Here is a 144,179-nt window from a genome sequence, read left to right as displayed (position 1 = left end):
TCTCTCCTCTCTCTCCTCTCCCCTCTCCTCCTATCATCATCTTAGTCATATCTCTCTCTCTCTTCTCTTTTCCCTCCCTCCCTTCCACTCTATCTAAAAATCAATGGAGAGGATGTCCTCGGGTGAGGCTTAACAAAATAAAATATGCCCAGCTGGTGTGGCTAACTGGTTGAGTGTCAACCTATGAACCAGGAGGTCACGGTTTGATTCCCAGTCAGGGCACTTGCCCAGGTTGCAGGCTCAATCCCAGTAGGGAGTGTGCAGGAGGAAACCGATCAATGATTCTCTCTCATCATTGATGTTTCTCTCTCTCTCTCTCTCTCTCTCTCTCTCTCTCTCTCTCTCTCTCTCTCTCTCTTTCTCTCTGAAACCAATAAAAATACATTTTAAAATAATTATAAAAATAAAGAGTGAAGGCTTTCCCTGTTGATTCCTTCTTCCTCCCCCTTTTATCTTCCACAGGCATGACCCCCAATAGATCAATTACATCCCTAACTCAGCCCCAGCATCTGGTCCTGGAGAACCCAACTAACACCTGCCTTTTTATAACACTCCCCCAAGGGATTCTACTGGGCCCTGTCATGACTCCTTGATGTAACTGAGGGGCTTTGGGTTCACACACTGACTTGGGAACAGAACCCTGAGCCTGGCTGCCTTGCCCATGACTGTGGACAAAGAGAAGCCAAACCCCGAGACCCCAATTCCTGTCCTCCCAGCCTCCCCACCAGGGTTTCTTCACCATCCACATCCGCACTCCCATCCTGGCTCATCCAGGCTTGTGCAGGGGGTCCTGGGATGCCAGGGAAAGCTGGGGAGACCGGGAGAACCTGCTGGGCTGTGGGCACCAGCAGTGACAGTAAGAAGGAACTCAGGTCTCTGGCTTTTCTCAATAGAATCTTTGAAAAATGCATTGAATCCTAATCAACTGGAAGAAAACGTACCAAGTCATTGAAGCAGTGAGGCAAAATAGCCTCAGAAAGGTCCAAAGTCTATTGGTTACCGCTGGAACCCAAACTTGTTACTAACTGGGAGCTGAGCTAGCTAGCCTTTCCAGGCCTGGTCTTCGTTGTAAAGAAGAGAAGATTTAAAAATAGGGTGGGTTTTTTGGGGGGGGAGGGGGTTGGTTGAAAAAGGTGAAGGTCTTAAGAAGTACAAGTTGGTAGTTACAAAATAGTCATGGAAATGTAAAGTGCAGCATAGGGAACATAGTCAGTAATGTTGTAATAACTACCTATGGCACCAGGTGGGTACTAGAAATATCGGCAGGACCACTTTGTAAAGTTTATGATTGTCTAACCATTATGCTGAAGTTAGGACAAAATAAGATTGAACATAAACTGTAATTGAAAAATTAAATTTTAAAAAAGAAAAAGTTAACAATAACAAAAGGAGGTGGGGTTCTCTGCAAGCAGGATGATTCCGAATCGCTTAGATTGGGCTGTGGGACGTCCAATGCGCTTTGGGGACACATCTAGTTAGTAAACCCTAGTCCTATTTTTGCAACACTCCACATATTTTTTTTTTAATTCTCTCAAGATGGGATGAGTGCCACTAAATCCTAAACAGAAATTAACTTAGTTATAAAAAGTGGGTATGTCAGAGAGAGAGAGTAAACATTCAGCCTACATTTTCTAGGGCAGTTCTAATTTCAAGGATTCTGTCTGGTTAAAAATACACTTATGATCAGACCATATATCTTCTTTGAGGTTCATAAAACTTGGTCCTATTGTTCACGCAGCATTTTTAGGAGAGGGCAAGAGATGGAGAAAGGGGAAGTATGAACTTCAAAAATGGTCCTAGCGTATCAATGACTGGTTCTTTCATGTAATAACAAAGCCCAATTATTCTCCCCTAGTGTTCCCCACTCCTAGATCTTTAGATGTGTGATTATTTCTTGATTTTCTTTCGGGGGGAGGGGGGGGTTTGAGGGCTAGGGAAATGCCACATGAGAGAGAAAAACTGCTAGTCCCCAGACGGCAGGGTGCAAACCCCAGTCTCAGGCAGCTTAGCGATGCGGAGGCCCTTTGCCTGGGAGCTTGCTTCCCCCCTAGATTAGGCTGCCACATGCACTGTACTGGGGCAGGAAAAACATTTGTGACCAGGAGTCATTCTTGCTTCCTTGCACAAATTTGCCCCTGAACAACAGCAAAAATTTAGGATCTTTTCAGGCTCCATGTGCAACCCAAATGGCCCTGCTGCCCTCCCATGGGTCCTGGGACCGACCCCACAGGAGACTCTCAGTGGTTGAAACACTGGTGCAAGCCATTCTCTCCAAGCTGTTCTCTGTAATCCTGGGACACCTCCCCAAGAGCAACCCTCCACCTTTCCCCTCATCCTTGCCCCTTCTCTCCCCTCAATATTCTTCTGTGATTTATTCCCTCAGACTCTTCCCCTCATTTGGTAGAGCTCCCCTGTGCATTTCAATTATTTTCCAAAACTCCCATTGGAAACAAACTCTCCCATTTCAGCCTTCTCGTGTACAAGCTGCTCCTCTCCATTACCAAACAGTCATTGGGGTCACCTCCTACTGATACTTCAAATCCGTCCCGTCTCCACTCTCATGCGAAAGCCTCTACTCTGACCCTCCTACGGCGACGTGCACACATTCACATAAGCACCACCTCCCTCTCTTTCATAGCCTCCAAGTTGTTCCCCCCTAAACATGAAGCACTTTGCCTTCTTGCTCATTGCGTACTTTCTACGCCAACTTCCGGAAGTTGTTATGTCTGTGTGAACAACTTAGATGAATTAGTTAGAATCAGTTTGGCTGTACATAAAATACCCAGATAAGTGGCTGAAACAATACTGTCCTCTCACACAAAACAAGTGTAGAAGCCATGCAAACCAGGGCAAGCATGGCGAGTCCCTGTTATTGGGGATGCGTTCTGTCTTTCTGTTCCACCTTCCTAACCTTGGTGTTCACCCTTAAAATGGCCTCATAGTCCCAACTGGCTGAAAGGCTGAAAGAAGAAGTGAAGAAAAGAAATGGCAAACGGTGCACCTCCCAGGTGATCACTCGGTTCAAAATTTCCCTTGATACTTCCACCCCACCCAGTGACTTCAACTTACACATATTCTTGGCCACCCCAACTGCAAAAAAAGCTGAGAATTGTGGTCTTTAAGCTGGTTCCATTGCTGTTCTGAGTAGACTCAAGGTTCTATTAGTATTGGACAGACAACTAACATTCTTGGCTTGTAGTTTCTGTCCAATATCATGACCCCTTCATTTCTACTCAACTTCACCGACCTATTCCTTTGGCCATTATCTGAACTTTGCTACCCCAACCCCTTCACTTCCTGATCTACTAAGTTCTAGCATCCTACTCTCTGACCCTCACGATCTACCTTGTCATTCCTGTGCTCTCACATCTGTTCTCCCACCACATGGGGATATCAAATCTAGTCCCTAGATCCTTCTTCTATTCCCCACACTTACAAAACGTTGCATCAGTTTAGGTCCTCAAAGAGCCCAACACCAAGATGGAATAATTATATGTACAAGAGGTTACAGAGGGAGATGCCTGTGAAGACAAGGGGGGCGGATCCGGAGTAATCAGGGAGAGCATGGGAAGCATGACGCAGGCCTGACACCGGTGAAAGGAGGGAGGGAAGAGGCTTGAGGAGGAAGAGCCTCTGACCGCAGCATCGTTCAGAGAGAATCTCGGCCAGGTCATCGGAAAGTCCCTGAGCCAAAATGGTCCCTTAGAGGACTCCAGTGTTTGGCAGGAACAGTCCAGATCCAGTGTTCCCTCTGGGCTCCACTTCCTGCCTCTTTGACCACCCACACATTTATCTTCACCCCTACAATTCCTACGCCTCTCCTAAAATTCCAGCAGGGGCTCTCTCCGCTTCCTCCCTGTGTCCTTCATTGCTTGCTTTCGATTTCCTCCAGGTCCTGGCCTCATTCATTAGTCCATGTTCTTCTGCTTCTTCAACCCTGCCAGCAAGAGGTAACAGCAGGATCGTAAAGCAGCACAGTGGGGGCCGGGTCAACACGGGAACGAAGGGAAAGCTTCATGGTGTAGGCATGCCAAATAGCTTGGCCCTTATCCTGTGACGGGGAGGTGTGGGCCACAAAAAGGAATTAACCAGGAAATGACAGACATTTGGGTCACACTGGGGGCAGCATGAGGAGAAAATGTCAGAGAGCGAAGACAGGAGCCAAGGTCTGGAGCAGGCCTGTTAACAGATCGTGGCAGTGGTCCTGGGAAAATGAGAAGAAAGACTGTAAAGAGTCCTGGAAACGCAAGTTAAAATGTGAAGTTGGCACCCAGCCGGTGTGGTTGAACTTCGACCTATGAGCCCGGAGGTCACGGTTCAATTCCTGGTCAGGCACATGCCCAGGTTGCAGGGATCCCCAGTAGGGGGCGTGCAGGAGGCAGCGGATCAATGATTCTCTCCCATCATTAATGTTTCTATCTCTCTCTCCCTCCCTCTTCCTCTCTGAGATATATATATATATACTAGAGGCCCGGTGCACAAAAATTTGTGCACTCGGGGGGGAAGGGGGTGTCCCTCAGCCTGGCCTGTGCCCTCTCACAGTCTGGGACCCCTCGGGAGATAACGACCTGCTGGCTTAGGCCTGCTCCTGGGTGGCAGAGGGCAGGCCTAATCCCTAGGTGCAGCCCCTGGTCGGGCTCAGAGCAGGGCCGATTGGGGAGTTGGGGTGCCGCCCCCTGTCATGCACAGAGCAGGGCGGATCAGGAGGTTGCGATGCCACCCTCAGTCACGCTCAGGGTAGGGCCAATTGGGGGGTTGGGGCACCGCCCCCTGTCACACTCAAGGCAGGATCGATGGGGAGGTTGTGGCACCACCCCCTGTCACGCACAGAGCAGGGCCGATCAGGGGGTTGGGGTGCCGCCACTCTCACACTCAGGGCAGGGCCGATGGGGGAGTTGGGGCACTGCCCCCTGTCACACACAGAGCAGGGCCGATCAGGGGGTTGGGGTGCCGCCACTCTCACACTCAGGGCAGGGCCAATGGGGAGGTTATGGCTCTACCCCGTCACACACAGAGCAGGGCCCATGGGATGGGGGGGTTGGGGCGCTGCACCCTGTCACACACAGAGCCGCAGGGCAATCAGGGGGTTGGGGAGCTCCCCCCTATCAGGCACAGAGCAGGGCCGATCAGGGGGTTGGGGCGCCTTCCCCTGTCAGAAACAGAGCAGGGCCGATAGGGAGGTTGTGGCCCCAACCCCTGTCACACACAGAGCTGCAGGGTGATCAGGGGGTTTGGGCGCTGCCCCCTGTCAAGCTGATCCCGGTGCCAGGAGGCCTCTCGGCTCCGCTGATCCCGGTGCTGGGAGCCATATTACCCTTTTACTGTATAGAATAGAGACCTGGTGCATGGGTGGGGGCTGGCTGGTTTGCCCTGAAGGGTGTCCTGGATCAGGGTGGGGGTCCCCATTGGGGTGCCTGGCCAGCCTGGATGAGGGGATGATGGCTGTTTGCAGCTGGTCACACACCCCTCAGCGTGGGGGTCCCCACTGGGGTGCCTGGCCAGTCTGGGTGAGGGGCTGAGGGCTGTTTTCAGGCTGGGACTGAAGCTCCCAACTGCTCCTTTTTTCTTTTTCTTTTTTCATTCTGGGCCAGCTTTAGCTCTGGCTCCAGCTCTGAGGCTTCAGCTGCTGAAAGCAGGTATCTGGTTTGTTTGGGTTCTATAATCGAAACAATATATAACTCCAGCTCTGAGATCCCGGCTGGCTGAAAGCTGGTTTCTGGGGTTTTATTTAGCTTCTATATTTGTTACAATGTTTCTTAAACTGCAGGCTCAGAGACCGGCAAGGCAGGCGGGGAACGTTGCAGTCCTCCATCAATGAAGCAAGCAAGCCTCATGTTCAGTTTAAGCTGCCTGGCTGCTGGCTGCCATCTTGGCTGGCAGTTAATTTGCATATCGCCCTGATTAGCCAATGGGAAGGGTAGCGGTCGTATGCTAATTACCATGTTTCTCTTTTATTAGATAGGATATTTGTGTGTGTGTGTGTGTGTGTGTGTGTGTGTGTGTGTGTGTAGTTGGCAATAGGATGTGTAATAAACATCCTGAACTCCAGGCTCAGCTTTTGCAGAGCTCTCCCTGCTTCCCCTACGCAGCTTACACCCATCTCCCAAATGGAGAGTTTTATCTCCCTTCTAATGTTCTCTGCTGCTTGGGCATCAAAGTCAACTGCACCCCGCCACATGCCTCTAGGATAATCCACTGGGGTCTACAGTTCTATCGGATGAGCATCTCGGCAGCGTGTTCCGCAGCCCCCACCCTGCAATGTCCTTACATCAGGCCTGCCTGGACCACTGCAGCCAACTGCCCACTGGTCTCCCTGCCTCCGCTCTTCCACCTCCAATTCACCCTCATGCTGCTGTTGGTGACTTACAGGCACACCTCAGATACTGTGGTTTGGGTTCTAGACCTCCACAATAAAGCGAATATCCCAGTAAAGCACATCACACCATTTTATTTTTTGGGGGGGTTTCCCAGTACATATAAAAGTTAGGTTTATGCAATACTGTAGTCTACTGAGGCTGCAATAGCATTATGTCAAAAAAAAGAACAATGTACATACCTTAATTAAAAAAATACTTTATTGCTAAAAAATGCTAACCGTCTTCTGAGCCTTCAGTGAGTCGTGTTGATGAAAATGCAGTATCTGCTTATACACTTGAAACCTATATAATTTTATTAGCCGAAGTCACCCTGCTAAATTCAATAAAATTTTTTGAATGCAGTATCTGTGAAGCAAAATAAAGTGAAGTGCAGTAAAACAAGGTGTGTTGTAGGTCTTTCCTCTGGTTACAACCTTCCAGGGGCTTTCATTTGCCACAAGAAAAACCTTCATGTGCCTTTTATTATTGCATATGAGACCTCCCACCATCTGGCTACAGCATACCTCTCCAGTTTCTGTCCCACCCCTCTTTGTCTGCAATGCTGTGCTCTAGTAATAGAAAACCGTGCAGTTTCTCCAACACACAGTGCCATTTCATACCTCCCTTCCCCTCATATACTCAGCTGTCCATCTCTAGCATCCCTAACTTCCTTGCAAACCTAGCACACTCTTATTTGTTCTGAAAAACCTGTCATTGTCAGATTCTCTCCAAAGTCTTTCTAGTACTTCTGCCTATTGTGCCTTGTATTTATAATTCTTCCCAACTGTGTGTATGCCATGAAGGCAGGGATCATGAATATTTTGTTTCGAACATGATACCACCAGGACTTAGCCTAATTCTTGGTACATAATAAATGCTCAATAAATATTCATTGAGAATAAATACTTCCTTTGTGGGCTTTTTGAGGGCAAGGACTGTATCATATTTATCTCTGTATTCACCCTAATAACTCTCAGGGAGGAGCACAAAGTTGCTGAGCTGGGAAACCTGATCTACTAATTTCTTCCTGTCTGGGAACGAATTATTTTTCCAAGTTCCTCATTTCTTTAATGCCTAACATAAAACCTGTCATACAGTACATGTTTGATAAATGTGTTTAATTAATTGGAAATGAACCTTTTGCTCTCTAGGGAACACATGTGTACTAAGGCACTGGACAAAGGGACATGGAAAGGAGGAAGTGATGATTCATCTGCCTAAACCACTTCTGTGCCTCTGATAGGTCCGCCTGTGCACACTCCGTGGGCTTAAACCGACGTTATCTGTCCTGTGAACTCATTGTGCTGCTCTCAGGGCTAATTGTAACCAACTGGACACCACTCAGGTGCATCTATCAGATCGTAGTGTCTCTTTCTTCAGTTGCTGATTTTCAGAGACAAGGGCTTTGGGTGCCAACGAAAAGAATCTCCAGGAATTGATACAGATCCAGGCGGACAAAGACTTAGATCTTTGCTGAAGAGAAAAACGCAACGCGTTGTCTAGAAAACAATCAAGACTTCAGTGGTGAACAGTAAACAGGGGCCACAGTCAGGTGTCCTCCCCCCTGAACTTAGAGATAAGGAACACTTTTAAGAAGAAAACTATAGAAATGCATCCTGTCAACTGGAACTGGAACTTTGTTAAAGTATCATGGTATCACCTCAGGTGAAATCAAACTGTATTTGTGTGTAAAGCTAGATTCCGTAAGGCATATAGTACGTGAAGACAGAAAAGGGGGCAAGTTCACCAGAGGGATGGGGGACAACATAAACCACAGGGTCTGCCATGGATCCTGTACTGTCTGCGGACACCATAATTAAACTGTGCAGTCCCAGGGGGCAGGACATCTTCATGACAGACAGGGGTGATCGGTCTGTCCGAGCCTGAGCCACGTGGCCTCTAGTTCCCCTTGCTCTGATTATGCTCAGCACATGCTCTTCCTACTATAATCGGATTTCTCCTATAGGATGAGAACCCACTGAGTGTTATAGTCCATGTGTCAATTGTCTTTCTCGTTGTAATGAATACCCTGGCCTTTTGATTTGCTCCTTAGTTTCTTATGAGTTAGGTTATAGTGAGTCTTTCATCAAGGATTACTGACAGTCATCTTTCTGAGTCTAAAGAGCTGAGGACAAGACCTCTGAATGATGATGTCAAAATACCAACAATCATGGCCTCTTAGTGGACAGGTGCTCAATCAGCCTTTCCTTGTGACACCCTGCTGACTTGATAAAGGTCTTTTCAAGCTGTCCCCACAACACTGTTTATGTGGATGGTTGAGTAAATATCTACTAGCAAAGGGGAGAAAATTGTGTGTGTGTGTGTGTGTGTGTGTGTGTGTGTGTGTGTGTGTGTGTACATGCGTGCATAGGTATCCAAAGAAATGTAACTTTGGGATGCTGGGTCATCAATCTGCTAAACCACACCGTCGTTCATTAAAGTTACACTTCTGTTACAGAGGCCTCCTCAAAGTCAATGTTGCCTGGATAGCACATGAATGAATGAACTAGTGAATGAATAAACAAACATTAGCTCTCTAATTTTGACTTGAAACTTAATAGCTCATAGGTATGAGTACACAGTTACTGAGGTAGTGCTATGATCTGAATATTTGTGTTCCCCACAAATACATATTTGAAATCCTGAGTCCTCCCCCAAAGATGATGGCTTTAGGAGGTGGACCTTTGGGAGATGCTTACATCAACAGGGTGGAGCCCTCATGAATGGGATCCCCCGCCCCTTCCACCAGGTTAGGTCACAGAGAGTTGGCACCCACTATGAACCAAGGAAGATGGCCCATCACCCACCATGCTGGTCCCCTGATCTTGAACTTCCAGCCTCCGGAACGGTGGGAAATAAATGTCTGTTGTTTATAAGCTTCCCAGTCTGTGGTGTTTTGTAATAACAGTCAGAATGGACTAAAACAGCTAGGAAATATGATCTGCTGATTTCTTACTGTATTGGAAACAAAATTATTTTCCTAAGTTCCTCCTTTCATTTAGAAGATGACTTTAGGGAATAGCTAAATTCAGAATAGAGCCAAATTATAGAGTATTATGGATTTTCCCTAAACAAAACAAAGAGAAATTATTTGTTTAAAAACCCTTATCTTAGAAGACAATGGCCTAAGCAAAGAAAAATCTAAAAGCTGTGCTAAAAGAAACATTTAATGATTCATACTAAGAAAGTGAGGATTCTCTTAATCCATGAGTCTTATGTTGATATCAATAGGGAAATAAAGACTATGAATAATATTTAGACCACAATTTTCATCTTTGCAGAATTGAAAATCTGGGTAGTTTTCATGACTCATAGTTTTATTCGGACTTCATTTTTAAATCGAAATATAAAAGTCTTTGAGAGTAGTGACTGGTACACAATATTAGTGAATTGTTAGGTGACAAATCAATTAAAATCCAGCTGGTGAACAAAATGACAGTATGATTTTTTCCATGCCTCATCACAAGATGTAAAAACATTTCCCTGAGTCACCAAGTGATCATTAATATTAATTGAGATAAAACTATAAGAAGCTGCAGACAAACGCTGCCACCACACTCCGTGCTCCCAAGTTGGGATGGTGGAATGAACTTGGAGCAGAGCCTGGCCGTCCAGGTTTCCTTGACAACCGCTCCCACAGATCCAGTGTTCAAAGATAGGCTCTAGCAAAGCACCGAGGAAGACTAATTGACGATCAGACTCCCCTATCTAAGACGGCACTGCGATTTGATGACATTGTGTGAACCATTTCCAAATTTAAATGGAAATGTGGGTGGGTGTGTGTTTTAAATCTCACTTATGTCCTTTCACCATTATTTTATCATGGAATTCCCCCTTCTTTCTCAGTTCCAAAATAAGGACAACAACCACAGTTAAATTACTACCTTGTGAAATCTAACCTAGAAAATAATTATTTCTCATTTAAAAACAACATCGCCCTCCCCCTCCCTCAAGGGGCAGCAGGAAGTCAGGCAAAAGTGAGTGGCAAGTCAAATGGGAGGTGGTGCTGAGGAATTTCACCACTACTCCCAACATCTCCGTGTGTGTGTGTGGTTGTGGTGGAAGCTTCAAAAATCCCGGGGTACCTCTAGACTCCAGGAAATTAGTTCATAACCCAAATTGTCACAAAAAGACAAGCATACTCTGAGCAAGGCAAGGCGACAGTTCTACTGTGTCAGCCTCTTTCTCATTTGCTTGCAGAGCAGACATCTCAGCAAGCTGTTCCAGGTGCAGAAAGCCCTGTGTGCAAACAGCAGAAACCTCGGAAAGGAATGGGACAGAGACTCAATGAATGACAATCAGGATAAACAACACAAAGAAACCCAATACGTTGGAACAAAAGAAACCTTTAAGGTGGTATAATGGCATTACTAAGCCAATTCTGATCATTCAAGTAAGAGGCCAGAAATGCAATTACTCCAACCTTGAGGAGGAAATACATAAAATAAGAAGCCAGAGGGAAAGCAAACCACAGTAAAGACTTACTAGTAAATTAACAGAAGTACCCTAAGAAATCGACTTTTTCTTCTCTTGCTTTCTTGGTGATATTTTAGATATCTTTCCCCAAGTGTGCAATTATCTCAGCAGAGTGAAGTAAGAAATGAAATTGCAGTGTACACACATTACAATGGATGAGGGCAGACACAGAAATTGAGGGTTGAAGGACAGTTGGTAGGTGCAGGCGTTGCCAGCCACCTGTGTTGCCTGTAGTGCAGAAAATCCAACAGGCCCTTCAAACACGGAGCCTAAAAAAAGCACTTGGAATTGTGTCATTTTAAGTAAAACAAATAACTTTTCTTCCTCAACAAGAAGTCACAGTCCTGTCTCGTGGGAAGGCCGAGTGGAAATGTCCTGGTGGTGAGCCACTTGAGTTGTGTGATTTGACCCTGTCACTTCTCCAAAGTGTTTTGAGAGGCCAGAGATGTGTCTGCAGGAAATGCCCAGGGTCAGCCTGGCTGTTTATCCATCATGTCATCACCATCTCAGCCAGAAGCTCTTACTCCTTCTGAATGTGAGGATGTGTCTAGTCACAGAGTCACGGCTCACAACCCTGGCCTTCCAAGAGAGGGAGTCTCAACTCTAAGGTATTTCTTGTAGTTTGGTCATTTCATGAAATGATCGAGTTCCAAAGAGAAATTATTTGAATTGACTTTTGCTTTAAAATTTTTAAGCAACACATTAATTCATTGTTTGCGAAGGTATGGAGAAATGCTCTGCCTGAGTTGTCAGTGGGAAGAGTTAATTAATACAAGCTTTCTGCAAGAAAATCTGGTTATTCAAAAGGAAGTAATCAGACAAAATGTATCTAGAATCTGACTATTTCTCATCACCCATGGCCACCTCCCTGGTCTAGGCCACCATCATCTCTGGTCTGCTTTTCTGCAGAAGCTTCCAGATGGACCACGTCTCCTGTCACACCCTCCAATGACTTCCCATCCCATCAGGAAAAAGCCTTACAACAGCCCCACATGGCCTGTCCTCCCATATCCTATCCCAAGTTCATCACACTTCACCTTTAGCTTCTCTCCTCTTTGCTGGTTCCATTCCAGCCAGATTCCCCCCAGGGCTGTTTCTGAACTTGCCAGGCATGCTTCTGCCTCTGGGCCTCTGTGCTTGCTGTTCCCTTATCCTGGAAAGCTTGTACCCTCTCTGTACTGCCTCCACTCTTCCTTCACCAAATTCAAGTTTTTCTCAAAAGCCACCTTCTCCGTGAGGCTTTCTTTGTCCCTCTATTTAACATTGCGATGTTCCATAGTTTCCCATTCCTCTTTGCAGTTGAACTTTTCTCCGTAGCATTTCTAGACCTTTCACTTTCTGATACCCTATATACTAGTTGTATAATGATATTTAAATTTATATCCTCATAAGTCTGGAATATCTGGGGAGTATGCAAGCAGCTGATCTCTGAGTTACATAAATGAATAAAATAATTCACAAATGTCATTAAAGTCAATGTTCTTTCTTTTAGTTTCCACTCCCCTCTATAAATAGCTATAGTTGATATTTACATATGTCATGACTAATATCTCCAGAAGGAAAAAAACAATTAGCCACTATGAAAGATAATCTTTTTTAAAAAAATACATTTTAAAAAATTAATTTCAGAGAGGGAAAGAGAGATAGAAACATCAATGATGAGAGAGAGAATCACTGATCAGCTGCTCCTGCATAACCCTTACTGGGGATCTTGCCCACAACCCAGGCATGTGCCCTAACTTAGAATTGAACTGTGACCTCCTGGTTCATAGGTCGACACTCAACCACTGAGCCACACTGGTTGGGCAAGATAGTCCTTTTTTATTTTTATTTTTTTAATTTTTTTTTAAAATATATTTTTATTGATTTTTTACAGAGAGGAAGGGAGAGAGATAGAGAGTTAGAAACATCGATCAGCTGCCTCCTGCACATCTCCTACTGGGGATGTGCCCGCAACCCAGGTACATACCCTTGACCGGAATCGAACCCGGGACCTTTCGGCCCACAGGCCGATGCTCTATCCACTGAGCCAAACCGGTTTCAGCAAGATAGTCCTTTTTTAGTTCAAGGTCTTCTTATGTCTTACTGATGGGGACCATATCTTAGTGTGAGACGGACACTGGATCTTTCTATACAACATGAGATATAAGAAATGTAATTCTTATGTGCAAATTAAAACATACTATAATTAATTAAGACAGGCAAGACATCTCCTCAAAATCCTGTTTAATAAATGTTACCATTGTCTTTCCTGGATAAGCAAATAAATGTTACCATTGTCTTTCCTGGATAAGCGTTAACCCCATTCTGCTCCTTTTGCAGCATTATGACTTACATATTCTTGTGTATCTCTTTCATTAATTGTAAACTTCTCAAGCCCAAAGGTTGTGTGCGTGTGTATGAAGGGGACTGAGTCTTCTATTTCCCTTGGTCTGTGTGGCGGTCAGGAATTCAGTCCACAATCACTTCCAGATGCCTCCCTGTGTGTTGATGCGGGAGCCACGCATTGGGCAAGCTGGATAAGGACCTCCAGCAGAAAGGAGAAGACAGATGTTGGACTGGAGCCATGCGAGTTTCGAAAGAGAGCAGAGAGAGTCTGTGGCGTGCGACTTAACCTTACAGACGGTCCCTGCGGTGGGGGCGGGGGTGGAGGGGCCAAGAAATAGTTTTGTGAGAAATGAGGCTTAACTCTGAATGCTCTTGGCAAAGGCCGTGGAGAAGGGAGGACGCTTCTTGCAGAGGGAACAGCGTCTGCAGCGAAAGCCCCCAAGTGTCAATAGGATGAATTATTCCAGAAACAGAAAGAAAACCCATAAGACTGGAAAGGTGGCCACGGTCTTGGAGTCCAGGTGAGGACAGTTAGACCTGACCCTAAGGGCAGAGGAAGGCAGGGGACGGTCTTAAGTCAGGGATCACTTTGATCTGTGCCCCGTAGTCAGTTGATCTCTGTAGCCTTTTGATTTTCGGACCATATCCTTGCCTAATTGTTGTGCTGTTCTGTAAGAGCCATGCCAGACTTGTTTTCCAGGACTGTAAGGAAACTCATTAAATTCATTTTACTCTCTATCATACTTATTTGTAGGATATAAAGTAGATGTTAAATAACACTTAACAATTCTAATCAGCAATTACTTAGGGTGAAAAAAGGTTATGTCACTTGCAGTATCTACACTCTTCCATATTCTCCTACCAGATTCAATGCCAGAAGAATTGTATAGGATGTAGAAGAGTATGATTCTGGAACTTGGACAGGTTATCTAATTTCTGTGCTCCTTGGTTTCCTCATTTGTAAATGGGGATAATAATAGAATCGCGTAGGCAGGGTAACCATCCAAACTGGATATTTTGGAAAGATGGGGTGCTAGTCAAAGTCAATGTATGTAAAGCACTTAGAATAGTGACTGGTACATAGTAAGGCTGGTTATTAACATGATTGAAGTGCTTTCATTTCTTCCTAAGACTAGAACCACCAACTGATTTTAAATGTCAACATGGTTAAAAGGGAGAATTGGAAAAATATTTAAAACCCCATGGTTCCTGTGTGGAAGACTTGAAAGTATTGTAACTTGAAGCAGATTATCTTTTGACAGAAAACTAAGCCAAGAAGTATTTTTTAAAAACTAAATAAAAGCAAACCATAGCTATGCTTAGAAAGACAAATATTTTTGGTGGGAAATATTGGTTAAATACAACGTTAAGTACTTCTTTAAATTTTTGTATTCTACATTCAGTAGTATTGTGTATTAGTTTGAGGTGTCAGCTTAGTAGTTAGCTAATCATATACTTTTCCAAAGTGTTCCCCCCAATATTTCCAGTACCCACTTGGCACCATGCATAGTTATTAGAATATTATTAGCTACATTTCCTATGCTGTGCTTTACATTCCCATGACTTCTCAATTCCTTCACCGTTTTCATCCAGTCCCTCAACTCCCTCTCTACCCACTCTGGCAACCATCAGTCTGTTCTGTGTATTGATGAAGATTCAATTTTGTTTGTTCTTTTAAACTGTTTTTTAGATTTCATATATAAATGAAATCATATGGTATTTGTCCTTCTCTGATGGATTTATTTCACTTAGCATAATACCCTCTAGGTCCATCCATGCTGTCGCAAATGATAGTATTTTACTCTTTTTTATGGCCAAACTAGAGGCCTAGTGCATGTATTCATGAAACTGGTGGGGTCCCTCAGCCTGGCCTGTGGGGATTGGGCCGAAACCAGCTCTCCAACATCCCCCGAGGGGTCCAGGATTGCGAGAGGGCAGTTCTTGGGTGATGCACCTAGAATTGGGCTCTCTCCTCTATGGTTCCAGGTGTATCACCTGAGAACCTCAGCTGCCAAGTCATCACAGCTCAGCAGCATCTTCGTTGAGTGTCTGCCCCCTGGTGGTCAGTGCACATCATAGCTACCAGTCAGACAGTCGGACGGTCAGACGGTTGCTTAGGCATATATATATAAAATATTCCATTGTATATATGAACCAGAGCTTTTTTTATCCACTCATCTATTGATGGGCATTGGTCTGCTTCCATAGGTTGGCTATCGTAAATAATGCTGCAGTGAACATAAGGGTGCATTATAAGTACTTTTTAAAATGAAATTTAAAACAATCTGATTTATAGATTTGTGTGTAAATCTCTCAAAAGCATCAATCAGATGAAAGCAATTTAGTTCTGATTATTAAAGTAATAGCTGCTGGTTATAGAAAATTGAAGATGATAAAGAAGGAAATTAAAGTCATTCCTATTCATGCCACTAAAAACAGCCACCACTATGATTCTGTTACATGCTGTTGTATGCAATATGCCACTTTGCTGTATGCTTTCTACTGTGGATACACATATATGTGTGTCTGTCTATCATCTTTTCAAAATTAACATTAGTGTATAAATGCATGTGTATTAATTTCCCATGGCTGCCATAGCAAAGTACCACTACTGGGTGTCCTAAAACAACAGAACTTTATTCTCTCACAGTTCTGGGCTTAGAAGCCTGAACTCGAGAGATTGGCAGGGCCATGCCCTCTCTGAAGATTCTTGAGGGGGAGCCTTCCCTCCTAGCTTCTGGGTGTTGTCAGCAGTCCTGGCATGCCTCGGCTTGTGGTAGCATCACTGTGATCTCTGCCTGTCTTTTTCACGTGGGCTCTTCCCGCGTGTGTGCGTCTCTGTATGGTCACATGCCTTCTTATTAGAACCAGCCACTGGATTTAGGACCCAACTTGGTCCAGTATGACATTATTTTAACAAATTACATCTGCAAATACTGTATTTCCAAATAAAGCCACATTCTGAGGCTCTAGGTGAACCTGAGTGATGGGGAGCACCATTTAGCCCAGTACAGCACGTAATGAAAATATCACTTACAGTGTAAGACACAATGTTATTTCTCTATCCCACGGCTATTCAAAGTGAAATATTTGGATTTCCTCTTACCGAAGACCACAGCAAGTCCAGTCTAGCTTTCACACACACACACACCAGGAATGTCTGCTTACTTACTGCCATGGGAGTGGGGTGTTTCTGACATCAACAAAGACACAGGGAAGAAAATCCAATCTCCCTAGGATCATGGGGATTATGGCGGGCTTTAGCCACTTCACAGTGTTAAGCCTGACCTGAGCGTTAGCCACCGGATGAGCTATTCTGTACGGTCAGTGTTTACACAGCCACCTCCCAGGGGACACGCCTGCCCCCTAACCCGCTGCCCTAGCATAGACACCTTTGCGTGTTCATGGGCTACCATCACTGACAGTTGTGGCCTTGGGATGCAGCAGACTCCCAGTTCTATCTCTTTCCACCCTCAAGTAATTTTATTCCAAAAGACCCTTTGCCTTATTCTGACCATCAGCCTTACTTAGGGCCCTCCAGATCCACCCCAAAAGAGTCGTCTAACTTTGCCTTTCAGGGATAAGTTAGTGGAGCCTTGGTCACTTTCCCCTGGGAAGGCCTCTGGGCTCCTCATGCAAACAGAGCACTTAGTCCCCAGCAGAGGCACACGGAGAAGCACTGGGAGAGCTGCCTTGGCTCGGCCACAGGAAATACACTGCCCTTCCCTCAGGCAGCAGGTGCCTGACTGCCATGTACATTTCAGAACAAGTTAACGACTGTTAGGTAATTCTTCCCACAAAACAGAAAGTGTGCGACAGGAGGCTGGTGGTCTCTCACAGACCTAGAGGTCTCTGGCATTCTTTGTTTGTTTGTATTCTCTGCACCATTTAAAAGCCCCCCCACCCCAGCCTGCGCTGCCTTCGAAACTTAGCATCATGTCAATACATGCATACTATCCCATCACAGGTCTACACTATAACTTATTTCATTGTTCCCGTATTTTGATACATTCAGGTGGTTTCCCATCATGAATTAACTGGGATAACAATCCTCATTCACTTAACAAATGTTTATTACGGATCTACCAGGTGCCAGTCAAGGTTTTAGGCCCAACGTGTCCAAAGTCTTGCCCTCTAAGAGCTTACATTTTGGTGACAGAGAAGGAGGACAGGAAACGCAAATGTAAAAGTGGATGCCTCATAACTACAAGGAAGAAAAGGAGAGCGGAGTGAAATGATAGAGTAACAGGGTTGCTATTGCGCGTGGATGAGTGGAGGGCGGGAAGGAAAGGCTGGGGTTTGATACAACCCGCCCAAGCTGGTAAACTGGAGAAGGTTGGTTACAAAGCACAGCAGCACTCACAGGAAGTGCCACCATCTTTCTTCTGGTTGGTTGTTTGCTAACTATATCGCATGCAAATACAAATAAAATGGAGATCGTGCCATGAAGTGAAATTACCACTTACATCAACATAAGTGCAATTTGCACAAGCAAATCAGGAATAAACTGGGTTGAAAAATGAATACCTGCTCAGAAAACACACAGTTAGTATTATACCAACTCCATGACATACGTGTGTTACCAAACTGAAAGGATGACTTTGAAAACTATAAAAAGTGGCCACCAAGTCACTTTCAGTTGAGATATGGCTGGACCCACTTGTAACACGTCCTTTTGTCTTTAGAGATTTGACAGTTTTTGCCCCTCAATAGTTTTGTCAACAATATTGGTACCAAATGAAGACTAGCTGAACTACTCAGGCTCTGAAAGTAAGTGTTTCACAGCCTATCATTACAATTTACTTACTAAAAGACCCAGCCTGCCTTTAAAATACTGTCCTGAATTTCAAATACTTAGATATTTTTGTCACACCAAGAACCAAGCTCTTGACTATTTTATACCTTAGTTTTATCATGCTACTACATTTTAGACAGCCAGATGTCCTGCACTTAACTTGTAAAGTGTGTGTGTGTGTGTGTGTGTGTGTGTGTGTGTGTGTGTGTTCTGGTTATCAGTCTAGTGCTATGTAACAAACAACCCCAAAACTTGGTGGCTTAAAACTGAAAGCATTTTACTATGCTTCCTCCCTGTGGGGCAGGAATTTGGACAAGTTTTCACTGGGCAATGCTTGTGGCCTAAGGCATAACAAACAATCAGTAAGTGATATCCAGCTGGTCACTGGACTGGGCTGGTGGGTCCAAGATGGCATTATTCACAAGCTTGGCTCCTTGGTGGGGATGACTGGAAAGCTGGACCCCTTCTTTCTCCATGTAGTTGCAAGGCCCCTCCTCGTAGTCTCTCCAGCAGCACAGCCAGACTTCCTACATGGCAGCTCAGGGCTCCAGGCACATGTCCCAGGAGACAGGGGCTAGAAACTGCAAATCTCATAAGGCCAAGGCTACCAAATAGCACAGGGTCACCTCCACTATTGATCGAAATAGTCACAGAGCTCACCAGATTAAGGGAAGGTGACATAGATTCCCACCTCTCAAATAGGAGAATTTGTAGCCATCTTTAATCTACTATAGTCCACACTAATAGAAGAGAAAGATTCAAATTGACTGTACCTTCATGACGCCCACCAGCCGATCAGGAGTGAGTATGCAAATTAACCCAACAAAGATGGCAGGTTAATTTGAATACACAGGCTCCAAGCGGCCGGGGGCGGGGCGGGACGCTTGCATCATCACCATGGCGATGACACAGGCATCCCGCACCACCCCAGCCACTCCCAGCCTCTGGGCAGCGTGGGAAGGCAGAAAGGCGGCTCTGGGCCAGAGCAAAGGCAGTGCTGGCAGCCAGGGGAGTCTTGCACGAATCTTCATGCATCAGGCCTCTAGTATATATATATTTTACTTTTATTATGGAAAATGTTAAACACATATAAAAATAGACAAAATACTATATAAACTTCCATGTACCCATCATCCAACTTCAACAGTTTTCCATTCATGGCCAATTTGTTTCATCTCTACTCCCCATCCACTTCCTCTAGCCCTATATTATGTTAAATCAAACCTCAGGCATCATATTAATTCATCCATTAATGCTAAGTTTTAAAGTGCTACGATGAACAGAGGACAGAACCACTTTTAGAGGGAAAATCTGTTCACCTTAGGGGCTTTTATTTACACCAAGCTGCTCCTTCCTCTTAGTGATGCCTTCTTTCCAAAAAATCTTTAAGCATTTGAAAAGCAGAACAATCACTTCCCTATACAGCTTCCAGGGAAATGCCAACTGGGCCAGAAGTCAGGAGACGGGTGCTAGTGCCCCAGCTCCTGACCAGCGACAGAATAAGAAGAATGGTAGTGGTTTTTACAGAGTCCTCACTTGCTGCTCCGCATTCATCATTTCAATCCTATTACTATTCCCGTTTTACAGGTGGAGTTAGAAAAGTTAAGCCACTTGCCCAGGACCAAAGAATGGCAGAGGTGGGATCCTACCCAAGTCACTTCGAGGCTCTGTTTCCGCCTCTGTCCCATGGAGTCCCTCGTCCCAGTTCAACCTCGCTCACTATGGAATAGTGAATTAAAGGCTCAACCAACCACTTTGGAGTTATTTCTAAAACTAGTCATAAAAGCTTTTAAATGGGTACTCCATTGTTATGCTTCGAAAAACCAAGCAATAGAAAGCGAAGAGCTGGCTCCCAATCCTGTTCCCGCTGATCTCACTCCCCTATCCACTTTCTCTGTGCAAGTAACCATCTCATTATAACTTATTTATGCAGATACAGTACATGTGAATAAGTGCATTTCTCTGTTCCCCCTTCTTACACAAAAAAGCACCTTTATATGTCCAATCACTATGGAAGGTATTCCCGTGCCCACGAGTAGGTAGCTTCCCAGGCCTTTTTGTTAGCTGCCTAGTACTTCACTGTAGAGACGCACCATCATTTATTTAGCAAGTTTCCTATTGATGGACATTCCATTTCCCCCAATCTTTAGCTATTACAGGCCGTCAAGCACAGATTTTTAGTTTTATACGTTATTATGAGAGGAATAGACAGCAGAAGGACCTCTTAAAGCCCTGTTTTGCTCAGCGCTGTCAATCCCTTACCCACTTTTGGTATCTGTTACAAGAAGAGATTCATCAGGCTTAATTTAACGAACCTATACCTTCTTTTGGACTCTTTTATTAGGGAAACCCCAGGGACCTGAAAATTAGAGCCCACGAATGAATGTATCAGTGCCACTTTTTACCAGTCTTGTCTGGGTTTGCCTATTTTAAAACTCTGCCTGTACAACTACCACCTCGAGAACAGATACATCTAAAGTCTGACCTCTTAGAAGTGCTTTTAGGAAAAGATACCCTGGGATATCTGTTTCCTTTATTACAGTTTGTAAAATTATAAATCCACACAGACTAGAGATATCCATGACCCCTGACTAAAAAGAGGAGGTAGGAGGCAAAATCCAAGGCAAAAAGGAAGGCACCTCATGACTTCAGATGAAAAATTCTCCTTGTTTTCTTCTCTATTTCTCTCCCAAATGAGGAAGTGATTCTAGAGCTGACCTTAAGGAGATTACGCTTGTTGTGGCCTAAGTGGGTAATTTATCAAAGGTGTCCCAGATTTCTGTATCTCTCTGCTCTTTGTCACTGCCTGCAAATCTTCAGTTTTACTTCTCTTAGTTGCTGCCTAAAATTCCATCAATTACTGATTCATTTGTGCTAGAAGTGTCTTACTTAAAAGTAAGTATCTTCAGTCATCATGCCTTAAAGTAAATTGATTTAGTCAATTACCTTATCCTAACACCCAGCATGGATCAGCCACGCTGAAATAGAATATGCTGTGGGTTGGGGGTGGGGAGGAGGGAATGCTCGTGCTAATTTTGGGACAGGGGCTGGGAAGAAAGGAGTGGGAAAGCTGCAGCCGGGGAGAGGACTCCGGATGCCACAAGTGGAGAACTGTCACCATCTCATCAATAGAAGAAAGGAAGCAGGGGATAGAGACATGCACAAGGGAACTGGGTGGGCGTCAAAGGGGACATGGTCCTCTTTGTAATTTTACCCAAGAGTAGCCTTGTTTATTTGTACGTGTTTGCCAAGAATGTATCAGTTGCTTAACTCTGGATCTCGCCTCTGTATTGTTTGTCCAGGTTTGCCATTCCCACTGTAAATTGGAATCCAGAGATGGCAGAACAAGGTATAATTAGAAAGTAAACACTGGTATGCCATGTGCTTGTATGGTTAGCAGTACCCCCCCTGACACTATCCTACTGGCACTGTGGTGTAACCACAGAATAGTTTGTTTCATGGTCTGGATTTCAGAATTCTCAAACATCATTACGCCCACACCAAGAACACGAAGAAACAACTTAGACTGGAGCAAAGATTTTTAAGAAAGGATGGAGTGGGGGGAAGACAAGCAAGACACACATTTTCAAAGAACTAAGTTAATCATTTCCAAAATGATTCAAGAGGAAGGAACCTCTGCTTCATGAGCATCTCACTTCCCCATCCTCTCCTCTGTGAAGACTCCCCAAGTTGTTGAAGTTTGTAACATAAGGTGCCAAGCTGCCCTGTAAATGGCAAAGCAGCCCAGTGCAACATCTAAGTTTTGACAGATCAGCTTCTAGGAATCAGGAAAAAAATCATCATGTGACACCATGCGCAATGAACGCTGTGTAAGCCTGACAGACATTAAGCAAGAGAGACCTGCTTCCCGAACTTGTCCTGCTCCTGCCAGGAGTTTCTTTGACATCAGCACGTGTTCTCTGGGTCTCCTTCTGGTTTTTACTTCATGCCATTGAAGTGTTTCTTCCCTCTCTGGTCATACTGAAAGCAGTCGGAGGCCGAAAACCAGGTGGCACAGGCTTTATTGGAGGAAAGACCTGCCGGGCTGTCTCACAAAGGGAGAGCAGCAGTCCGTGCAGCGGTTAGAACTCTTTTCATGGAGAATGAGGAAGGCACAGGGCTTGGGGCACTTGGCGAGAGCTGGTTGGTTAGTCGATGTATATATCCATACAAGGTGTTCCTTCTGGATTGGGGCCATATCACATTTACTGTAAGTCATCGCCATTCCGGGACGGGTGGGTTTAGTAATCACATTCCAGGGAAAGGTGAGTCTATCACATACCAGTACTTTCTCCCTTCCCTCCCTGCACATCATAAATAGTATTTCTCCAACAATATCCCACGCATTGTCCCTCTTTCTTATGCTCTTCTTCCCCCCGCCGCCCGAACTTTTGGCTGAGCTGTGGGTGGTAAGTGCTTGAAGAATATTTTAAGAGTGCTGATCGCCTGTGGAGAGCACAGGCCCACACTTCAGGCCACTCCTGGGGAGGATGTCCTTGGTAAACTTGGTACAGACACACCTTGCTTTATTATGCTTTGCGCTATTGCTCTTCACTGATGTTGTGTTGTTTGAAGTGACTGATGGATGGAGTTGGCTGGGGAGGGGAGGGGTTAGTGAAAGAATCACAGCACATGCAGACAGAGAGCCCTGAAACAGTGCACGTTGCATCATCTAGAAAAAGAGACAGGGCATACTCAGGCATATGTATAGTGGGGGAGGAGTACATGTAAATATTTTGGGGTTGCAGAGGAAGGCACAATCACTTCTGGCTGGGTTAGCAAAGACGCAGTGTAAGAAATGGAATCAGTTTAATCATTGGAGAAGAGGAAAGAAAAAGGGTACTTATTCCAGGGAGAAGGGAAAATATATACTGATTGAGAAGATCCACGTGTGCTTAGGAGTCTAGTGGTAAAGCAGTTCACAATAGCTAAAGTGTGGAGGAGGCGCGAAGGAGCTTGGGAGGCTGGTACTAGATTCTACTGGTGTTTCACGATAGGACATAGACTTTGGACTTTATTCGGTAGGTAATAGGGAAACAGGTTTGTGAGCAGGGAGTTTCATCATGCAAGTGATGCTCTAAGATACTGACGCTGGTGGCTGTGGACAGAATGGTCAGAGAAAAGACTGCTGCAATAATTCAGGATGAGTTGCTAATGTCCTAAATTACACTGATGCCAGAGGGAATGGAAAGGACCACTGTGCAAAACATAAATAAGGGTTTGTAAACTGACACAAGTCTGTTTAAAAAAATTTAAACACGCATATGCACACAATCACTGCGCTTATAAATGGGCTGTATTTACATATATACGGAGTATAACACATCACATATGCTGGCTGCAATGTTCTCCAACTAATACAGTGGTGAATTTATTACACACATTATGCAAAACAAATAATATAATACAGCCAGGCAAAAAGGCTCTGCCTCACTCCTTGAAAGCATGTGTGTGTGTGTGTGCGCGTGCACATATTCATGTGTGAACTGGGAATGCAGTGTGCAGCCAAAGCCTAGGCTGTCGGTGGACCTCTGAAATGGCACTCAGGAATCAGACTCTTTCCCTCAACTCTGCTCTTACTGCAGTGGGAATTGATGATGAATACAAGGGATTGTTGCTGAACAGGTGGGAGTTTACAGGGTGTGTCTATGGGAAAAAACCTCGATCGTTCCAAGGGCAGTGAAGTTTAAAATTTTCCTTAACAAATAGGATGAGCTAAGGCAATTATGTAATAGGTGGAGATTCTACTTCAACCCTCCTTTTATCATCCAATCGAGTCTATTAATTCAATCTCTTAATTATATTTGAAATCTGCACCCTATTTTAGTCTAATGCCTCAAGGTCACCCCAAAATTCAACTCAAAGCCACTTCCTGCCTGGCTGGTGTGGCTCAGTGGTTGTCAATCCATGCACCAAGAAGTCACCAGTTCAATTCCTGGCCAGGGCCCTTGCTCAGTTTTCAGGCTTGATTCTCAGTAGGGGGCATGCAGGTGGCAACCAATCAATGTTGATGTTTCTCTCTCACCGATGTTTCTCTCTCTCCCTTCCTCTCTCTAAAATAAATAAAAACATATTTTTTAAAAACCACCACTTCCTGACCATGGTATCCTTAGTCAGAGTTAGGTCTCTGGCTTTCCCACAAAGGGGATATGTCAGTCAATTTGTCTGTCTTTAAGATGCCCCTTACCAGCAAGTGTGTCCCCATGGCCCTGCCTGAGTAAATAGAGAGCAAACTTTGTGACCCTGCCCCCAACCACATTTGGATCTGACTCGGGACTCACCTATCATAATCTCCTTCTCAGGAATTTGGAATTGGGACCGTGACTCTAATTAGCTGTAAGTGTTGGATCTGAAGATTGTGTATACTCTTGGCACCGTTTGAGGGAAGCCACAGTGAACCATGAGAAACAGAGCAATGAACTTAGTCTGGAGAGAAAGAGGACTAGGTGTGCCAAGGGAAGAGGAAGACTGCAGACCCCATTACTCCAGGAGGGGGGGGGGGTAGAGGGAGAGAGAGAGAGAGAGAGAGAGAGAGAGAGAGAGAGAGAGAGAGAGAGAGAGAGAATAGATTACTAGCTACTCCGGTTTCTAATGTATTTCAGATCTAAGAACTAGGATTCCTGGATCTTGAGGGGCCAAGATGCACTTCCTCCTGGGGTTCCTCAACATTTCCCTACATCTTTACAATGAGCCCCCACTTAATTTCGGCCAGTTTGAAGCCATTCCCATTCTGTGCTGCAAGCATGCCTTAATTAACCATTCCACAGCACCTACTCTGTGCTCTGACTTAGCACTTACCATATTATACTGTAGCTGTTAGTTTGCTGTTTCCCTTCATTGTTGGGCTTTGAACTCCCTTGAGGACAAGAACTTTGTCCTGTTCCTCCTTTGTATTCTCAGCACTTGGGAGAGTGACTGGCATAAAGCAGATAGGCAGTAAATTTTTAGAAAGTACTTTACGAGTTAGGGGTCAACCCTTTCACAAATTGTATTGATTCTACCTTTATTGTAACTCAATTTTTCCACTAGGTTTTGACAGCATAGCTGTTCCACACAAGCAACTGCTTCTGGGCTGCGCGGGGAGTCTCAGGATGTGGACCAGGAGCTGGGAAATATTAGGCTCCTGGGCTGGAAGGAACCTTTAATAGAACACTGCTCTATGAAAACCTAGATAGTTCTGCAGTGAAAGATGGGCCGCTCTCTTTTATTTAAAAACATTATTTAACTTCACACACACACACACACACACACACACACATTGTGGCAATACTAATGAAAAGCTAAAAATTTTTAAAAATCATCTAGTATGTCGTTGTCACAATAAAATAACCTGTTTTCATATGTCCATCTCCACTGCTAGTCCCTGTTGGTATGCATTACATAACATTGTAGTCATCATTCAGATAAAATGTTTCTTTTTCACTTAATAATGCATCATAATTATTTTTCCAAGTTGCTACAGAGACTTTCTAAGCTTTAATGGTTCCATAGTATCTTAATTGATTAGATATGCATTAAAGTACTTTAATTCTGCTGCTGTGGACATTCACATTGTTTCTCTTTTCTTTCTTCCTTCCTTCCTTCCTTCCTTCCTTCCTTCCTTCCTTTTTGCTATTATAAGTATAGTTGCATTAGACATATTTATGTAAATTCTTTTCTTCTTTTAGTTTGACTCTTTTAGGATAATTCTGTCCAAAGCCCAGTTACTGGTATAAGGCTCTGCTTTTGTTCAATAGCAAACATTTACTGAGCATCTACTGCTTCAGCTGCTAAATGCTGGAAACACAATGATGACAATGATGTCCTGACCCTCAAAGAGTTCTCTTCCTGGTGATGGAGAGAGACATTAACAGAAACATCAGAATATTCCGCCTTAAAATGCTATCTATCTATCTATCTATCTATCTATCTATCTATCTATCTAAGGCTAATATACAAAGTGTCCCCTCGGGAGTTCCACTGGGAGACCAGGAGTTCGATCGCTTGCTATGATGTGTGCTAACCACCAGGGGGTGGCACAGAATGAACAAAGGCCTCGGCCAGCAGTCGGAAGGCCCTGATCAGTCCTGATTGCCTACCAGGCCTAGGGCCTCTGGTAACTTAAATAAGAACAAATTGCTGGGGAAGCCCAGACTGACTGTTTGGGGTGGGGGGAAGGTGCTTAACTTGCCATATTTCTTTCTAAACGTTGCATATGTTCCCTGCTCCCAGCAGAGCATGAGAATACCTTGAATCTTCTAGCACCAATGTCATTCCTAAAGACATATAGAAAAAGAAATTTGCAGCTCCCTTAATAATAACAATAATTTATTAAATTCTTATCATGTTCCAGTGCTAGGTATCTAATACAATACTTGGATCTAATATAATACCTTCAACAACCACATAATCATTATTATTGTTCCATTTTACAGAATAGGAAATCAAGGCGCAAAGATGTGAAGTGACTTGCCAGAGTCATACAGCTAGAAAGTCATGGAGCCAGACTATGAATTCACCCAGGTTAGATACGGAATCACACTCTCCTGTGGCTAACACAACACTGTGGCACTAAACGAAAATCTGCTTTTCTCCAGGGACGCGGCACCGTTGGGCTCTATTCCCTGTCACTGCAATGCCTGCTTTCCAGCAAGGAGCTTACTGGAAAGCCTTGTGTGGTTCTTGAAGCCTTGAGGACCTGGTTTTAAGTCTGTTCGAAGTATTCTCTTTCTTGTCTTCAACCCACACTATCAGGCCCACTTCCCAGCCCTCATTCGTTTATGGCTTAAAGGTGCTGGTTGAGCATATGCACATTCGGATAATCATTTGGAAGCCCATTCTGATGCAGGCTGCTATTAGAGTGCCTGTGCTGTGGCAGGGAAGAGCATGTTCTTTGGCTTCTTATTTTAAATCAATGTGATCTTCACGGAAGGTAACACTGCGCCTCCTTCTTTAACATTTCTATTTCCAGTCACTGCAGCCATTGCATACCTAAATATATGTCTATATCAACTTACCTACATACAAGTAAACGTTCTCATAAATGTCTCCCAGGTAAGGAATTATCAGAAACGAACTTGCATCTACATTGGAAAAAAGGTTGCCTTTGGTTGGGCTCCCAAGAAACAGCCCTAAAGACAGCAGTTCAAGAGCAAGTGTTAGAAAGCTGGGGAGGGAGTGAAGGAAGTGGGACAGGGAGTGGGAGGGACGCTGCTCAAGGGTGCATTTCAGGCGGAGTGTGTGCCTCGGCCTGTCCCCAGGGGAGCTCTAGGGTGTTAATTACTCCACAGTTTGTCTGGGTGAAAGCCGGGGAGTTGAACTTGGGTACCCCTGCGCAGTCAATCGCTGGCCTTGGGCCACTTGACTGGGATGTAAACGTGCACTTTGGGCTCTCCCGCCTTGGGCAAGGCAGACCCAGTAGCCCTGGGGAGTCCTCTGAAGAAGTCACAATTGTGAGATGCTGGAAGAAGTGGGGAATGGGCACACAGCACAAGTAAAAGGCATCCTGCTTAGAACGGTGTCTGCTCCAAAAGTCCTCCTGCCCAGGGGGTCAGAGCAGAGTCTCCGGAATCTGGCTTTGAGTCCGACTTCACTGTGCTACATATGTAGCCTGCCCTCACCAGCCTTGGTTTTCCTTCATTTTATAATGGGAACAATCTCTTCTGGGGAAGATGTAAAGATTTAAGATGTTTCATTTTAAGGGTTGTTTTGATGACTATAATAAGCAGGTGCTCAATAAATGGTAGCTATTGGTTCTAATTTGATGTAAAGATAATGTTTTAAATGTACTGAGCCCAGCTGTATCATATACATAGAAAGTCCTTTCTCATAGCACAAAATATGCATCAGTTATATAGAAAGACTAGAGGCCCAGTGCATGAAAATTCATGCACTGGAGGGGGGTGTCCCTCAGCCCGGCCTGCCGCCTCTCACAGTCCCGGAGCCATCAGGGGTGGGAGGCAACCCGGCGATCAGGGGACGGTGATGCCCCCATCACACCTCTGCTGCTGCCACTGCGAGCAGCACAAGCCTCGGCCAGTCCTGGTTACCTGAGCCTCGGGTGGCCCTGGGCAGCTGGGCAGCCACCATCCAAGGCTTGCCTGTACCTCAGGCATCACTTGGCAGCCACCATCCAAGGCTGGCCTATGCCTTGGGCCAGCCCTGAGCATCTGGGGGGCTGAGGGGACTGGGGTACTCTGAAGACAGGTGTGTGGCAAGTCCAGGCCCACCTGTTTGGCAACTGGGCGTCGCCATCTTGTGGCTGTGGGCACCACCATCTTTGAGAGTGTGGCAGTCAATTAGCATATTCCCTCCTTATTGGCTGTGGACGCTGTCATCTTTGAGGGCAGGGCAGTCAATTAGCATGTTCCTTCCTTATTGGCTGTGGGCACCACCATCTTTGCAACAGCGTGAGGGTCAATTAGCATATTCCCTCTATATTAGGTAGGACTAGAGGCCCAGTGCACAAAAATTTGTGCACTTGGCGGGGAGGAGGGGTCCCTCAGCCCTGCCTGTGCCCTCTCACAGTCTGGGACCCCTCAGGGGATGACCACCTGCTGGCTTAGGCCCGCTCCCCAGGGGATTTGGCCTAAATGGCAATCAGACATCCCTCTGGCAGCCCGGCAGCCCTTGGGGGATGTCCACTTGCCAGCGGAGAGCAGGCCTAAACTGCAGTCAGACATCCTTAGCACTGCTGAGGAGGCAGGAGAGGCTCCCACCACCACCGCTGTACTGGCAGCCATCAGCCTGGCTTGTGGCTGAGCAGAGCTCCTCCCATGTGAGAGCGCCCTGACCACCAGAGGGCAGCTGCTGCATTGAGCATCTGCTCCCTGGTGGTCAGTGTGTGTCATAGTGACCAGTCATTCCCAGTCCTTCTGCTGTTAGGGTCAGTTTGCATATTACCCTGTTACTATATAGGATAGAGGCCTGGTGCATGGGAGGGGGCTGGCTGGTTTGCCCTGAAGGGTGTCCCGGATCAGGGTGAGGGTCCCGCTTGGGTGCCTGGCCAGCCTGGATGAGGGGATGATGGCTGTTTGCAGCTGGTCACACCTCCTTCAGGGTGGGGGTCCCCACTGGGGTGCCTGGCCAGTCTGGGTGAGGGGCTGAGGGCCGTTTCCAGGCTGGCGGGTGACTGAAGCGCCCAACCTCTCCTTTTTTTCTTTTCTTTTTTTATTCTGGGATTTATTTACCTTTTATGGCTGTCACTGGAGATGAGAGCCAGTTTTAGCTCTGAGGCTCGGCTCCAGCTCTGAGACCTCAGCTGCTGAAAGCAGGGATCTGGGTTTGTTTAGGTTCTAAAATTGAAACATTGTTGCCATCACTGCCGCTCTAAGCTCTGAGGCCGAAGCTGGCTGAAAGCAGGTATCTGGAGCTTGTTTAGCTTCTATAATTGAAACACTGTTACAACTCCAGCTCTGAAGCCCGGCTGGTTGAAAGCAGGTTTCTGGGGTTTGTTTAGCTTCTATAATTGCAACATAGTTGCTTAGAGTGCAGCTCAGAGCTGGGCGGCGGCAGGCGGGGAACCTTGGCTTCCTCCATCACTGGAGCAAGCAAGCCTCCTGTTCGCTTCAGCTGCCTGGCTGCCGGCCGCTATCTTGGTTGGCAGTTAATTTGCATATCGCCCTGATTAGCCAATGGGAAGCGTGTCAGAAATGCGGTTAATTACCATGTTTGTCTATTATTAGATAGGATGATATATTTTCCTATCAATCACTTCACCTATGTAGACAACTCTTCCCTCAGAGAGCCATCAGTCTGGAAATCAGAAATAAGCTTTTAAGCAGAAAGCAGGAATAAATTTCTTGCTCACCAGTGCTTTTTATGTGTAACTTTTTGTAAGGAAAATCTTTAAACATATAAAGAAAGAGAAAAGAGAGCATAATGAACCCCTGGAGAATTTATACTAAAGCACCTTCAATTCTCCCAATTAGTAGAATTACCCACCTTACCAGACTGTTTAGATTTATAGAAGGTCGGAGTAGTCGTAAACCCTTTTAATTGAACGATGGAGAGTTTCAGCTGAAATAATTCAAATGCTGCCTTTATTTCTTAAGAAAGTGGTCTAGAATTTTAGATTTAGAAGGGAGCTTAAACGCTATTCACTTGGATGGAAGTAGGCAAAGGGGGATGAATGGGGACATCTGTAATAGTGTCAACAATAAAAATAAAGTTTTTAAAAAAGCTATTCATTTGAATCCTCTCATCTCATGGATGAGAAAAATCAATTCAGAGAAGTTTAAAAACTTACCAAAGGCACACAGCTGGTCAGGAGAACAGCTGAGAGCAGAATTGGGTCTCCTAATCTTTTTCTTTTTTACAGGATTATTTTAGGCTGATTATTATTTATTTTATTTTTTATTATTATTTTTAATCCTCACTGGAGGATATTTTTTTCCATTGCTTTTTAGAAAGGGGGGAAGGGAAGGGGAGAGAGAGAGAGAGAGAGAGAGAGAGAGAGAGAGAGAGAGAGAGAGAGAGAGAAACATCAATGTGAAAGAGACACATCGATTGGTTGCCTCCTGCACGCATGCCAATTGGGGCCAGCGATCAAACCTGCAACCCAGGTATGTGCCCTGGACTTGGAATTGAACCTGCGACCCTCTGGTGCATGGGTTGACAGTGTAACCACTGAGCAATGCTGGTCAGGACAGGGTCTCCTCGTCTCGCAGGCTCTTTCCACTATTGTTGGCTATCCTTTCCCCTTCATTTTGCTGTTACCCAAGTGTGGGGTCCATTTCCAGTTGAGTACCTATATGCCGTGAAAAGCAGTTAGGAATAGTTTCAGCTCTCCCCTAAACATAAAACCCTGTTATATGAAACAACAAACTATACAGACAAAAAAATTAGAATGGGGATTGACTGCAGATTGGCCCCAGGAATCTTTTTGAGGTGATGGGAGTGTTCTAAAATTAGGTTGTAGTGGTTGATTGCACAGCTCTATAAATTTACTAAAACTGTACGCTTAAATGGGTGAGTTTTGTGATGCCTGAATTAAATTATATCTCAATAAAATTGTTTTAAAAGATGATTGCATACAGATATTTAATTATCTCATAACAAGACATCTGAAGTTGGTGATACAAAATTTGCTCCAGCAGCTCCACAATATCATCAGACTCATGTTCTTACTGTGTTTTCAGTCTGTCATTCTGAGCACGGTGGCCTTCGGTCCTCGTGCTCATCTTCTCACGGTCCCAACATGGCTGTTGCAGCTCCAGGGTCAGGTCCACATACACAACAAGAAGGAAAATGGTGTCAGTGAGATCTTAGCTCCTGCCCGTCTCCCTTATAAAAGGAAGTCCACCTGCCGACTTTTTCTAGTCTCTCATTGGACAGAACCAGGTCACATGCCACCCCTATATGCAAAAAGGTGAGAATGTGAGCAAATAGCAAATGGGAGTGGATGGAGTTAGTGCTAGGGCTGGCTACATTGCTTTCCCGAAACAAAGTAAGATTCTATTGGCAAGACAAAGGGGAGGGGGCGCAGAGATGGATATTGACTAGGCAGCTAAAGGTGCCTCCCACACCAGGAAATTCAAAATGTACTAAATGTGTTATTATTTGCTCAGAGATTTTATAGCATAATGGTTAAGAGCACAGGCTGTGGGAAGAGAATGCTGGGATTCAACCCCAGCCCCAGCCAGCTCACCATGTAACCTTAAGGGAGTTAATTAACCACTCTATGCCTCTGTTTCCTTCACTGTAAACTGGGGATAGATAATAATAACACCTACTTCATAGAGTTAGGTGAGAACTAAATGTGTTAACACAAGTAAAGTGTTTAGATTGATGCCTGGCATATAGTAAGCACTGTCTGAGTGATGTTATGATGCATGGGTGTGATTACATGTAAATGTGTTATATTAGTACCTCCTTTATTCATTATCATTCTTTTAATCAATAAATATTTAATATGTACAAGGCAGTGGGCTGGACATTTGGATAAAACTATGAACAAGCTAGACTGCCTCCTGATCCTGCTGAGCTTGAATTCTGTTGGGAGAAAGCAACAATAAATAAGTCAACAGATATATAAACAAGATAATTACAGATCATAAGTACGGTGAAGGAAATGAACAGGGGGATGAGATAGAGAAAAAAAGCAGCAACTGTTTTAGAACAGGCAGGAAACAATTAAGCTGAGACTTGACCAATGAAACAGAGTAATCATGTGAGTAGCCAAGGAAAGAACTTTCCAAGGAGTAAGGACAGTTCATGCAAAAGCCCTGGGGGAAGAAAGACTTTGGCCTCTTCTAGACTGATGGGTGCAGAAGGCCAGGATTGCTGAGACAAGGTGAGCCGGGGTTGGGACCTGGGTGAGCCTGAGGTGGTGTCCAAACCCCAGGCCACAGAGCGGCTTGTAGGCAGTGGGGAGGTGATAGGGTTTTATTCTTAGTTTAACGAGAAGCCACTGAAGAAAGAAATGGTCTGTAAAGAGTATTTATTGTAACCACTCTGGCTGCCGTGTGGACTGAGGGAGACAGGAGTAGGTATAGGGAGACCAGTTGTAAATAATGATAGGTTGAATGACAGTAGTACAAGTGGAATGGAGAGGAGTCCAGGGAACGTGTGTGTGTTTGTGTGTGTGTGTGTGTGTGTGTGTGTGTGTGTGTGTGTGTGTGTGTGTTTAATAAGAACCATTCATCCCACCATGAGGCTCAGTGGGGGATTTCAAACTGCTCTGAGTCTTCTCACGTTGGTCAGGGGCACCAGTTGCCCTTTCATTCCACCATTACTCCTCAAAGTATCTGGAGGCCCACCTCGGTCCAGAGCTGTTGTCCACGTGAGGAGGTCATCTGAAAGGCAAGCATCACTGGCTGAAGGATGGACAGGCATGTGCCGATCACTGTCAGTGATGGACTTCAGGTACTGGGCACAGACTTGGAGGCCACCTGGTGTTGATGAGAAATGAGGCTTCCTCTGGAAGAAGCTTGACATTTCTCAGACTTAAAATCTTCTATCCTTGCCCTAACTGGTTTGGCTCGGTGGATAGAGCGTCGGTCTGCGGACTGAAAGTTCCCAGGTTCGATTCCGGTCAAGGGCATGTACCTTGGTTGCGGGCACATCCCCAGTAGGAGGTGTGTAGGAGGCAGCTGATCAATGTTTCTCTCTCATCAATGTTTCTAACTCTCTATCCCTCTCCCTTCCTCTCTGTAAAAAATCAATAAAATATATTTTTAAAAAATCTTCTATCCTCGTTGTCTTGCCCCTTCCTCCTCTTTTCCAGCCCCATAGTAGTGAGGGGAGACTTGCTCTATAAATATTCACCTGAATATCTCTGTTTTACAGGTAGACTTAATAACTGAGGATTGAAATCTTGGTGTTCTTTTTTTTGTTTCTGAAATGGGTGGCTCTTGTCTATCTGTCTAGTGCAGGGGTGGGCAAACTTTTTGACTCGAGGGCCACAATGGCTTCTTAAGCTGGACCGGAGGGCCGGAACAAAAGCATAGATGGAGTGTTTGTGTGAACTAATATAAATTCAAAGTAAACATCATTACATAAAAGGGTACGGTCTTTTTTTTTTTAGTTTTATTCATTTCAAACGGGCCGCATCCGGCCCGCGGGCCGTAGTTTGCCCACGGCTGGTCTAGGGTGATGACAAGAACTCAGGGGCAAATGAGAGAGAATTCCATAAGATGGGGGAGGTTACATTAATTCTTTCTAATATTAAACATATATATGTATATCTAATCTAATAAAAGAGAAACATGCAAATTGACCACACCTCTGCTACGCCCACCAGCCAATCAGAGTGATTATATGCAAATTAACCCAAACCAAGATGGCGGCCAGCAGCCACAGAGCTGGAGCAAGCAGGAGGCTTGGTTGCCCAGGCAATGGAGGAAGCCAAGCTTCCTGCCTGCCCTGGCTGGCTGTGGCCTCAGCTCAAGGCAACCAAGTTTCATTTATAGAAGATAAATAAACCCCAGATACTTGCTTCCAGCCAGCCTCTACTGGGAGCTTGGGTGGCTGGGGGCTGTGGCCAGCCTGCAAACAGCCATAAGCCACTCACCAGGCTGGCCACACCCTCATGGGGTGAGGGTCCCCACTGGGGGGCTTGACCAGCCTGCAAACAGCCATCAGCTCCTCACCCAGACTGGCCAGGTACCCCAGCAGGACCCCCCACCCTGAAGTGGGTGTGGCCAGCCTACAAACAGCCATCAGCCCCTCACCAAGACTGGCCAGGCACCCCAGTGGGGACCCCCACCCTGAAGGGGGTGTGGCCAGTCTGAAAACAGCCCTCAGTCCCTCACCCAGGCTGGCCAAGCACCCCAGTGGGACCCCCACCCTGATCCGGGACACCCTTCAGGGCAAACCAGCCGGCCCCCAACCATGCACCAGGCCTCTATCCTATATAATAAAAGGGTAATATGCAAATTTACCCTAACAGCAGAACCATTGGGAATGACCAGTCACTATGACACACAATGACCACCAGGGGGCAGAAGCTCAATGCAGGAGCTTTCCCCTGATGGTCAGTGCGCTCGCACAGGGGGAGTTCTGCTCAGCCACAAACCAGGCTGATGGCTGCCAGTACAGCGGTGGTGGTGGGAGCCTCTCCCGCCTCCTCAGCAGCGCTAAGGATGTTCGACTACAGCTTAGGCCTGCTACCTGCTGGCAAGTGGACATCCCCTGAGGGCTTCTGGGCTGGCAGAGGGATGTCTGACTGCCAGCTTAGGCCCTATCCCCCAGGGAGCGGGCCTAAGCCAGCAGGTGGTCATCCCCCAAGGGGTCCCAGACTGCAAGAGGGCACAGGCCGGGTTGAGGGGCCCCCCTCCCCGCCAAGTGCACAAATTTTTGTGCACCGGGCCTCTAGTATGTATAGATATATAGATATATAGATATATAGATATAGATATAGATTTAGATATAGATATAGATATAGATATAGATATAGATATAGATATAGATATAGATATAGATATAGATATAGATATATAGATATATTAGGAATATGGGTAGAGCTGCTGTTATAGAACAAGACATTGGTTTCATTGCTCTAGTCTTCAAACTTTGGGAATGGGCAGGGGGTAGGTTTGTTCCTACACTCCTGTGTGGATGATTTGGGTGGAATTCCACAGGATGCAATACTCACCAACTGCAGCTTACAAAAGAGCCAAACCAGCCCCACCCCTCTGTCAAAATGATGGTGATGAGTGGTCTGCAACCATGATGCTTCCTCCCCTTTTAGTGTTAGGAGCCTGAATTAATCAGCCAAAGCTGCTCTTAATATTATTTCTAATCAGGTTTCATCTGTGTAAACCTGCGCATGGGGAAGGACAAGGGATCCCATGGTGACTTGCCTCAGGTCCATTCTGCATGGGTGACTTTGCATCTAAAACCATAGCCCATAAGAGCTAAATCACCTTTTGTCCCAGACTTTACTTTTATGGCTGAGGCCCAGAGAATTTGGCTGGCTCAAGGTGACACAACTAGTTGATGGTCCCAAAACCATCTTGGACTAACTCAGTTGCCTGACAGCAGGCTGTTGGGTGGAATTTAATTGAATTGGCTTGGCTTGACTACTGCGGGGACCTCCTCCTGCCCAATATGTGGGGGACTGGCATGCCTATTTATGATGCAAAATGGCCTCTTGTAAATTTGTGCTGTGGAGTCCTGACCTGAAACTTGGCCTCACTAACTCACAATTGTTGGGAGAGCAAACTCAGCCAGTGAATGCAACGTAGAATGCTTTAAAACAAGGATGGCTCTGTTACTTTCAAATGCTGTATCTATAGTGACAAAAGCTGTTAACAAAGAACAGCCAAGGAGAGGTCCGGTCAGCACCCCCCCCCCCCCCCCCCCCCCCCCCCCCGAGAGAGGATGGGGCCAGCCTGCCTCTTCAAGGCTCAGAGCTCTGTGAGTTGGAAAGGGCTGCCTGAGGGGAGATTGGAGGCTGGCACTGTGGCGAGAGGATCTGTGGAGGCCAGGGGCAGAGATCGCCAGGCGGTAGTGCTGGGTGCTTACCTTTCAATTAGTGCATTTGAAGAAGCAAAAGGTGAGGGAGATAATTAAGTGTGCATATGTAGTGCTGAGCTATATATAAAAATTTGATAAACTCATGCAGTGGCAGCTGTGACCTGAGGCTGCAGGGCCTGGCTCTCAGGGACCTACTCTTTAATTTTTTTTTAATCCTCACCGGAGGATATTTTTCCATTGATTTCTAGAAAGTGTAGAAGGGAGGGAGGGAGGAGTGGGGAAGAGAGAGGGAGAGAAACATCGATGTGAGAGAGATACATTGATTGGTTGCTTCCCACATGCCCCTACTGTGGCTAGGGAACCTGTAACCAAGGTATGTGCCCTTGACAGGAAATTGAACCCACAACCCTTCAGTCCATGGGCTGATGCTCTAACCACTGAGCAACTGTCCAGGACAGGGACCTGTTCTTTAGAAATGAACAACCCAAGGTTTGTTAGTAATTTTGTCCTAGGAAATGGGCTCCAGATGGGTTTGGAATCCATGACGGGTCAGACCCTGTGCTTACCTTCTGTCAAAGGTCAATGTGGTTCAAATGAAGGTGGAGGCAATCTTTAAGGAGAAAGGGCAGAATAAGATGTTGGAAAAGGAAACAAATAGCCTGGAAGTAAAATAGGCTTTTGTTAGCAAGAAGGCAGCCCCAGCTTTTTGAGTGCTTTTGCAACTCCGTAAGCAAAAATTGGGTGCCTGCCTCGTGTGTCAGGAACTGTGCTAAGATACTGCGGTATCTAAGGAGACTGGGGTTACTAAGGTAAACAAAGCAGCCGGGCAAAAGACCAGTGTTTTTGAAGAGAGAGGACCAAGAGCAAGATACTGAGGATCACATCCCCGTTCAGGGTATTCCTGTGAAGGAACACACTGAGTGGCCAGGTTATTATGACCACCCCATCAGTCCTTCATTGGGCCACCTTTTGCCTTCAATACTGCGGCGATTCTTCTTGGCATTGACTCCACGAGATGTTGAAAGGTGATGTGAGGAATCTGACACCATGCCTGGTGAATAGCACTGTCCAGTTCTGTGAGATTTGATGGTTGTGGAACCAGCTGTCTGATGGCTCTTTTAACTTCATCCCACAAATGCTCAACTGGATTGAGATCTGGTGATTGTGGGGGCCACCTAAGCAAGGTAAAGTCTCCCTCATGTTCTTGAAACCACTCCTGCACAATACGAGCACCGTGGCATGGCGCATTGTCTTATTGGAAGAAGCCATCTCCATTGGATACGCCATCAACATGATAGGATGAACTTGAACAGCAACGATACTTAGGTATGTTGTGCTATTCAGATGTTGTTCCACACGAATTAAAGGGCCCAGATCATGCCAGGAAAACATGCCCCAAACCATAACACTGCCCCCACCAGCTTGAAGGGTTGTATTCATGCATGTGGGGTGCATGCTTTCATGCTGTTTCCGCCAAATTCTCACTCTGCCATCTGCATGATGCAACTGGAAACATGATTCATCGGACCACATGACTTTTTTCCAATGCTCGACTGTCCAATCCTGTGTTCCTGTGCAAACTGGAGATATTTTATCTTGGTAACTGCAGACAGCAAAGGTGTTCAAACAGGCCTTCGGCTTCCATATCCCATATGATGCAGTGTACGGCTAATTTGCCTACAAATGTCACGTGGTCATAATAATCTGGCCACTCACGTTCAAATATATCCCATGTTCAAAGGCTGTTAAATGGCATTGTTTACTCATATCTTCAGAAAAAAAATCACTTCTACTTTTCGTGGTAAACAACCTGCTTCCCTATTTATAATGGTCTGGCTCTCTAGCAACTTCAGAGTGAAATTATAGCTAATTTGCCTATAAACGTCAGGTGGTCATAATAATCTGGCCACTCAGTGTATATGAGGAAGTAGTCAGAGAGGAAGAAGGAAATCCAGCCTGGCGGTGTGACTCAGTGCTTGAGCGTCAACCTATGAACCAGGAGGTCATGGTTTCATTCCCGGTCAGGGCACATGCCTGGGTTGTGGGTTTGATCCCCGGGAAGGAGCATGCAGGAGGCAGCCGATCAATGATGCTTTTTCTGCCGGGGTCCAACCCCAGCAGGTCCAGGGGTCCCCAAAGGTGTGGACGGAGTCAGCGAAGAAGGAACGACACAGAGGCAGTGTTCAGTTGATCAGCAGCCTAGCCAGGATCTCTAGCCAAGTTCTGGTCAGGATCTCCGGCAAAGTTCTGGTTAGGATCTCCAGCGAAGTTCTGGTTTGGTTCTCCAGCCAGGTTCAGTCACCAGGTTCTAGTCAGGTTCTCTTGCCATGTTCTATCCAGGTTCTGTAGGTTCTCCAGCCAGGTTCTGTAGCCATGTTCCCTCGCTAGGTTCTCCAGCCAGGTTCTGTCCAGGTTCTCCAGCCAGGTTCAGTCACCAGGTTCTAGTCAGGTTCTCTTGCCATGTTCTATCCAGGTTCTGTAGCCAGGTTCTGTATCTAGGTTCTGTCTCTAGGTTCTGTGGCCAGTTTCTGTCCAGGATCTTTTGCCATGTTCTCTCCAGCGAAGTTCTTCTGTCTCTAGGTTCTGTGTAGGTTCTGTGTCTAGGTTCTGTGTAGGTTCTGTGTCTAGGTTCTGTCCTGTTGTCTTGTTACATCTGTATTTATACCAGTTAATTCCAATCCTATCAATCTCTATTCCAAAGGTTAGGGCGTTTCTTATCTCCATTCCAGGGAGTAAAGATTATGTAGCTTAAGCATGATTGTTCGTAGTTAAAGTGATTAATTACCCGCCTGGTACTTAGTTAAGGGGTTTTATTCCCTCCCTAACTTCAGGGGAAAATACCTACCTGGGGAAACAACCTTTCTCAGAGAGGTGACCTTGGTTAAAACACATAGTGCCAAGAAGGTGAGCAAACATATTAAGAACAGTATGCCATATATGCCAGGTCCCTTGAAACAGCAAGGATGGACCTGCTCCCGGCATTTTTCATCATTGATGTTTCTATCTCTCTCTCCCTCTCCCTTCCTGTCTGAAATCAATAAAAAAATATATTTTTTTTTTTTAAAGAAGGAAATTTTTCTTTAAAGAGCCTCCTTTCCTCCCTCCTCCCCCAGTGGCACTCCCCCTGCCTCCCTCTCCTCTAGGGAGGAGGGAGGAAAGAAGAGAGGCAGCCTGGATTTGGGTAATAGAATGAAACAGAAGTGCAAGTATGGTGCTTCTAAGTCTACAACTCGAGAGGCCTTGCTCTTTCTTGTGCTTCTGTCATCTCCATAAAAAATAAATAAATAAATAAATAAATAAATAAATAAATAAATAAAAGAAGGAAATCCAGGAGGTTATGATGACATCCCACAAATGGAAGGGTCATCGAGTTTCCAGGAGGACAGAAAGGTGGACTAGGATTCCATAGAGCAGTCAGTGGAACTTGGTGCTGGAAGGTCATTCCTTATTGATCTCCAAGGGACAGAGTAGGTGTGGAATCCAGATTACTGGGGCTGAAAGTAAATCAAAGACCAGAAAGAAGAGGAGGTAGCAAGTGAAACTATGTTTTTGATAAATTTCTCATCAAAGGGAAGGAAAGTAATGAAATAGGAACTTGCCCGAGAAAGCAGGAGCTCTGAAAGGTGTTTTTAGGGTGGAGGAAATATGCCCATGTTTATCGGCCAAGGGGAAGAGACACGTGACAGGGGAGATTAGATACTCTTAAGAGGAAAAGTCTTGGGAGAGGACAGAGGGAAGAATAACAACTGGTAGAGTTAGGAGGCTTAGAAATAAAACAGAGGTTCTCAACCTGTGGGTCGCGACCCCTTTGGCAGTCGAACGACCCTTTCGCCTAAGACCACCCTACATATCAGATATTTACATGATGATTCATAACAGTAGCAACATTACAGTTATGAAGTAGCAACGAAAATAATTTTATGGTTGGGTCACAACACGAGGAACTGTATTTAAAGGGCCAGAAGGTTGAGAACACTGAAATAAAATGAGGACCTTCATCTTGTAAGAGTGGGGTTGGAGAAGAGGGAGAGATAGCAATAGCGATAGCAGTAGAGATAGAGGTAGGGATAGCGATAGAGATAGAGAGGATCTGAATTACAAGAGATAAAAAAAGATATTTTGGCGGAGAGAAGTTGAGCTCTGTCCAGAGATGATATTTAAAACTAGAGGCCCGGTGCACAGAATTTGTGCACTGTGTGCGGGGGAGGGGGGGGGGTCCTTCAGCCTGGCCTGTGCCCTCTCACAGTCCAGGAGTCCCGCGTCTGATCACCCCAAAGAGACAGGTCCTGCCCACCCGGCCAGGGCTCTGCAATGGATCGCCCCCACAGAGGGAGGCCTTGCCCACCCACTGCAGCCCTCCAGTCGGTGCCTGGGCCTCCCTCTTTGGGGTGATAGTGAAGCCCCCAATTGATTGATCACCCCGCTGGCTGGTGGCCTGGGCCTCCCTCTGCAGGGTGATCATGGGGCGATGGCTGGGCCCCCGACCAATCGCATCACACCCACCTTAGCTGGCCTGGCACCAGTGGGTGTCATAGCAAGGTTGCCCGAAAGGTAGTCTGGAAGGACATCCAGAAGGTCGTTTGGCTGTCCAGTCTAATTAACATATTATGCTTTTATTATTATAGATACGTAACAACCAGCACAGGGAAGGCTTCAGAGACTGGGCAGCTGAGGAGGCAGCCAGCAGAGTGGGGCAACAAGATTATAGGGCTGAAGCAACACTTCCTAGCTAGAACTTTAAAAGACTGAATGAGAATGATCTAAATTCCTCAAAAACCGTCATTTGTGACAAAAAAGAATATGATACTATAAAATTATTCATCTATAGCTCTCTGATTTAGAGGTATTTTTTTTATCAAGTAAATAATGGATGCCTTCCATAAACTTAATGCATGTTGGCAAAAGGTCCAAAGAGAGGGAATTGATTGAAATCAAAACTGTTCACACTCCCTTGGCTGACTCCCTTGCAGCAAACAACAATCTCGTGGTTCAAAGAGGGGAAATGGGGTTCAGGGAATTTCATAACACAGAATCTGGCGTTCATTTGAGGCTCTCCATCTGAGCACCAGTCACAGACCTCTTTGCAACTCTGCTCTCCCACTGGGGGAAAAGAGAGCGCTGATCACACCTAGCACTCAAGAGAATATGGGCAAGTGCTTGGGGATGCCCAGATCACAACTACCAAGTGCATAATAATGGAAACTGTCACCAAGGTGATTGTAGCAACTTCAGCCACATGTCGGCCTCCAAAGGAAGGCACCCCTGTACCTGTCACTCTTCAGGTTTGAAATATGCATGTCTCCCTCATCACTCCAAAGCACAGTACTCAGGCACCAGGTGTGCTGGTCTGAGGGCTGCAGGCCGGCAGAGCAGACTCTGAAGGATTCATAGGCCCTTGGTCTAGAACAGTGGTTCTCAACCATCCTAATGCCATGACCCTTTAATACAGTTCCTCATGTTGCGGTGACCCCCAACCATAAAATTATTTTCATTGCTACTTCATAACTGTAATTTTGCTACTGTTATGAATCGTCAAGTAAATATCTGATATGCAGGATGTATTTTCATTGTTACAAATTGAACATAATTAAAGCATAGTGATTAATCACAAAAACAATATGTAATTATATATGTTTTCCGATGGTCTTAGGCGACCCCTGTGAAAGGGTTGTTCGACCCCCAAAGGGGTTGCGACCCACAGGTTGAGAACGGCTGGTCGAGAACATGCACTATGTGGCTGTAGTCTTTTCTTTTTCTTTTTTTCTTTTTTAATAATTTTTATTTCTTGAAGTATTACAAAGAGTATTACATATGTCTCCTTTCACACACACCCCCCTTGACATTCCCCCAGCCCCTACCCCCTAGTGTCTTGTGTCCATTGGTTATTCTTATATGCATGCATATAAGTCCTTCAGTTGATCTCTTAACCACCACCCCCCCAAACCCTCCCCAGGCTTCCCACTGTAGTTTGACAGTCTGTTCAATGCTGCTCTGCCTCTGCATCTACCCCTGTTCATCAGTCTATACTGGTCCCCATTATCTGTCCCAACCTCACTGGAGCCATCCCAACTCACCGGGGCCATTTCGTCCTCACCAGGGCCGTCTTGACCTCAGTGGGGCCATCCGTACCTCACCGGGGCCATCCCGACCTCACTGGGGCCATCCGTACCTCACCGGGGCCGTTTCAACCTCACTGAGGCCGTCCCGACCTCACTGGGGCCCTCTCGGCATCACTGGGGCTGTTTCAACCTCACCGGAGCTGTCCCGACCTCACCGGGGCCATCTCGACCAACACTTAGATGCATTCGGATCTTTTAATTATTATTTTTTTATATTAATAGTAATCTTTAGCATTTATACGTATCAGGCTCTGTGTCAAGCATTCCAAATATTATCAGAGTTAATGAACTCAAACACTCTATAAAGTTGTTTTCTGTTCTCCAGTTACATCACCTGTAATACAGGGATCATATCACCTTCATTGCAGGGTCCATTTGGATCTTTTAATCGAGAACGCTTACTTCTAACTTTCTTATTGGAAAGCTTAAGTTATAGTCTATATACACATGAAGGGGGTTTCTTGATACATATCACTTACTTGTAAATCAGGTATGATGACAGAATGAGACACTTCAGAAGTTTTAAGATATCATATGGAATGCATGATATTTGAATGTAGAGCTGATATATTGACCCAGTGGGACTCATGGCATAATCAGAACACAGCTTTACTCTCTGCTGTCATGCCTGTTTAAGCCTGCTCCGCGGGGCCAGTTGTCTTCCTGGCCCTTGGATGGATTAATTCATAGGCCCTATAACTTTTTTAGGTCACTCTTAAATAATAAAAAGCCTCTGGCTACTTTTAGTTTAAAAAGTACAGTGTTATATAAGTAGTTAATATGTCTGGAGCAGTGTCATAATGCAAAACTCCATACTTCAGTGTTAAGGGGGAGTGATGGCTCGCTTCCTCTGTGTTTCTCCCAGCCCGGAGCCTGTCCCATCTTCCACACTCACTAGGCTGCCCAACGCCTCCAGGACTACAGTGGGGAAGCGGAGGCAGAAAGGCCTGGGGGGCTCCAGCTGCCATTGCTTCCCCTGGCCATGGCAGATGTTTCCAGCTGACACTTTCTCTCGTGGGCACTTTTATGGGTTTGTCAGAACCATCGCTGGGAATCTCTCACCACCCATTTCCTTGGCACAGGCAAGTTCGTTTTTTTGCCTCTGACTAGTTGCCTTAGAGTCTGTCTCTCCCCTCCCCCACCCCAGGGACCCCAGCACCTGGAGGCAAACCTCTGGCTGCTTTCTGCTTGACTTTCCAAGCAGTCATGTTGGGTAGGATCAAAGTCAAGCCCACACTGTCTCACTCTCTTGGGCTTGTCTTCCGTGGGAGTAAACTACTTCCTCACCCTCGTTCCTGCCCTGTGTTCAGGCCGCTTTTGCCAACTCTGGCCCTTTAGATTTCTCAGGCATGAGGCAGGCACCAGTCCATGGTGTTCCCCCAACTGCAAGGGACACATCCTGCGCTCTCTGAGAGGTCTGCCCGAAGTGCCTCTTCACCAGGTGAGAGTAAAGCCCCCTTCGCCCTCTGCGTCGCCATGGGTGGGGGCAGGATGCGGGGGGGGGGGGGCCTCTTAGAACACCTACAACTCCTCTACAGAAGCTCTTCTCTAATCCACAGCAGCCTCCTCAGCCTCCACTTCAACTCTCTTACACCGTCGCGGTAAGGGCGAGGTTAAGGGAACACTCCTTTGCAAGTCCTGCACCTTGTTTGGAAGGTACGAATGGTAGGCAACCATTATGTGGAGCCTCTGATAAAATGGAAATAAAACAATAGTTCCCACTGAACATCCTGTTACCAAATGTATTCTCATTCTCTTTCCAACTACCCCCACAAGGTTTTCTTTAATAGGTAGATGTTGGTAAAGATCAAATGCCACTTCCACCAACTTTGTATGGCTTTGTTGTTTATCAGAGGAGACTTGAATTATCGGTGGTTAGGGAGAAGGGTTGGCTGTAACTTTTTTTAAAATATATTTTATTGATTTTTTTACAGAGAGGAAAGGAGAGGGATACAGAGTTAGAAACATCAATGAGAGAGAGAGAAACATCGATCAGCTGCCTCCTGCACACCCCCTGCTGGGGATGTTACCCGCAACCAAGGTACATGCCCTTGACCGGAATCGAACCCGGGACCCTTTAGTTTGCAGGCCAACGCTCTATCCACTGAGCCAAACTGGCTAGGGCGGGTTGGCTATAACTTTGTCATACAGAGATTTTTTATTATAACTAGATTCATTACAATTTGACCAGGGGCAGGAACTCCCAGAATCCTGGCAGTATTATTTATGAGTTGTGCTTCTCAAGTGTGTTTTTCCAACGGAATAAGGAAAAGTGATTTGAATCATCATCAAGAGCAAATTGGCTGAGAATATAGAATTTCCTTGTAATTCTAATGGTCTGTAGTTGTTTCCATAAGATAAGTTCACTTATACCAAAGACACTATCACCCTGGCCCTAACGGGTTTGGCTCAGTGGATAGAGCGTCAGCCTGCGGACTGAAAGGTCCCAGGTTCGATTCCGGTCAAGGGCATGTACCTTGGTTGTGGGCACATTCCCAGTAGGAGGTGTGCAGGAGGCAGCTGATCGATGTGTCTCTCTCATCAATGTTTCTAACTGTCTATCTCTCTCTTGTCCTCTCTCTCTAAAAAAAAAAAAAAAAAAAAAAAAAAAAAAAAATCAATAAAATATATTTAAAAAAAAAAAAAAAAGAAACTATCACCCCAACTCAGATGGATGGACGCCTGAGCTATTCACCAGAGTTGGGTCAGCACAGTTGATAGAGCAACATGGTGTCAAAATCATGGTGCCTCATTGGGGTCCCGTGGCATGATTATGTCCCTGCATATTGATCTCCATCCTACCCCAGGAAGTTTGTTGCTGGCATCTATCTTCAGGCCTTAAGCCCTGTTTGTTCTGTAGTTAGCCCTTTCCTCAAAGCCTGAAGCATTTTGGAACACTGTCAACATATCACTCAAGAATACAGGATGACCCAGCTGGTAGGGCTCAGCGGTTGAGCAGTAACCCAGGAACCAAGAGATCGCCTGTTCAATTCCCAGTCAGGGCACATGCCAGGGTTTTGGGGTTGATCCCCAGTAGGGAGCATGCAGGAGGCAGCGATCGATGATGTTCCTCTCTTATCAATGTTTCTATCTTTTTATCTCTCTTCCTTCCTCTCTCTCTGTAAATATAAATACAAGCATTTTTAAAAAGAATACAGGGTGAACCTTCACACACATTTTTAAAAATAGACATCCAGCACTGGAATAGTATTTCAATACTACACCCATACATGATTTAAAATATCTAAGGTCATACTGTGTATATGGCAGACAAGTTTTAATGGGTGGGATGCCAAGGCCAATAAAAGATAAAAGCACAGTTAAATTTATGTTTTGTTTGTCCTCAGCTCTCTTGAAGCTTCACCAAAGCTCCCATGACATTAACAGAATCTGAGTATAGCAACCAATTTTCCTTCATGCCAGCATTTTACATAATATTTCAGCTGTCAATATCACAGTCAGGAATGTAATTTATTTCACTGGGTTTATTTAGATAGACGTTTTGGAGATGAAGGTGGCAGTGACATAATGCTGCTGACAAATGGTTCTGGGCTTGCTATACTCACAAATCCAAGTTGGTTTCTTTAACAAAAGTGAGCCTGGCTCTAAGTGAAAATGAAAATGTTCCAATAAATTAAACATAGTGCAAGGATTCTGAGTCCTTCCATAGAGAACAGGAAAAATAAGGGCATATTACCAATCAGGGATCCTATTCCCAAGAAAGGCAGTGTCTTAGTCATGGGCATGTCAGAACCACCTGTGGCTCTTCTTAAAAATACTATTCCCCTCCACTCCGGGTTGGGACTTAGGGGGTCTGAGGAAGACCCAGGCCTTTGCATTGTCTTAAAGCACCACCCTGCCCGGTGATACTGATTTTTTACAGAGAGGAAGGGAGAGGGACAGAGGTTTAGAAACATCGATGAGAGAGAAACATTGATCACCTGCCTTCTGCACACCTCCCACTGGGGATGTGCCCCCAACCAACGTACATGCCCCGGAATCGAATCTGGGACCTTTCAGTCTGCAGGCCGATGCTCTATCCACTGAGCCAAACCAGTCAGGGATCCGTCCGGTGATTCTGATGTGCAGACCGTTGAGAGGGACCACAAATTGTTTGGATCGACCCAGAAGTTTTAAAAGAATGGATTGGGAGGTCTGGCTGGAGGGCTCCTTCAGTCAGGGCAGAGTGGTGGGGCGGTGAGGGGTGTCACATCAGAGCTGGGGTTGGGTCCTAGATAGGCCTCCAGCAATTCTTTGAGAAAGTCACAGATCACTTTGAGAGTCTGATGGAAACTATAGTTACTCTCTCAGAAAAACACACATAGGCTAACCCCCACAAAATTTAGCACATACTTTCAGGGGATTTTAGATTAGAATTAAGTTCTTTGTTTTTGCTATTTTCACCGAAGGGGTAGCAGTCCCATTTGTTAAGGTGAGGAAAACAGCCTGGTACCAGGAGAAAACAATAACAAATCAATATATACACATGTAAACAATAATTACAAGAGTGTGGGGGAAGAGAGAGTTCACGAATGTTAAATTGGGGAATTCGAACCGTGTGCTTTGAGAGGAAACAGATAAATGAGACAGGTGTGGTACAGAGGCCCCAAAAAGAATGGAGATCAGTCTGACTAAGGCAGGATGATAAAGGACCTACTGTGTGTGGGCGCCCCCTAAAACTAAGTTACATGGTGAGCGCCTGATAAAAATGGCACCGATCCAGCTGCTGCTAGAGGTCACTGACATGATGCCACTGGTAGATCGGGGTCTGGGGTGGGGGAAGCTATTAAAATGCTGATGAATACAGTTTTGTGACAGACTCTGGGAGATTCTGGGAGGGAGAGAGCAAGCTGGCGCTGGGAGGGCGGCCTTGGAGTACGCCATTCATCCTCAGGGTCAGAAGTTGGCCCGGTGTTTGTTCTTTACGATGAAACAAAACCGCGGGAGAGCGCTGAGCGGTGGAGAACTACATCCAGCCAGTGGGCATTCAAATGATTTTTAGCTGCGATGTGCAAAAACCCTAGGTGCGCGGACAGAAGGGAGCCAGCCAGAAGGTTACGACAGGTCAGGAATAAATAACCAGCAGGCGGAGGATCCCTCAGATTCCGTCCTTCCTTTTGTCGGGTGCGGAGCGCCCGGCGAGCGCGTCCACAAAGGCTTTGGGAAGAAGCGATTCCGCGCTGCACACTCGGCTCCAGCCCCGGGTAACGATCAGGGACCCCGAGGGGTGGTGGAAGCGGGGGCCCGGGGGCCCGCTCTCGCTGGCAGGGGCCCCACCATAAGTCGGGGGCGGGCCGCGGCTCGGCGGACGGCAGATCCCACCCCTTCCTTAGAGAAGCGCCCTCCTCGCCAGGACTGCAGCCGCCGCCGCCGCCGCCGCAGGTCACGGCCCCGCGAGGCGCCCGCCGCCCCGCCGCCCCGCCGCCCCGGAGCAGGTAGGCGCTTCGCTCGCGGCGCCCCGTCCCCCGCCCGGGCCGCCGAGCAGCCAGGGGGCGTTGGGCCCGGCTCCGCTCCCAGCCCGGAGGCGGAGACCGGGAGCGGCGGGAGCTGCAGCGGGGCTCCGGCGGCGGGGCCCGGCTCGGCTCCATCACTCGCCTCGGAGCGCCCCGGGCGCTGGGCCGCCGGCCCGACCCCCGCGAGCGCACGCCCCGAGCGCGGCGCAGGTGCGGGCGGCTCCCGGTCCCCCGCGGACGCAGCGCCGAGCCGGCGCCCGGTCCCGCCGCCGCAGTGCCGCTGCCCAGCCCCGCGCCCCCCGCCGGCTGCGGCGCAGCTCCCGTCCTTTGACAGGTGTCCCCGCTCCCGCCCGGCGGGTACCCAGGTCTTTGTTGTCGGGGGACTTTGGCGGGAAGGGACCCCAAGTTCGGCCTCCAGCCTCCTGGCCGTTCGGCTCACTTTACCGTTAGCCCAGCCGGGCTGAGCGGCGGGCGGCCGGGAAGGAGCAGCAACTTGCCTGCCGCGCGCGCCGCCCTCCGTTCTCCACGCTCCGCGCTCGGCCGGGCTGGCTTCTCCGGGGCGCGCGCTGGGGGAAGAAAAGGGGTTTTCCGTCTCTCGGGGTTACCAATGCTGTTTGGGGGCATCCGCTACAATTAGAAATAAAGCGATTAGGTTGGGTGATGGTGAGAGCCCTTGTTTGGTGGTTTTCTCTTTTAAATAAATCAAACGGACTCAGAGGACGAGGGAGTTTTCCCGTTTTTAATTCATATTCCTTTTCTCTCAATTCATCCCTCTCCTCCGTCCACCCTACCTATAATGCACTTGGTTATATCTCAGACATTTTACTGGTTTGCGGGGGTCAGGTTTATTCCTGCCAGACCTTCTCTCACGGCTAAGCCAGGATTGTGACTACGAAGATGAGAACAGCCCAGTTGGAATGGAAGCCCCTCTCCTTGAAGGAACCCATTCTGACTTCCTATATGTGAGGTCCTGTTAGGGAACCAAACATAATAAATGACGTGTTTTGCTTTTTAAAGTTCTTGGATCCGTCTTGCACCTCACTTTTCACTTCTAATACGTATATCTTGGGGAATTTTCCATGTTAATGCTTAAAGAGTTCTCTCTTTAGATGGCTGCTTATTATTCAGTTGATAATAAATTATTATCAATGCTTCCAAATAAAGTTATTGGATCTATTAGAATAACAAAGCCTAAGCGGTAATGTTAGTTTCTGCTTCATTTCTCTGCTTGAATCAAAGGCAGGTTTTTGTTTTTTTTTATATTGCAGGGCTGTAACTCCATTCTAGGCTGCAACTCATCAAAACGATAGGCGAATGTGGATGTATACCTTCCATGGTAACAGTTGATAAATTGACCTAATTAACATTTTCAAAGAAAATTGTTAGGCTCATATATGTAATATTTGCAGATCAAAGAATCTTAGAGTCTCAGCTCTCATGCATTAAATCCCAAATTTTTTCTTCTATTTGTCCTAGAGATACCATGTTTCCAGGATTAACGATAGCTGTCACTTCTTAATGAACTAGAAATGTAAATTTAATCTTCATGGCATAGCATAGGAATTTTAATGATGTGTCCTTTATTTATACACATTTAATAAATGTCTTGCAAGCTCCCCAAGTTGGAAGCTCAAAAACTGGACATGGTAAATAAAAGGATGAAGCAGTTTTGCTCATAATGACTAGATGGCAGATGTTTTGACATTGAGCAAACAAAGTATTTGGAAAATGCATGTTTCTTATAATCTGCCATCAAAGGCAATCTGTTTGGATTATTTAAATCAACATTAAAGTGTCTTTATAACATACTCTTGTTTCTCTTCAGATCGCATAAATCTTTCGCCTTTTACTAAAGTGTCTTTATAACAATTGCTTAATTTATGCATTTCACATCAAATGCCTTTCACAGGTTGCTTTGCAGAGGAGATTTGCTCTGTGGCATATATATATATATATATATATATATATATATATATATATTATATAAACATAATAATTCCTCATGTTTAGGCTTTGTTATAAAACAGCAATTTTCAACCAGTGTGCATCATGGGATACTTGACTAGTCAGGGGCACTGACCTTTTTTCCCTTAGATTGTCAAATTTAAAAAAACGACAGCAGCCAACACAACAATAACCATCTGGTGTGAATGAATCAAACTTATACCTCTTTTTGTCAGATCGGCAAAAAATAGATTTTCTGGTGTGCTGCAGAATTTTAGTAATTAGTTTACGTGTGCCACGAGATGGAAAGGGTAGAAAATCACTGTTGGAGAGCCATCACACTCATGCCTCCGGCGACTTTGCAGGGGTTTTGTGTTGTGCTGACCTGGCCTCTCTGAGATCTCTCTTACCTGTCCTCCTGCCTTGTTTCTCTGTGACCTGGGCACACCCCTGCAGGACAGTGGCCAGGTCAGCAGGGCACCTGGAATCACGACAGAGGGAAAACTAGCTGGCCCCGCCATCTCAGCCACTGGTTTCTCTACGCTATAATCCGGCCAGTTGGGATCAGTTGAGTAACCAATTCAGCAAGACAGACACAGACAAGATAATGTATTCCCTCTCAGTTTTCCCCTTCAGGAGAAGGATCTACAGCAGTGGTTCTCAACCTGTGGGTCTCGACCCCTTTGACGGTCGAACAACCCTTTCACAGGGGTCGCCTAAGACCATCCTGCATATCAGATATTTACATTACGATTCATAACAGTAGCAACATTACAGTTATGAAGTAGCAACGAAAATAATTTTATGGTTGGGTCACAACATGAGGGACTGTATTTAAAGGGCCAGAAGGTTGAGAACCACTGATCTATAGTGCTCAAAATCCACACTATGGTGGGGATTACGTTCTGTGCAGCGCAAATGTGATAAAGTTCTCAAAATGTGATACGAAGACCAGGTGTTGTTGAATCTGAGTCTCAGTTCATGAAAAAGCTAGGGACACACCAGATGTGTGAGAGAGATTTTCCTCGTTCTCAGGGTAACAGAAGTGGGTCCCTTCTTATTTTAACTATAAACTTTTATTCCTGGAGCTGATGGTACCATGTATTTTTATGTTTTTGGTTTGTTTTTTTGTTTTGTTTTTATAAATTGCTCTAAGCACTTTCAAACTAAGTTAGTGGAACTTTAACAAGCTATTGTGATCATCCAATAATCATTTCCTAGCATGTTTGGATTTTGAAAAACAACTTGTGGCAGCGGAAGGTCAGTGCAAAGAGATTTTAAATAGGCCGGTTGGAATGATATTTTGAGATCATAATCGAATCTTTGGCAGTCGCCTTTAAATTCAACTCCACAGCCCTGGCCGATGTGGTTCAGTTGGTTGGACATCATCCCATGCACTGAACGGTTGCTGATTTGATTCCTGATCAGGGCACATGCCCAGGTTGCAGGCTTGATCCCCAGTAGGGGATATGCTCTCACTTCGATGTTTCTCTCTCTTCCTCCCCCTGTCTCTCTAAAAATCAATTTTAAAATCTTTAAAAAAATAAATTCAATTCCACATTATTCAAAGTCAAGCTAGTTCTGCTGGGTAGGACTTGGAAGTCTTTTTACCAAATGAGAAGTGAACAATTTTCTTTTTAGCATCTGTAAATGGCTTTTCTCTTGGTCAGTGCTGTCCAATAAAACTTTCTGCAGTGATGAAAATATTCTATAATCTGCCCAGCGTGGTAGCCAAGAGCCACACGTGACTGAGTACTAAAAATTTGAAAAATGTCTAGTGCAATTGAAGAACTGAATTTTCATTTTTATTTAATTTTAATTAACTTAAATAGCTACTGGGGCTATTGGCTACCATACTGGACAGTGAAGCTCTAAATTCTCTCCACCCATCTCCTGTAGAAATAACACGTGATGGTAATATTCCTTTAGTTAGAAGCAAGTGGAAATTGACGTCAATAGAGCCAAGAATGAGGCAGATTTGACTCTGTAATCCTGTTGTTACCAAAAAAACCAAAAAAAACTTGTATTTACTCTAAAGAACATGTTTAATGCTGACGTTCAACTCTAAAAATAAAACTTCGCTTTTAAATTCGATGTCTGCTAGCCACAAAAATAAGCATCACCCAGAATTGTTTAGTTGCTTGGCCTCACATGTCTGGGTTCTTGAACTTTTTGAATTTGCTCTCTTGCACATTATAGAATCGTTTATTCTGCGAGTTGGTTTCTGCACTTTTTAAATTTTTCAAGGGGAGGGAGACTTGGGAAGGGGTAGAAATTGAAGGTGAGTTGCACCCTCCACCCCCTGCAGTTACAGAAGCACTATGACAAGTCTGACAAGTGAGTTCACCTGCCTCAAGGAGTGGCTGAGGCTCTGTCTCTCCAGCGCCCTCTTGTCTAGTTTCTTTCCCTTGGGCTTCAAACCCAGCTCTTCTTTTTCAGCCCAGCCCCTGGCGCTGAACAAATCCACTTAAAAAATTACCTACCATTATTTTTGGTAAAACCATTAAAATGGGATTTTTAAAAAATATATATTTCTTATTGATTTTTCACAGAGAGGAAGGGAGAGAGATAGAGAGTTAGAAACATCGATAGGCTGCCTTCTGCACACCTCCTACTGGGGATGTGCCCACAACCAAAGTACATGCCCTTGACCGGAATCGAACCTGGGACCTTTCAGTCCGCAGGCTGACGCTCTATCCACTGAGCCAAACCAGTTAGGGCTAAAATGGGATTTTATTTAACATCTACCATGTTTCAATTTTTAGACTAATCTGTTGTGATTAAAGCCATCATTTGAGAGTGACACATTTTTAATTAGACTTTTTCACAAGACACGGCCTCTCATATTTATTGTAAGTGACTGACCATCCCTCTACCTAGGACACCTCTCCTCAGGCCAGAGCTCAGGGTCCTGGTGGTCCCCCTTCAAATGGAGGGACTCTTCCTCAGTCAGTTACTTCAAAATTTTTCAAATGTGTTTGTGCATATTAACTAGGATATAAATTATATTTACCCCTAAATTGTCTCTGCCCTGAAGGTGTTAACACCCTAGGATGCCTTTTTCCAAATTAGTGTTCATCCCACAAGGGGATAGAGATGCTTGAATAAATTTAGGAAATGGTCCAAATAGTAGTCCTTGTGTGTGTGTATAGATTTACATTGCACAACAGCATGGTAAGATGAGATATATAGACTTATTTAATTTTTGTATTGCTTATGCTTTTAAAAAAAAACTTTTATACAATGCTTATAATAGTTTTCAAACTACAGGTCTTGGGTCATGAAACCAATTCAACAGGCCAGGATCAGCATTTTTAAAATTAACTTTATTTGGGTGGCATTAATTAATAAAATTAAATAGGTTTCAAACGTATAACTCTATGATACATGACCTGTATATTGCATTGTGTGTCCACCACCCAAAGTCAGATCATCTTCCATCACCATATATTTGGCCTTCTTTACCCTTTACTATATCCCCACACCTCCTTCCGTCTGGTAACCACCATACTGTTGTCTGTGTCTGTGGGTTTTTCCTTTGTTTTTTTCTTGTTTGTTCATTTATTGCTTTCAGTTTTATATCCCACATATGAGTGAAATCGTATAGTTCTTGACTTTTCAACAGATTAGTCTGTCTTATTTCACTTAGCATGATCATCTCAAGGTCCATCCATGTTATTGCAAGTGGCAGTATTTCATCTTTTCATATGAGTAGTATTTTATTGTATACATGTTCTACAAATGGCAACAGATATATGAAAAGGTGTTTGGCTTCACTAGCTATTAGGGAAATGCAAATCGAAACTACAATGAGATGCCACCTCATACCTGTTAGAATGGCTATAATCAAAAGATAAGTAATAACAAGTGTTGGAGAGGTTGTGGATAAAAAAGAACCCTCATTCACTGCTGGTGGGAATGTAAACTGGTACAGCCATTGTGGAAAACAGCATGGAGGCTCTTCAAAAAATTAAGAATAGAGTTACCCCTCTTCTGGGTGTCTACCTGAAAAATTTGAAAACAGTTTTTCACAAAGCTATGTGCACTCCTGTGCTTATTATGGCATGATTGCAGTGGCTAAGATATGAAAACAACTGAAGTGTTCTTATATAGTAAACACTATCTAAGCATGGTCATTATTTGTATTATCATATAAAATATGTGTATATATATAGGTCATGATATAGAACACTATCTCTGAAACTAAGCTTGGGGCCCACTTAGGGAAGTACTGATCTAAGATATATGTAATAGAGGATAACAACATGTACCATTATTGAGTACTTACCAAAGGCTCCGTGCTGAATGCTTTACATGTATTATCTTATTTCTCACAGTCCCTTGATGTAGGAGCTACCATAATCCCACAGTCCCTATATCCCAGGAAGTGATAGAGGCAGAACCCGAACCCTGGGCAGTCTGGTGACAGTCCAGAGTTCAACCACGTCACCTCCTGTATTGCAATGCGATGTCGATACATAGATGGGCATCTGCAGACCTATGAGACCGCAGTGTTGTACAGCATTGCACAAGTGCAGATAGGAGCCGGCCACACTTGTGTTCTGTATAAGACGAAGCTTGATGAGCGAGTGGGGAATCATTGCACATTCAGGCTGGAAGAGACCTCACTGCTGCCAGCCTGTGGCCTCTGAAGGCTAACACCCTTGGACAGGCAGCCTGCTGCCCAAAGAGACTCGGATGTTCCAGCAGATTACATCTCCAGAGCTCAGTCTTTCCCTCCTAACCACTTCCTAACGTCTGCATACTGGTTTGTAGCAAACAGTGACATATGGTCTAGATAGATATACCTATCCCATCCATAAATCCCCCCACTTTTTACTACATTCTGAGTTATTTGTGGTGTTGTTTTTTGTTTTTGTTTTCCAAAACCACTGCTTGCCTAGAAGTGCTTCATTTTATGTATGACAATAGAGTATTTATTAGTTTTATTTTAGTTTTAGGTATACATCGTAATGATTTGATATTTAAATATATTGTAAAATGGTCACCACAGTAAGTCTAGTTACCATCCCTCACCACAAGTTACAGTTTTTTTTCTTGTGATGAGAAACTTTTAAGATCTTTCTTAGCAACTTTAAAATATACAATACAGTATTAACTATCACCATACCGTGCATCCCTAGGACTTATTTAATGATGGGAAATTTATATCTTTTGATTTAATTTTTAATATAATAAATGGAAAGCAATGTTGTTTTAAGAATTTAATACCTCTTCTAGGCATCTACCTGAAAAACTCGAAAACATTTATTTGCAAAGGTATATGCACCCCTATGTTCATTGCAGCACTATTCACAGTTGCCAAGACATGGAGACAACTAAAGTGTCCTTCGATGAAAGATTGAATAAAGAAGATGTAGCATATCATACTACTCAGCTATAAGAAAAGGTGAAATACTACCATTTGCGACAACATAGATGGAGCTTGAGAATATTGTACTCAATAATATAAGGGCAATAAGTCAGTCAGAAAAAGCTAAGAACCATATGATTTCACTCATATGTGGGATATAAAGCTGAAACTCACAGACACAGACAGACAACAGTGTGGTGGTTACCAGAGAGAAGGGGGTGGAGAGGTGGTAAAGGGTAAAGGAGGCCAAATGTATTGTTACGGAAGATGATTTGATTTGGGGCGGTGGGCACACAATGCAATGTACAGATCATGTATCATAGAAATGTACACCTGAAACCTATGAACCAGTGTCACCCCAATAACTTTAATAATAAGTAAAAATAAATAAAAGAATTTCATATAAAAGAAGTCTGGAAATCCTTTCCCTCTCCTCCCCCCAGTGCAATTTAGAAAGTAAAACTAATTTTATTTTGGAAGTAGATTTCAGTTTTCCTTAAAGGTCAAACTAAATATAAGCAATTGCTTGTCCATAGACTGCGAGATAAAATAGAAGAGGTGAAAGCTTGTCATCATGGTTACTCTTCTTCTTTAAGAAGTACAGGCTGTGTCTAACATGCTAAAGATCCATAAGATATTCAGACTTTTTTTCAAGGTTGCAGAACCGTCCATCTCCAGGGACAGTGATACAGGCTATCTGTGGAATACAGAGTGTCTTTGAAAAAATGTTGAAAGTCGTGTAATACTTTTAGGCAAGTGTAGACAAAGCTTAAGAAGTAATTGTGATTAACTATGGCAGTAGAGGAAATTAGCCTGTAGTTTAAATGGTGTTAATTATTATAATGATTTATGGTTTTCAATTGAATGTAAACATAAATGTCTCCAAAAATAGCATAGCTTTACTATTCATTAGACATTTCATTTATTAACAAAGCAGACTTCTTCCTAGATATTTTGCACTTATAATGTGATTTAACTGCCAGAGAAATATCTTTAAATGGAAATAAGTGGAAGTTTTAAAGCATAAACTGACTGTACATGGCAAAAATGATGTTTTTTTTTCTAATTAGGCTGCTTAATGAAATAGTCTTTCAAATTATTTTTCCTTCAATTGATCCATGAATGAAGAGGTATTAATTAAGAAATGTTGATACCACTGTAAAGCAGTCAAAATAGAAATATAATTTTTTACTGAATTTGGAGTGTATAAATAGAATTAGAATTCTGTAAAGTAATTGTCCTGGAATTTCTAATGGAAATATATCTCCTAGAATGTCTAAAATCTACTGTTCATTCACCCCTATGTTCATAGCAACACAATTTACAATAGCTAAGATCTGGAAACAGCCTAAGTACATGAGAGGGTAAGAAAGCTGTGGTACAGTTACCCCATGGAATACTATGCAGCAGTAAAAAAGAAGGGTCTCTTACCCTTTGAAACAGCATGGAGGGACCTGGAAAGTATTATGCTAAGCGAAATAAGCCAGAAAGAGAAAGACAAGTATCACATGATCATACTCATATGAGGCATCTAATGAACAAAATAAACTGATGAACAAACTAGATCCAGAGACAGAAGCATGGAGCAGACTCTGGAATCTCAGCGGGAAGGTGGGGGTGGGTGAGTGGGTGGGAAGAGATCAACCCAAGAACTTGAATGCATGTCTGCATAGCCCATGGACACACAATAGGGTGGTGGAGGCCGGGGCGGGCTATAAGGGGTCAATGGGAGAAAAAAGGGACATATGTAATGCTTTCAACAACAAAGATTAAAAAACCTTAAAGAGTATTTGCGTAGGAGCGCTAGTAACTAAAATACACCTACGTGCAGTAGCAGGAATACTAACTTCGAGGTGACAGTTGTCTTCCTTGCAGCGTGATTTTCCCACACAGTCTAGACTTCAAAAGTGTGTCAGTTTGAATTTTCCCCCCAGTGTTGTCAATGAAAGCACAATGTTCATATTTATCTCCCTGTAATTTTAGCAGCTATTGGAATTTTTCTTGACAAAGCTGATTATCTTTTCTGACATTTTGATTAGTGTTTTTCCATTTTAATTTGAGCTCGTATGTGGCATAAAAATTGATTTATATGAAAAGGAGTGGGTTGCCCTTTGATTGAATACATCATAATGATTTGATGTACCAAAATTTTGATTGAATGTGTATGATATTAAAATAAAGGCAAACATTTTCCATGAACTGATGTGGCAAAAAGATACCATTGTGATCAAATAGTGGCACATTGTGCTCTTTTAAGATCAGGCCATTGAACCAAGTGAATGTTCACTTACAGAGCCAGACATTGGCAGCTCAGAAACGGCATTCTTTATTAGCTATTGGACAATATTTGTGAAATCCCTAGCATGGCCCCTGGCCAGAGTAACTTCTTTTTTTTACTCTTATTTTTCAACTGTTTTTTAATTGTTGCTTTTTCCTTATTTATAACACATGTTTTAACTCATTTTATCACATGGAAAATTAAAGAGGATTTTTCTGGATAATTGCTTCCCAATTGAGCATCTAAGGCAGCCGTGGGCAAACTATGGCCTGCGGGCCGGATACGGCCCTTTTGAAATGAATAAAACTATTGAAAAAAAAAAGACCGTACCCTTTTATGTAATGATGTTTACTTTGAATTTATATTAGTTCACACAAACACTCCATCCATGCTTTTGTTCCGGCCCTCCGGTTCAGTTTAAGAACCCATTGTGGCCCTCGAGTCAAAAAGTTTGCCCACCCCTGATCTAAGGCATCTAAGGCTAGCAAAAGCCTTTGGAAGTCACATAATTTATTTCTTAGAACCTTGGCATGACCACAGTCATCACAGAGAGACTCTTAGTATTCTACTTTTAGTCTATGAATATTTTACACTAGTTCTTGACACATTGTTTATCCAAGCTGACTTAACAGTAATCTGAAGTTAAACCTAGGCTCACTTCGGTTTCGTATATCTCCTGGTTTGCTTGCTTGTGGCATATTTACCTTGTCTTTCCCATTATATCATTGTTGGTTTGTGTGTAGAAATTATATTATGTAAGGATACCCTTATCCTAACTGACCTTTAGCATTTATTCATTCACTCATTTATTCATTCAACAAATGTGATTTACTATGAGCAGACATGATCTAGATCAGTGATGGCGAACGTATGACACGCGTGTCAGAGGTGACACACGAACTCATTTTTATGGTTGATTTTTCTTTGTTAAATGGCATTTAAATATATAAAATAAATATCAAAAATATAAGTCTTTGTTTTTCTATGGTTGCAAATATCAAAAAATTTCTATATGTGACACGGCACCAGAGTTAAGTTAGGGTTTTTTCGAAATGCTGACACGCCGAGCTCAAAAGGTTCGCCATCACTGATCTAGATCTGGTTGATAGAGCAATGAACAAGACAGATGGTGTTTCTGCCCTCAGGGAGGTTTATACTCTGATCTATATTCTAGCTCAGAAATAAACAAGGAGCTAGTATAGCATATGGCTAATGTGCTGTAGAGAAAAATAAATCATGGTAAAGAATGTGGAGGCACTAGAGAATGTGCTCTGAGAACTAGAGAAGTCTCCTTGTTGTCTGTTGCAAACTTAATAGTGATTCTTAGCACTTTTCTGAGACTAGCCCTGGGACCTGCAGTCCTTTTCTTTCTTTTATTCAAGCCTGACCATCCAACTATGTCCATAACCCCACATCCTCCGACCTCCTACAGGTCCGTAACTTGTGCCAGCATAACCCCTCACATGCACCTTGCTACTCCCATGTATCATATCTTGTCTTTTCAGTCCCTCTTACCTCTTTCACTTCTAGTCCTCTGTTGATTTCGCCACATTCTTTTTCTCTTCGCCCTAGGGAATTCATGGTTAAAGTTCTCAGCCTTTTGGCTGATTGCTCTCTCAAGCTTCTCTGTGGGTCACTGCATGAGAGGCTTGTCATCCCCAATTTTGAGGCTAAATGTGGTAAACTGCCTGTCACCCTTTCTCATCACTACTCTTCATCCAGCTCCAAGTCACTTCGTCCGTTTCTTGAGAACTGAAGACCTGGCTCCATGTCTTCTCATACCGCCCTTTCCTCTCCAACTCTTGTCGTAACCCTTGGTGATGGCACCATCCTAGGTGAACTGACCATGAATCTGGTCTCAAAATCCATTGGACCTTTTTACTTAATGAGCTGTGCATCCTTGCAACTCATTCACTCATTCATCCCACTTCCTGGGATGTCCTATCTTTCAACTTTCTTCAACTAACCAAAGTCTCCCTTGCACGTGCAAATATATTCAGATCCATCTTCATCTCCTTCACTGAGAGGATGTGGTATCCATATTTCCCCATGTTTAAGGCCGACCCATTACTTAAACTCTGAATGCCATCTTCTTGTGCCTCCTTCAGAACCGTTGCTATTTTAATATTCCTCTTTTTTCTGTGGTCTTATATCTCTTTTTGTTTATTACTAGCTCCTTCTCATCAGCCAAGCATTCATAATTTTCTTCCATCCTAAAAAATAAATCTCCTAGGTCAGTGGTCGGCAAAACGCGACTTGCGAGCCACATGTGGCTCTTTGGCCCCTTGAGTGTGGCTCTTCCACAAAATACCACATGCGGGCATGCACGTACAGTGCGATTGAAACTTCGTGGCCCATGCACAGAAGTCGGTTTTCGGCCTGGGCGGGTGTATTTTGAAGAAGTGGCGTTAGAAGAAGTGGGGGGTGTCCGTCAGTCGGGCAACGGGAGACGCAGCGCAGGCCCCAGCACAGGCGGGCCGCAGGATACGCAGCGCGGGGGAGGCGTGCACGATTCATGCAGGAGTTGAGTGAGCCAGTCAGTCAGCAGTCTCATGTGCAGTGGTTAGTGCTAGTCGCTTCTGCAAAATCGCACGCAGGTGACAAAAGATAGACGAAACAAATATACAAGAGGAGTGTGGATGGGAGAGTTGGAAGGGGTTGACCTCAGCAAACGTACCTCAATCAGATTGAGGACGTTTTTAGCAAAGGCCAGCTTAGGAGTACCCTAATTAAGTTAATAACAATGTACCTACCTATATAGTTTAAGTTTTAAAAATTTGGCTCTCAAAAGAAATTTCAATCGTTGTACTGTTGATATTTGGCTCTGTTGACTAATGAGTTTGCCGACCACTGTCCTAGGTTAAGTAAATTAAAGTAGATCTCTACAATAGAACACTATGCAGCCCTCTGAAATACTGATGGAGGTGTATATTCTCACATGGAAAGATGACCGCAAAAATAAGTGAAAAGAGTGTTAAAACCGCTTCATTAAGTGATTTTCTTTTCCAGATTTTATTAACTTACTTATAATTTTACCTGTGGTGAAATACATATAACATAAAATTTACCATCTTAACCATTTTTAAGTATACAGCTCAATGGTGTTAAGTATGTTAACATGTGCATCCAATCTCCAAAACTCTTAGCATCATGCAAAACTGAAACTCTGTAACCTTTAAACAGCAGCTCTCCATTTGCCACTCCTCCCCAACCGCCATTCTACTTTCTCTATGAATTTAACTACTCTAGATACCTTGTGTACTAGTAAGTGGAATCATACATTGTTTGTCTATTTCTGATTGGCTTATCTCACTTAACACAATGTCCTGAAGCTTTATACATATGGTAGCATGTGTCAAAATGTCCTTTCTTTTGTAAGGCTTAATAATATTTCATTGTATGCATATGTCACACTATGAATGATTTCATTTTTGAAGAAAAAGATATTTGTTAGTATATGTAAACATAGATAGAATATATAAACGCACATATATAAAAGATTATACATCAAAATGTTAACAGTGGTTATCTCTAAATTGTGGAATTTTGAATATTTTTCATCTTCTTTTTTCTGATCTGTACCTTTTGAAGTATTTACAATGAGCACATTTCCCTGTTGTAGAAGCTGAAGGAGACAAACCTTTAATGGCTCCTCCTCAGCCAGTCTAGTCACCCCGTGATCAGGCACCTGCCCTCCTCTCTTGCTCAACCTTCCCCACTCCCTGCCGTACCCATTGTGCTCTGAGCACCACAAAACTCTGGTTCTCGCACACAGTGACTGATGCCATGGAGGCCCTGCCCAGGCTGCATTCACAGCTGCGTGGGAAGCCTACTCATCCCTGAAGACTCAGCCAGGATCGTTTCCTTCTTGGGTGCCCTCCCCCGCCCTCCGTGCTGGCTCAGTTTCCTTGCTTTGGAGCTCCCAATTCCCTGTACTAATCTCTGCTGCTGCACTTGTGTCCTCATGATCTATGAGCTACTTGGGGATAGGGACTGTGCATTCATCTTTGTATTCCCAGTACTTAGAACAGAGCCAAGCATAATAATCTGGGCAGCTTGGGGACCACTGGTCACTCAGAGGGACTGGGTCACTGGATGCCCAGAAATGAAGCTGGAAAAGCAGGTGGAAGACTTGCCCCACGCCTTTCTTTTCCACTATACTCTGCTGCCTGTTGTAGAAACCATGTAAAGATTTAAAATACTTTACCTTTTACTGAAAAGAAATTGGATATTAAAATTATTGAAAACATGACATTTCTGCCTTAATGATACCGGTGAACTTTGGTCACGTGGGCCATGCCTGGTCTCCTGTGTTGCTGGCCTTACAGTGCACGTTCGGTAAATACCTGTTCATCTGCTTAAGACCCCTAGTAGCACCGTATGCTCAAACCTCTTTCTGAAACTCAGCTACTGTGTCGGGTTGGGACAGGGTTTATTTAGAGGCACTGGAGGCCTTTATTATCACCCTTCACATCAAATGATAGAGACTGGCTGCCTACACTACATGTCTGATTGATCCGGTCAGGACTTTATGAGAAATAAAAAAGAAGTAAAAAGATCTACTACTGACATGGCTTTGAGTGCTGTGTTGAAGCACCTGGTGGGTAAAGACAGCTAATGAATCCTTCTTGCCCTTGATGTTGCCAGCTACACCTTGGACTGAGAGGGGCTTAATGGCATATTGTGAATAATGGTAGTTCACACTGAAAAGCTGTAAGGTGCCATACCATTTGGTAAAACAAATCTCACAGGCTGGCACAGTTAGGTAGTATGGGACAATTCTCTGACATATGAAAGGAGGATTCTAGGCCTCCTTTAGGCAGCATGAAAAGGGCAGGTGGAAAAATGAAAAACAGTTTTAATTACTGTGGGACTGAATTGGGTAAGGCCATCTTCAGCCTCTGAGCCCACAAGGATTGATCCTGCTTTTCCTTGAGAAAAGTGGCCCAATGTGAGCGATTCACCCAAAGCATCTGCAATTTTTAGAAAAAATTATTGATGCTAAGACATTCAATGTTTGAAATGATGCATTTTTCAACTGTAGGACCAACATGTGGTATGTTGGCATGTGCCATTTACCTCAGAATCACAATGGCTTAATTGAATGTTCCTTCTTACCAAGATCAGAATCTTATTGTAGAAGTTTGGCTCGACTAGATAGTCCTGGTTATGATACTATTTTGTTTTCTTTTGGTTTTTCCCAGTAGGCCAAAAAGGAAGTAACAAGATCACTTGGAATAAACATTAGACTGAAGATAAAACATCAACATTTAAGTCCTGGCCTAATTGCTCTCTATACCCACTGTGTGCGTGGAGAAGTTATTTAATATATGGAAGCTTAGAGTTTCTATTGTTCATCCATAAAATGTGGGTTTATTTGTCTGTCTTGCTCACTGGACTGTAAACTTCTTCAGAGTAGGGGTTGTAGTTCATCCATCGCTGAAAACTCCATACATGGGATGGAGCCTGACAGGTGAGAACTCTGTACATATTTGTCGAACAAATCAGATTCATCTTACTACTTCATAGGTTGTTTTGAAGAGCAGCCATAGATGCAATGCACAGAGTATAGGCTCTGGAGTCAGTGCCCTGGGTCCTAACCTGGCTCCAACATTCCCAGCAACATGACATTGTGCAGGCTACTAACCTTTGTGCATCTGTGAAAGTGGATGACTGTCCCTTCCTTCAAGGGTTGTGAGTTTTAGATCTGCCTGGCACACAGTAAGTGATATATATATATATATATATATATATATATATATATATATATACACACACACACACACACACACACACACACTGAGTGGCCAGATTATTATGACCACCTGTTTGTAGGTAAATTAGCTATAATTTTGTGCTGCAGTTGCTAGAGGGCCAGACCATTATAAATAGGGAATCAGGTTATTTACCACAACAGTAGAAGTGATTTTTTTCTGAAGATATGGGTAAACAAGTTTACCGCGATTTAACGGCCTTTAAATGTGGGCCCTGCTCTGTGCGTGACGGGGGGAGCTCCCCAACCCCCTGATGGGCCCTGCTCTGTGCATGACAGGGTATGGAGCCCTAACCCCCCTGATGGGCCCTGCTCTGTGTGTGACAGGGGGCAGCACCCCAACCCCCTGATTGGCCCTGCTCTGTGTGTGACAGGGGGTGGCGCCGCAACCTCCCCATCGACCCTGCCTTGAGTGTGACAGGGGGCGGTGCCCCAACCCCCCAATTGGCCCTACCCTGAGTGTGACTGAGGGTGGCATCGCAACCTCCTGATCCGCCCTGCTCTGTGCATGACAGGGGGTGGCGCCCCAACTCCCCAATTGGCCCTGCTCTGAGCCCGACCAGGGGCTGCACCTAGGGATTGGGCCTGCCCTCTGCCACCCGGGAGCAGGCCTAAGCCAGCAGGTTGTTATCTCCCGAGGGGTCCCAGACTGTGAGAGGGCACAGGCCGGGCTGAGGGACCCCCACCTTCCCCCACCCTGAGTGCACAAATTTCTGTGCACCGGGCCTCTAGTATATATATATATGTGTGTGTGTGTATATATATATGTGTGTGTGTGTGTGTGTGTGTGTGTGTGTGTGTGTGTATATATATATATATATATATATATATATATATATATATACTGAGTGGCCAGGTTATTATGACCACCCCATCAATACTTCGTTGGGCCACCTTTTGCCTTCAATACTGTGGCGATTCTTCTTGGCATTGACTCCACGAGATGTTGAAAGGTGATGCGAGGAATCTGACACCATGCCTGATGAATAGCACTGTCCAGTTCTGTGAGATTTGATGGTTGTGAAACCAGCTGCCTGATGGCTCTTTTAACTTCATCCCACAAATGCTCAACTGGATTGAAATCTGGTGATTGTGGGGGCCACCTAAGCAAGGTAAAGTCTCCCTCATGTTCTTGAAACCACTCCTGCACACTACGAGCACTCTGGCATGGCGCATTGTCTTGTTGGAAGAAGCCATCTCCATGGGGATACGCCATCAACATGATAGGATGAACTTGATCAGCAATGATACTTAGGTATATTGTGCTATTCAGACGTTGTTCCACACGAATTTAAGTGCCCAGACCATGCCAGGAAAACATGCCCCAAACCATAACACTGACCCCACCAGCTTGAAGGGTTGTATTCATGCATGTGGGGTGCATGCTTTCATGCTGTTTCCACCAAATTCTCACTCTGCCATCTGCATGATGCAACTGGAAACATGATTCATCGGACCACATGACTTTTTTCCAATGCTCAACTGTCCTATCCTGTGTTCCTGTGCGAATTGGAGATATCTTATCTTGGTAACTGCAGACAGCAAAGGTGTTCGAACAGGCCTTCGGCTTCCATATCCCATATGATGCAGTGTACGGCTTATTTGCCTACAAACATCAGGTGGTCATAATAATCTGGCCACTCACGTTCAAATATATCCCACGTTCAAAGGCTGTCAAATCACGTTGTTTACCCATATCTTCAGAAAAAAAATCTCTTCTACTGTCATGATAAACAACCTGCTTCCCTATTTATAATGGTTTGGCCCTCTAGCAACTTCAGCACGAAATTATAGCTAATTTGCCTACAAACGTCAGATGGTCATAATAATCTGGCCACTCAGTGTGTGTGTGTGTGTGTGTGTGTGTGTGTGTGTGTGTCCTATGTAATAAAAGGGTAATATGCCAATTGACTCTAACAGCAGAACGACTGGGAATGACTGGTCACTATGACACACACTGGCCACCAGGGTGCAGACGCTCAATGCAGGAGCTGCCCCCTGGTGGTCAGTGCACTCTCACAGGGGGAGCTCTGCTCAGCCACAAGCCAGGCTGACAGCTGCCAGCACAGCAGTGGTGGTGGGAGCCTCTCCCACCTCCTCAGCAGCGCTAAGGATGTCCAACTGCAGCTTAGGCCTGCTCCCCGCTGGCAAGTGGACATCCCCCGAGGGCTCCCGGGCTGCCAGCGGGATGTCTGTCTGCCAGCTTAGTCCCGCTCCCCTGGGGAGCGGGCCTAAGCCAGCAGGTGCACATCCCCTGAGAGGTCTCAGACTTCGAGAGGGCACAGGCCAGGCTAAGGGAACTCCCCTTAAATTATAAAAATATTTTTATATTTTTATATATAAAAATATATATAATTTATATAACATGTGAAAGGTCTTTCACAGAGCTAGTCACATAAAGGTAATATTTATTTGATGCCATGTACTGGACATACTTCGAAATACTTTCAGTTTTGTGTCATTCCCTATCTTAATCAGTGGTAATTCCATTCTGTTCCACATTTTCTAAAGCCCAGTTAGGGTGACTGGGCTTATTAATCCTCACCCAAGGATATTTTTCCATTGATTTTTTTTAGGGAGAGTGGGAGAGAGATGAAAAGACAGAAAGAAACATCTATGTGAGAGAAACACATCAACTGGTTGCCTCCTGCAACTGGGCCGGGGAGGAGCCTGCAACCAAGGTATGTGCCCTTGACCTGAATTGATCCAGGACCCTTTGGTCTACAGACCAACACTCTATCCACTGAGCCAAACTGGCTAGGGCTCACCTGCACCCTTTTAATGATACCCATGATCACCTTGATGCAAAGTGTAAGATCAAAGAAGAGTTGACCTTGGGCTGCCCTGGCCTGGAACTGCAGCTTGCTCTCTTTCTCCACTGTTTGCTCTGTAGAAATAACTCAGGTCCATTCCCCAGGCTTTACAGATTTTTAAGATTATGTTAAATAATAACGATTTCATATGTGAAAACACTGCAGTAGTTTCCACACCGGTTTCCCCGCCTCCTGCCTCTTGGCCACTTGAGTGCACAGTGCTGTCTGCTCATCCCCCCAGCATTTTGCTTTTATAAGGTCTCCCTGACCCAGGAGCACTCCTGAAATAGTGTCTTATTTATAGGACCAAATCCAGGCTACTGCTGTTGGCATTGAAGGCCGTGCATAATCAGGACCCATTTTACCTACCCATGCTTTTCTTCCACTCACCCGTCTTGTCTTCTTACCTTCATTTTCATGGTTACCACACTGAAATGCCCTCCCTAGCCCATTCTATTTATTGGCATTTGCCCACAGCTATAAGGCCCACCTTTTTCGTAAACCCTACCTCTTTGTGAACGTTGATTGGCTTCTCCTGATATTTTTGCATGTGCTTATATTTAATGTAGAGCTTTATTAGGTACCATTTTTTAAATTAGTATCTTCTCAGATTGTTAACTTGGTCATATTAATATTGTTATAAGCTTTATTAGTTAGGCATTCAGGAAAATTGTATTGGTTTTACATGTGTAACTAAAAAAGCAAATAACATTGTCTTCTTGGCAGCTGTCATTTCACCCCACTGCACATAAACAAAGCCCTGGAGACCATATGCGGTAAAACAAAACAATGCTGTAGAGCAAGTCAGGGCTGCTGTTGCTGTTACGGGACTCGTAAGTTTTTATTTTTGACTTTTATAATAATAAGACTCTGACTGCTTCAGTATATCAACATTTCTTCACCATTAAACCATGGATAAACTGTAGAATTGAGAGCCAGACCCTGGAATCATTTAAGTACATCGTGGGAATTCAATAAATGTAGTAGACAGACTGGTTTCTACTTTATTTTTGGCTCCTTACTGATTTAGTCAGATTTGTACGTGTCACTTTACCTCCCTCTACTAATTTAGCACACCTTCGAAAATACTAAGATTTTATTAAATGTAAGATAGACTGAAATACAACTTTATTGCGGGAGCACACACATATCACCCGTATGATGAGAACCAACATTGTCTTCTTGTCCTTTCTCCTTCCTTCTCTTCCTTCTTTTTCTTCTCTTTCACATCCAGGGGCATCCAAAATGTGGAAAGCATTGCACTAGGAGCTGGGTGGACTTGTAGATGATTAAAACATTTCCTTCTCTCTCTAACCATCACACAAGATTGAATTAAAATAGGGTAAAGAGTTTACATAAGTGAACTGGGAAAAGAAAGAAAAAGAAAGACAAACTTGGAAAATATATAACTTACAGTAAACCGTACTACACTTCTAGTATGTGTCAAACTCCATGTTAGGTAATAATCACATGACTGTATATTCACAACAAATATTTCAGGTAAATACACTAATCTACTTTGCAAAAAAAGAATTGGAATACATTGGGAAAGAGGCAGAGCTGGAATTCAAGTCTTGACCACTCTTTTATTATACCAATCTGTCCTTATGCCGGTATAAAAATAAAGTTTAATCTATAATAATAGAAATGGAATATGCTAATTAGACCAGACGTCCTTCTGGACCAAGCCGGGGCTGTGAGGGAAGCCCAAGTCCTGGGTGCCTGCCTGTGGCCAGAGGGAAGCCGTTGCTGGCAGCTGGGGGAAGGATAGGTCTACTCTTGCACAAATTTCATGCATTGGGCCTCTAGTATGTAAATAAGAGGTTTTGATGGATACTTTTAAATAACCATGGAGCTTTGCAGGAGTTCACTTGTCCCTAGGGGAAATTAGGATAAAGAGTAATAAAGTACAAAAGAAATAATGCACAAGGGAAAATATACTTATTAAGAAAATAAATACCCATCAGTTTTGAAGCCTCTCAAGTAATGAATGCTAGTCTCTTATTAACTGCTAAAAGAACGGGTAGAGACAATGAATGACTTCTTTTGTGAAATTCCAAATAAAACTAACTTTCTTCAGAATTATTAAGTAGATTGTAAAGAGGGACTTAGACACATTCTTATATGTAGTTATGTGTTTCAGCAGTTATTCCAGATAAATGTTAGAAACACTGTCAAATCCCAAATTAATCCCCTTAAGGTTTTTCTTAATTGAATTCTTTGATATCTCTAAATTAATCTGGCAAGAGTGGCTTTCTTCACAACATTCTAATTAACCCTAATGCTAATTAACTTGAATATTGATTCAAGTTTTTGTGTCTCTCAGAGCTTTGTGGGTTTTTTTCAAGTACATTTCATATTACAGATAGTCCTAGATATTTTATGGGTTTTGTTGCTACTGTAAATCTCTTATGTTTCCATTTTTCTGCATAATTAAAAATTGAATTTTTGTTTTTTAATCCAACCCCTTATGTGAACATTCATTCATTTCAATGATATTTTAATCAATTCTCTGGTCTTATTGTTGCAGATAATAATTCTTTTTCTGTATTTCTTATAGGTAGTCCCCTTATTTCTGTTTTTTTGTCTTATTGAATTGGCAAAAACTAACAGAACAGTACTAATCATGGTAATAGTATTTATTCATTCATCCTAGTTTTGTTTAATAGGAAACTTGTCTTTTCACACTAAAAAATGATACTGACTTATGGTTTGTGGGAGACACTCATTATAGGATCCTTTCATTCCCAGTTTGTCCAGATATTTTGTAAGGGATGAGCACTGAATTTTATCAAGTGTCTTTTCAACATCCTCTTAGAGTTTCTTTTAATTTTACTTATTAATGTATTACATTATATTCCAACTAATAACTATATATTTCCTGGGATAAACACTCCTACGTCATTTTTCTTTTAGTATGCTGTGGACTTTATGTGCTATTTTCTATTTGGGGTTTTTTACTTGTGGTATTCATCAGGACAATAAGTATGTGTGTTATATATAGTTGCATTTGGGGATCACGTTGTACATAATTTGTGTCCCAAATTTCCTATTTTCTATACAGTAAGCATTTTCCCATGGCATTAGCTTCAAAACATATTTTAATGGTTGCACAATACATTATGTATGCATTATAATTTAACCCTCCTATTTTTCATTGCTTTTAAGTTTTCCCTAATTTTTTTTTTTTGCCATCACAGCTAATGAGAAGGTGAACATCTTTATATTTTTTTATTCATATCACTGATTGTTTCCATAGTGTCTTAGTTTCCAAGGGCCACAACAACCTTAATACCATGGATTACCACAAACTTAATGGCTCAGAACAGCAGAAATTTATTCTCTCACTGTTCTGGAGGTCAGAAATCCAGATCTTTCCTTGCCTCTTCTAGATTCTGGTGGCTCCTGGCATTCCGTGGCTTGTGACAGCATAATTCTAGTCTCTGCCGCCGTCTTCACATGGCCCTCTTCTCTATGTGTGTCTTTCTGTGTCCTCTCCTTTTCTTCTGAGGGCACCAATCTTTGGTCTTAGGGCCCACCTTAAATCCATGATGATATCTTCTCAAGATACTTTAAGTAATTACATCTGCAAAGGCCAACTTCCAAATAAAGTCACCTTCACAGGTAACGAGGGTTAGGACTTGAACATATCTTTTTTGAAGGGGGACACAATTCAACTCACTACATGTTCTGTGATTAAAATACAAAATCAAAGGATAGGAACCTTCTTAAGCCTCTTGATGCTTAATACAAAGTTGTTTTCCAACATTTGTAAGAGGGCCCGGCTCATTTATCCACATCTTCACCTGCATTACGTATTACCAAAATAAATGTTTGCTTCTTAAACAGGGCAAAAATGGAAACATCATTTTTAAAATTTAATTTCACTCATTGTTGGTGAAGTTAATAATTTCATGTACTTAATATGGATGTTTGTAATTATTCTGTAAAACACTTTGTTCATGTCTTTTGCCCATTTTTCTTTTTGACGCATTAGTAATTTTCTTATTGCTGCTGTCATTCTATATGAAGAATAGTAGCTCTTTGTCATAATGCTTGTAAATATTTTCCCAATTTGTCACTTGCCTTTTTATTTATTTATTTATTTATTTATTTATTTATTTATTTATTTATTTATTTTTGTTAATCCTCACCCCAGGATATTTTCCCCATTAATTTTTTTAGAGCGAGCAGAAAGGGAGGGAGGGGCGAAGGGAGGGAGGGAAGGAGAAAGAGAGAAAAGAGAAGAGAAACTTCAATGTGAGAGAGACATATCAACTGGTAACCCCCGCACCCCCCCACCCCCCCGCCCACACACACACACACACATGCCCTGATCAGGGCCAGGGAATTGAGCCCAGGACCCTTCAGTGCTTAGTCAGCACTCTAGAGGCCCGGGCATTTACCTTTTAATTTAGAGGTAGGGGTGATGCTGAACATCTTACAGTGCATTGGTCAGCCCCACAACAAAAATGATCCAGCTCAGAATATCATTAATGCTGCTATGGAGAGACCCTATTTTCAAATGTATCTTAGACTAGCAGGCCTTCCCCATATTAGATAATAGATGTTAAATATAAGCCGCTGCTGCTCCCCACTCTAGAACCTACTGCCTAGAACTGTGCCTGTGAGAAACAGCCCAGGTCAGTGCCTGCATTTCATTTTTTTTTATTATTATTATATTTTATTGATTTTTTACAGAGAGGAAGGGAGAGAGATAGAGAGTTAGAAACATCGATGAGAGAGAAACATCGATCAGCTGCCTCCTGCACATCTCCTACTGGGGATGTGCCCGCAACCCAGGTACATGCCCTTGACCGGAATCGAACCCGGGACCTTTCAGTCCGCAGGCTCTATCCACTGAGCCAAACCGATTTCGGCAGTGCCTGCATTTCTTTGGGCCTTCCTGGCCCCTCCCCCAAGTTGGAGGCTCTTTTTGATGTTTTGTTACATGTTTTTACATCTGGAATACATCTCCTGACTGGGAATTGCATGGCCTCCCCTTGTTCTGGTTTTCATGGTACCCTTGAGGTGTACTGCATTGTAAAATTGCAAATCTTCATGCTTCCCTGCTTCCACAATATCCCCACAAACAGGCTATTAGCACCTTGTCCAGGCAACCAGGTTGGTGTGATAAGGCTGGTTCCTGCCACAAGCCCCCTCTGCCCTCCCCTGACTGTGACCTGGTGACATTCAAACGCAGCACTGACATTTCCTCCTTACCTGAGGTGGACACTCTTGGTGCACCCCTTTGTGGGCTGTGTGCACAGTCTTGTTGTAGTTAAGTCTTGATTGCTATTGGTGTCACTGGAAGGAATTGACCACCAGGCCAATTGGCTGTGAGGACCAGCTGTGTCTACAATGGGAGAACTTCTGTGCTGGAGACACTCTTATGGAGCAGGACTTGCTTCAGTGGGGCTTTGGTGCTCACTGAGTCTTCCCCTTGAGTGTATCGCTTATGGATGTTAAGAGTTGTAATCTGGTATGGTCTCACTCTGACCACTGGGTACACTGGCTCTTGGATCTCCAAGGAGGTGCAAAGTCAGCCACTGCCTGAGGCCAGCCAGCAGGAGCTACAGAGATATCTGCAGATTCCTCCTCTTTGTTTGGGGTTTGGAGGTGCCTAGATGCGGCCCAGCTATGAAGCAATGCAGGCTGCTGTCTAGGCCTTCTTTTGGAAGTTCTGGGGTTCTTTGACCCAGCTGCAGTTTGTTAGCTTTTAGATTGCAAAAGGCCAGGCCATTCATATGCAAAAACCTCTGTGCACAGCTTGGGTGGGGTTGTAAATTGGGTGGGACGGGGTCTCAGGGAATCATCAGGGCAGAGCAAACCGCAATGGCTGCCAGTTTGCTCTGCCTCAGAGAGGTCCCAGGGTCTGTGTGTCCCATGGCCCTGTGCAGGAACAATGATCTCTGAAAGCACCTCTGAGAGAAAGCCGCCCTCGCGTTCCTGTCCCGATGCCAGACAGTCCAGTTTCTCCCCTTATGAGTCTGGGTCCCCAGAGACTCGCCCGGTACTGGAGTTCAGAGCAATTGGGAGCTTATATCTCCTTCCCGATTGAAAAAGACAACAGCATACCCAGTTGCCAGCCCGTTTCCATGTGCACCTCCATACCTCCGCACTTCCGCACCTCTACACCTCCTACCAATTTCAATGTGCTTTTCTCTTTCCTTCTAGTTGTAGAATTTCCACTCAGCCAGCCTTCCCATGGTTCTGGATGATATCTGTTTTGTCTTTTAGTTGTAGTTTTGATGAGGTTGTGCGAGGCAGCAAGTTCAAGTGTGTACCTATGCTGCCATCTTGGTTCCTCTTAATTTATTTTTATGAATTTTCAATCATATCCCCCATGCCATAGGGCTGGAGGCCAGATCAAGGGCACGTACTGTATGTACTCTCTTAGGACTCATTAAACTTAAGTTGTCCCACAGGCCAGGCAGCTGTTCATCTGATATGGGATCCATTTGAACCTCAACTTCCACAAAAACCTAAAACAAAAACTGCACACCATTCTGTTGACTATTGCTCTTATTACTCCTGGGTGCTTTTATTGGCTTACACTCTGGAAGCTCACAGCAAGTAAGTACCCTTTGGAAAGGATGCTCCAATCCCACATCCCAGACAACATTGCCCTGACCCACAATCTCAGGGCTGGAGATGACACAGCACTTCAACCCAAGACCTTGCCATTGGAGATAACCACCTCTTACACTAAAATCTCCGCCCCAGGTACACCCATGGACCACCTGTCCCATGACACAAAGTGTACACAGGACATTTTTGCTTTTATTCCTGAGTTTGCTATCTGCTCAGCCCATGATTCAAGCTTACTCCTTGTTCTCTGCTAAAATGTATACCCTACACTTCCATGCCTATGGGGAAATCTGGTAGAGGTAACTAAAAGTAATGGAGATTATTGCTTTTCTCTGGAGGGTCTGCTTCTATCAGTCAACCCCTATGAGAGAGGACCACCCACTCTCTGGTGCCTTTTCCTAAACCCTCCTCCCCAGTCTTCCACCACCGTCTCTTGCTTTGTGTCTATTACTAGGACCACCACAACTACTCTTTCCCCTTCCTTAAACACAACACCACGTTCTCACGGGTTCATTATGCCCTAAATAGTGGTCCTGGGCACAGTACCTTGTTTAGTTCTCCTTGCTTGACTCCCCAACATGTTTTCCCTAAGGAAGCAGTAACTCAATGTGCAGTGGTTATACTGGGGATTCCCATCGTTCTTATGCGCTGGGTACTTCCCTGTTTCCACCAACCCAATGATGCCAGGCAAAACAGACAATATTTATACCTAGTGTACTAGGACTTGCCATACCAAAGGAGCAGCCAGCATTGGCACCAACATAATGTCCTTTTTTGAACAAAATCAAGTTATAACTGCCAACCAGCACCTTTTGATGGCCCTTACAGATCATTTAGAAGCTTCACAAAACACTGTCCATTATGCAAGAAACCCATGAGTCTCTAGCCCAAATCGCAATAGATAACAGACTGACTTTTGACTACTTACAAGCCAGGGCGGGAGGGGTTTGTCCATGCTGTATGACATTATTAACTCTGGACTAGAACAGGCCAAACTATGAGTAATAGGCCAAACTATGAGGGATGAGCCAAGAGGTAAAGATCTCTCATAATGTAACCAACAGATTCCCTTACAATCAGAGATGCCTGGCCTGTTCTCTTGGCTATTGCTCACAAAATAGAAGGCCCGGTTGTGCGTATTTTTGTCATAGTCCTACTAGGACTCTTCCTAGCTGTCATCTCTGTCAAAGTTTGCCTTCCAGTGGCTACATCAAGCTGTCCCACTCACCTTTAACATCTCCACAACCCAGGTGGCAAGGTCTGAATTAATAGAGTTACTGATGTTGACGCATCACAGAGTTGATTGCATTATAACTTTTAAAAACTTCCTATTTTCCTGCTGCTTCAAAATCCCCACAAACAGGCTGTGAGCACCCTGAAATCCCCTTGCACCTTTTGCTTGTCCTCCCTCTGTCCTCCAATAAAGTCATTTGCTTATGGGTTCTCTCTCTCTTCCCACCTTCTTGGTTGAGCCCACCCTCTGGGCATCCTCCCCTGTGAACCCCTGAGTGGTGTGCCATCCCTCCCTCTTCTAGGACCTGGGAGTGAGATCAGTGTCTCTCTTTCATATCTCTCTGTGGTATTAGTCCATATTCTTACCAGACAGACCATCCAAAACAAATTGTTTTTAAGAAGCAGAATTATTCCTTCCAACACATGCGCCTGTGGCCTCCCCAACCAAACTGCTTCGGTTACATGTAGCATCAGGTCTTTCCAAACCAACGCTCCAAGTTGGGTAAAGAAAGAGGCAGTGGTTTTCTGGTGATGCAATAATGAACACACAAAACCAATTTTACTTCTGTAACTTAATGTGGGATTTTTGTCTTGGGACTATTCCGTTCAGATGATTAGTTTGTTGGTCTTTGCAAAGGACCACATTATTTTTATTACTGAAGTTTATGATGTATCTTATGCATATACTTTAGTTTATGATATTCTTTAACATATGTCAGGGCAGCCACCTTCTTGGCTCTCATTCCAGATGAACTTGGAATCTTACTCAAGTTTTATGAAACCTACATAAAGCTGTGGTTGCCAACCTTTAGTGTGTATTTATTACAATCACTTGGGGAGCTCAGTAAGAAGACAATTTTCTTGAAAACCTATCCTTCCCCCTCTTGTGATGCTGTTAAGTCAGGGCTCAACCAGGAATCTGCATTTTAATAAGCATCCAAGGGATTTTAAGGCAGTAATCCCTAGACCCCATTTAGAGATTCACGCTGTGAGTAATTTGCACGGAACTGACAACTTATTACTGTCTCTCCATTTATTTAGGTCTTCTGTTTATCTCCTAGCAAAGTTTTCCCTCCAGATGGTACATCTTGCACATTGTGAATGCGTTTTATTTCTATTATATCGTAATTGTTATTGCTAGTACACAGGAAAGCTATTGATTTTTAGATGTTTGTTTTTGTATCCAGCCACTTTGCCGAGTTCTCTTGTTAAATCTAATAGTTTTTCAGTTAAACTTTTCCCAAGGGTGAGGTGGGCGGGAGACTGATAAACCAGCCCAGCCATGGGAACACTTGATTTTTGCCTCCTCCTTTACATTATACCTCTTACATGTTTATATCTAGTGTATGTGTCGCTGCATTGTTCAAGCCTTCCAGGACTCTGCTAAATAAACCCTCATGGGATCCACCTTTCATTTGTTCCTGTTTTTAAAGGGAATGCCTTTATTACGCTTTCATTGGTTAAGAATGGTGAGGCTATTGAGTTTACATAGACCCTTTAAAAATTATGTTAAGAAAATAGTTTTCCATTCCTACTCTTAAAGCTGCTTTTTAAAAAAATAAATAAATAAGGAATGGATATGGGACCTATATGGGGGGAAATTCTTTTCCCTTCTCCCCTCCTATGTTCTCCACTGGGGCCCTGTAAGCTGGACGGACAAGAGACAGATGAACTAGAGAAAACAAACAAGTTTATTAGCATGTGCATCCTACTTACACATGCGAACATTCAGAGATGAGTAACTCAAAGAGGTGGTTTGAATTTGGGGTCTTATACAATGTTGTATGTCAATTATACCTCAATTTTAAAAAGAAAGAATTTGGAGTCTGTATACCTAACTTCCTAGGGGAAGGGGAGAAGGGCACTAATGGAAAAGCAAATGACTTCTTGGAAAGATGGATGGGCCCTTGGAAAATAGAGAGGAGGTATGCTAGTGTGTGGCAATGTCTGCCTAGTGGGTGCTGACTCTTCTTCTCTGAGAAGAGTTTAATTAGAGTTGCTCTGAGGAGGGGCAATTGAGTTTTTGGGGGGAAGCTCTTCTTTTAGGCAGATAAGGGATTTCAGAACTCCAGGGCCTTCGCCTCAAAATAATTCTTATATCAAAGAGGCATATTTTGGGGTCAGGGAGAGACATATCCTTATCCACTTCAAATCTTACTCAGTAGCTTTGCAGTGTCTATTGAAGTGATAATATTTTCCTATTTTAAAATAAAAAAATGTATATTAATGAAATTTCAAACTCATCCTCGCCTTTCTGAAATAACTTATATGTACTTAGTTATGGATTATTCTTTTCATGTATTATGAGTTTTATTTCCTATGATAGCAATCCCTCACCAATTGTGAGAGGTTTACTTCTAAAAAGTTGCTTACCTGCCCAAACTAACAGGTGTCAAAACCAAGGTTTTTTGGTGTTTTGTTTGTTTTTTAAGATATTAATTGACTTTGAGGGAGAGAGGAAGGGAGAGGGAGAAACATTGATGTGGGCGCATAACATGCATCAGCTGCCTCCTGCACGCCCCCCTATGGGGGATTGAGCCCACAACCTGGAAATCAAACCAGGGACCTCCTGGTTCCTGGGCTGATGCTCAGCCACTGAGTCACACCGGCAGGGCCTCGCTGTAGTTTTGATTTGCATTTCCCTGATAGCTAGTTACATTGAACCTCTTTTCATATATCCGTTGGCCATTTGTATATCTTCCTGGGAGAGGTGTCTGTTCAGGTCCCCTGCCCGTTTTTTAAGTGGATAGCTTATTTGGTGTTGAGTTGTATGAGTTCATTATATATTTTGGGCATTAACCCCTCCTCAGAGCTGTTGTTTGTGAATATCATCTCCTATTTGGTTGGTTGCCTTTCTGTTTTGTTGTCAGTTTCTTTTCCCGTGCAGAGCTTTTTAGTTTGCTATAGTCCCATTCGTTTATTTTTGCCTTTACTTCCCTTGCCTTTGGGATCAAATTCATAAAATGTTCTCTAAGACCAGAGTCCATAAGTTTAGTGGCTATGTTTTTTTCTATGTGATTTATTTTGTCAGATCTTATATTTAGGTCTGATCCATTTTGAATTAATTTTTGTACGTGGGGACAAACTGTAATCTAGTTTCATTCATTTGCATGTGGCTTTCCAATTTTCTCAGTATCATTTATTGAAGAGGCTTTCTTTTCTTCATTGTGTGTTTTGGCTCCTTTGTCAAAAATTATTTGCCCTTGGTTCCATTCCCTGCACCATCAAGGGGTGTGCAGGAGGCAACCAATGCATGTGTCTTTCTCACATCAATGTTTCTCTTTCCCTCACTCTCCCCTCCCTCCCTTCCACTCTCTATAAAAAGCTATGGGAAAAATATCCTCAGGTGAAGATTAACAACAACAACAAGATTATTTGCCCATATACATGTGATTTTATTTCTGGGCTCTCAGTTATGTTCCATTGGTCTGTGTATCAGTTTTTCTGCCAATACCATACTGTTTTGATTATTGTAGCTCTGTAGTATAATTTGAAGTCAGGTAATGTGATACCTCTGCTTTTGTTGTTTTTTCTCAGGATTGCTTTGGCTATTCAGTGTCTTTTGTGGTTCCATAAAAAACCCAAATGACATTAGGATTTTGATAGGGATTGCATTAAATCTGTGTATTGCTTTTCAAATATATTAACATTCAATTGCTTATAATATTAGATTTTTTTTTCATCTCTTATTTTCTAGGACTTTCTTTTGGATTATTTTTGAATTCCTATGACTCAAATATCAAAAATTATAAAATTTATTTATTAAAATTTATATCTCCTGTTTTTCCTCATCTGCCAAATTTTTACTTCTCTCAACAAGTATCTACTTTTTGTTTTAGTTAGATGTGTGTGTATATATAAATAGTCATATACCAGCATATTGTTTTATGTGTGTATCTCTCTATATGTACACACATATATGTATATACATATACCGATTAGTGTAAATACATATTATAGATATTTTCTAACAGTATTTTTATTTTTAAAATATTTGAATTGTCAAATTTTCTGTAGTAGAGGTGGTTTGAAAACCAGCTCTTAAATTTCTTTATGTTAATTTTCCTTTTTTAAATTCATTGATTGTTACTTTTAACTTGCTTATTTCTTCCCTCTTCGTTTCTTTACATTTGCCTTTCCCCCCCTAAATTCATGAAGTGAATGCTGATTTTTTTTCTTCCTTCCTTTTTTGATTATAATGAAAAATTTTAAGACCACCAATTTATAGCCTAGGCTACACCTTCCTACATATTTGACAAATCCAGAACGATTATATCAATATGCATTATGACTTGCACTGAATTATGTCACTTTTAGTAAATATTTTTGCTGACTGGATAAACAAACATGTTGTTGCTTCATTCATACTCTTTTAAAGATACTCCACTGGCTTCTTATCCTCAGCTGGTACAAATCATTATGCTCAATTTTGTTGTCGTTTCTAACCAAAAAGGTCTTTCTTTTTTCCTCACTCTTCGAATTATTGCTCCATCTGTCTGTTTACAGCCAAAGCTCTTGAAATAGTACCTCCCATTCCTTCTCAACCCAATTGAACTCTGGCTTCTCACCCAGGACTTTATGAAAACCAGTGTTCATACCAACATAGATAATGACCTCTGAATTGCCAGATGCAATGATCTCATCCCATTTCTGGTCTTTGTTGAGTTCTCAGAGCACTTTATGTTGTTGACCATCTCTTTCATCTTGAAACTTTCCCTTTTCTTGGCTTTCATGACAATATTCTCTCCTCTATTAGCCTCTATGACCACTTTTTCAACCTCCCTCCCTCCCTTGCCCCCTAAATATGAGTATTCTCCTGGCTCCATCCTTTCTCTGTCTCTCATCTCTCTATCTCTATCTCTATCTCTATCTCTATCTCTATCTCTATCTCTATCTCTATCTCTATCTCTATCTCTATCTCTATCTCTATCTCTATCTCTATCTCTATCTCTATCTCTATCTCTATCTCTACCTCTACCTCTATGTCTCTCTCTGTCTCTCTCTTTGCCCTTGCTTCCTTTCACAGAAGAAATGGAGATTATCAGGAATGAACTGACTGAGACTCATTCTCTTGACTTTGCTTCTTCCCTCCTGTGGTGGATAATCCTCACTCCACTTTGGAGCCAGTTCCCCTGCCTCCTGCAGGATCTGGAACCACTGTGTACTCCCTCCCTATCCATGTTTTCAACCTTTCACCTCTTTCCCATTGACTATAATGTATGCTCACATCTCCATTTGGAGAAAAAAAACACCTTCTCTCTTGAATCTTTATCTAGATTTCTCTTTACTTATGACTGCATATATTTCCTTTCTTTCATAGCCAACCTACTTGAAAGTGGTCTACATTCACTTTATCTACATCCTCACCACCTTTTCATTCTACATCGCTGCAGTGAGGTCTCTCCACAACTCCCCTGAAATGGCTCTGTAAAGGCCACCACTGATCTACAAATTGGAAAATTCCTCAGCCTCTCTTCAGCCCCCAACTTGACCTTCCTTCAGCCTTTGAGAAGGTTGACCACTCTGTTTTTCTCAAACCCTTTCCTGGTTTCCATAATGAGACTCTCTTGTTCTTCTCCTGTCTGGCTGATTATTCCCACTCGTTTTCTTTTGCAGCATTCCCTTTATCCTCCCACTCCTGGTGCTCCTCATCCTCTGTCCTGCTGAGCTCTCTTCTGTTCTGCTCTCTTCCCTTTCCCTCCTACTTGCTCATCTCCTCCCTTTGCACAGTCTCCTTAAGTGAGGTCTCCCCTGCATGTCCATGGCTCCCTCTACCACCAGTTTGCCTAGACCCCCACATCAATATATCCAGCCTCACTGTTTTCCTGAACTCCAGCCCTAGGTTGTCCCCCTCCTTCTGAACATCACCACTTTGGTACCTCCATCCAAGACACCATAAAACTTGATTCATTCAAGATGGTGAGCAAAGAGGGCAAAGGAAGTAGAAATAGTAAGAGAGAAAGTGGAACAAGAGGGAGGGCTGTGGGAAGGGAAAAAGAAAAGTTGTAAATGATTTTTTTAAAAAATATATTTTATTGATTCCTTACAGAGAGGAAGGGAGAGGGATAGAGAGCTAGAAACATCAATGAGAGAGAAACATCGATCAGCTGCCCCCTACACACCTCCCACTGGGGATGCGCCCACAACCAAGGCACACGCCCTTGACCAGAACCGAACCCGGGACCCTTCAGTCCGTAGGCCGACACTCTTTCCACTGAGCCAAACCGGTTAGGGCTGTTAATGATTTTTTATGCCTCTCTCGCTTTGGCCCAGCTGTGTCTAGGACATTGACCACCTCCAGCCTCTCTTTTCTTCACTGGAGCTGTGGTTCTCAGAGTGTGGTCCCCAGGCCAGTAGCATCAACATCACCTGGGAACTTGTTAGAAATACAAATTCTCAGGCCGACTGAATCAGAAACACAGAGATAGGGCCCAGCAATCTGTGTTTTAATTAGCCCTCCGGGTGATGTACGCCTGCTAAAGTTTGAGAATGCCTGCACTGGTGGATTTCCTGTTCCTCCTTTATGGCCCAGCATCAATGTTACCTCATCTGCAGAGCCCGCCCCAATCCCCTCAGACAAAATTAATGACTTCCTCCTCTGTTTTCCCATAGTACTTTATTCATGCCAATTATATAGCACTTACTCTATTATAGTTGCTTTTTGGAGTCCTTCCTCCCCCATAGATTAGAAGGCCTAGGCTTATTATTGATCTTTATATTTCCAGTGCCTGGCATGAAGTGGACATATGTTACATTATCACAAATTACTTCCATTTTTCTGCTCCGGTGACCCCTTTCACTCCCTACTTACCCTTTGTTTTTCTTCCTCAAACCTGGTTTCTAAGTATGAATAAATCATCAGAATGAGATTTTACCATCCCAAAGCAGTGTTTTCATATTGGATTCAAGTTTTCACCTATTCATATTTGTCACTCAGGCTTCAAAGAGAGAAGTGGAGCCACAAATGGGACATATATATGATTAAGGGATTTGAACTTATGTAGTTGTAGACTATTAAAGTGTCTGTGCAAAGCTGTTGTCTCACTTTTATGCTGGAGCTTGAACTCCAGTGGACAGACATTTGGGAAGGGAATGATAGAGCAAAGAGGATGTGAAGGGCGACCAAAGGAAAACTGGATCCACACGCACACAGAACTCACAAGAATGAACTGGAATGCATGGGGACAGAATAGAACCGAGTCAGTTCTCCTGTCTCCAACCCTGATGAGATAGATGTTCCACCAGAGAAGCAGGTGCCTCCATCATGACTCAGCCGTTAGGGCAGTGGAAGGAGGATGTTGGAGAAGGGAGCAGCTACAGGCCCTGTGACTGTCCCACATTGAGGAGGGAGCCAGCAGATAGATAACCATGTGTTGGAGCTACAAAACAAAAAGGAAAACCCTTCCTGCAATGGAATTGTTTCAGAAAGATGGATAGGAATCTGTGGGGATGCCCGGCCAGTGTAGCTCAGTGGCTGAGCATTGAGCCAGGAACTAAGAGGCTACCGGTTCAGTTCCCGGTCAGGGCACATGCCTGGGTTGCGGGCTCGATCCTCTGTCGGGGGTGTGCAGGAGGCAGCTAATCAATGATGTTTCTCTCCCATCAACGTTTATATCTCTCTATCCCTCTCCCTTCCTCTCTCTCTTAAAAAAAATCAATAAAATATATTTTTTAAAAGAATTCTGTGTGGGAGACTAGGACATCCCAGGGGAGACAAAATCATGATTCTCAACAGAAGACCCCTGTCATCAGTAAAAGGGATAATTATGTCGAGTATATTGTCTTTACTGATTTCAGAAAGATTATTTGTAAGCATTAGGAACAAAGCCATCTATATTTAATTAATTAGAACATCATCCATCCATTATAATTAATTGGGGTTTTTGGTAAGTAGTGAGTGCAATAAAGGATAATAATAGTTTAGTACAATGTAGTAGGCAAGAGCTTGGACTCAACTACTTACTAGCTGTGTGACTCTGAGCAAGATTATTAAACTTCTGTAAGCCTTTGTATTCTCATTTATAAATTGGCAATAATAACAGTCTTTATCTCATAGAGTTGTTGTAAGGACTTACTAAGAGAATTCATGTGAAGTACTTGGCTGACTATTAGGCACATAGTATATTAACTGCTGCCAATAGCTCATCATCGTTATTGTTGTTACTGGTATTGTTATTTCCCTAGGAAATACTTTCCAGACAGATTGATTACAAAGGCTCAATAATACCTTTGCCCACTCCAAATAAGTAGCAGGCCAATTTATCATATAGGATCCAGCTTTGATTGACAGAAGAACTTTGCTCTACTTACTTTTATGCTTTCTTTGGATTAAAATGTAGTTGCCCTTGTCTTCTCAGCCCCAACTCCAAATGCATTCCTGCACTTTCCTGTAAAAGTTCTTTCATTTGTCTAAGACTAGTAATGGGCTCTGCAGCTTTTTTTCCACTACCTGCTCTACTAGACCTTGAGCAAAGATGGTTTTAAAGCCCAGGGTGCAATGGCTGGAGCCCCAGCTACCTGACCCACTCAGGTCCTAGCAGGAAGGAATGGGATGAGGTTAAAGTGAACGCATGGCTTTCTTGTAGCAGAGTTTAGGGGCTTCTTTTATGGGACCATGAAAAGACAGATTGATGCCCACCCACAGCCATTGGTACCATTTTGTAACCATAATCAGAAGCTGTTAAGCATTTTACTGCCCAAGAAAAAGAACTGGATGAATATCTCTTTATGTTTGTTAAACAATAAAAAACCAAGAATAAAAAGTTATCCTCTCATTGAAGAGCCCTTCTAATCTCTTTCTTTATCCTGATTATCATTGGGTTTTCATGACTCTATCTCCTGTAAATCTTCAGTCTCATTTTCTCTCTCTCTCCATCTTTAATTGAGTTTTCTGGCTTATGGCCACTTTAACCGAAGAAAAATCACTGTCGTAGAATTTGGAAATAATACGGTCCCTTCTGGTTTTATTACCCAATTTCAGTATTGATTGGATCCCCAGAATGTACTTTCATTGACATACCCCTCTTTTAAAACAAAATCCATGTATCCTATCAATGTAATCATTTTCCTCCATTACCAAACTGACATTACTCCAAATACAAAAATCCCCTCATCCAAATAAATGGAAGGGTTTCTATTCATTGTAGGTGCGTACTACGAGTACCACCTCAGCTATGTTTTCAAGAATGAAATGTATCTGATTAAAAGGGAGGGGGCCGGGGAGGAGGACGGAGGGGAAAAAAAAATGAAATGTATCAAGAATTCTTTCTGCTTTCACCTCACACCCCCATACATATTTCTTGAGTTCATCTGTTTTAGTATGTCCCTATTCTTTGAAACAGGATACAAGTGTCTCCAGGGATGTTGCCTGGCTTCCTGCTCCCCCAGTACCACTGCCATACTGAAACCCTCTTCACTGGTAAACAGGTTCACCATCCAATCGTGTTTCCATGGTTTTGTTCAAGCTGTCCCTCTGCCCAGAATGCCCTTTTGCCTTTGTCTGGTGAATTCCTTCAAGACCGTGTTAAATGTCACCTCCTCTAGAAATCTCTTCTCAGCCTCCTCGGGTGGGGTTGTGCATACCTTGCTTTGGCCTGGATAGAGCTTGTTTGTATTGTGAAGGTTATTACATTGGTATTGGTAATTATTTCATTGCGTCTGCCCCTTCCTCTAGGCACCTGAGGGCAGAATCCCTGTCTCTTTATAACTGTATCTTCCCCCCTACCCAGTACAATACCTGACCAGGGAAGGCACTTGGTCCATACTTGTTGATGAATATAAGCACGGTTTTTTTAGTGGGTATATAAATAAGGAAAAACATAATAATGAAGACAATTACTTGGGTAGTTTTCTGGAACACTAAAGAAAGCTGCAAGTAACTTGTGTGCAGTTTAAAAGAAATGGGCTATTCATTCACAGCAAAAGGGTGAAATGCAGAGCTCCCCGGACACACTTCTCTTTTTTAGAAATGTACTGTGTGTACCTAAATGAATGTCTTTGGAGGAGGAAAAAAAATAGATTTTAGTTTTTCTGTGTGTGTGTGTGTTTTGTTTTTTTAAAATCAAAGGAGAAATGGTACTTCTGAGATAACTTTATCTTCTGCAACCTAATTTTGAATTATGGTTATGGTTTAACTGTGTTTTGATAAAGTAAGTAATTTTGACCCAACCCACTCTTTCCTTTCATTCTTTGAACATTATGTATAAGGCTCAGGGTCACACAGTTGTCTATCTGATGCCTCTCAGAACAGTACACATTTTGATTTCACATATTAAGATGCCAAACTTTTTTGTGCCTCAAAGAAACCTAGAAGCATCTCTTTATCTCTGTAAATCTGTCATTGGACTCATCAGGAAATAAAATTGAGGATACTACTGACCCGTAGCTGATTTCCAGAATGTGTTCTGTGATGTTTTACTGGAGCTTACCCCCGTCACGTCAGCCATTTTAAGGATCTCTAACATTGCGATCTCTCTTGGCCTTGGTCAGTTGTGGATTTTGGTGAGATAAGAAGAACAGGGCACACCAGGCTGGGTCACAAGTCCCAATCAGAGAACTCCTCTGGGAGAGAAGTGTGTTCAGAACATGGATGGGGATGGCAGTGTCCGGAAGAGGGAACCCAGGAACAGAGCCAGTGCGTCCTTGGTCTGGGAAAGACCCTGGAGCCTTTGGAGCCACCTGTGGGCACAAAGTGGGCCAGCACACTGGGCTGTTTACAAGTCCGGTTTCACACCAGTCCCTGCTGAGACTTGCGACACGTGCCCGCCCTCTTAGCAGCAAACCTGGAAGTCGTTTAGATGCATTACATGCTGTTACTGCTTAACTAGAGCCACCTTCACTGATTTCCCTAATTTTGTTCCCAATTCTGCAGGCACATCCTTATTTGTATCCTGTAGCCTTCTGAGTGCTTCACATGAACACCTAGTGACATCATCTGTGGGGGTGAGGGATGGAGGAAGATAGAGAAGATGGACACATAGTAGGTCTGTTCCAGGTGGTGTTTTGTAGGGAACTGTAGGAAATGGGGAACTGCCTTAGGTCACCTTTCACCAGCTGTGTGGAAGGCAGTTAACTACATTTACGAGTGCCTGGAGTGCCCGGTTTCGGGGCTTCCACTTGGGCCATGTAATGGTTCTGAGTGTTGGGGGCAGTTCGGGGTCTGAGGTGTTGATTAGTTCTTCTGGGCATGGGGAGGATACAGTGACATACGACCTTCTTCAGCACCAGTCTGGACCCCACAAAGCAACCTCTGGTCTGGTATATTTCCTGTATTTTGTTTGTCCTTCCAAAGAAGTCATCAGCATAATGTTTTTGTACAAGGTCATACCCAGGTTCCTCACTGAATTCCTAAGCAGTCACAGTTAAGCTAGGATAAATCTGCAGTCTTTTTCGGGACTGCAAATGGGATGGGCATCAGCGATATGAAGACGGCCATTTACGCTTGTTGAACAGACTACCTGCTTCCTGGCCTTGTAGTTTTGTTTTTTTCTGCCTCCAGGCTGGAGCCCTCAGTCACAGCCAGATCCTTGTTCAGGCCAGGAAGCATCCAAGCTCCACCCCCTTCTTTGTATTTCTTGGAGCCAAAGGTTCTGGGGCAGCGCTGCATATCTTACGCCTGGCATTATTCAATCCAGATGTTTGCTGGGTCAGAAAAACTAACCCAGACCCCTGGAACAAACTATTTCCCAATGATCAATCCAACTTCCACCCAGTGAATGTAGATTACAGCAAACCGAAGAGAAGGTCCAGATTTTTAAATGAAATGTTTTACTGAAAAGCTGCGTCAGCCCTGGCTGGTGTGGCTCAGGTGGGCGTCAGAAGATTGCTGGTTTGATTCCCGGTAAGGAGTGTGCAGGAGGCAGCTGTTGGATGCTTCGTTTTTGCATCAATATTTCTCTCCCTCTCCCTTCCTCTCTCTCTAAATAACAATAAAAATATTTTAAGAAAGAAGTAAAATAAAGCTGCTTAGAATGAAGGTCTTCCAGAAGCCGTCTGCTTAATTTTCCACTTAATCAGGAAATATCTCCCCTCTCAATGTACAAAATCATGTTGGTATATTGTGTTGGGATTTACACTGAGTAGTGTGTATCTGAAACTATAAAGACAATGAATGACAATAGGCATCCAGTTATTCAGCACGTGCCATATGCTTGTCGAAGAGCCTTTTGTGTTAATTCACTTAATCATCATGGAAGCCCTATGAAGTAGGTACTGTGATGATCTCCGAGTTATAGATGAGAAAACGGAGGCTTGGAGAGGTTAAGCAATTTGCACAAGCGTCGTCCAGCAACTCAGTGGCACAGCCTGGATTTGAAACCAGAGACTCTGGATCCAGGACATGTGCTCATGAACCCACAATAACAGAGAGTGAAAAAGTTACTATTTGGGCCATCACCTCTGGTATAACACATCCACTCAGCAGCTGCCAGTTTGTTGGGTGAGGAGATCCAAGTTAAGTGTTTGGTGTTTGATGTGCATTAGCCCAGCATTTCATAGCCACATAGGACCCTGCCTGAATTTCCTTCTCAGATCCCCATCTCTTGAACTTAGTGGATTTACCTGTCCATTGGGGATTTCTTGTTTGCTCTACTTGGTTTCAGGTTTGGTTGTTTCTCTTCATGGAACCAGGCTTGAGGTGTTGGTGTCAGAGTCTAGCAAGAGACAGCCAGCAAGCGTCATGATGAGTCATTGTTTGTTTTGGCACTTAATGCTGGGACTGTGGGCCAAAAAAGGTCGCTGTGATGTGATTTCAAAGCTGAGGACAAGGGACTTCCAGGCACAAGGGTTTCATTTTCGGTGAGCTCCTGGTCTGACTGCTTTACAGGTTTTTTTTATGTATTTGTTTTTTGCCTTAGGGATAGGAAATCACATGAAATAATTGCATACAGCAAAGGGTCTAGAAAAGATTCTTTAGAACTGCTGAATCAGGCATGTTGGGAGTAATCACATCATTGTCATCTATAAAATAAAATCAGTCCACTGCCCAGCTTTTATATACCTCCCAGGATGCTGTGAGTTGTGTTTTTTGTTTTTTGGGGATTTTTTAGGGGGAGGGGGGAAGGGATAGCTGTGAGTATTCATTTTATTTCAGATCTGTAAAATACAGCTAGCTCTTTAGGGAAAAGCTATGTTTGTATAGTTATAAAACCTTTGTAAATATTATATGTAGAAATTATATGTCAAAGATTGGTCACTGCTAAGTGAGGAAACCATTTCCTGGTTAATACTTCCACGCGCTTGGAGAAACCTCCTCATCACTTGGCACTTTTGGGTATCATCTGATTCTGTAAATTATTATCACCTATAAACTCAGAGAACAGACTGATGATTGCCAGATGGGAGAGGGGTTGGCGACTGGGTGAAAAAGGTGAAGGGATTAAGAAGTACAAGTTGGTATTTACAAAATAGTAAAGGACAGTATCGGGAATGTAGTCAATAATATTATAGTAACTGTGTATGGTGCCAGATGTTTCTAGACTTATGGGGAGGGAGGGGGAATCACTTCATAAATTATATAAATGTCTAAACACTCTGCTGTACACCTGAAACTATCATAAAATAATATTAAATGTCAACTGTAATGGAAAATTTTTAAAAATCCTTTTACCTCTCAAGTAGCTCGGGAACAGAGCAACTTTGTCATTTTTATAGGGACTAATGTGAGGTATCAGATCAGATGTTTGGGCTGTAGCTAACAGAGTATCTGAATCTATTATCTAGAGTAAACGTTTAAGCAACTATGTGGCTTAAAGATGCAGTTTATTTTTTCCCTCATGTAGCAGTCCACGTGGGGGACCCATATCAGTGGGGGAGGAGGGGTTCATGACAGCCAGCCCGTGCTCAGCACAGCTTCTTTCTTCTGGTCACTGGCATTGCAGCCCATAGGAAATTTGTGTTTGAGAGGTGTGTGTACCGGGCCAGGAAGTGGCACACGTCTCTTCTGCTCACATTGCATTGGCAGGAACTTATGGGTACTTCACAGTGCAGAGGAGGCTGGGCAGCCAAATGTCTAACTATTATACTTCTTTCTCTTTTTAAATATTTTTTTAAATTGATTTCAGAGATGAAGGGAGAGGGAGAGAGAGATAGAAACATCAATGATGAGAGAGAATCATTGATCGGCTGCCTCTGCATGCCCCCTACTGGGGATTGAACCCACAACCAAGCATGGGCCCTGACCAAGAATCAAACCAGCAACCTCCTGGTTCATAGGTAGATGCTCAACCATTGAGCTATGCCAGCCAAGCTAACTGTTATCCTTCTAACACAGTGGAAGAAGGGGAGAATGGATTTCCATAGACTGGCAGCAGTCTTGCACAGTCAGTCCTTCTGGCTACCAGGAGTCAGTGAACACCCTCTTTCTAACACATGAAACACACTTCATCCCAAGGGAGACAGACAAGCCCATCCAGTAAATGCACCACCTGAAAGCCATGGTCTCTGGGTAATGCACAGTCCTCTCCATCCGATTTGGATGTGGCCTAATGGTCTGGCAATCGCTGAACTAAAAAGGAAATTATCTCTATTTCTATACTCATACACACTCCATATTCAATGGTGGAGCAGGAAGTAGAAAACCACATTTAAAACTCCCAGTCAAAAAAGAGGAGAAAGACATGCACACAGCAGCTCCTGGCCCATAGCGATGCTGGGATCTTAGGGGAACGGGAAGGCCACCTGCCCTGGCAGAGGAGGAGGTTCCCTGATTAGACCCTGGTTCCGCCCTTTAGGAGGGCCCCGTGTCCATGCTTCTGTCTGCCCCTTGAACTTGCCCTTGGGGAATGGTTGTTCTGTTCAGTTTCCTCTTTAGCTAAATCTGAAGTGGGGGCCCTCCCTTGGTGGCTATCCAGGTTTTACAGCCCACTGCCTGTTCGTGCAGACTGGAAGTCTGAGAGTACAGCAGTCACAAGGTTTTATTGGCTTTGCTAATATAATTTCCTCAGAAACTCAGCTGGCTTCTCATCTTTCAACATGCAAACAGGTCACATGCCAGCAATCTCTCCCAAAATTCTTTCCAAGACATGGATCTTGAGCCTGCTCTGTTTCTTTGCTTCCATGCCCTCCATGCTTCTCTCTCAATGTAATGGCAGCTGTATTGAGGCCTCTGAAACCACAGACTTTGGAAGAAAGGCAACATGCTTTTTCTCATCTCTAATCCCATGCTGTTTGAGGTGGAGAAGCTAAGAGCCCGAAATTTCTAAACTCTTCTACTTTTACATCTCTCTTTGCAAATTAGTCTATTCTGACCTGGGCTAGTCTCTTTCTTATAACTCCTTGGTAAAAACAACAAAGAACAGCCAATTCATACTAATATACAGGTCCTTCTCAATTCTTTTTATGAAGTTACCAGAGGCCCAGTGCACAACATTCATGCACTGGTGGTGGTGGTGGGAGGGGGTGTCCCTCAGCCTGGCCTGCACCCTCTCGCAGTCCAGGACCCCTTGGGGGATGTCCAACTGCCAGGAAGCGGGCCTAAGCTGGCAGTCAGACATCCCCTGAGGGGTCCTTAGCACTGCTGTGAACGTGGGAGAGGCTCCAACCACCACCACTGCACTCACCAGCTGTGAGCCCAGGTTCTGGCTGAGTGGTGCTCCCCCTGTGGGAGCACACTGACCACTAGGGGGCAGCTCCTGCATTGAGCGTCTGCCCTCTAGTCGTCAGTGTGCGTCATAGAGTCTGGTCGTTCTGCCATTCAGTCGATTTGCATATTAGCCTTTTATTATATAGGACTAGAGGCCTGGTGCACGAAAATTCGTGCACTCAGGGGGAATTCCTCAGCCCAGCCTGCACCCTCTCTCATTCCAGGAGCCCTCAGGGGATGTCCTAAGCTGGCAGTCAGACATCCTTAGCACTGCTGCGGAGGCGGGAGAGGCTACTGTCACCGCTACTGCGCTCCCCCTGAGGCAGTGCACTGACCACCAGGGGGCAGCTCCTGCATTGAGTATCTGCCCCCTGGTGGTCAGTGCACATCATAGCAACCGGTTGTTCCACCATTCAGTCGATTTGCATATTAGCCTTTTACTATATAGGATAGGTTCAATAGGAATGTGGTCTTCCAAGTCAGAAAAATCAGGTGACTATTTTGTTTTTTCATCTCTTTGAAAGAATCAAGATACTTTCTTGGCACAAACCAGATTTTTGTAAGACATTTTCTTTGTGTTTATTATGTTTATTTATTTATTTTAGAGAAAGAGGAAGGGAGAGAGAGAGGTAGAGAGAAACATCGATCAGTTGCCTCCTACATGACCCCCTCTGGGGATCAAGCCCACAACCTGGGCATGTGCCCTGACAAGAAATCAGACCAACAACATCTTGGTGATTGGGACAATGCTCAACTGAGCCACACCGATCAGGGCTATTATTGTTTTAAATTGTATGTGGATACCACATTTTGTTTATCCATTCTTCTGTCCATGGACACTTTGGTTGCTTCCAGCTTTTGGCTATTTTGAAAAATGCTGCTATGAACATGGATGTGCAAATATCTCTATGAGTCTCTGTTGTCAGTCGTTACGGGTGTATATCCAGAAATAGAATTACTGAATTATGTGGTAACTCTTTGTTTAATTTTTTGAGGAAACACCATACTTTTTTTCCATAGCAACTGTACCATTGTACATTCCCAGCCACAGAGCACAAGGGTTCTAATTTCTCTACATCCTCACCAGCACTTGTTAATTTCTAGATTTTATTGTCTTTGATAATAGATATCCTAATGGTGTGATATAGAACTTCTTTTTTGATTATGTGTTTACTTTTTTATTTGTGGTGAAATATATATAATAAAATTTGCTATTTTAATCATTTTAAATGTACAATTCACTAGCATTAATTATATTTACGATGTTGGGTAATCATTGCCACTCTATTGCTAACTTTTTCATCACCCCATTAATGAAGTTTTTAAAAGTAAATTTTAGACATTGAGGCAATTGATCCCTACATACTTCAGTATGCATCTCTATAAAATAGAGACCTTTTCCGATATAATATATAATACTATTATCATATGGGCCTTCACTCACATTTGATTGGAGAGAACTTATTCACAGGGCCACATTTATTTGAAAGGGAGACTGCTAATCATAGTGTAGTTGAGTAGCTGTTTGCTCAGCTGTAATGGAAGAAGAGAGAATGGATTTTGGTGCTATACTCACCTACAGTAGTAAAGCAATAACGACTTAATTGACTCACATTACAAGAAGTTTGGGGCTCACAATATCGGGAGTTTGGTATTGTTTCTCAATGGTGTTATCAAGGAGGCAGCTCTTCCCTCCTACTCTGCCATTCTCAGTGTGTTGGCTGTGGGTCCGCATGTTTGCTGTCTTATGGTGATATGATAGCTGCCATAATACTAGGTACAATATTTTCACAACAGCATCCCAAGTAGAAAAGGAGGAGAGTGGGAAGAAAAGAGGTTTTTCATAATCAGGGATGTAAACCCTTCCCTTGCTACTCAATAGATTTCCCCTTGCATCTCATAGGCAAGTGCAAAGGAGTCTGGAAAGATACTCAACAAAGGAAAATGAGATAGTTATGATTGGCTTAGACCAGCTATGACATATACCCTTGGGCTAAAAACATAGCTGTCCTGAATAAAACTAGATTCTGTTAGCTAAGAAGAGGAAAAATGACTGTTGGATTGGCAATTATATTTGCCACGTATGGGAATATTTTTTAATATTATTGAAGATATACATGGATTCTGAGGAGGATCTTGGCATAGAAACTCTAAGAAGATATTATAAAATTCAAGTACTGGTAGAAGGGACTTCTTCTGGGATTACTCCATGAATGGTGTGAGGACAGTGTATTCCATCTGTTTCTGAGAAAAATAATCCTTTGGGCAGTTTGAAAGTATCCCTACAAATCATCTGTCAATTGAATGAAGGTGATTGATTTTATAAATCAAGAAAGCATTGGGGAAAAACCAGTCACTATTGGTTCTACTTAGAAACCATCATATTCTTTTGGAAATGGTAATATTTTACAGAAATCCTTTATTAATTTATTGTTTCTTGCCAGTGTTCATAAAAATTATTTTGAAGCAAAATTGACCTCATAGATTAAATAATATTATTCCTACCTGTCTGGTTAGAGAAAGTCATATAGTCTTAGGGTGACACCAGGTCACTCAAACTATCATGTTTCCCAAACTTAGGGTTCAGTTAAAGCAAAAATTTAACTGTCAGCATAATGAGCTGGTTGTGTTGCAGATCTCTTGTTTTATAGCTGAGACCCTGTAAACATTTTAGGAACAAAACAAAACAAAACACATAGTCCTTGCATTACCACTTATAATTGTAAATGAATTACAAAATAATATAAGCCCTTCACATTTATTTGCCCATGACACACATGGAAAATAACTTACGATTCCCAGAAAGTTAAAAAAAAATCAAGGATGCTGTTTGTTTACAGACACTGGGACAATCCTAACCACTAGTGTGTGACTCATTAATCTCTCCTGCTCTATTCCAGCTGGCTCTGCCAACAGAATAAAAAATTGCTGTGGTAGAGAGCTCATTTTCTGACAAATTACAAAATGAAGACCCCAAACATCACTTGCAGTGGAATATAGTTAACATTTATTGAAAAGCTGCCAAATGCTAGGTACCATCAGCACTTTCAATGTATTGTTAACCATCATAAAAATCCTATGAGATAGGTACTGTTATTATTTCCATTTTACTGATAAAGAAACTGAGGCACAGAGAGGACTTAACCAAGGTCATATAACTAGTAAGTGGCAGAGCTGGCATCCAAGCCCTGTAATCTGGCTCCAGAGTCAATGAACAGTTGCTGTCTCTCACCATCACCCTGGGGGTTACAAACTCCTAATTCCAAATAAGCAAATTCATTCCAGCCCCAGAAAATGTACTTAACTTTTGTACATTTCAGTTATTATTATAAGTGGTTTCTCACTAATAAAGTTTTGAAAGCTGTAAATGAAGATGATCAATAGGCTTTACTTTTCCATTTGTAAATTGGAGTTTTATCATTGCCTGGCAGATTAGAAAGTTTGTCTTTAAGGATTATCATTGGTAACAGTATGCTTGTATCCTTTGACTTCAGTAGCTTTATTAGCTTACTAGTGGCCCGGTGCACAAATTTGTGCACTCAGGGGTAAGGGGTCCCTCAGCCCGGCCTGTGCCCTTTCGCAGGCTGGGACCCCTCGGGGGTGACCACTTGCTGGCTTAGGCCTGCTCCCCGGGGAATTGGGCTTAAGATGGCAATCAGACATCCCTTGGCAGCCTGGCAGCCCTCGGGGGATGTCCATTTGCCAGTGGGGAGCAGACCTAAGCTGCATTCAGACATCCTTAGCGCTGCTGAGGAGGCAGGAGAGGCTCCCACCACCACTGCTGTACTGGCAGCCGTCAGCCTGGCTTGTGGCTGAGCAGAGCTCCCCCCTGTGAGAGTGACTGACCACCAGAGGGCAGCTCCTGCATTGAACATCTGCCCCCTGGTGGTCAGTGTGTGTCATAGTGACCAGTCATTCCCAGTCTTTCTGCTGTTAGGGTCAGTTTGCATATTACCCTTTTACTATATAGGATAGAGGCCTGGTGCACGGGAGGGGGCTGGCTGGTTTGCTCTGAAGGGTGTCCTGGATCGGGGGGGAGGTCCCGCTTGGGTGCATGGCCAGCCTGGGTGAGGGGCTGATGGCTGTTTGCAGCTGGTCACACCCCCTTCAGGGTGGGGGTCCCCACTGGGGTGCCTGGCCAGTCTGGGTGAGGGGCTGAGGGCCATTTTCAGGCTGGTGGGTGACTGAAGCTCCCAGCCTTTTTTTTTTTATTCTGGGATTTATTTACCTTCTATAGCTGTCACTGGAGGTGAGAGCCGGCTCCAGCTCTGAGGCCATGGCTGGATGAAAGCAGGTATCTGGGGTTTGTTTAGCTTCTATAATTGCAACATTGTTGCTTTCGAGCCCAGAGCTGGGCCACAGCAGGTGGGGAACCTTGGCTTCCTCCATCACTGGGGCAAGCAAGCCTCATGTTCGCTTCAGCTGCATGGCTGCTGGCCGCCATCTTTGTTGGCAGTTAATTTGCATATCTTGCTGATTAGCCAATGGGAAGCGTAGTGGAGGTATGGTTAATTACCATGTTTGTCTATTATTAGATAGGATACTGTAAGAACCATCTGTTTGTAAGTTGATGATAAAATTAGGAATAATTATATGACCTCAACTTTATCATGACCCCCTTTTCAAATCAATTACAGTAATTGGAGTCTTAGGTGTTGAACTAATGTGGGTTATAGTAATACTTTGTTTGCTTCCATGAGATTGTAAGTTTTAAATGGCCAGGTATTCTCTTGGGCTTTTGCAGCTAGAAGACTTCCAGGGGAACAAACTCTCAACAGTGGGATCCACCCCACAAGCCTTTGATGCAGTTCATTTTGTCTCCGAAGAAGGATAAAAGCCTCGAGGATGCAGGTCACAAAGGGAGTAGGGAGCAGACTGGGATTTCTAGCCTCTGACTCTGTGTTGAGGAGTTCACACTGTGCAGTCACACTCCTGCCACAGATTGGGTGTCAGAGAGTGAAATCACTCAAACTTTGATATCTATTGGAAGAAAAGAACACACGATAGGAATATACAAAGGGTTAGCAGTATTGGCTCTCTGGGAGGATTTGACCATCTGGGTAACAGCTTTGCAAATCATTTGGATAAATGATACCATTAGGAGGAGAGTCTTCCAAACTGCGGCTACATGCCAGAATCCTTTCAAGAAGGTTTATGCAATTCTGGCTCTTTCCCTCCTTTTGCCAGGAACTCATTAGGTGACATTGTTCCAGATGTAGTTTACCATTTGGGACATGGGAACAATTATCCTAAGTATTTTACTGTGAGATATTAATGGGAGATTAACATCAATGGAGTAAGTATTACACAGAATAAAAAAGAAGTATACCGAACGGGTTTGGCTCAGTGGATAGAGCGTCGGCCTGTGGACTCAAGGATCCCGGGTTCAATTCCGGTCAAGGGCATGTACCTTGGTTGCGGGCACATCCCCAGTAGGGGGCATGCAGGAGGCAGCTGATCTCTCTCATCAATGTTTCTAACTCTCTATCCCTCTCCCTTCTTCTCTGTGGAAAATCAATAAAATATATTTTAAAAAAAAAAGAAGTATAACTCAGAATGCAAAGATAAAACTATCCTAAAAGCCCTGACCGGCTTAGCTCGGTGGATAGAGCATCGGCCTGCGGACTGAAAGGTCCCAGGTTCGATTCCGGCCAAGGGCATGTACCTTGCTTGCAGGCACATCCCCAGTAGGGAGGTGTGCAAGAGGCAGCTGATCAATGTTTCTCTCTCATCGATGTTTCTAACTCTCTATCCCTCTCTCTTCCTCTCTGTAAAAAAATCAATAAAATATATTTTTAAAAAGAAATAAATTTTTAAAAAAACTATCCTAAAAGTAGAGTGTTTTTTTCCTTCTGCCCATCTTTCCTTAAAAAGGGAAGGAAAAATGTACTGTTAGCTGGTAGGTACCGTGCTGATGTTGCTCAGGGAAAGAGCGGAACTTGTCCTTGCTAGGAAATGTAGGTAAAGTTTGGGTGACACTTTCTAATGTGACTGGAAGCAATGGACAAGTTTATTTTAATGGTGCCTGGAAGGATAGAGGAGAAAGAACCATTTCTCAGTTTTAATTCTCAGGTAACACTGAGGCAGTGAAGAGAGTTAAATAAATAGATCTATTAATTTATTCTTTGCCGAAGTTCTCCAATCAAATATCTCAACTCATCAAGCCAGACAAGTCAGAGTCTTATGAAACCAAACTTAATCAAATGGTCATCCCCTGACCCCTCCAGGAATCCTCTTCCAGCACAGAGAGCAGAAAGCACATCAGTGTCATTTCTCTACTGCGGGTTCTTGGGTCACATTATCAGATGAGTGTGGGCAAAAGAAGGATACATAGAATGTTTTAGACAAGAAAAGTATATGTAACAGAATCCCCTTATTTGGTTAACACAGTCCTACTAGGGAAGGAGAAAGAAGTTAAAAAGACCAAGTTATGTCAGATGGGGCGTTGGCAGGTTAACAAACCAGAAACTGGTCCTGAAAGAAATTTTTACTTGGATCTTCTAGTCTTCATACTAACTCTTAGGTGGGTGGGAGGTGAAGTAGGTAAGGGAGCTCTTTTCCCCATCTACACACACACACACACACACACACACACACACACACACACACACACACTGTTCGGTTCTTAGGCTCATAATGGTCAGATGCCAAAAGAACCTGGCGTGCTAGGATATATTATGGCTAAAGCATATGTTCTTCATTATAAGAATATTTCTTTACTACTTCAGAAGATTGACTTAGTGTCACATATTTCCTGATCCTTGTGAAAATGAGTTATAAATTGTCTAGGGTCTAACCCAATTCAAAAAGACAATAGAGACCTATAGTTTAAAAAGACATAACCAGGTCATAAATTCAAATGTAAAATGTAATGCTGTAACACTTTTAGAAAGACTATAGGAAAAAATCTTCAAGATCAAAGTCTAGGCAAAGACTTTTTAGGCCTGACATCAAAAAACACAATTTATAAAAGGAAAAAATGGTAGGTTGCATCTTATCAAAATTAAAAACCTTTTGCTCTGCAAAAGAGCCTGTTAAGTGCCAAGATCATTCAATGGGGGAAAAGATAGTCTTTTAAACAAATGGTTCTGCATATTCATGTGCCAGCAAATCTACTTTGTACCATATATAAAAATGAACTCAAAATGGATCAAAGACCTAAATGGGAGGAGTGAAAACTATAAGTATCATGACATTGGATTTGGCAGTGATATTTTTGGATAGAACACAAAAATATGGGCAACAACAACAAAAAATAGATAAATTGGCCTTCATCCACATTTAAAATTTTTGTGCATCAAAGGACACTCTCAGCAGAATAAAAAGGCAACTCGCCTAATGGGAGAAAATTTTGTAGATCGTGAATATGATAAGGGATTTATATTCAGAATATATAAAGAACTCCTACTCCTACAACAGAAAACAACCCAATTTTTAAATGTGCAGAAGACATGAGTAGACATATCTCCAAAGAAGATATAAGTCTGGAAAAATGGTGGCCATATAGGCAGACATGTCCTGCGCCTTGTCCGGAGCAGATAGAAGGAGCAACTAAATCAGAGAACATCCTCTCAGAATTGGCAAATTAGACACAGTTGGTGAGATAGTTTGCAGCCGGGAAGGGCAGAGAACACCTGGAAAATGGTAGGATCAGGGATCTGGGCTGGAGAGAGAGAGAGACCACTGGGCCAAGAGGAAGTTGCACTGCACCAAGGCTGCGTCCCTTGGGAACAGGCGTAACATCCAACTGTGGAAAGGAAGTCCACAGGGCTGCTGGCAGCTGGGAAATCTAGATCTAAGTCCACAGTCATAAGAGGCTGCACCCGGAAAGGTGGCCTGAAGAGCTGCCTGAGCAGTGTGGAGCAGGGTAGGGGTTGGGGGAGAAACTCGCAGTTGTGTGGTTGTTTTGCTTCTGTGTTGTCTTTGCTTTTATTCGCTACGCCCAGTTCACAGGACCTTTCAATTACAAACACTCACCTGAGCTGTGGTGCAGATAGAGGTGCGGATTTGTGGAGTCAGGGGAGAGGCTGTGGAGGAGAGTGGGTCAGGAAGAAGTGACCAGGAATCTGGCACTGAGGCGTTTGTGATCCTCCAAACCTAAGCAGCCATTTTTCTCCTGAAGAGCCAGCCCCTCCCAACAACTAATACAGCCACACCCAGCCTACACCTTGAGCTTTACAAAGGAAACAAAGACTCTGAATAGCCCCAAAGAGCCCTTAGGGACTAGGTTGAAGAGGGGTGGTTCAGTCCTGGAAAGCGAGACAGCACTACTCCCATCTAAAGTCCTGTCAGAAACAGACGCTTGAGTGATTAAGATTGACAGCAGGCAGACAGGCAAAGAGGGCAGATTGGTCCCGCCTGCTTGCAGCCAAGGCTGTGGCGATAGACACAGGGGAGTGGTGGATCGCTTGGAACTTCAACACAGTGCTAACTACCTAACAGGAAACTGAGAAGAGGCAGACAGAACAGAAGAGTGGGGTCTTAACCCAGCCCCCAGGGGGCATTAAAACTCAGCTGAAGTGAACAACACTTCAGCTTTTAATTTTTTAACTTTTACTTTAAAAACAATTTTTTTCTATATTTTTGTTTGTTTTTTCATTTTTTTCTTTATTCTGTTTTTATTTTTTATTGTTATTTTATTTTGTCTTTTTTCCACCTTTTTCTTCCTCACTTCTCTCTTTTTCATCCTGTTTTCTCTTCTCCTGTCCCCACTTTAGTTCTTCTCTTTCCTTTCTCTTTATCCCTTGTTAAAAATTGATCTTCTTTATCTGCTTTATTGATGTGTTATTATTATTGTAGTCTCTGTTGACTTACTCATATATCTAATTTCCTCTCCCCTACTCGAAGTCCATGAATGCTTCTCTTTTTTCTTTCTTCACTAGTCAATTTTTTATGCTTTTGTTTTTCCTCTCCCCTCATGCTTTCTTCTTCTCTTAATTGTTTAATTAGTTTCACTCATTAAACTCAAGCCTATCTGCTCTCTCCTCTATTCTCCCTTTCCAAAAATAAATGGATAAATAAATTAATTTAAAAAAATTTTTGTTTTATCTTATTTATTTATTTATTTATTTTATTCTTATCCACTTGTTCTCTCTCTACCTTCTCCATACTGAACTGTGGTCCTTCCCCTTTTCATCCAATTCCTTAACCTTACTTTCTGTATATAAGCTCTGCCTCTATAGATTCTGTCTCCCCCTTTTTTCTGGGTGTTTATTGTTTGCATTTTTTTGGTTTATTTGTTTGTTTTGTGGTGTTTTCTCCCCTATTTTTTCCTTCTTACCTTTTTTATTCTCAATATCATTTTTGCTCTCTTTTCTCTTAATTATCTCTTCTCTGGTGGTCACTTTTATTGGGGTTACTGGTGTCATGAGTACATTCATGTTTTGTTCCCTTTGTGTCGTGTCTCATCAGGTTGTATGTTGTGCTGTTCAGTCAACATGGCAGAGAGTGAGCCACATAACCAGACACCATGAGAGGAGATTCCATCCGCAAATGAGATAATAACACTCAAGACCCAACCATACCAAGAGAACCCAAATATCCTAAGTAGGGGGCATCCCTAAAATACCCAGCCCAGAATACCTGAGAGACTGAACCACTGGGTCCCACAAAAGATCTACTATATAAGACAAACTAAAAAAAGCTGGGTGGCATAGCAATTTGATCTAATACAGAGAAAAAAAGAATAGCAAAAATGGGGAGACAAAGAAACAACCCCCAGACAAAAGAAAAGGAGGAATCACCAGAAAAGAAATAAAGAAAATGGAGGCAAGTAATTTGTCAGATAAAGAATTCAGAGCAGCCGAAACCGGTTTGGCTCAGTGGATAGAGCATCGGCCTGCGGACTGAAAGGTCCCAGGTTCGATTCCGGTCAAGGGCATGTACCTGGGTTGCGGGCATATCCCCAGTAGGGAGTGTGCAGGAGGCAGCTGATCGATGTTTCTCTCTCATCGATGTTTCTAACTCTCTATATCTCTCTAACTCTCTATATCTCTCTCCCTTCCTCTCTGTAAAAAAATCAATAAAATATATATAAAAAAAAAAAGAATTCAGAGCAATGGTTATAAGGACGCTGAAAAGGATGGAAGACAAATTCAACACGTGTAAGAATAAAGCAGAAATGAAAAATGACATAGCTGCAATAAAGAACAACTGGAAGGGGTCAACAGTAGACTAGAAGAAGCATTGGTGAGCTAGAAGACAGGATAGAAAAAACACCCAAGCAGAGCAGCTACTGGGGAAAAAATAACTTAAAAAGCAGGAGCAGGAGGAGAGGCTAAGGGAGCTTTGGGACAACACAAAATGAAAATACATCTGCATAATAGGGGTGCCAGAAAGAGAGGAAGCCAGCAAGGAATAGAAAAGCTATTTAAAGAAATAATGAGAGAAAACTTCCCTGATCTTGGGAAGAAAAAAGTCACACAAGTCCAGGAAGCACACAGAGTCCCAAATAAGATGAACCCAAAAGGAGCAACACAAGACACATTGTAATTAAATTGGCAAACATCAACAAGAAAATAAGAATCTTAAAGGCTGCTGGAGAGGGACAGAAAGTTACCTACAAGGGATCTCCCATTAGACTATCAACTGATTTCTCAACAGAAATATATCAGGCCAGAAGGGAATGGAATGAAATATACAAAGTTATGCAAAGCAAGGGACTTAAACCAAAAATACTATACCCAGCAAGGCTATCATTCAAAATTGAAGGTGGAATCAGGAGCTTCACAGAAAAAAAAAAGGCTAAGAGAGTTTATTACCAAGAGCAATGCAAGAAATGCTCAAGGGGCTGTTATACAAAGAAGAAATAGGGAAGAAGGAACACGGGCATAAAGAATAAAAATGGCAACAAACAAGTACCTGTCAATAATAACCTTAAATGTAAATGGATTAAATGCTCCAATCAAAAGACATAGGGTAACTGAATGGATAAGGAAACATGAACCATATATTTGCTGTCTACAAGAGACCCACCTCATAACAAAGGACTCACACAGACTGATAGTGAAGGGATGGAAAAAAATTTTTCAAGTAAATGAAAATGAAAAATAAAAAAAGCTGGGGTAGCAATACTTATATCGGACAAAATAGACCTCAAAGTGAAGGCCATAACAAGAGATAAGGAGGGCCACTTCATAATACTAAAGGGAGCAATTCAACAAGAGGATATTACTCTGGTTAACATATATACACCCAATACAGGAGCACCCAAATACATAAAAAAAACTTCTGGAAGATATCAAAGGAGAGATCAACAGCAATAAAATCATAGTAGGAAACTTTAATACCCCATTGACACCACTGGATAAATCCTCTAAACAAAAAATCAGCAAAGAAACAGCAATGTTAAATGACTCACTAGATCAGATGGAACTAATTGACATCTTCAGAACATTTCACCCTAAAGCTACAGAATATACATTCTTCTCAAGTGCACATTGGACATTTTCAAAGATAGACCATATATTGGGAAACAGAAAAACTCTCTTCAAATTCAATAAGATAGAAATCATAACAAGCATCTTCTCAGATCACAATGGCATAAAATTAGAAACGAACTACAATAAAAACAATGAAAAACAATCAAACACTTGGAGTCTGAATAGCATGCTATTAAATAATAATTGGGTTACCAATGACATCAAAGAAGAAATAAAAAGCATCCTGGAAACAAATGATAATGAAAACACAACAATCCAAAATCTATGGGACACAGTGAAAGCAGTCCTGAGAGAAAAGTTCATAGCTTTACAGGCCTACCTCATAAAAGAAGAAAAACTGGTAATAAATTATCTAACCCTACAACTTAAAGAATTAGAAAGAGAGCAGCAAGAAAAGCCCAGAGTAAGCAAAAGGAAGGAAATAATAAAGATCAGAGCAGAAATAAATGACATAGAGACAAAAAAACAATACAAAAAAATCAATAAAGCCAAGAGCTAGTTCTTTGAAAGGATAAACAAGATTTATGAATCTCTAGCCAGGCTCACCAAGAAGCAAAGAGAGAGGACCCAAATAAACAAAATCAGAAATGAACGAAGTGAAATAACAACCGATCCCACAGAAATACAAACAATTATGAAAAACTACTATGAACAACTCTACTCCAATAAACTGGACAACCTAGACAAAATGGACATACTCCTAGAAAAATACAGTCTTTCAAAACTTGATCAGGAAGAATAAAAAAACCTGAATGGGCTGATAACTACTCATGAAATTGAAGCAATAATCAAAAAACTTTCAGCAAACGAAAGTCCTGGTCCAGATGGCTTCACAGAGGAGTTTTATCAAACATTCAAAGAACTAAAACCTATCCTCCTCAGACTACTCCAAAAAAATTCAAGAGGAAGGCACACTTCCAAGGTCTTTCTATGAAGCCAGCATTACCCTAATCTCAAAACCAGATAAAGACACTACAAAGAAAGAGATTTACAGGCCAATATCCCTGATGAACATAGATGCCAAAATCCTCAACAAAATTCTAGCAAATCAGATCCAGCAATACATCAGAAAGATCATAAACCATGAATAATGGGATTTATTCCAGGGATGCAAAGCTGGTACAATATCCACAAATCAATAAACGTGATACATCACATAAATAAATTGAGAGACACAAATCATATAATCATATCAATCGATCCAGAAAAAGCATTTGACAGAATCCAACACCCTTTCTTGACAAAAACTCTCAGCAAAGTGGGAATAGAGGGATCATACCTCAACATAATAAAAGCCTTATATGACAACCTACAGCCAACATCATACCCAATGGGAAAAAACTAAAACATTTCCCCTAAGAACAGGAATAAGATAGGAATTCCTACTTTCACCACTCCTATTCAGGGACATACAGAAGGCCAAGAGACATATGAAAACATGCTCAAAGTCACTAATCATCCAAGAGATGCAAATAGAAATGATAGTAAGATGCCATCTCACACCTGTCAGAATGACTATCATCAACAAATTACAAGTGATTTGGTGACGATGTGGAGAAAAAGGAACCCTTGTGCACTGCTGGTGGGAATGCAGACTGGTGTAGCCACTGTGGAAAATAGTATAGAGTTTCCTCAAAAAATTAAAAATGGAACTCCCATTTGATCCAGTAATCCCACTTCTGGATCAATTTCATGAGTAGTTATCAGCCCATTCAGGTTTTTTTATTCTTCCTGATCGAGTTTTGGAAGATTGTATTTTTCCAAACAAATTAGAAACACCAATCAGAAAGGATATATGCACCGTATGTTCATAGCAGCACAATTTACAATAGCTAAGATTTGGAAACAGCCTATGTGCCCATCAGCAGATGAATCAATTAAAAAACTGTGGTACATCTACACAATGGAATACTACGCTGCTGTAAAAAAGAAAGAACTCTTACCATTTGCAACAGCATCGATGGACCTGGAAAACATTATGCTAAGCTAAATAAGCCAGTTGGAGAAAGATATATATCACATGATCTCACTCATTTGTGGAATATAATGAACAACATAAACTGCTGAAACAAAAATAGATCCAGAGACATAGAAGCATCAAAGAGACCATCCAACCTCAGAGGGAAGGCAGGGGAGAGGGTGAAGTGGGATAAGAGGTCAATCAAAGGACTTGTATGCATGCATATAAGCATAACCAATGTACACAGATAGTAGGGTGGTGAGGTCATGTGCTGAGGGGTGGGAGCAGCTGGGGAGAGATCAGTGGGGGCAAAAGGAGACGTATGTAATACTTTAAACAATAAAGAAGTTTTTTTAAATGGCCAATAAGCACATGAAAAGATACTCAACATCACTAATCATTAGGGACATACAAACCAAACCCACTATAAGATACCACTTTGTACCTATTAGGGTAAAAAACTAAAACCCGCAAGGGTTTGTGAGGATGTAGAGAAATTGAAACCCTTGCTGGTGGGCATGTAAGATGGTAAGGCTGCCATGATGTTTCTTCAAAAAATTAAAAATAGCATTACCATCTGACCACCAGTTCCTCTCCTAGGTATATACCCCAAATAACTGCAAGCAGACACTTGAACAGATATTTGTACATCTATATACATAGCATTATTCACAGCAGCCCAAAGGTGAAACTTCCCAATCCTCATCTACCCACGGATGAAGGGATAAAAAAGCATAGTATATATATGCATAAACTGACATGTTATTCAGCCTTTAAAATGGAATGAAATTATGATACATGATACATGATGGATGAACTGTGAGAACATTATGCTAAGTGAAATAAGCCAGACACAAAAAGACAAATATCTTCACTTATATAAAGTACCTAGAATAGTCAAATTGATAGAGATAAAAAGTAGAATGGTTGTTGCCAGAGGCTGGGAGTGGAGGGAATGAAGAGTTATTATTTAACTAGATGCCAGGTGCATGGACTTGTGCACCCGTAGGGTCTGCGGGGATCAGGCCAAACCAGCTCTCCGACATCCTCTGAGGGGTCCCGGATTGCGAGAGGATGCAGACCAGGCCGAGGGACCCCACCAGTGCACAAATCCATGAGCCAAGCCTCTAGTATGCATATAAGGTCTTTGCTTAATCTCTTCCTGCCCTCCCCCGTTTCCTCTGAGATTCATCAGTCTGTTCCATGTTTCCATGCCTGTGGTTTTCTCTCCTGTGTTGCGCATCTGCCCCCTGGTGGTCAGTGCACGTTATAGCTACTGTTCGGACAGTCGCATAGGTTTTATATATATAAACTAGAGGCCTGGCCCACGAAATTTGTGCGCAGGTACGGTCCCTAGGCCTGGCCTACAATGAGGACCATCTTCCTTGGCTGCCCGCACCTGGCCCCTCCCCCCACCATCACCCACCCTCAGTTCCCCATTTGCCATTGGGCGATTGGAGCCTGATGGCCAGGGGATGGGCCCGAGAGGTTGGCCATTCCCGCCCACTTGCCGCCCCCACCCCCACAACGTGTTGCCCTCTGTGTGTGCGGCGACTGGTGAAGTAGGGGCCTTGGCCTGGCACCACCCGTATCCCCCACCACCCTCCCCCAGTTCCCCATTTGCCATTGGGCGATCAGACCCTGCTGGCTGGGAAAAGGGACCGAGAGGTGGTCAGTGCACCTCATAGTGACTGGTTGAGCGGTCATCTGGTTGTTCCACTGTTAGGGTCAATTTGCATATTGCCCTTTTATTATATAGGATAGAGGCCTGGTGCACGGGTGGGAGTTGGCTGACCTGGTGGACACCGCTGGGGGGGCAGGGCAAGCCGGGGTGAGATGCCGTGATGAGTTTGCAGGCTGGCCATGCCCCTGATTGGGGTGGGGGTCCCTGCTGGGGAGCGGGGCTGACTGGGGTGAGGGGCTGCGGTGGTTCTGGTCTCTGGTCATTCTGGTCATTCTGCCATTTGGGGCACTGGGCTTTTATTATATAGGATGAGTACAGTTTTAGTTTGGGATGATGAAAAATTCTGGAGATGGATAGTAGTGATGGTTGCACAACAATGTGAATGTACTTAATACCATTCTATTGTACACTTAAAATGATAAGATTTTTATGTTATGTACTAGAGGCCCAGTGCACAAAATTCGTGCAGTGGGGGAGAGTCCCTCAGCCCAGCCGGCCCCCTCTCACAGTCCAGGAGCCCTCAGGGGATTTCCTACTGACAGCTTAGGCCCGCTCACCATGGGGAGCGGGCCTAAGCCACAGTCTGGCCTCCCTCTGTGGGGGGCAACCAGCTGATCAGGGGAAGGCACCACCCCCATCACCCCACTGCTGCTGCCACTGCCAGCCACCACAGCCACCAAGGTGTTTTCATCAACATGGACTCATCCTTTCACCACGAAAAAATGACAACTTTCTTTAGGCATTTTCAAGATGTCTCTTTCATAGGAAATGACATTTCTTTCTTTTTTTTATACTCACCTGAAGATATTTTTCCATTGATTTTTTTAAACTAAATCTTTATTGTTCAGATTATTACAGTTGTGCATCTTTTTTCCTCCATAGCCCGCTCCACCGGGTTCCCACCCCACCCTCTGCCCTTACCACCCCCCCCCTTCCTCATCCATAGGTGTACGATTTTTGTCCAGTCTCTTCCCGCACCCCCCACACCCCTTTCCCCCCCAAGAATAGTCAGTCCACTCCCTTTCTATGCCCCTGATTCTATTATAGTCACCAGTTTATTCTGTTCATCAGATTATTTATTCACTTGATTTTTAGATTCACTTGTTGATAAATGTGTATTTGTTATTCATAATTTGTATCTTTACCTTTTTCTTCTTCTTCCTCTTCTTAAAGGATACCTTTCAGCATTTCATATAATACTGGTTTAGTGGTGATGAACTCCTTTAGCTTTCTCTTATCTGTGAAGCTCTTTATTTGACCTTCAATTCTGAATGATAGCTTTACTGGATAAAGTAATCTTGGTTGTAGGTTCCTGCTATTCATCACTTTGAATATTTCTTGCCACTCCCTTCTGGCCTGCATAGTTTATGTTGAGAAATCAGCTGACAGTCGTATGGGTACTCCCTTGTAGGTAACTGACTGTCTTTCTCTTGCTGCTTTTAAGATTATCTCTTTGTCTTTTGCTCTTGGCATTTTAATTATGATGTGTCTTGGTGTGGTCCTCTCTGGATTCCTTTTGTTTGTGGTTCTCTGCGCTTCCTGGACTTTTAAGTCTATTTCTTTCACCAGGTGGGGAAAGTTTTCTGTCATTATTTCTTCAAATAGGTTTTCAATATCTTGCTCTCTCTCTTCTTCTGGCACCCCTATAATTCAGATGTTGGTACACTTGAAGCTGTCCCAGAGGCTGCTTACAGTATCTTCATATTTTTGGATTCTTTTTTCTTTTTGTTTTCCCGGTTGGGTGTTTTTTGCTTCTTTGTATTTCAAATCTTTGACTTGATTCTTGTGATCCTCTAGTCTGCTGTTGGAACTCTGTATAATATTTTTTATTTCAGTCAGTGTATGCTTAATTTCTAGTTGGTCCTTTTTCATAACCTCGAGGGTCTCACTAGATTTCTTGAGGGTCTCACTACATTTATCGGCAGTTTTACCAGACTTTTTGAGGATCTTACTAAATTTATCGGCTGTTTCTAGAAAGTTCTTGAAAAACCTTAAAAGTGTGGTTTTGAACTCTATATCCAGTAGTTTGCTTTCCTCCATTTCTGTCATTTGTGTCCTGTTTCTTTGTCTCTGCATTTTGGCTGCTTCCCTGTGTTGATAGAGTGGCTTTCTGTGCTAGGTGTCCTATAGGGCACAGTGGCTCAGCCTCCCAAGTTTCCTGAGGTGGACACTCTTGGTGAACCCCTTTGTGGGCTGTGTGCACAGTCTTGGTGTAATTAAGCCTTGCTTGTTGTTGGTATCACTGGGAGGAATTGACCTCCAGGCCAATTGGCTGTGAGAATCAGCTGTGTCTACAGTGGGAGAACTTCTGTGCTGGAGACACCTTTCTGGGGCAAGACTTGCTTCAGTTGGGCTTTGGTGCTCACTGAGTCTGCCCCTGAGTGTGTTCCTTATGGATCTGAGGAGTTGTAATCTGGATGGTCCCACTCTGACCACTGGGTACACTGGCTCTTGGATCTCTAAGGAGGTGCTAATTTAGCCTCTGCCTGAGGCTACTCAGCAGGAGCTATGGAGAAATCTGCAGATTTTTCTTCTTTGTTTGAGGTTTGATGGTGCCCAGATGAGACCCAGCTGTGAAGCAATGCAAGCTGCTGTGGGGCCTTGGGCCTTCTTTTGGATGTTCTGGGTCTCTCTGACCCAGCTGCAGTTTGTTAGGTAATTTTCAGATTGCAACGGGCCAAGTCTTTCATATGCAAAAGCCTCTGCACACAGCTTGGGTGGGGCGGGGTCTCAGGGAATCAACAGGGTGGAGCAAACAGCTATGGCTGCTCCTCAGTCCTGCCCTAAGAGGCCCCGCGTTTCAGTGTCCCGGTAATCGCTGCAAGCACCTCTGAGAAAGCCGCCCTCAAGTTCCGACTGATGCCAGACAGTCCAGTTTCTCCCCGTATGAGTCTGGGTCCCCAGATACTCACCTGGAACTGGAGTTCAGAGCAGTCGGGAGCTTGTGTCTCCCTCCTGATTGAACAAGACAGCCGCGTCCTCAGTTGCCAGCCCTTTCCACGTGCGCCTCCGTATCTCTGCACTTTACTTCCGCACCTCCTCTGAGTCTCAGTGTGCTTTTCTCTTTCCTTCTAGTTGTAGAATTTCCACTCAGCCAGCCTTCCTATGGTTCTGGATAATGTCCGTTTTGTCTTTTAGTTGTATTTTTGAAGTGGTTGTGCGAGGCAGCAATTTCCGGTGTTTACCTATGCCGCCATCTTGGTTACTCTTTCCATTGATTTTTAGAGAGTATGGAAGAGAGAGGGAAGACAGAGGGAAACATCAATGTGAGAGGGACACTTCGATTGGTTGCCTCCTGCGTGAGCACTGACCTGGGCCCGGGCTAGGGAGGAGCCTGCAACCTAGGTACATGCCTTTGATCAGAATCAAACCTGGACCCTGTGGTCCATAGGCCGACACTGTATCCACTGAGCCAAACCGGCTAGGGCAGAATATGACATTTCTTAACCCCTCTAGCCGCAGACCTTTGTTTTTTCCTCCAGGAGTGAGGTGGAAAAACCCTAGATCACCTTCTTGGATTCTTATTACCCAAGTTACCAAGAACACTGCGAGTGGTGTACAGGGAGCTTAGCCAATGAGCAGTCAGAAAAGGTGTTTCCTCTGCAGCTCACACACAAAGGTGGGACTGCTGGTGCGCAGCAGCTGGCAGGCCCCCCTGTCACTCTCCGCTCCGGGTCTGCTCAAGCCACTGCAGCCGACACTGGCAGGCCCCCCTGTCTCCGCTCTGGACCTGCTCAAGCCACCGCAGCATCTGTGGCTTGCCTCACCTCCCACGCAGTCTCCTCCCACCCACCTGCATGCACAGCCTCCTCCTGAGCGGTTGTGGTTATGGCATCTCGGACAATATATATATATAAACTCACGCACAACAATAAATCCTATATAACAAGAGAGGAATATGCTAATTAGCCATTACACCCTTAGGCATAACAACCAAGCACATCACGACCAGATCACGGATCAGCAGGGGGTGGGCCAGCAAGGTTCAAGTGGGCTGCAGAGAGCTACAGGAAAGAGCAGGGCAACAAGCTATGAGGGAGACGCAGGGGGAGCTACAGGAGGGCGGCAGCGGGCAGAGAGCTACAGAAGGGCAGCAGTGACCTACTGGCGCATGGATTCATCCACAGGGCTACTAGTAAATAAATAATTTTTTTACATAAAGACCCTGTTGAGTGGATGAAGAGATAAGCTACAGACTTGGAAGAATATTTGCAAACTGCTATCTGAAAAAGGACTTGTGTCTAAAATTTACAAAGCACTTCAAACTGTTTTTCATTCTCAACCATAAAAAATAGTCCACTTGTAAATGGGTAAAAGCCAGGTATAGACATTTCACTGAAGAGGATATACAGGTGGCAAATAAGTACATAAAAAGATATTCCACATCGCTAGCCAGCAGGGAAATGCAAATTAAAACCACAGTGAGATATCAGTGTATGCCTGTCAGACTGGCTAAGATAACAGTGACAACATGGACTATCACCAATTAACACCAATTATTTAGTGCTAACACCAAATAGTGATAGCACTAATAGTAATAAGGATGTGAAGACACCTTCAATCCTACCTTGCTGTTAGGAAAATAAAATGGTATAACTACTCAGGAAACTGATTCTTTGAAGACTATTCATGAAATTATCATACTGCCCAACAATTGCAGTCTTGGGCTTTTATTGCAGAGAAATAAAAACTTATGTTCACGCTTCATAGCTGTTTTTTTTTAATTGTGTGCTTTATTTTATTTTAAAATTTTTATTTTTCAATTACAGTTTACATTCAATATTATTTTGTATTAGTTTCAGGTATACAGCATAGTGGTTAGACAATCACATGTTTACAAAGTGTTCCTCCTGATACTCCTAGTACCCATCTGCCACCATACATAGTTATTAAATATTATTACATTCCCTATGCTGGACTTTACATCTCCTTTACATAACTTCTTTATTTGCCATAGAAAGTTAAAGCTACCCAGGTATGCTGTAATCAGTGCATAAACAAACTGGGTACATCCATAGCATGAAATATTACCAAAGAATGAAAGGTACCAGACCATTGATGAGCACAAATCTTACATGAATCTCCAAGGAATTCTCAGACGAAGGCTCAGTAAAAAAAGTCAATCCCAAAGGTTACATGCTCTATAATTTCATTTGTATAACATTCTTGAAATGATCAAAATTATAGAAGTGGAGAAAGGATTAGTGGTTGTCAGAGATTGGGAAGGAGGGTTTGGGGGAAGGAAGTAGTATGGTTATATAACATGGCAACACGCAAGGACTTTGGCTCCCCTTTTAGGAACACCTGTATGTTCTGTACTCGACTGTGTTGGTGATCATACACATGTGCACACATGGTAAAATTTGTTTAAAACTAAATACAGCAAGGAGTGCGTGTAAAACTGATGAAATCAAACCATGTATCAATGTCAATATCTTGGCTATTGATGTTGTACTATGGTTATACAGATGTTACTATTGGGGGGAGAGAGTGAAGGATATACAGGATTTCTCTCTACTATGTCTCATATGTGAATTTGCAATTATTTCCAAAATTAAAAAAAGGGAGGTGCATAACCAATGTAAAAGTCCCGAAGAAGCCCCCAAGTAGTGGAAGCTAATAATATAACTATCCATAGACTTATTCTTTTTACCTCTCAAGGCATCCCTTTGAGTTTAAAAAAAAAAAAAAAGACAATTTCAGCTATCATTAGGGGGTATAGTATGATTTTCCCAGAATTTGGAGATGAGAATTAAACTAACAAGAATAAAATAATTAAGGAGAGTAGCCATTAGCCACCATAGATGCTTCCACAACAAAATGAGGAAAGCAATGCATAGTGAAAAGTAACCACAGAGGAGAATCTGAGGAAGGTAATCCTTCAATATGTGTGTACAGTTAAGGTATTAACTCATTTTGGGGAGAGCCATCTGAAGAAAGAAACTTATCAGTAAAGGTGTCTGCATCCTAGAGAAGCAGGAGCCCAGAGAAGAAGAAAATGTTTGGCTATCCAGAGCCTTGCTTTGGAGGGAAAGGACCTCGTCCTAACATTGATCTTAGAGTTAGAGTTGGCAGAGCTGCCACTTATGGAACTTGTATTATGTGTGCAGAGTTACCAGTTCACATTAATCCTCAGCACAGCACACTGAGGATTACAGATATCTCCCATTTCCCCCTTTCTATTCCCCTCCTAATACAACTATTTTTATGTAACAGTCTATGCAATAAATAAAAGCTAAGTAGCAGTTATCTCCATAATTAAACTGAGACTTAAGAAATGAAATAACTTCCGGGGGAAGGTCAATGGGGATAAAAGGAGACATATGTACTACTATTTTTAATACTTTAAACAATAAAAAAAAAAGAAGAAATGAAATAACTTGTTAGAGATCAGATGCACGGCAGAACTGGGTTTCGGTCCTGTGCATTGCCATACCATTTCCATTACACCATGCTGCTTTCTTTAAAGTAAATTAGCACATGTAACTTGATGCCATGGTCTTAGAATTATCTCAACTCTCTTCACTCTATTCTCCTGATTCCAAATTCTGATTTCCCATATAGGTGTTCCTAAAAGAGGAGCCAATGTATTTGTCCATTTGGCAGTTGTGTTTCTCGGTGTACATAAATAAGTTGGCATTGTGGTTTATTCACCAGTCTGTTTTTAAAATGGTTTATAAGCATGAGTTCTGGGGCTGATAATTTTGGGCATATTGGAGCATTCTGTTACTGCAAAGATATGCTACTGAACTTGGCTTAACCTACAAGTACTGGTTCAAACCCCAGTAAACGACTTTTCCCAGTTAATTATAAAATCCAAAACAATGAGCAGCAGTTTCTCCCTAGAGGTTCTATGTAATCCCATATCCTTCTCCTGTCAGATCACCTGTGGAAATCACGGGGGTATTTTATTTTCCAGGAACCGGTATTTTTTGCCTTAAGCATTGTTAGCATTCAGTGTCTCAAATAGATTTTCTGTAATGGTTTTGGACAAAGAAGTAAAGCGATATTTGTTTCTTTCTATTTTCCACCAATCATTTTTCATAGGCACTTCTGAAGCTCTGCTTTCCACTTTATTTTGGTGGGGGATTTTTTATTTATATATTTTTGCTTTAAAATATACCATCCAAAATGCCCTAGCATATGGCTTTCTTCCCCTCCCGCATTGTGTTGGTAGGAACAAATTTAAAGTTACACACATTTTCCAAATCATTCATTTGAGTGTCTTCTGAGATTGTTGCTCAATAACATTTTGAGAAAAATTCAGATTTGCAAAGCATTTGTCATTTCCTCCTGAGTTGCTAATTTATTTTGTAGCCATTTATTTCTAACATTCTTGTTACCTAAGCTGTAGACATATGTACATGCTGGACCCATAGATCCATAAATCCATACATGTTAATAGCACTAAAAGTAGGTTTGACTTTGTCTTTGGTACCTAGTTCTAACACAAAACCTCCTCCTCCAAGTCCTAACGCAAACTCTTTTGTCGTTTCTTAAATACATCGATACTTGTATAAGGATAAGTGTCATAATTAGAAACTTTCCACCAGTTCTCAATGAAGATTCTGGAATATCTGAGCTAATGCAGGATAACAATCATCCATGTTACCTTGCAAGGATTTCCCATGTATGTGATCGTAATGTTGAACCATGGTTGCATAAGATGCACTCTTTTTCAACTAAAGTAAACTTCCTGTCTGTCCTGAATCAGGTACGTTTTTGCCTTTGTTATTAATACCTGTTCATTTTCTTTCAGTGGAACAGGAATGGATGGGAAGAAATTCAGCGTATGGATGTTTTTACCTCTTGTATTTACTTTATTTACTTCAGCTGGATTGTGGATAGTGTGAGTATCCTCTGATTTATTATTTAAGGATTGGAGTGCAATGTAGATAACAATGTGGTTTTGATAGCATATGGCATATCTAGAGCAATGTGTTTATAAATGCTTTAAAAAAATGTTTACAAATTCAACCTTGCAGCGAGAAACCAAGATGGTGGCATAGGTAAACACCAGAGATTGCTGCCTCGCACAACCACTTCAAAAATACAACTAAAAGATGGAACGGACATCACCCAGAACCACAGGAAGGCTGGCTGAGTGGAAATTCTACAACTAGAAGGAAAGAGAAAAGCATACCGAGACTCAGAGGAGGCGCAGTGTGGAAGTAAAATACTAAGATGCGGAGGTGCATGCGGAGCGGGCTGGCGGCTGAGGACACGGTTGTCTTTTTCAATCAGGAGGGAGTCTCAGGCTCTGAGCTCCAGTTCCGGGCGAGTCTCTGGGGACCCAGACTCAAACGGGAGAAGCGGGACTGTCTGGCATCGGTCGGAACTCGAGGGCAGCTTTCTCTCCGAGGTACTTGCAGCAATTGCTGGGACACTGAGAAGCAGAGCCTCTGAAGGCAGGACTGAGAGCAGCCATAACTGCTCGCTCCGCCCGCCCTGTTGATCCCCTGGGACCCGCCCCGCCCAAGCCATGCATGGAGGCATTTGCTGGATAGCCTCAGGCAGAAGCTAGATTAGCACCTCCCTAGAGATCAGGACAGAAGTTCTCCCACTGCAGACACAGCTGATTCTCACAGCCAATTGGCCTGGAGGTCAAATCCTCCCCAGTGTTACCTAAAACAATCAAGGCTTAACTACAACAAGACTGTGCACAAAGCCCACAAGGCGGTGCACCAAGAAAGCATAAAAAATGTGGAGACAAAGAAACAGGACACAAATGACAGAAATGGAGGAAAGCAAACTGCTGGATATAGAGTTCAAAACCACACTTTTAAGGTGTTTCAAGAACTGTCTAGAAGCCACTGATAAATTTAGTAAGATCCTAGAAAAGACTGGTGAGACCGCCAATAAATGTAGTGAGAGCCTCAAGAAATCTAGTGAGACCCTTGATGTTGTGATAAAGGACCAACTAGAAATTAAGCATACACTGACTGAAATAAAGAATACTATACAGACTCCCAATAGCAGACCAGAGGAGCTCAAGAATCAAGTCAAAGATTTGAAATACGGAGAAGCAAAAAGCACCCAACTGGAAAAGCAAAATGAAAAAAGAATACAAAAATACGAAGATAGTGTAAGGAGCCTCTGGGACAGCTTCAAGCATACCAACATCCGAATTATAGGGGTGCCAGAAGAAGAGAGAGAGCAAGATATTGAAAACCTATTTGAAGAAATAATGACAGAAAACTTCCCCTACTTGGTGAAAGAAATAGACTTACAAGTCCAGGAAGCGCAGAGTACCCCAAACAAAAGGAATCCAAAGAGGACCACACCAAGACACATCATAATTAAAATGCCAAGAGCAAAAGACAAAGAGAGAATCTTAAAAGCAGCAAGAGAAAGACAGACAATTACCTACAATGGAGTACTCATACGACTGTCAGCTGATTTCTCAACAGAAACTATGCAGGCCAGAAGGGAGTGGCAAGAAATATTCAAAGTGATGAATACCAAGAACCTACAACCAAGATTACTTTACCCAGCGAAGCTATCATTCAGAATTGAAGGTCAGATAAAGAGCTTCACTGATAAGAAAAAGCTAAAGGAATTCATCACCACCAAACCAGTGTTATATGAAATGCTGAAAGGTATTCTTTAAGAAGAGGAAGAAGAAGAAGGTAAAGATAAAAATTATGAACAGCAGCCGAAATCGGTTTGGCTCGGTGGATAGAGCATCGGCCTGCGGACTGAAGGGTCCCAGGTTCAATTCCGGTCAAGTGCATGTACCTGGGTTGTGGACACATCCCCAGTGGGGGATGTGCAGGAGGCAGCTGATCGATGTTTCTCTCTTATCAGTGTTTCTAACTCTCTATCTCTTGCCCTTCCTCTCTATAAAAAACCAATAAAATATATTTAAAAAAATTGTGAACAGCAAATACATATCTATCAATAAGTGAATCTAAAAATCAAGTGAATAAAAAATCTGATGAACAGAGTAAACTGGTGAATATAATAGAATCAGGGGCATAGAAAGGGAGTGGACTGACAATTCTTGGGAGGAAAGGGGTGTGGGGGGTGCGGGAAGAGACTGGACAAAAATCGTACACCTATGGAAGAGGACAGTGGGAGGGGTAAGGGCAGAGGGTGGGGTGGGAACTGGGTGGAGGGGAGTTGTGGGGGGAAAAAAGAGGGACAAATGTAATAATCTGAACAATAAAGATTGAATTTAAAAAAAAATTCAACCTTGCTAAAGTCCCCATTTCTCTTCCCTTCTTCTGTTACCCAAAGTAACAAGTGTAATAAATTATGTAAAGCAGGTAGTGAAGAATACTAGACTCTTGTGTTCCCATGTCCTTCCAGTAATGAACATCCTAAACACTGGTGATATGGATTCATTATTTGCAAGATTTGCTAATTTGACACTAACATCCTAAAGATTTTATGACAGTCCAGTTCATAGTCAGGGTGGTTTTTTGTGTGATTAGGTCTGGTATGTTTATAAAATGGGTATCATTACATTGGAAATCTTGTCTTATCACAAAACATTCCCACTCTTGCTTATTTCAATTACTGTTCACTTGTAGAAAATTATTTTAGCCCTAACAAGTTTGGCTCAGTGGATAGAGCGTCGGTCTGCAACTGAAAGGTCCCAGGTTCAATTCCAGCCAAGGGCATGTACCTTGGTTGTGGGCACATCCCCAGTAGGAGGTGTGCAGGAGGCAGCTGATTGATGTTTCTCTCTCTTTGATGTTTCTAACTCTCTATCCCTCTCCCTTCCTCTCTGTAAAAAATCAATAAAGTATATTTTTAAAAAAAAGAAAAAGAATTATTTTAGTTCCTTGCAGTTCATTAAGAAAGGTGGAGTGAGAAATTAGGAAATTAGAAAATTTGAATTTGAATTTTAGCTTCCCCAAAGCTGTAAGGTCTCATTTCTTTGTTTTCAGATTATAATTATTTCCATTAGTATTGGGAATGTTTTGAAAATTAAAGAAATATTATTAAGAATGACATTTGAGCTTCAAAGAACTGTATGATCTAAAGGTAAAAAGCATTAGAGTAAAAGAGCATTTTCATGGTTAGGGAAAGATAAATAGGATCTAACGTGGTTTGTCTAATAAAACTGGGAAACAATTTATTCTTGTTTTATTTTTTTAAAAAGTCTTTGTTTTATAAACTTTTATTGTTCTTCCTTCATAGATACTTTATAGCTGTGGAAGATGACAAAATTTACCCATTAAATTCAGCTGAAAGGTAAGGTTTATCTCTGGGTAATTCATTGTTCACCAATAGACCTAACAAAAACTTTGCAATTGGTGAGGTTAAACTGTGCACAGATGACTGTACTTAATCTGAACATCTATGTTTTCTGTTTTCCAGGAAACCTGGTGTGAAGCATGCACCATATATAAGGTAATTTGATAATTCTCTTCTGATCTATGAAAAAGTTACAGGAGGAGTGTCTTAATTTGGGCTACTTACCAAAGTAGCATAGAATGGGTGGCTTATAAGTAACAAATTTATTTCACATAGTCTGGAGGCTAGAAGTCCAAGAAGAGAGTGCCAGCATGGTCAGGCCCTGATGAGAGCCCTCTTCTGGGTTACAGACTAGCATCTTCTCACTGTATCCTCACAGGACGGAAAGAGGACAAGAGAGGTCCCTTTTGTAAGGGCACTACTCCCATTCGTGAGGGCTCCACCCTCATGACCTAATGACCCCCAGTGGTCCTACCTCCTAATACTATTTTATTGGGAATTAGGATTTCAGCATTTGAATTTTAGTCCTTTGTAGAGGGTTATAGACTTTAACACAGTAATAAAAAAAAATTTCATATTTTTCAAGTATTGCAGGTGATCAACCTCCTGCAAGCTGTGTGTTTAGTCAAGTCATGAACATGGCAGCTTTCCTAGGTAAGAAGATAATAAAGGATGCTTTATGTGCTTTGGTACATTTCTATTTATCTTCAGTTTTCCCAGGCCCATATCAAAAGCATGGCAGGCTTAGTTGATAATTTGGAATCATATCATGAGGAAGCTTTTTGTTTTGAGGGTATCTTTTCTCATAAATCCTTTTATGTTCACCCTGTTTATCTTTCATTTTCTCATCTCTTTATCATCTTTATCATTTCAGTGTATTCTTGGCTTTATTTCTTTTGCTGCATGAAATAATATATTTCACATATCACAAAATCTTGCATGAGAATGTAATACTGTGCAATATGTTTGCTTTAAAAAAATGCTTTATTTATTTTTTCACTGGCAACAATGAAAAATGCCTAGGCTTTGTGATAAATATTGATGTGTGTAGATACTGCTTTTTAAATTTAAAGGTGATGCTCTCCCCTGTGTCTATCCTATATACATATCAAGCTGGCACATGGATACATAGTTTAAAAAAAAAAAAAAGAAAGAAGCCTGGCTAGTGTGGCTCAGTGGTTGAGCATTGACCCTGAATCAGGAGACCACAGTTTGATTCATGATCAGGGCCTGGGTTTTAGGCGCAATCCCCTACCGGATGCAGGAGGCAGCCAATCGATGTTTCTATCTCTCCTTCTCCCTTTCTCTCTCTCTGAGATTAATAAAAACATATCCTAATATATAAAAACCCTGGGTCTGTCACTACCTGAGGCTCGACAAGCCGGAAGTTAGTCCTGCAGTCGCGGTGATCCAGCACTGACTGCTGAGGGGACTGCGAATCAGGCCTAGAGAGAGGCCTGAAGAGAGAAGCAGGGTCTGATCCATAGCCTCTGTGGCAGCTATTGATCAGCACTTGCCTCTCTCTTTCTCTCCAGCAGCCCTGCCTCCATTTCTCTCCAGGCCTCCACTAGGGCTGCTGATCAGCCCCACCTTTCTGGTCAGTCCCTGTTGATAGGCCCAGAGACACTGACTGGCATAGAAAAATCAGAACCAAATCTGGGTGAAGTGTGAGGAGCCAATGGCTGCCTAGGAGGCAGAGCTTTCGATGCTGACTGGCATAGAAACCTACCAATCAGAACCAAATTGGCCAGCAGAGGAAGGCAGTTGGGGACAGATCAGGCCTGCAGGGGAGGGCAGTTGGGGGCGAGATCACGCTGGCAGGGGAGGGCAGTTAGGGGTGATCAGGCAGGCAGATGCAGTTAGGGGCAATCAGGCCGGCAGGGAAGGGCAGTTGGGGGCAAGATCAGGCCAGAAGGGGAGGGCAGTTGGGGGGGGGACCAAGCCTGTAGGGGAGGGCAGTTGGGGGCCATTCAGCCAGCAGGAAGGGTAGTTGGGGGCCATCAGGCCAGCAGGGAGGGCAATTGGGGGTGAGATCAGGCCAGCAGGGGAGGGCAACTCAGGGTGATCAGGCTGGCAGGAGAGCAGTTAGGTGTTAATCAGGCCAGCAGGGGAGCTGTTAGGGGGTTATCAGGCTCGCAGGCAGAAGCGGTTAGGGGCAATCAGGCAGGCAGGCAGGTGAGTGGTTAGGAGCCAGCAGTCCCAGATTGTGGGATTGGGCCTAAACCGGCAGTCAGACAATCCCCGAGGGGTCCCAGATTGGAGAGGGTGCAGGCTGCATGAGGGACACCCACCCATAGTGCATGAATTTTGTGTACCAGGCCTCTAGTTTAAAAATAAAAAAGAAAGAAAGAAAACTGTTATACTCATGTCTGGCCCCAAATCCTCACTTTTTCTTTGGGGCCCAAGACCCTCATTTAATATCTGGTCTCCTTTGTTCTGTGAGAGCTTCTATGACCTGGTGGTCCTCTGGGGATCGTGGGAACCAGCCATGCGCCCTGTTCTTTTCCAACCAGCCTTCTCCTCAAGGCCAGGCCTTCCTAGTGTCTTTCAGAGGGTCAACCAACTGTCATCATTAGCGTGCTGTAGGGGACAGGCCAGTGACAACTGAATATTTCAGCAGTGGTTTTCTGGAAAGGGTTCTTTTGGAAGGTGAGATTTTTCACTCTATGTGAGAGATGAAGGTGATGTTATTACTGAGGAAGTATTCAGCCTTCTTGGCATCTGTCTTCCTAAGAGGTGACCTGTTATTTCATCTAAGTACAACCCCCCCCCCCCACTCCACCCAAAATATTTCTACTCACCTCTTTTGGTTTGGCTTTTTATTTTAAATTTTTATTTATATTAAATTTATTGGGGTGACATTGGTTAATATGGTCGTACAGGTTTCAGGGGTAGGTTTCTACGTTACAAGATCTGTATATTGCACTGTGTGCCCACCACTCAAAGTCAGTTCTTCTCCTGTCACCATATATTAGAACCTCTTTTATATATATATATTTTATTGATTTTTTATAGAGAGGAAGGGAGGGGGATAGAGAGCTAGAAACATCAATGAGAGAGAAACATCGATCAGCTGCCTCCTGCACACCTCCCACTGGGGATGTGCCCGCAACCAAGTTACATGCCCTTGACCAGAATCGAACCTGGGACCTTTCAGTCTGCAGGCCAACGCTCTATCCACTGAGCCAAACCGGTCAGGGCATATATTAGAACCTCTTACATCCCCTACCCGCTTCCCTCTGGCAACCACCATACTGCTGTTTGTGTCCATGAGTTTTAGTTTTATATCCCACATATGAGTGAAATCATATGGTTCTTAGCTCAATTCACTCTTAACATGTTCTTTTCTTTTTTTTTCTAAATTTATTTTAATTGATTTCAGAGACAAAGAGAGAGGAAAAGAGAGAGATAGAAACATCAATGATGAGAGAGAATCATTGATTGGCTGCCTCCTGCACGCCCCACACTGGGGCCGTGCCCTGACCGGGAATCGAACTATGACCTCCTGGTTCATAGGTCGATGCTCAACCACTGAGCCATGCTGGCTGGGCTTAACGTGTTCTTTTTTAATGTTTGCTATAAGAAAAGGGAAAACTTGTAGGTCTTATTGGAAAATCAAGGTAGAGGGTTGCTCCAACATGCAACCCAAGCAGAATGTTAGCTCAGAGGGTTCAAAAAGTGAGAAACACGGAGAACGTGCCTGTGAGGCCCAAGAGGCCTCTCTTGAACCTGTGAGGGGCTTGTCTACGGTTAGTGAGATTGCCCCTGGAGCCAGCCTTTCCCTGTGCAGGCTTCCCAAGGCACGTCCCATTCCCCGAGCAGGCAGGGTCTGAGGCAGGAACTGCTCTGCCAGCTCTAAAGAGGAGGTTAGACTGAGTTGTTGATCTTTAATGAAGCTCCTGGGCCCGTCCTTGTCCCTTGGGTTTTATCTTCAGTGCCTTCACTTGGAGTTGCCAGGAGCTTTATACTTGCCCTCTTTTTCTACTCTTGACACTACTCTTCTGAAAAGATCTAATCAACTTAGTCGTACCAAGGCATACAGGACTGCTAAGGAGATATTTGCATTTAATAGAGCACAAAGCCCCAAGAGTGCATCTTCCATCGCAGTGTTAGGGACCTTTCCCAACCCCTCTGCAATCACACCATGTAGGCCTGCAAGTGGGTACCTACTCATATGAGTATCCCCACAGGCACAATAATAACAATAATTAATGACCGTCATTTAGATTCCAGGCACAATGCTGCGAGCTCTGCAAATGCTACCTCATCCAATCACGATGCAGAGGAGGGTGCCCTTATAGAAAAAGCTGTCACATCTGTCTGTCCTCCATTGGGCTTTAAAGAAACAAATGAACACGTTGGAAGGCACATACTGTTTCCTTCATATCCTTAAGGAAAAATTAGTTATTTCCCAGTAGTCCTTAGTGTGTCATCTAAAAAACACCAGTTTGAACAGCTCACAAATGTATCCCGTTATAAAGCTATGATTAACTAGTTATAAAAGCATTTCCAAAAACAAAGTAATGAAAACCAGTTCCTCTCTTCCAGATGACACTCGTCACTACCATCTTTCCCCACTCCACCAAGGAGCAATGAAGTTTTTACTAGCTTTCCTGCTCTAAAGTATTGCAGCATCCGGTGTTTATTCTTTATTGTCTTTCATCATTTTTAGGGCCATCTGGTAGACACAAGACTGATTATGGTTAGTGTTCAGTGGGAGTAAACCAACAATTATTTATTTATCAACACTGGGGGTGAAAGTTCGTTTACTGTTGATTCTTGCTTGGAACCATGGGCGCGTCCATCTCCCCAGGCTCATCCTGTTCAACCTCAGACTATTACCTTAGATGACATACATGACTTTAAAAAACAACCTGCACTGCCTATAAGTAACTGCTTTTTGTCAGCTGCATCCTATATAATAAAAGGCTAATATGCAAATCAACCGAACTGCAGAATGACCAGTTGCTATGGCGCTCACTGACCACCAGGGGGCATATGCTCAATGCAGGAGCTGCCCCCTAGTGGTCAGTGCATTCCCACAGGGAGAGTGCTGCTCAGCCAGAAGCCTGGCTCACGGCTGGCGAGCACAGCAGCGGTGGCGGGAGCCTCTCCTGCCTCCACAGCAGCGCTAAAGATGTCCGACTGACAGCTTAGGCAAGCTGTCAGTCAGACATCCCCCAGTGGCTCCTGGACTGCGAGAGGGTGCAGCCTGGGCTGAGGGACCAATCCCTGCCCCCCCCCCCCCAGTGCACAAATTTTGTGCACTGGGCCTCTAGTAGATTATAATTTACAATCTACAAATGAGCTGGTGTAGCATTAATTAAAACTAGTTACCAAATATCTTTTATCTTTTTGATGGACTAATCGAAGATCAAATGCTCAATTATTTTCTTTACCGAATTAGTTACACTCTTTGTCCTCAGTCAACACTTTATTTCTCCTGGGGAAGGGGGAGATATCTAAGGCAAAGTTCTTTTCTTTGGCGTGTTTTTGTTGTTGTTGTTAATCCTCACCTGAGGATATTTTTCCTTTGACTTTTAGAGAGAGTGGAAGTGGAAAGGGAGACAGAGAGAGAAAGAGAGGAGAGAAGCATCGATGTGAAAGAGACACATCAATTGGTTGCCTCACACATGCACCCCAACCAGGGCCAGGGATTGAGCCTGCAACCTAGGTATGTACCCTTGACCTGAATTGAACCCAGGACTCTTCAGTCCATGGGCGAATGCTCTATCCACTATGCCAAACCAGCTAAGGCTAAGACAAATTTCTTAAAGGGAATATTATTTTCTGCCCTCGAGAGGTTTCCAGGATAAAGCTAATCACTGAATGACTTCAGTCACCTAAAAGCAGCCACTCTCCCTCCTTCAGCCAAAGCATCTTGATTTTCACATTCTACTGCAGTCATAAAGAGGAATCATTGATGCATAAACAGTAGAACTAAGCCAAACAAAAAGAACTTGGCTAGGTCCCAGTTTAGCACGGCAGTGAAGAGTTGTTCTTTTGAATTAAATTTTAAGAACCCAATCAGCCTCAAATTTTAAAAAAATTAGTGAAGAACATAAGAAATGTAAAAAATATTTGTGTTCTTTTACACTAGGGCAGTGGATCTCAACCTTGGCTTCACATTAGAATCACCTAATGTTATGGGGTGGGGCCACAACATTAGTAACAAAGAAACAGAATTTCCGGAGGATGAGGCCCAGAAATCAGGATTTTAAAAAGATTCCCAGGTGATTCTAATGTGCAGCCAAGGTTGAGAGCCACTGCTGTAGCTGCTCTCCTTCGTCCATGAACACCTCCAGGTGGAGTCAGAGGGAAGCAGGAGTAAACCAGCAGTAAAGGGATTTGTGAACTTGCCTTACTTTCCTTCCATCCGCAGAAATGATTTCTGGGACAGGAACCAGCAGGTTTGTATAGACCTGTCTTCTATCCCGTGTGTTTCTGCCCTGTCTGCTCTGACACTGTTCTAAGCTAAAGGATGATTCAGTCTGAATTTCCTTGCCAGGGGCTGTCAAGCTTCTGCAGTGCCTCCTAAGCCAGTCTGTCCTGTGCTGGCCTCATTTCTGAAAACCCTGAGAACACTATGAATGGTTCTATCATCCTTGCATCACCCAAATGACAAACATATAGCACTGCTTGCTGCTTCAGGTCCTCCCTGCTTCCCCCAGGTTCGGTACAATAAAACAGCTGAACAATGGTAAGCACCGCATGAAACATTTCTTTTAAAAACTGTCATCTCGGAGATTTAAAAACGTACTGTGGTGAAAAGTTTAATTTTGCTTTGGAACTCTGCCTCATCGTCTGAGTGTCTGATTTCGGTTTTTCTATTTTAACACTTTCTTTTATTCTCTAGCTCTTGTGGTAGCTGTTCTGCGCTTCATACAACTGAAACCAAAGGTTTTAAACCCGTGGCTGAATATTAGCGGATTGGTGGCCCTGTGTCTGTCTTCCTTTGGAATGACCTTACTTGGTAATTTTCAGGTACTTCATTTTGGCCTTTTTCCACCTCCGTCTCACACTTCTCCTACATGATAATCACAGCCACTGAGGGACAGTCACATATCATTCTGCATGAATCTTTCAAAACATTGCTAATAGTGGTTCCTGACATGCACAGCTTCTCCAGCAGTCAGCCTGTGTGGTCTCTCAGCCTGGCCTGCCTAACTCTGCATTACACACCGGAAGGTGCTCACTGTGTGTTGGAAACACAGCACAGCTGCTGGGAAAAGTAAATACAAACATCGCTGTATATTTTCTACAAAAGGTTTCAAAATGCTTTATACTGCCTTTCATCACAAATTGTATCCTGATGTACCTTTCTAGAAAACTAACAGGATCCTTGCCTATTATTAAACACTGAGCTCCTTTTAGGATGAAAACTTGCATTTCAGATGAGCAAACTCAAGTTGAAAACCCAGAATTTCTCTAGAACACCTATGACTTGTCTGAAGATACACTAACTCTTCTTCCCAGAAACTTAGAAGCCCAAGGTCACCACGTTTAAGAATAATTTCCTTTGCCAATGCCATCACCCAACTCTTGACCTGCATGGCTTCATTTGCAGAATAGACAAGGAGACCGCTGCGGTGTTATGGTAGTTGTCTGATTTCCCTGCCTCCACTCCCTCCCAGCATCCTCCCGCCTGTGCTGTGTACTGCTGCCGGACACTTAGCTCTTGTCAAACACCTGATCCTGGACATATCTCCCCCTTCTATTGAGTGAAGTCCAAATGGCATAGACATCCAAGAAAATATGGCAGTAGATTCTCAGAGTGTCTCTTATCCTGACCCTCGGTCCTGATAATTCATTAAACCAGAATTTTTTGACAGATAGGCAACCCCACCAATTCCTCTAACTATTCTAGGTCTCATCCCATGTCAAGCTGGACCCCAAGAAGCCGTATCCATAGGACAATGAATTATCAGGAGATTTTGGGGAGTTTACCCTATCAAACTCCAAAATGTTAGGGCGCGGAGCATTTTTATTGAGATTTTGGTGGTCTTTCCCTCACCTGTCTGGGCTGCAGGTGCTGGCATGTTGTAAAGGGCCCAATAACTTTCACTTCTCTCAACCAGGACTTGGATGAAAGTTAATGAGTAGATGTTTTGCTCTTTACTAAAGTCCTAGGAGAAACCCAGAGATTAGGTTGTTTTGGTCAAAGCCATGAATGATGATGCTACATATGAAAAACACTTTCTGGAATATCTACATAGAATACACAGGAAACAAATAACAAATTAGTTTCCTGTGGAAAAACCAGGTGGCTAGTATATGGGATGGGAAACAGACTTCAATCTATACATTTTATAATTTTTAAAAGTTTGAACCATGTAACTATTTTTTAAATTAGGTTAAAATAATAAATGAATAGAGTTTAGAAAGCCAATTTCCTAGAAGTAAAAATTGACTTGAAGAATCATTTTTTGAAATAAGTTTTGAAAACATGTCTTTTTAACTATGAGAGAAAAAAGTGTCCTCTTCCAAAGAAGAGGAGGGAAAATCATACAAAAAATAAAAAAGAAAGAAAAATTTGTAAAAAGAAAGTAATATTGATTTGATACGACCATTATTCACAGCAGTGTCAAATAATAAAACATCTGAAGGCAATGGCAAATCAAAAAACGATTTTCACCATGTTTTAAACATTTTTTTCAAACTTAAAAAAATAACTTTTTTATTTTGGATGGGGCGGGAGAGGGAGAAGGGGAGGGGGAGAGAGAAACATTGATTTGTTGTTCCACTTATTTATACATTCATTGGTTGCCTGTGCCCTGACTAGGAATTGAATCCATAACCTTGGTATATCAGGATGATGCTCTAACCCAGTGGTCGGCAAACTGTGGCTCACGAGCCACATGCGGCTCTTTGGCCCCTTGAGTGTGGCTCTTCCACAAAATACCACGTGCAGGCGGGCACGTACAGTGTGATTGAAACTTCGTGACCCATGGGCAGAAGTCGGTATTTTGTGGAAGAGCCACACTCAAGGGGCCAAAGAGCCGAATGTGGCTCGCAAGCCGCAGTTTGCCGACCACTGCTCTAACCAATTGAGCTACTGGCCAGGGCTTTCACCATGTTTTAAAAACTACCTCTTCAAAATAGATTTTTATTTTCCTAAATATGTATTTTAAAATATATGTAATTACTAAAGGTGCCTTAAGTGACAAATGATATCCCTGCTTCCCTATTCATTTATTATTTTAACCTAATTTAAAAAATAGATAATATAGTTACATGGTTCAAACTTTTAAAAATTACAAAAAGTATAGATTGAAGTTTGTTTCCCATCCCATAAAAATGACTGTTTTAAATCAGTGGGTGATGATTTAGGGAGTTTACATCTCTAACACCCAATGGAAATAACTCAAATGGGTCTCCTTTAACCCATTAGCGCTATAAATGCTGTGGCCACAAATCTTCAAGCACTGTTGTCCTTTAATGGGCCTGCAGATATGGCAAAAGCTCAGAGGCAGTTTTATTATAACAGGGAAACAAAACAAACCTAGTAACATGCAGACTGTCCATTACTCCTGCAAAACTGGCCTGTCCATATAGTGTGACCACTTCACTGTTTGGTCACACTATATGGAGAGGCCAGTTTTGCAGGAGTAATGGACAGTCTGCGTGTTACTAGTTGTCTATGCCAGTGTAATAATGACCTCTTTAGATTTGGTCCTCCTCAGTCAGTAAACTCACAGACAGAGCCCAGGGCTCATTTCTTAGTCTAAAAAACAAAGTTTGGGGTGTATGTTTGTAGAAACTTTGACATTTCTCTATTTTGGGGGTATAACTTTACTGCCTTTTTCTTTTACTTTTCTACAAAGCTTTTCTGGAAAATAAATCCAAGGAATAGATTAGCACTGCCTTGTATGTTTTTTCAAACAGAAGTTTTGAGGTTTGTAGGTACTGTTTATTTCTTCTTCCCCTCAGAGTTCAAACCAACTGAGAACTGACCCAAGGAGCCAGTGGAGATGAAGGACTCGAATCTTTCTAAAACTCATCATTTCATTGTTGGGCTATCACTATTTCCCCCCCTAACTTATTCCATTGGCTTTTATGTTGTTTCTAAATGGGCCTCCACACGTTCTTATCTGTTCATCCCTTAGCTCACAAACGATGAAGAAATCCATAATGTTGGCACCTCCTTGACCTTTGGATTTGGCACACTGACGTGCTGGATCCAGGCTGCACTGACACTCAAAGTCAACATCAAGAATGAAGGACGCAAAGTTGGAATCCCACGAGTTATTCTCTCAGCATTGATCACTCTCTGTGTGGTCCTCTGTATCCTTTGAATGTGAAAAGGCTCTTTGCCACTGAGATTAAAATACAGATAACTGAGAAAATTGCCATTCCAGGTTGGTTAGGATATAGATAGATCATTTCAGAATCTTACGGTAGATAAAACAGAAAAGAAAACGGGTATAAAAATAAAAACTCTCACGCCCAAGAGGAGAACTGAAAATAAAAATAAGCTCTGCCTTCTCAAGATTGTGTCACTCTGTGGACATGGGGTCATGCACTCTCCTAATTACTAATGACATAAAAGTTTCCCTCTGTGAGAAACACAGAATGATCAACCAAAAGAAAATTGTGATTTTCCCCCCTCAATCTTGAAAAAATTTCATTTAACTTTATTAATGGCCCTACAATTTAATTTATTCACTCTAACATGAATTTCAAGGGACAAATACATTTATATCTTTCAGGAAAATAAGCTTTTTTAGGAAACAAATTCAAGAATTAGATTACCACTGCAGGTATAGTTTGTCCTAAAACATATTTTTGAGGTTTTGACCTCCTGTTTATTTCCCTTCCTCTCTGAGAGATTAAACCAATGGTGAACAGACACAAGGATCCAAATGGGGAGAAATCAGCCTTTATTCCTGGTAAATTTGGAAAAGAAAATGCCGCAGGCCTTCATCTCACTCCCTGGCATTCAATTTACCCACCCAGTAACAAGTAGAGAAACCAGGGAAAGGAAGAGAAGGGCGCTTCACTCAGTTTAACCCCAAACAGATCAGAGAGAAAAGAGAGGGTTGAGGGAGAGAAAGAGAGAGAGACTAGTTTAGGATGGAGCACAGTGACTTCATCTACTGGTGGCATGGCCCAATGGGCCAGCCAATTTTAATCCCACCAATCAGATTGCTTACTCATTCCATGGGGTGGAGTGATCATAAATGTTCACTCCCATAGGAAACCAAAGAAGGGAACAAAGTTCCTAGATGGTAGACTGTATGGGTAACACAATTACACATCTTCAGTCACACAGCAGCCAATATTTACTGGGCACTAATAATGTGCCCGGGGTTATCCTAAATACTTTAGATCAAGCATGTCAAACTCAAAGGCTAACACGGGCCAACTAAACAAGGTTTAAGATTATGTAGGCTGCAAAAAAACAAAAGCTTCAATTTTCATAGAAACGTAGGTTTATTTTGATAGAGACATGCTGAATACAAAGGGCTGAAATAAATGAGTAATCGTCAACATAAAATAATAGAAAAATTTTAATAAAAATTAATATTTTTCTTGAACATTAACTTACCAGACACTGAATAAACTGCACAAATTAATAAGCATAATGCAAATAAACCTATTTTTCTTCGTCTCCGAAAGCAAAATATTTTCTGTTGCGCACACCAAACAAGTCAGTACAAAACTAATGACGTGGCGATTGGCTGCAAAAATATTCGCTGCTAGTATTAGTAGGGAGAAATGGTACACCTGCGCATAAGGGAAATGAATGCAACATGATTATAGTAATCAGTCATTAGTGAACGTTGTAGTTCGTTATTAATAACTAGAGGCCCGGGGCATGAAATTTGTGCACTGGAGGGGGGTCCCTCAGGCCAGCCTGCCCCTCTCACAGTCCAGGAGCCCTCAGGGGATGTCCTACTGACAGCTTAGGCTCACTCCTCTGCGGGAGGTGACTGGCTGATCAGGGGAAGGCGCCAATCCCATCACCCCACTGCTGCTGCCACTGCCAGCCACTGCAGCCACCAAGGTGTTTTCATTAACATGGACTCCAGTTCCTTCACCACGACAAAAATGACAACTCTCTTTAGGGATTTTCAAGATATCTCTTTCATAGGATATGACATTTCTTTTTTTTTTATCCTCACCTGAGGATATTTTTCCATTGATTTTTAGGGAGCATGGAAGAGAGAGGGAAAGACAGAGAGAAACATCAATGTGAGAGGGATACTTCGATTGATTGCCTCCTGCGTGAGCCCTGACCTGGGCCCCTGCCAGAGAGGAGCCTGCAACCTAGGTACATGCCCTTGATCAGAATCGAACCTGGACCCTGCGGTCCGCAGGCTGAGGCTCTATCCATTGAGCCAAACCGGCAAGGGCAGAATATGACATTTCTTAGCCCCTCCAGCAGCAGACCTTAGTTTTTCCTCCAGGAGTGAGGTGGAAAAACCCTACATCACCTTCTTGGATTCTATTACCCAAGTTACCAAGAACACTGCGAGTAGCATACCGGGAGCTTAGCCAATGAGTGGTCAAAAAAGATGTTTCCTCTGCAGCTCACACGCAGAGGTGGGACTGCCAGTGTGCCGAGCTGGAGCAGCCCCCCCCCCCCCCCCCCCCCCCCCCCCCGTCTGTGTCCGTTCTGGGACTGCTCCAGCTGCCGCGGCTGCTGGGGCAGCCCCAGGCCCCCTGTGTCTGCGCCGGGGCTGCCTGAGCGGCCGCCCTCTGTCTCCATCTCTGCTCTAGGTCTCACCTGCATGCGCAGCCTCCTCCTGACCAATCGTGACTGTTATGGTGTCTGGCTAATTTGCATATTACCTCTTTCTATATATATATATATATATATATATATATATATATATATATATAATGTATAACAGGATATTGTAAAAATTAAGTTATGAAATTTTTATTAAAACGTTTCTTACATACTGTTATATTGATCGGGCCGCAAAAATATTCATTGTGGGCCACATGAGGCCCATGGGCCTCGAGTTTGACATGCTTGCTTTAGATGTGTCAACTTCCTTAATCTTCACAGGTAAGAGTAGTGAAGCACTGAGGTCAATTTACCCAAGATCACACAGTATGTGGTGATCTTGATTTAAAGTCAGTCTCAGTTCAATACATGATCTCACCTTAGAGAATGTGGCTTTAAAATATAAAAAGATTTTGTGTTTAGTGATGTTCTTTAGGTAGTGGAGTATTTGAAGTCTTTTATTTCTTCTTCCTTCACAAATTGCCATTAAGTCATTTATTGTTTGGTTGGTTTTTCTTTTGAAGTTCTGCTGTTTCATTAGAGAACATTTAAGGATTTGAAAATCAAGCCAAAAAACTTTGTTAGCAACCTAATAAAATATTTTGAGTGAAAAGGTCAGAACTCTGCCAGTATGAGATTTGAAGATTCATTCCTTCCCCATTAACCTAAGTAATACTATTGCTTTGGCAATATTTTGAACCCTTAATCAGAAGAGTATGTACAGACTTTAAATTATTCTGAGTGCGTGAGCTTATACCAAGTGATTCTGATCCATGTTATTTCTGAACACTTGGAGCCACTTCTTGGTTCCCAGATGAATGGATCCAGGTCTAATCTGGAGAGCAAAGTTTGGGTGAAAATTTCCCAAGATCTTAAGTCTAAGTTCTTACGATAGAACTAATTCTAAGGGGGTATTTCTGCCTTTTCTAAATACAGTTATTTAGTCCTTGATCTCTTGTTCTTTCACTAAGTCTTTCTCAACACACATACTCCATGTATATTCAGGTACAGGAATCTTATGTGTTTTTTTAAATTAAATATTTTCATTTAGGTACAGTTTTTAAATATGACACCATGAATGAATGAAACTAACCTATACAGTATTGTCTGAAATACAATAGTGAAAACTAGACAGAAAAGGAAGAGGGACCACTTAAACATTATTAGTAGCACTGCAGAGAAAAGTGCAGCTTGTATGGAGGTTCAAAATTGTTTCTGCAGATAGAATGATGACTATGCATCCAGTCATTTGCAGTGATTTTTAAAAAGATAACTTTATTTTTCTGGCCAACTACTTACTTTGGTATTGTGACTCTTGCTAACCTCACAGCTTATTAGGCAGCCGTGGAGTATAGTGGTTGAATGCAAGGCCTGGGAGTCAGAGTGCTTGTGTTTGAATCCTGGGTCCACCAGTTACAACCTGTGTGACCTTGGGCAAATTACCCATTTGGCTTCAGTTTCCCTATTTCTTATTTATTTTTAGTTTCCCTATTTTTTTTAAAAAAAATGTTTTTATTGATCTTAGAGAGCGAGGGAGAGGGAAAGAAACATCGATGTGAGAGAGAACATCAATTGGCTGCCTCCCCTATGCACCTGGGCATGTGCTCTGATAGGGAATTGAACCGGCAACCGTCCGGTACACAGAAGTACACTCAACCACCTGAGGCACACCAATGAACTAATGATGTTATTAGGGTTGTTAGGAGGATTGTAAGTTAGATTTTCCATGAAAGCACCTAGAAGCATGTCTGGCACAAAGTAAGAGCTCGATAATGTGATCAAGTGTTGTTCCTGTATGTTCGTGTTCAGCAAGCTCTGTCAAGCTAGCTCTTGCTAGCGAGGGGCAGAGCCAAGCTTTTCCTGTAACCTGTCTCTGCCCAGAAAAGAGCCCAGTTTTCACGTGGCTGTTAGAAGTACTTTCCTTGACTGCTCCTCCCCAGACTTCATCCTCATGGCCCAAGGCATCCACATGTACGCAGCCAGGGTCCAGTGGGGCCTGGTCATGTGCTTCCTGTCCTACTTTGGCACCTTCGCTGTGGAGTTCCGGCATTACCGTTACGAGATTGTTTGTTCTGAGTACCAAGAGAATTTCCTAAGCTTCTCAGAAAGCCTGTCTGAAGCTTCTGAATATCAAACTGACCAGGTGTAACCTATCAGTTTTTCCTTGCTGGTGAGCTGGGTGTGACAGTGGGAGGGGCCAGGAGGGCACACCCACTGGACTTGACACGTAACCTCATCACAAATTTTACACACACACACACACACACACACACACACACACACACGTTCGTGGCCACATTTGCCAAATGAGTTTTTCCAGGGCGAGTTATTTCTGTAACAAAAAAGCACAAGCCCTTACATGTCAAAACACATGCTGTTACACTGAAAATATATGCACGACAGAGCAAGAAGTTTGTGTATGATCACCAGTTTTTTCCCCTCTCTCCCAGTACTCCCTGCTCTTCATTCTCTTCACGTTTCACACATTGCGATCACCCTACCATAGGGTAGAGCAGGCCAAATGTATTATGGGAATAATGCCAACTCCCGAAGTTGCCTTCAGATCCCAAGGGCTTGGAACCAGCTCCTGAGGAAGTTCTGAGCCTGGCACTAATACTCTTGAATGTACAGTGTGTCGTCTAATTGGATGGAAGCTGCACAGAGGTTGACCCTGGGTGACCTGTGGGAACACGTGTGTTCGAGGATAGAACTTCCCCACAAAAACTCCATCACTACCCAGTGGTTGGCTGTGAGGATTCACTGAAAGAGGAACACGCTATGAATTGTGAGAGTGAAGCCCACCGCCGTGATTCGGACTTTACTGTGACCAAGAAATATTTCCAAATGTGAACGTGTGTGGTCTGCTCAGCATGGAACAGGATGGGACAGCGAGGGTGTGCTTTCACTGTTGCTTCTAGAGTATGCTGTCTATCATTTTTGTTTTCTAGTTCATGGCTTGCCTTCTTTTTTTAAAAATAACTACCAAGGGTCTCTCAAGGCTTCATGGACAAAGATGTAGGCCAGAAGCAAGAGATGAGCTTGTTTTGGTTTCAATCATGATAAAAGAAAAAGACAAAAAGGTGACCCGCAGGCTTACTGTGCTGCTTTTATGTTTGAGGTTAAGACTATGTTCACAGAAAAGCACAAAGAAACGTGTGGAGGTCATGAAGGAGCTCCTGCTGGCCATTTATTAAAGACAGGAGTTTGCCAGCATCTTGTCGCAAGTCCAAGTCAGGGGAGAGTTTCTTCCTATGTGTCTACAGGTCAAATTTTGTATTGGGGGTGGTGGTGAAGGGCTTTTCAGATTCGGAACTTGGAGAAGCCAATTAGAAGATTACCCTCCTCCCCCTACAAATTGGCACCGCTGCCCCTAATGCCTAACATGCAGCCCCACCTGCTAAGAGTGGGGAACTCAAACTGTAGGCCTGGGCTCTTGAGGCTGCGCTTCATAGAAAAGAAGAGAATTATAAATTCAACATGTGTTGGAGGTTGGCCACGCTGACAGTCCCTCCCCGAGTGCACTTTGTTTTAAGAAATTCCCAGATTTACTTTATAGGGGCTTGGGATTTCGTGGAATATAATGTGAAAACATTTTTATTTTTAATTCAGCCCAAACTCGGCTTCTTGAGGAGCGGGGGTGTCAATGACTTTTCATCTCTGTGTTTATCTCCACCTCCTACACAGTGCCTGGCACACCGTAGGTGCTCAACAAATGTCTGTTGGACAGAATTATTGGTCATTTAAGAGTAGGAAAAGGAGTATCAGAGAAAGACTCAAAGACAAGCGAGAGAATGGAAGATGACTGTTCCAAGGAAAACGCGAATGGTAGGAGTGAGAATACTTAAAATTTGTGAGGAAAATAATCAAGCAGAGAATATTCTATTATAAAGGCATCTTACTGTAAATAGTTCAAGGTGACATTTATCATTTTGAAATACTGCTTTTGAGTTTTTTTGTTTTCATTTTTATATTTTAAAAATTTTATCAGAGAACAAAGATTTATGAAGTTCTCTGTTACTCTATACAATCCAAATTAAACAGCTTTTGGTGATGCACTGTACACTTTCTTATGAGCATATCTTATACAGCACATTTTAGCAGAATCAAGCAATGACTGACATTATTTGTTGGGATCTGACCACTAAATAAAATTTTTATGCGGAATTGTGATTTGTCTTTTACACCATCTCTAATATTGAAGCACGTGTAAACTCAGTAAGACAGTATGTGGAAATGAACTTCCGTGTTATATTGGTAACATATTTTTAGGGTGTTTTCCTACAGCCACAACCAATTTCTCTAATTTTCTGGACACCAACTAGATGTCCTATAATTCACTTTACTTCTGACACTAACTCCCAAGGTTACTGTTAGACCCCATGGTTTAAGGGCATTCACAAGACTGCCCTCACTTCAGACGCCAGCTGCTAGTATTGGGCCCCAGGTTACCCATACTCCATCCAACTTGGTTATAAAGTTGGGTAGTTCCCACCACTCCCTTCACTTAAGTTCGATAATTGGCTAGAATGGCTCACAGACTCAAGAAAACACTTAACTTCCATTGGGCCTGGGAGAGGGAAGGAGGGATTTGTGGGCATGCCAACCTCACAGCATTTCAATGTGCTCACCAACCCAAAAGCTCTCCGAATCTCACAGTTCAAGAGTTTATAGATCTCAGTGTTCCTGGAGGTTGGTCCGGAGGTCTAATCACTTGGGCTTTCAGTTTACCAGCTCCGTCCTAAGGCTATCTCGGAGCCCCACCCTAAGTGGCCTCACTCATTAGCATAAACTCAAGGGCTCATTATGAATGACAAAACACTCTCCTATCAGGAAATTCCAAGAGTCTTAGCCACTCTGCAGCAGGAACTGAGGACAAAGACCAAATATATTTTTGTATTATACCACACATATAAACAAAGATGAAAATTACCTCCTGGGAGTTAAGAGCCAAAGCTTTCTTCTAAGACGCCAGGACCAGAGAGTCTGCCTTTGGAATGAGCAGTCCTGGAGGATCTAACAGATGGCCTCCAGAGAACAAAGTTTGAAGTACATTAGACTATGTTTTTGGTAGTCTAGGAAAACCTCCTAAAGGAAAAACGTTCCCCTCCTGATTAAGAGAGAAATATATTTTTTTAATGTTAACATTTTAAAGGTTCAATCGTTTTTTATTTAATGGAGAACTGACAGCGAGGTGAAGTTTTATTATCTGTGTTATTTATTGAATTTTCTTTGCTCCTGGTATGGGAAAGTAAAACCTTTATATCCTGAAACGAGTCATCTATTGGTTGTAATGGAGCTGGAACACCACTGTTTATTTTATTTCTGTCCTTAGGCATTGTGTCAGGATAGGTTGGGTTTTGCCATCCCAAGATAAAGCTAATAAAATTAAAGTTCATTTCTCATACTAGAAGTCTTCCCAGGGTTCGCAAGGCGCTCTGCTCATGGCTATGGCTCAGGCCCTGGCTGACAGAGGCTTCATTTCACACATGCTTCCATAACTGCTGACAGCCTAGAAAACGTGGCAGGCTGCTCACTGGTTCTTAAAGGTTTGGGAAATGGCACATCACTTGGCTCACATTTCCTTGGCCAGGGCAGATCACATGGCTGTATCTGAGAGGGGCCCTCTTGCCATCTGCCCTGAAGAGGAGAAATATTTGTCAACAGCCTAGTGCCCACCACAGGCTTCATGGTGAGTTTTTCAGGCTTCTTGGGTCATTGTCATTCTTTGAAGATCGGTAAAGAACCCATCATCATGCAGAAACTGAGGAAGGCAGCCATCTAAGGAGTTGGGATAGGGCACCAAATTACAAGTATGAAGAGCCATCCAAGTAGTAATTAGAGAAATGGAATTCCACTCAGTCTAAGGACTCTTGGCCACATCTAAAATGTGTTGTATTCCCCAAAGTAGTGGGAACCAACAGTTGGGGAGAAAGAGAATTCCACATGAAATGTTTATTTTCACAATCCTCAGCACCATGTGAGTTGAGATGTCCCATTAACACTCCTCAAAGCTGAGGTTCCAAGAAATAGCAAATATCCAAATGTGAAGTCCAAAAAAGGGAGTTAGGGAGAAAAGGCTAGCTAGGTGAGTGGTACCCAATGTGGGGCACATGCCCCACATGGGGGCAATTTGATATTTAAGGAGGACATTTCGAGAATGAGTTATTAACAGTGAATTTTTTGCATTTCGTATGGCTCTAGGGGCCTCATATACAGTAAATAAATATATATTGTGACATGCATTTCAGTTCTCTATTATGTGTTTTGAAACTTTATTTGCTACTTTTCATATCACTTTATATCATTATTATTTTTTCAACAATTTCTTAGTGGTTTCTTCCTCAGTACTTCATCTGCCTTTCATTCTTTTCTCTCTTTCATGGACGCCATGTTCTTTGGAAACTTCATCTTTGGAAGGTTCTTTGGACCAAGTTAATGGCCTTTTAGGCTTCCTCCACGAGAATAGGAGTTCAATTTTTGAATAATAAGAATTATATGTCACGGGGAGCGGGCAGGGGGCATCAGGATTTTAGAGATCCTTAGGTGGGGCATGGCCAAAAAAAGGTTGGGGACTACTGGTCTAGGTCCATCGCTGGAAAAGCAAAGATCCTTTTATCAGCATAGAGCATGCTTTTATCTCTTCCATCCTTGAAAAAGAAAAAGTCCCTATTTTCTGCCTCCCATCACTCTCTCCTATTCCCTCCTGACCACACTCCAAGCATGCTCTTGCTCCTACCACTTAACTGGAACTACTTTACTCAAGTTCTCCAAAGACCTTGTAATGTTATATGCAGTGGTTAGTTTTTTCAATACCTTATCCAGACCCATAAGCACTTCACAATTCGATCACCTTGCTTAAAACATTTTCTTCACTTGTCTTCCAGAGCGCTGTGCCCTCTTAATTTGCCTCCTCAACCTCCTTGGCTGGGCTGTCTCCCCGATATCCTAATATTGGAGTGCCCGAGACTCAATCCTCAGAGTCCTTCCTTCCTCTCTACACTCACTCTTTTGGGAGCCTCAATCAGACTTCTAGCTTTAAATACTGCCGTATGCTGACCTCTCCACCTGAATGCCAGACCTGTACATTCAACTACCTTTGTACCATCTCCACTTGAAGGGCACCTCAAATTTAACACATCCTGATCTTATACCTTTAAAATATTTTTTTCCTGAGTCTTCCCATCTAAGTTAAGGACAACTCATCTCAGTTGCTCAGACGAAAACTTTGAAATAATCCTTCTCTCCTTTTTTTTAATTTCTCACATATCCCACATTTGTTAGCAAATGTAGTTTGCTCTATCTTAAATTACACCTGCCTTAAGTAGGTTGCTCAGTTGGCTGAAGTGTCATCCTGTGCACCAAAAAGGGAGCGGGTTTGATTCCTGGTCAGGGCACATACCTAGGTTACAGTTTGGGGGCGCATATGGGAGGCAACCAATTGATGTCTCTCTCTCACATCGATATTTCTCTTTCTCCCTTCTTCCCTCTCTAAAATCAATAAAAGATTTAAAAAATAATACTAAAATTTGTCTACTGCTACCATCTTATCCCAGTCACTTCTCTCTCCTGGACTTTTACAATAGCCCACAAATACTGATCTGCTTCCATTCTTGGCTCCCTTCAGGCTGCCCTCAACACAGCAGTCAAAATGATCTTGTTTAAAGCTAAATTAGATCACCTCTCTGCTTAAAACCCTCCAATGGCTACTCTTATACTCAGATGAAAAACCCCAATCACTGAAACGCCCTGCAAGGCCCAACCCGACATGCCTCTCCACTGTTCCAGTCCCCCCTCCCCCCGCCCTCCCGCTTCCTTGTGTTCCCCCGACAGGCAAACTCTAGCCTCAGGACCTTAGCACTTGCTGAAACCTCTGGCCTGGACCATCTTCCCCCAGGTATTTTAATTGCTCACCTGCTTCACATACTCAGATGTTACCTTCTCACTGAGATCTCCCTCACCTTAAAATGTAACCCCCCCCAAAGCCCACCCTACCACTATGGCTCTTTCCAGCTTTATTTTGCTCTATAGTGTTTTAAAAACATGGTCCTGTGATGAGTTAAAATTCTAACATCCGTAATAGTCTAACACATTTTACTTTCGTATCTCACTCTCTTCATCCCTAAAATGCACATTCCTTGAGGACAGGGGTTTTCGTTTAGCATGTCATGCAGTTGTTGGGGAGTGAGTTTCTCCTTTATCATCTGCTGGCTGCACCAATTGTGGAGTACAGGTCCTTTATCCTGCCTACTATGCCAACTTTTGGGACCGAGTCCCTCTGCCAGGGACTGGACCTCCTTGGATGCTGCGTATTCAAATAGAGAAGATATGAGAAGTCATGGGTATATAAGAGAGTCTTTACTGTGGTCCAAGTAGCCATTGCTAATAAGGAAGTCCACAGAATAGTCCTTGCTAACACAGTAGTAAACACAGAGTAGCCCTTGCTAATACAATAGCAAACACAGGAGCCATTTCTAACAAAACAGACTGACCAAGAAGCCATGCACCAGCTGGTCAGTAATACATCTTTCCTATAATGCAGCCCCCAACATAGGAGCTATACAGGAGCCAGCCTCACCAAGTAGCCTCACATAACAGCAGCTTCTCACTAGCTGGTCAGTAATAGACTTTATAGTAACTTAGACAAAAGAGGCTTCTTGCCAAATAATGACCTCACTATTGGGTTATAGAGCGGCATGTTTGTGCAGTGTTTAGCTTGCTGCATCCTTGCACGTGCCTATGGCAACTTGGCCTTGAACATCCTGATTAGGAGTCCCACACTCAGAGTGGCCTTGAACATCTGGCATACACTGACTGATTAGGGTTCCCACGGTTAAATGTTTAATATTTAAAAAATAAAATAAATAGCAAGTAGCTATCCCCCCTTTCTTTCCTTCTTTCTTTCAAGGTCTGGTCTCTTAAATATGAGCTGCTCAAAAAAGGCATTTCAGAAATGATGGTAATGTCAGATTTCAGATGATGCCATTGTCATGCTGCTCTCATAGCAAACAGCCTTCTGTGTCTTAGGAGGAAGTTCTAGATTATAAAAAGAGTTATTTCTTACAGTACTGGCAGCAACCAGTATAAGTTAAGTACCCAAGGTCTACCTAGGACCTGAAATAATCCTTGTGCAAACTGTGTCAGTGCCTGATTTCCTCCAATGTAGCTTCAAAAATAAAATAGTGGGGATAACTGGGTCCTTATCCTGAGGAAAACTGCATATATTTTGTTTTTAAGAAGCTGAGCTGACACTGTAGGTTAAACTCAGATTTTTAAATTTAATTCATCAAAAACTCTACCTACAGTAAATGCTGTTTGGGTCAGGATACAGAAAAAGATGTAATCAGTTGAATAAATATTTCTGTAGCAAGAGGAACTAGATTTATTCAACAGTAAGTATTAAGATAACATCTAATACCTGTAGATTTTTGTAAACCAAATTTAGATTTGGAGCCAGGATAGTTAAGAAAAAATGGAGGACAAGGGTTATGGCTAAACACAGAACAAAGGCAATTCATGAACTCGAAGTACTCCAGGGACTAGCCAGTGATTTGCTGTTTGCATTGCCCTAGTAGGGGGCAGACAGCTTTCTCAAAATACAGTGGACTTCCACATCTTATCCATAAACATTATCATTACTTGCCCTTGGAAAGCTTTAAGTACTACCCTTTTTCTAGTACGGCATCTAGAAACACTAAGCCCGTTATTGGTAGTCATTTTCTATTCCATTGCCTTTTATTTTGTAGCTAATAATGAACTCCTGAGTTTCAAGCACAGGCTGTTAGAAACGGGAAGAAAAGCACAAATTTGTGAGGCAATGGGTGTCCGTAGAGGGCGAAGGGGAGGGAAAATCAGATGCTCTGAGGCTTTAAGCCTCGATGATTGGGAAGATGGGGACTCTTGCAAAGTCTAGGAAGACAGATGTCACTGTTTGGAGGGACAGAGAATGAGACAATCTGTTGCTCCTAACTGCACACTCTGGCACAGGCCTTTTGAAAGCCTAGCTGTGCTGAAAGGGATTAGAAGGTCGAGCCACTGCTTGGTAGCATTTGATTCACTTGGTGGCTGTTCCAGTTGCTGGGCTGCCTAACAAATTACCACAAAATGTAGTGGCATAGGACTATTTACTATGTGCAGATTCTATGGGTCAGGAATTCAGACAGTTTATTTCTGCTCCTTGATGTCTGAGGTCTCAGGTACAGGATTTGAGGGCTGGGAGCTGGAAGTATCTGAAGGCAAGTTTACTCATAGGTCTGGAGACTGAGGCTGGCGTTCAGTTTGGGGCCTTGCTTCCTCTCCACCTGGGCTAGTTTGTGCTCTCTTACAGCATGGCAGATGGCTTCCCAGAGCAAGTGTCTAACCCTCAGCTCCTGAAAGAGGAACACAGATGCTGTATCCTTTCATAACTGTGCCTGGGAAGTCACAAACCATTACCTCTGTTGTCCTCCTTTAGTTGGAGCAGTCCTCAGCTCCCACTCAGAACCTCAGAGTAAGGCTTTATTTGGCAATGGAATCATCACAGATGTGATTCGTTCGCAGGAGAAGATAAGGTCCCTAATACAATACTACCAGTATGCTTCTAAGAAGACAGCCATGTGAAGACACACATACAGGGAAGATGCACATGAAGATGGAGGCAGAAATTGGAGTAATGCCTCTACAAGCCAAGTAACACTAAGGATGCAGCTGTCACCAGAAGCCAGGAGGCTTGGGAATGATTCTCCTTCATGGCCTCCAATGGAACCAACTCTGCTGATGCCTGGATTTCAGACCTTTGGCATGCAGAACTATGAAAGAATACATTTCCATTGCTATGAGCCGTCCAGTTTGTGGTACTCTACAATACAATAGGGAAATATTAAAAGAAAGTATAAATGTACTTGTTTGCAGCTCCTTTTGTTTCTTCCATCTGAGTTAAAAGACATAAAACAATAACTATTAATCTATGTTCATGGGCACACAATGTATAAAGATGTAATTTGTGACAAAAACATAAGTAGGGGAGCAAAGTTTTACATCCTATTAAGACTAAGGCAGTATTAATTAGAACTGGCCTATAAGAAATTAAGATGTTAATTATAATCCCCAGAGAAACCACTAGGAAAATAACAAAAATATATAGTGAAATAAGCAATAAAAGAATTGAAATTATATACAAGAAATGTCTAACACAACAGAAGGCAGTAATGGGGGACTGAGTAACAAAAAAAGATATAAAGAAATATAGAGCCCTCGCCGGTTTGGCTCAGTGGATAGAGCGTCGGCCTGTGGACTGAAAGGTTCCAGGTTCGATTCCGGTCAGGGCCATGTACCTTGGTTGCAGGCACATCCTCAGTAGGAGGTGTGCAGGAGGCAGCTGATCGATGTTTCTCTCTCATCGATGTTTCTGACTCTCTATCCCTCTCCCTTCCTCTCTGTAAAAAAAAAAAGAAAGAAAGAAAGAAATACAGAAATCAGGTTTAAAGTATGTAATACCTAGTGTTGACTATATTCACTATGCTGTGCATGAGATCTCCAGAACTTATCCATCTTCTAGCTGCAAACTGTAGCCAACAGCAATTGACAGAAGGACAGCCAGTCCTTGTAGCCCATCGGCCTGAGGCTAAATCCCTCTCATTGACGTACCAACAGCAATCAAGTCTAAACTACACAGGAGAGTGTACACAGCCCACACAGGGGGTTGCACCTGGAGTGCCCAGCTCGGATGAACAGAGAGGCCATGCCACTGGACCCTACAGGACACCTACTACATTAGGCTATTCTACCAAGCCTGGGAGTCGCAGCAGCTCTACCTAATACATAGAAACAAACAGAGAGACTGCCAAAGTGAAGAAACTAAGAAACATGTCCCAAATGAAAGAACAGAACAAAATTCCAGAAAAAGGAGACAAGCAATCTACCTGATGCAGAGTTCAAAACATTGGTTATAAGGATGCTCAATGAACTTAGTGAGAACTTCAACACCATAAAAAAGAACCAGTCAGAAATGAAGAATACAGTAACTGAAATGAAGAATAATTTACAGGGAATCAGCAGTAGAGTAGATAAAGCCCAGCATCAAATCAGCAATTTGGAATATAAGGAAGTAAAAACAAACAAACAAACAACCCAAAAAACACCCAATCAGAACAGAAAAAAAAAAAAAGAGAGAGAATAGTGCAAGGAGCCTCTGGGACAACTTCAAGCATAACAACATTCGCATCATGGGGATGCTGGAAGGAGAAGAGAGCAGGAAATTGAAAACCTATTTGAAAAAAATGACAAAAAACTTCCCTACCCTGGTGAAGGAACTAGACATGCAAGCCCAGGAATCAGAGTCCCAAACAAGGTGAACCCAAAGAGGCCCACACGAAGACACATCATAAAGTCCCAAAATAAAGAAAAAGAGAGAATCTTAAAAGCAGCAAGAGCCTGACAGGCATGGCTCAGTGGTTGAGCGTTGACCTATGAACTAGGTCGTGGTTTGATTCCTGGTCAGGGCACATACCTGAGTTGCGGGCTCAATCCCCAGTGGGGGGCATGCAGGAGGCAGCCGATCGATGATTCTCTCTCATCATTGATGTTTCTATCTCTCGCTCCCTTCATCACTGAAACCAATAAAAATATATTAAGGGGAAAAAAAAAGAAGTACAAATTGGTTGTTAAAGAATAGTTACGGGGATGTAAAATACAGCATAGGGAATATAGTTAATAATATTTCTAATAACAATGTATGGTGTCAGATGAGTACTAGATTTATTGGGAAGAATAGTGATAGGGATGTAAAATACAGCATAGGGAATATAGTTAATAATATTCTAATAACAATGTATGGTGTCAGATGAGTACTAGATTTATTATATAATGTCTAACCACTGGAGTAGGTGTACACCTGAAACTAACATAATATTGTATGTCAAATGTAATTGAAAAATAAAAATGATTTAAATAAAGGAAAACAACAAAAAATAATACAAGAATAAACTGTTTTGCACAACTGTAAACCTACATTTGCCTATCCCTGTATATGCCTAAAACAGAGTACCAAAACAAACAAATAAATAAAGCAAAAAAACAAACAAACCAGAATTGAAGGGAGAAATAGTTTAACAAATAATAGATGGAATATTCAATACTCCACATTCAATAATGGATAAAACAACTAGACAGATATCAACAAGGAAATAGAAGACAACACTATAAATTAGACCTGGCAAATGTGCATAGAACATTCTACCCAAGAACATCAGAATACATATTCTTTCCAGTGCACAAAGAACATTCTCTAGCATAGACCGTATGTTAGGCCACAAAACAAATCTCAATAAATTTCAAAAGATCAAAATCATATAAAGTATGTTTTCCAAGTACAATAGAATAAAATTAGAAATCAGTAACAGAAGGAAATTTAGAAATTCACAAATATGTGGAAACTGAACAAAGCACTCCTCAACCAATGGGTCAAAGAAGTAATCACAGGGGAAATTAGAAAATACTTTGAGATGAATGAAAACAAAACACAAAATACCAAAACCTCTGGGATGCAGTAAAAGCAGTGCTTAGAGGGAAATTTGGAGGTATAAATGACTACATTAGAAGAGTTCAAAGTTGTCCAGCTAGTGTGGCTGCATGGCTGAGACCTGACCCATGCACCAAGAGGTCACTGGTTTGATTCCTGGTCAGGGCACATGCCCAGGTTGCAACCTTGATCCCTTGTAGAGGTTGTGCAGGAGGCAGCCGATTGATGTTTTTATCTCCTCTCTCTCTCTCTTCCTTTCTCTTTCCCTAAAAATCAATAAAAACATATTTAAAATAAAATATCTCAAAGCAATAACCTTCCACCTTAAAGAACTACAAAAAGGACAAACTAAACCCCCCAAAAATAGAAGGAAATAATGAAGATTAAAGTGGAGATAGGGTGTCCTTCAACTCCACAGTCCAATGGCAGCCTCCCTTACTACTACTACTCTAGTCCTTCTCATTGATTTTGTCAACACCTCACTCCTTGTTTTAAATTTCTTTGATACCTAAAGTGGTTTCTGGCTTGGCACTCAAACCCTGTTATACCTAACTGATTTTCCTGCATCTATTCTTATCTGCCTATAACCCATTCTCCATCCAATGGAGAATTCCCTTACGTAAATCACATTGTCCGCTTCTGTTTAAAATTCTCCAGTGGCTTCCCACCACATTTACAATACAACTCAAACTTTATTGTGGTCAAGCCCTAACAATCCAGCTCTGCCCACTTTTTTGATGGCATCCAGCCACTGGCCTTCTCTCAATTACGGAATAGGCCGAACATGGACCTAGATGTTTACTATATGCCTTTCCATATTCATGGAATGCTCTTCCTTCTAGTTTCTTACATTTTCATGTCGTTCAGATTACATGTTGCCTTCTTAGCAACCCTCTATAAAAAGCCACTCTATCCTATTTTCCCAGCAGATCCAGGGCACATTATAGATGCTTCGTCAATATCTGAATGAACAATTTGGGTTAAATCTGTAAGGAAGGTGAATTCTACTTCTATTAGATAGAGTTACTCCAATGTGTTAGCAAAAACTACAAATTACTCTTAAATTAGGTTTAAGATAATAGCATTTTTAAAGGCTTTTAAAAATATATATATATATAATTTTATTGATTTTTTTACAGAGAGGAAGGGAGAGGGATAGAAAGTTAGAAGCATCAATGAGAAACATTGATCAGCTGCCTCCTGCACACCTCCTACTGGAGATGTGCCCACAACCAAGGTACATGCCCTTGACCGGAATCGAACCTGGGACCTTTCAGTCCGCAGGCCGACGCTCTATCCACTGAGCCAAACCCGCTAGGGCATGATAATAGCATCTGGCATCAGGGCATGAGTGGTGGGATAATAAATTGTTTTGGCATATATTAATTCAACTTTGTGCTCTGATGGGAAGTTTAAACACCTGAAAACAAGTCCTTTTTACACTTCAGCTAGAAAAACTGGCTTTCCAAAAATCTTTTTTTTTTTTTTACATTCTCACCTGAGGATACTTTTTCCATTGATGCTTTTAGAGAGAGTAGAGGATAGGAAAGAGAGGAGCAAGAGAGAAAAACATCAGTGTGAGAGAGACACATTGATCGGTTGCCTCCCGCACACACCCTGACTGGGGCCAGGGATTGAACCTGCAACCAAGGTATGTGCCCTTGACCAGGAATCAAACCCGTGACCCTTTAGTCTCCAGGCTGACCCTCTAACCACCGAGTCAAACCAGCCAAAAATCACTTTTTAAGAAAATTTGACTTAGGGGAGGAGAGAGAAGAGGAATATTAGTGGGTGAATTTCACTCCGTATTGCTGCCCCTTTTTCCAAATTACTCTGACTCCTAAAATATCATGCTATTGCCTTTAAGGATAAATGAACTAGACTTATTTTTCTCTTTAAGCTACGTTAGCTCCATCCCTGTATCTGGTGGCCTCACACTTGATAAGGTCTCTGGAGAAACAGCACCATCTGCTGGGCCAAGGCTGCTGTGCACCTGTCTAGACCAATGGTTCTTTACCTTCCTTTCCTTCTGAAACTCTAAAGTGGACACCAGTTAAGCTTAGCACGAAGGCCCAGCCTTCCAGAAGGCCAAACAGAAAGCTCTGCTACTCCAGAGTTGCTGATAAGATTAGAGAAGTCCCTTTGACTGAGGCTTCTCTTCTAAGAAACCAACTTGGGTTTGGGAAAGAGCACAACTGAGGTAGATCTGGATTGACAAAGGGAAATGATAAGGGCCACAACTTCAAGAGTCCTCTGTTCCTCGTATGCTCTGCAAACAAGATGCTGAGAAAATTTAGTGCCTTTGTCCTGTTTTGGAAATTACAGGTAAGATTTTTCCTCCTTTCCTTACTCAGCACCACAAATTTATCTGGATTTACCTCCTAGCTCACAACCCACCTTCTAGGCATTTTCTTCCTTTATGACCAGTCTCCTTTACAACTCAAGGGTCTTCCAAAGATCCTTTCCTATCATATTGTAAATGAGTTTCTTAGGACCTAAGAAATAGTCCCCTCACCTTTCCCACACCTCTTTGACAAACGGAATTTGATATTGCAATTTTCGAATCTATTTCCATCATCAACTATTCAATATAAACTAGTTTTTCTGGTACCCTTACCATGGAAAGTGACTGCTGCTGTAGACTAAA

At 43.0% G+C, this 144,179-nt stretch overlaps 1 protein-coding gene across 2 annotated transcripts; it reads left to right on the top strand.

The window, feature by feature from the left end:
• Window positions 1-46,893: 46,893 nt before the first annotated feature.
• Window positions 46,894-132,207, top strand: TMEM150C (transmembrane protein 150C). Of its 2 annotated transcripts, XM_036337743.1 has the most exons (9): window positions 46,894-47,176; window positions 111,856-111,945; window positions 115,245-115,298; window positions 115,425-115,457; window positions 115,888-115,955; window positions 122,158-122,285; window positions 125,408-125,585; window positions 129,978-130,207; window positions 130,488-132,207. In XM_036337743.1, exons 2-8 carry the CDS (start codon window positions 111,866-111,868, stop codon window positions 130,184-130,186), a joined length of 750 nt encoding a protein of 249 aa, XP_036193636.1. In that variant the 5' UTR covers window positions 46,894-47,176; window positions 111,856-111,865; the 3' UTR covers window positions 130,187-130,207; window positions 130,488-132,207. The 2 variants fall into 2 exon arrangements, with proteins under 2 accessions (XP_036193636.1, XP_036193628.1); XM_036337735.1 differs by having other exon boundaries at window positions 46,895-47,176; window positions 129,978-132,207.
• The last annotated feature ends 11,972 nt before the right edge of the window (window positions 132,208-144,179 follow it).

This window comes from Myotis myotis, unplaced genomic scaffold (assembly GCF_014108235.1).
Source record: "Myotis myotis isolate mMyoMyo1 unplaced genomic scaffold, mMyoMyo1.p scaffold_m19_p_1, whole genome shotgun sequence".
NCBI classification, from domain to species: Eukaryota; Metazoa; Chordata; class Mammalia; order Chiroptera; family Vespertilionidae; genus Myotis; species Myotis myotis.
This window is presented reverse-complemented; position numbering and strand designations above follow the sequence as displayed.

Bases quoted from the DNA above. Each gene is read 5' to 3' on its own strand.
- TMEM150C (XM_036337743.1), top strand. From the start codon at position 111,866: ATGGATGGGAAGAAATTCAGCGTATGGATGTTTTTACCTCTTGTATTT. The intron at 111,946-115,244 runs GTGAGTATCCTC...CTTCCTTCATAG, and splicing joins TCAGCTGGATTGTGGATAGT to ATACTTTATAGCTGTGGAAG. The intron at 115,299-115,424 runs GTAAGGTTTATC...TCTGTTTTCCAG, and splicing joins CCATTAAATTCAGCTGAAAG to GAAACCTGGTGTGAAGCATG.